Raw genomic sequence first — 140181 nt, 5'->3', positions numbered from 1 at the left:
AACAGAGCCCCTCCTCAGTGCACATTTCAACCAAATCAAGCACTAAGCATTGCGTTCTGCTGTCAAACTCCAGGTTTAAATCAACCAAATTGAGGGCTGATTCCTGCTTAATCCATGCCTCTCCAAAGGGCCAGCACAGCAGCACGGCTGCACGTAGCCGTCGCTTATCAGAGATTCGATAACTGACCCCGTGGTTATTTAATACTTCCCAGCTCAAAACCAAACCTCAAAACCAACATGCAGGGAAGACACAGGGCAGCACCAGCCGCACAGCTTGAGCTTTCTTTGTGCTTTTTCCCCACCATTTTTGTGCCAGAAATGAGGTGCAGCAGCATGTGCAGAGAGCCCTCCAGCCCCTTGGGGTGGCTCAGGACCAACTTTGTCTTCAGCTCACCCTGCTGATACACATGAAACACGTTTGTTTTCTTCCAAACATGCTCAGCCCCAGCTGAGCTGTGTGCATGGAAGAGGCTTCATGGAAAGGCAGCATGTGCCCTGCTCTGGAAGCACCAGCAGTGGAAGGTCCCTGCCTCCACGGCTGGCAAAGCTCAGCTGAGCCCACAGCATGCACTGCGGGCCCTACCTGGTTAAACGCCCCCCACATTTGCTAAATAAAGCAATAATAATAATGATAACTGGGAAACTTGGCTAAATAATCCTAAGAGGCTTACAACAGGCTGCGCCGATTACGGCTCCCCAGCCGTGCCGCGATGCCGGTGCCCCGGCCCCCGCTGCTCCTCGGTGCGAGCCCAGCCTGAGGCTATGTGCTCGCCCAGGCCCTGCTCACGGCCATCACTGCACCAGATTTAACCAGCAATAATTACAAGCTGCGAACGAAATCACAGTGGCAAAACACAGCCCATGCTCTATTACACAGAGCAGACACAAACAAACCATTTCAGAAAGAGACGCGAAGGGCAAATGGGGTTGAGAAGGAGCCCTTGCCCCCCAAAATAATGTTTAAGGTTCCCAGAGAGCTTATGAAACACCCAGCTAATGGCAAGGGTGGATGGCAGCCTTCTTGCCAGCACTGTGCTACCGCAGCTGAACCTTCAAGAATGCTTCCGAAAGGACGGGAGGCGGCAGGAAGGCATCTGCTCTCTGAGCATCCTCAGTGCCTTTCAGGATGGGCCCAGAATAGCTAAACTTTCGGCAGGGCCTGATGTTTAATGCGCAGCATATGTTGCCATTTCGATGTGAATCCCAAAATAGTTGGGTGTTTTGTTTTGTAATTTTAAAGCACTGGAGTTTTTGGAGTCCTGTGAGGCACACGCAGGAGGGCAGCAGCGCCTGGGTTGGGAGCATGGGGTGCACCCCAGGGTTTGGGGTCAGGCTCCAGAGCCTTGCCAGAGCTTTGCCATCAGGAGGCCAGGCAGAGCCACCTGCTTGCACCACGCCAGCTCTTCTCGCTACGTGCCTGCAAGCCGAACACAGACCCGATCCTTTGCTTTCATGGGAGGGGAGAGCTCTGTGCAGCATCAACTCCTATTAGGCTAATTTTATCTGCTCTCGGTGCCTTTCCGAGCTGGAGTCAGCGTCCTCTGAGATTATCCAGCCGACTTGTCTTAGTACTTTTACCCTTTTACCTCTTCCCCAGCTGCGGCAGGATGTCAGCATCACTTCCCAGGAGTGAAGCCCGGTGGCGATCCTGCAGCACCTTACCCACGGCTCGGGCACGGCGCCCAGCACGGCTGCCTGCCCGCACGCCCGGCAATTTGGGCCCCAGAGATGTCCAGGAGCAGAGTTAACATCAGCATTTGGGGCCTGGCCCTGTTGCCATGGAAATTGATAGACTTTCTGCTTGCATTTTGGTGGGAGGAGGCATTTTGGGAGTCACCACCAGCTTCCAGAGTTAACGCGTGCGAAGCCAAGAGGAGGCAGGGAGCGACGGGAGGGCTCCCCGATAACCCACAGCACCGACGCTGCACGCCGAGCTCCGGGGATTCGTGAAATAACATCTTGGTTTTGCAGAATTAAAGAGCAATTTGGCTGCATTAAGGAAGCATTATAGCTGCTCCTCTCCCACGTACGCATCAGGCTAACGACATCCTGCCAAGAGCAATCCAAGTGGAGCCCCCGGTCGGTGCTGGTGCTCAGCCAACGTACCCATCGCAGCCCCAAGAGCTCCGGGCTGGCTGCTGCCCCGCTGTCCCCGCACCGTGAGGCTCAGCCAGCCTCGGGGACCAGCAGGCAGCCAGCTGCTGGGGCTTCCTCCCAGCCCCACTGCCAAATCCCAGCATCACGCCGAAATTTCAATAAGCAGCAGACGTTAAAAAATGCAGCGCAAGATGTGCGGGCTGTCTAGCCGTGCAACCTCGCGTCGCCCAGCCCAAGGCAGCAGAAATTTCCATTCTGCCGTGGGGAAGCCCTGGCACTTCCCAGCCCCGTGGTGAGCCAGGGAGGAGAAAACAGTGAAGAGAAAAACAAATGGGAGATGGAGGGAGAGGAGGAGAGGTTTAAACCCCAGCGTTGTAATTACTCCCATCCGGGGGGGGCACCTCCCAGGTCATTAAGCAGCCAGAGGAGTCACTAGATGGCCCTGCTAGTCCTCTTCATCTGATCGCAGCGATGGATGTTGAGGATTGCTTGTTTAGCTGCTCTGCAGGCTTTTTGGGAAGCCTGCTCCGAACTCCCACTGGGAGGAATGGGGTCCCCAGGACCTTGCCTGGACCATGCGAGGACGTTCCCCAGGGACCTTCCTGGTGGCCCCAGGACCTGGGTGTCCCCCTCACTCCCTGACACCGGCTCTGCTCGCCGGTGACACCGCGAGTCTCTGCCTCAGCATAATCATGCTGACAGTGATGGGTGTAAGAGCCAGGGAACCATATTAATGAACATCGTGTCACCGGCTAATCATGACATTAGCGTTATTGGATTAGAACATTTGCATAATTTGGGCACGAGTAGCTACCTGCACCGAGACATATGTTTACATGAATTTACATCTATTTGCATCCCGATGAAGCTCTTCTGACCGCATCCTTGACAGCTTTTTGGGTGACCAGCCGTGGCCATTGGCAGCTCAGCCCCACGGCCCATCCCCTGCTGCCAGGAACAAGGCTGGGCCACCCCAATGCCAACACGGGAGCAGCATCCCTCCTCCTCACGCTGCTCCCACCCGGCTGGGGACAGGGGCAACAGTGGCAACAGTTTGGTGGCCCTGTCAGCTGCGTGCTGCCCTACAAAACAAGCAGTTTGCGCCCTGCCCTCCTCAGCAGGGCTCGCTGCACCGTCAGAGTGCACATCTGAGCGCAGAGCCCTGCAGCCCACCCACAAAATGACAGGTTGAGAGCTGGGCAGCTGCCTGCCGAAACGTCCCTGAGTGCCTTGCTAACGCAGCAGCACACGGGGAGCCACCGCCTCCTTTCACAGGACCAATAATTATGAGTCAGGACCGACCGGGAGCTGCGTGCTCGCTCCCCAGGCACCTCCAGCCCCCCAGATCACCACCACACTCCTTGCAACACAAAAAAAAATATTTAAAGAAAAGGCATTAAAATACCACTTGCCTGGGGAATGCTGCCGCTGTGCTCCCAGCGTGGCACTGCTGGAGGAGTCCCTGTCCATTCCATCAGTGAAGCAGGGAAAGGGGAGGAATTCGGCCTGTCCCAGCCTCGTGCAGCTCCCATGCGCCTTCAAAGCCTGGCACTTAGCATCTCTCTGCTGTAATAACCCAAGCTATTAAGTGTGGACATCTCAAAAGTTTAAAAAAACACATCAAGACCGCTGTCTGGAGGGCAGCTGAGAAGCTCCACGTGGCTTTGGTGAAGCGTTACCCCGTGCTTTAACTAGAACACGCTATTTCACACCCAAGTGGAACCTTCTGGACTCACAAAATGCATGAGAAACAGAAACAAACCCAGCTGAAAGGTCAGAGGGACCTGATCTCAACGGGAAAGAGCAAGAACCAGAATTTGTACCTGCTCAGAGGAAGAGCACATTTGCCCACGATTGTGCCATTGGGGGACAATGCCATGCCAAAGCCGAACGGCCCCGTGCCACGAGCAGCAGAGGCAGGAGCCCGGCGCTGCAGCAGGAGGAGGGACACACGCATGTGTTACTGCCGGGACCGGGGACGTGCTGACATTATTTGTGACCATGTAGATGGGATGCTGAATGCAGACCGCTGGGTGTTTGATCAGCCCCGGGGCTGTCAGCTTGGCTCACAGCTGGAGGCACCAGATAACGGGAGAAAATTAACCCCCTTCCCTCCCTCCCCTTCCCTCTCCAGTGGGCATCTCTCAGGGAAGAAAGAGGGAGGGAAGCAAGCCCAGTAAATCAGCTCTGCTGCTTTGCAGCCTCCAGCCCTGCTCCTCCTCCTGCACTGCCAGCACGGGCCTCAGGCAGAGCCCGGGGGATGCAGGGGTGAGGGCCGGGGGATTCAGTCCCTGCTCTTTTTTCTGCTTCCCCAAAAGCCCTGTGTGGAGCTGATGGGAGACAGCACGGTGAGAACTGAGCCAGTCCCCAAAACACCAATGTGGGACTTGGCCCAGGCTGCAAAAATCCAAGTCCTGTATCCTTCCCTCCCCACAGAGGCAGTGAAGTGAGCAACATCTGATTTCTTCCTCTCCTTTCCCATCTTTTCGCCCTCCTTTCCCGATATTTGAGGAACAGATGCACCCATTCATAACCATGCAAAGGAAAAGTGCGCGTTTGCCTTTCCGACTGCAGTGCAGCTGGTGAGGCACAGGAGGGAAAATTATGTTTGGTATGAATACACAAATTATCCGCGCTGATCTTATTACACTTGAATGGCAAACTGACAGAAAGAGAAAACACGAAGGAGAAAGGCATTGTTTGGGCTGTGCCGACGTGGCACCACGATTGTTTATCCTCTCCAACCACTCCATCGTCCTGCTCCCACCACACATGGCATGGGCGCAGAAGCTGCCAGAAAAACCCAGGCAGGACCCGGGGCCTGGGAGGTGGCAGCACCACCAGACACCTCGCCTGAAATCCCCCAGCCAAGCCTCCAGTAACTCACAGGCGTTATCAGCGTTAAAAAGATTGGTGTTACAGTGGTGCCAATTAGCGTCAGAGCAGGAGAATACCCAGGGGTGATATATCAACACGGGCGCAGGGACTCCCTGGCCCAAATCCTCATAGAAATGTTCTTATTCATCGCACAAACAACTCCCCAAAGCCCAGAGCAGAGCTGTGCAAGAGGAGACAGGAGGAGGAGAGCAGCTCCGTGTCCCAGGACCGTCCCCAGAGCAGGACCAGGCTCAGCACCTCACACCGGGGGCCCGGCTTTTGCTTTGTCAAAAGATCTTTGGGGTCCCTTAGGACCTAGAAGCCACAGCCCCCAGCTCTGCAGGGGACTGGGGCAGGATGGTGCTGGCAGCTCCTCCCCGGTGCAGCGGAACAGTCACAAGGTGGGAATCCAAACAGCTCGCAAGTCACCTGCTACCCAAACAGGGAAAATTTGGCAACTTTCCTACTTAGCACTTACTACACCAGGGCTGCTCAATGATGCTAATTAAACAGGTACCTCCCAGCCACAGGCAGAAAGATTTATAGCCCCCATTTGCATTTCTCGGTTTATTTTTTCCATCCTCCAAGGCACCATTAGGACGTCCACAGTGCAATTGCTTGGAGGAGCTTGATTTTGCATGAGGATCATTTGTCCATCGTTGGCTTGACCGTGGCTCGCCCAGGGCCCAGACCCAGCAGACCCTGCCCAGCTCCTTGGAAAAAGAGACGTGCTGAGAAGGGGCAGAGGCACTGCCCCTGGGCTGCATTTGATAACTGAAGGGTACCAGGGGAGATCCAGGAGGAAATTGGGGTCTGGGGGCAAGGGGAGGGCTCAGAGCACAACAGCTGCTGTCAGACCGATACAGGCCACAACAAAATTACTTTAAAACCGCGATCCATCTCTCCTGGCAAAATATAAACACATCGTGTACAGCCACTCACTGCAGAGAGGGAAAACAAGAGCAATAATCCCTCCAAGATTTTACAAACAGCTTCCAGTGCCAGGCAGAAATCAGCAGAAGGAAAAAGAAAGGCAATGGATGCCCTCAAGTAAATACACAGGACCTCTGCAAAGCACCAGGGACGTGAATTCATTTCCCAGAGGTGCAGAGCAGCACCCTCTGTGCCACGCAGTTGGGCTGGCTCCTTTTCTGCTTTGCTATGAAGACATTTAGAGGAAATTTCTGCAGAGCAAAGGCACAGGGCAGGGGTGCACGAGTACTTGGCTGCCTGCACACACAGCACACGTCGTGCTCCCGTCTCTGTGCTGCTGCGGAGGGACACGGCATTGCCATCATCTTGTGCCTCCCGAGCATCGCAGGCATTTCCAGGGCTACCTGAACACACTGCTAATCAGGCACGCTGGCCAGGAAGGAATGTGAATCAGCTCAAGGCAGAAGCCTCCCCCGAGATGCTTACCTGTCACCTGCCATCCTGCGCTGGCTCCAAGTCTCCTCATTTAATCACAGCACCGGCCCTTCCGAACAACTTCCCCATCTCTCCTCCCATCCCACCCACCTGCAGGGGTGCGAGGAGGAGGGAAGAGCAACTGCTGGTAGGTTTTGTTTTACAAACGAACATCAGAAATCTGCAGAGATTTTGTGCCAACATCCAGGCACTCTGATAGTCTGAGGCCATCCACGTCCGACTCATTAATGGCCAGAAAAACATTGTCTGAACACCAGCTGGTAGCTGATTTGCTTCAGGTGCGCTGAGCCACTACACAGGGTTCCCACAGAGAAAGGGCCCCCTTTCCCCTCAACCTACAGCTGTACAAAGTATGTAAAAACCTGTAAAAAACTCGGTAGGTCATGGCCAGTGTTGCTGACTCCGAGATCCCGCAGCCGACGTTCCCCTACAGCGGCTGTTGTCATGGCAAGCGGAGCGGGAAGGAACAGCACAAGAGGAGGTTAGTCCTTGACTTGCTCCATCCTTGGACTAATGGCAGCTCCCCAGCACAACAATCCCAACAGCAATTATTGAGGCGCTTTTAAAATGGGAAAAGCAGATTAAAAAGCCATTCGAAACCTTGAAGCTGAATGCAGAGCGGCCAGGGCTGCACACACTCAGCAAACAATGCGAGAGGCAAAGACCCCGACTGTCACACCGGGGCGAGACGAGCCCTGGGGGCTGCAGAGACATCGCTGTTTCATGCCTAGTGGTTACAACACTAAAAACCTTCCACAGAGGGGCCAAGGAGCAGACCTGTGCCCTTTGCGGAGGTGCCAAAGAGGGGCAATAGACAAATGACAACTTTTGAGCACATAATTCAATTACGCTCCAGCCGTGTGAATCACCATTCCACTGGCTGGGTTATTTTCTTTCCTCGCTGGAGCCAGCCCAAGGATTTGGAGAGTATCTGCAACCTGGGAATGGAATGAAAGTTTTTACTGTGTCAAGAACGGTAAGCGGTTGTTAGAGAGCCAAAGCTTTATTGTTTCCCATAGTAAAACACTACATAAAAGTTGTAAGGGACGGAGATGAGAACAACAAAATAATAAAAGCAACACAAACGATCAGAGTAGACTGAGCCCTTCTTGCCCACCTTGAGCCAAGTAAAAAGGCCGTCAGCTGGTGCAGGTTTAGGATTATATTCCAACCAAAGCTACAAAACACAACCAAGAGAGAGGCACCAAAGGGAAAGGAGAGCTTTAATAGAAACTACACACACAGAGCTGAGTACGTTTATCTATCACATTTGAATGTGGCTAGAGACTTCCCTCGACCCACAGGGAGTTTTTCCATAGGCAGCAGAATGGTTCTGTTCAAACTCAGGTGGAATTACTCCATGGAGGTAAAATATAGAGATAAGAAAGCATCACTTCTAGTCTTGCTGGTACAAAATAGCAGTCCCAAATTAATCTGTTTTGTAAAACTTGGTCTCTGTAAAAAATCAAAACCATGCCTTAAAGCAGCACAGTAAGCCGGCAGAGATGAACAGGTTCTTGTGTAGAGCTGGCAACCCACAGCTTGGTAAACAGACCTAAGAAGTGAGGACGAGGGTGAAAATATGACTAACCTGCCTGCACTGTCCAGGAATGAATCATAAGAAACACAAGGAGAGCTAGAAATGATGTGTTCAATTTTAAAAACTCTCTCCAACTCAGTGTAGCGTTTTTAATGAGAAAGTAACAGGTTTTAAGAAAATAGTCATTTTTTTTAAGTGTCTTTCTCCTTCTTCTTTTGAAGGATTAACTTAGGCTGGCAGACCAGGCTGTCTCAGGCACAGCGGCAACGACAGAGCAAGAGAGCCTCAGCAGGACTGTCAAAAGCTCTAAGGCAGCACCGGATTTTTCTGGTGGCAGCACACTTCTGAAATTGAAGACCCTGCAACTCTCAGAAGAAACAGCGTGACTTCAGCTCTGAAATCATACCAGCACTTCAGGAAAAGCTGCCTTTTGGGTTTAATTTTCCAGAAACTACTAACAATTTTGGCATCCCCCCTTTCAGCAATGGGGCTGATCAGAGCCTCGATGGCCAGGTTTAAACAACGCAGACCACAACACTAAAAGCACCCCTCTGTGGAGAACAAGCTCGTCCCTTGCTTTCTTCAACACTGGCGGTGTGAAAACCATGTTCAGAGGCTTCTCTTTAGGCCACCTCGAGGAGCCCACGTCATCCAAAGGCTTTGTTTTCACTTGTCAAAGGGCAGAAGCAGATCACGGAGCTGGAAGGATTTTCTCAGCAACCTGCCATGGTGTGTTAGCTGGAAAAGCAGTACAGGAGCAGTGCTCTGTTGGACCATGTTCATTTAGAAAGAAAGTCAAGGATTGATTTCCAATCTCCTGTTAGAGCATTCCAGCGCCCAATCTCATTTATCTTCTTACTGCAGCCATTTGTAAGAGCATATACTACATGCACACAAAGCACCCAGCAGCAAAGGAGAGCTGAACAAAAGAGTAATAACCAAGGGAACAGGCTGACATTAACAGGCATGAATTGCTTTTAAATCCACGACTCCAGAGGGAACTTTTTGGAAACCTTCATTTCTTCAGCAAAACACAGGTCAGATCCAAAGCATTTAATAAAAATCCACAGACTCCCACTTGCCTAGCGTGTGTTTTCGTTCAAGCCTCTAAAGATCTAATTGCTCTGGAGATGTCAGCTAATCTGATTTTTCTCATCTGCCAGGCCTTGGAGGGAAATTGCCCGTTCTGGAGAAGAAGCAGGACTTGGGCACAGAGCTTTCCACAGCCTGACTCATCATGACACCATCACGGTCGGCCAGATGCTCCAGACTTCCAGGAAAATGGCAAAATGCAGGCCCCTGCTCATGCAACAGATTATAAGGTGTGCATGTGGGAGGAGAATCTGCAGAGCTTAACGAGATAAAGTAATTGGAAAGCTTTTAGCTGACTTGGGTAATCGGAGGCAGCCAGCTGGCTGTGGGCTGGTGAGCGTTCTCCCACCCCGAGCTGCAGCACACACGCTGCCCACGACCCCAACACCAAAGCATCGCCCTCGTTGCAGGACACACAGGCCAGCACGCAGCCAGGAGAACTGAAAAAAGTCATTGCAAACTTCTCCAGGTGTTTCTGTACTCACTGAAGTGCCTCCCTGAGCAGACAGCCCTGTCTGGGAGGGATAGCTCAGGGGAAGGGAGCTCAGCTTCAGCAGCTCATTTGGGATGCCTCCACCAGACCCACACCACCTCATACCAGAACGAGGACAAGGCATACAAGGGGTGACAACCCAGGCACATGGAGTCTAGTGCAAATCAGAGCCCGCTCTCACCCTCAGGGCTCACAGAGGGAAAATCACCACTGGGTGAGAAGCACTACAGGGGCTGTGGTGTTCACACCCTATTTCAGGAGCACGGGGGTGAATTCCCCTTTCCCCTGAAGAAATCAAAGCCAGGGCTGTCAGGCCAGGAGCAGAACCGAGGTCTGAATTTGGCAGGCCAGCAGAGGCAGCACAATACCTTTCTTCAGCCCCAGTGAGCATTTTGCCCCTTCTAACAGACACACAGCTGGGCCCCAGGGCACGGCACCCTTCTCCCAGCATGTCAGAGGTAGGAAGGGAACCAAACCAAACCAAACCAGAAATCAGGTCAGTGAGGCGGGGAGGACGGGCCAGCACATCCCCAGGTGCTGCGAATGTCTGTGCAAGAGCCAGTGGTCACAGAAGTCCCCGCTGGTGGCAGTTGTTGTCTGGAGTGAGGTCTACAGGAGTGGGCAAGTGTTGGATCCAGGCAAGCAGCTCCATCTTCACCTCCGTCAGCACCGGGTTCTGGTGTGAATGTACCGTTTGCCTTCAAAACAGAGACAGACAAAAGTTTTGTGTGAAAAGAAGCAAAGGGGAGAGACTTGACAAAGTTATTTTAGATTGCTTTTACCTCCTCGGTGCCATTTTAAGAGCTTCCTAAAAATAATAATGAGGAGAATGTCTGTGCATCATTACTCCACGCTCTGTCAGCAGTCAGGGCCCATTAAACTTTATTAAAGAAAGAAAAGACAGGCAAATTGGGAAAGAGGAGAAAGAAAGAGCTGTGCTGATGGAGCTGGTCCCCTCAGACTGCCGAGTTAGACAGAAAGCCAAGTCTCAGCCCTCTGAGGTTTCCAAACCAGGTGACAGCGCCCACACACCACAGAGCAGGTCCTCCCCTCACCTTCCTGCCCTCTGTGTGCCCAAGCAGTGGCCAGGAGGCAACTTTTTGACCAGGAGGCAGCCCTTGGACTTTGGACCAGGAGGCCCTGGTACTCGCCTCTCTTCTGCTTCTCTGAACCAAAGGGGACACAAATTACTTCAACTCCTGACACTCTGCAGTCACCACATTCATACAAAACGTTCAAGGCGCTGCATATTCCTTCTACCGGCTCCTGGCAAATGTCCCAGTTCAAAGATAGCCTCCTGAGCCATAAAACCTCTCAATCTGTTTACAAAGACACCAAAATCCAGACTCCTAACTTCTGTATTAGACTCCTATGCTCCTTCTTTTATGTTTTGTTTTGAAAGATTACATCAACTATTGCCCTCGGTGCTTTGTGCAAAACGCTCAATAGAAAGCTGGGAGCGTGAGGAGTAAACGTATTGCAGCGGGCAGAGAATAAGTCTAAGGACATGGGGACAGGAGGCCAGGCAGACTGTTTGATCAAAGACCAAAGTACAGACCTCTGCAGAGTGAAAGAAGGCACAAAAATAGGATTTTCATCCTCAGCAGCAGACTTGTTTCCAGATATATTGAGTGAAAGAGGCAAGAGAATGAGTCTTTGTCATTCCTCTATTTTCAAGGAAGAAGTCTTCAATTTAAAACTCCATGAAGAATTACAGAAATAGTGAAAGTAATTTATTTTTTAGGTACTCAAGCCTTTATTCCCTTAACTTCAAGGCAGACTCAAAGAGATGAAAATGTTTTGGTTCTACCACTTGAAGATGAAAATATTTTAATTCCTTAAAACATGGGAGGGGGCAGACGCTCCTTCTAAGATTCGTATTTACAAATGCATTGTACCTAAAACGCAAACCTTGAATCATTCCTGACACCGTCACTACTGGAATACATGTTTTATTTATAAATACAGCAGGATCGTTTGGTGCTCTGCAGTACCCATACGAGAAGGCAGAGACAGCTCTGAGGCTCTCAGCCATGAAGGCACAATTCAGCTCCTTCACTGGTGGAGGAGGGACGACTCATCCTCATCAGAAAACTCAACCCTGCGGCAATGACAGCGAGCTCAGAGCACACGGGGGCAAACGAGATGGGCCAGCAGTGGTGGGAGGCAGAGGCTGTGGGTCTGCCCCCCACATCTGACTCCAAAGACCCCCCTCCTCCTGTCCTGTGCCCTCACTGCAAGCTGAGGCTGAAGGCAGAGGAGGAAGAGCAGGGGCTGTGAGTGTGGCTGCCGACCCGTTCTGCCCTGCTGCAAAGAGAGAAAGCACCATGGAAGGTGATGCCTTCATCATGGATGATGCTCTCTGGCTGGAGCTCATGTACACGAGGGAACGAGCCGTCTGAAAACATTTAAGCAACCTTCCTGCCAAACTTGCAAAACAAAAGTCACCTCCCCAAAGACTGCCACAAAGAAAGTCATTAAAGAAATTACTATCTCATTCAGAGCCTAATTGCTGTTAGGACAAATTTTTTTTTCCCGACATGGAATGGAGCAGTCAGACCCGCTGAAGCAAGATGTTACCTCTTCAGCGTCCCTGAGGGAGCAAAGCAGACATCTGAGAAACAGAAGGGAAGGAAAAAAAAGAAGTTAATGCTTCAACTTCAAAGATGCCCGGAGAATTTCCTGCCATGAAAATAATGCAGGATGGCTCTGCCTGTCTCCTGTATTAACAGCTTGCATATTTATGAGCAAAAGTTGATGCCTACCCCAACCAGGGAGGCACTGAGCCACGGAGAGAGTGACACCACCTCGCTTCTAAATCTAGCAAACTCCTGAAAGACACAGCATAAATCTCCCCAAATTAAGGGAGCTGGAAGCAGCGCTTCCTGCCCATCTCTCTCAGCTCCAGACCCTCTCCCTCAGCTCTGCTCGGCTGCTTCCAGCACAACAGCCACCAAGACAGCAGCCAGAGGGATGTACCTGAAGCAGCAGCTCTGCCACCTGGGAGAAGGGCCCAGGTTGGACCTTCGGGGTCCCTCAGACCACCCCAACACCTCTGGCTGCAGCCACAATATTTCTTACACCCCTGGGTGCTGCTGTCGCCGTCTCAGCTCCCAGGCTCGGAGACATCGCTGTTTAACGTGGCTCTGTTTAACTGCCAGCTGCTGCACCACTCTTTAAGTATTAATGATTTAGACAACACATTGGCACACAGGCAGAGATGGGGAGGCTGTGATTTGCGCTCAGATGTATGCTACTCATTAATTAGCTCGTCTTGTGGCTGTTTTGCCAATATCCTCTTTTAAGCCCAAACTACAACTTTCTGCAGCCCCCCAGCCCGCGCCAAGCCCCTCTCACCTTTCCCTGCTTGCAAACTCTTCAGGCAGCCTGACCACCCTGGCTGTTCCTCGGACAAGGTCCTCAGGAAACACTCGGCAACGAGGACCCACCAAATCAGAACTGTAGCCAAGCTGAGGGGAGATCCCCCGTGCTCTTAATCACCCCCCTGCAGGAGCCAAGCCCAAACTCAAAGATGTAATTTCCACAAAAAGCTCTCCATGGGCTAATGAAAACCACCATAACGCATTGCTGATTTGTTTAATTCTGTTTAATATTCCCTCTCTTTAATAAAAATGTTGTAATTAAGAACAGCGAGGATTTCGCTCGTCTCTGATTGAGGCACCTCTTCGCACAGCAGCTGTGCAGCCAGAGCAAAAGGTTCCCCTCCCTCGGTGGGGGAAAAGGAAGATTGGGCTTCTCCCGTGTGCAATTCTCATTCTCTTTAGGATAAATCATCCTCCATCCAAAACAGTGCATGGCCTTCCTATGTGCACTACATACACCTCATGGCACCCAGTGGAAAGAGGCAAGAGCCATGGGAAGAGATTTAGCAGCCTCCTTAGCAGCTGTGACCTCAGAGTGGACACACAATATTTAAGGTTGGAAGGGACCTCTGGAGGCCTTCATCTGCTTCACCTCCAGGAACCGGAGCTTCAGGATGAGAAGGGAGTTCAGACCCTCAGAAAATGATGCTTTTGAAACCGTTTGAAAGCAGGTGGTAAAAAAAAATAAAAAATAAAAAAAATGGCATCTTCTCAGCTCCCTGCTCTCTTCTCCAACTTTGGCTCACGGGCTGAGGTTGCCTAAATCCCAATGCAGCACTGACAATGAGTCATTTCGTGACAAACCCCAGGCTTCATTATCTGCCTCACCAAACCCCAGCCGGAGCTGGAGCTGTGTGCTGGAAACCTGCAAGCCTCTTCTTAATAGCTCCTTGTTTTCCCCTGGCCATGCGACCATGCCATCGTCTCGGCCTTCAGGCTTTAAGGAGCTCAGGACTGCGAGCAGCTGCCTTTGCAGTACCACTCCCCGTGGCCCTGGATTTAAGGATGCTAAATTGTTCTACACAGTTGCACTTGAGAGCTGAATTAGAGCAGAGGTGAGAAAAAGGCAGAAAAAGAAAGCCAGTGGTAGAACAACACCTGAGGTGCTAATATAAAGCAAAAAATTGCTCCCTGTATGGTGTTAGAAAGTTTCAGAGCCTTTTAGAAAAGCTGTAGCGAAATCTCCCTTCTGTGCCCTCATCCTGCCACTGAGGATCAGGCCTTTGAACAAGAGAGGATCTCTGCCCCTTGCTCTGACTTTCTCCAGACACAGCAGAGCACGGGCACTGTCCCACAGCCAGGGAGAGGCAGCAATGCAGTCTGCTGGCCTTGACACACAGGACCCATCACCTCCAGCACCCCTTAAAGACCTGAACGGCAGGAGCAGCCTCTGAGATTTGGCAGCAAGTGGCATCCAGCAGGACCCATGGTGGAAAAAAAACAAAAAACAAAAAAAACACAGTGAGAAGCTCGGACCTATGTAAGGAAGGGGAGAAGCACCCATGCTCCCAGCTCATCAGCACTGGAAGCATTTGCACGTCCCAGATCTCTGTAATCCCAGGGCACATGAACCCCTCCGCACAGCAGCACGCTTCCTAGGGCACTAGGGAGCTGGGTTTGCTCTTCTCTTTATTTTCTGCTCTTGCCAGGCTGCTGGCAAAGCACCGGGGCATTCCCTACTGTAGCCTCCTGGACATCTTGACCTGCACAAACCACCTGCTACAAGCCACCTCGCTGCGCCACGCCAATTACCGAATTCCTGCAAAATTCCTACACCGCTGCAGCCCCTCTCCAGCTGGGCACACTCCGTGCTGACACAGCAACCTCCATCACCTCCCCAGCCTGTCCCTGCCGACTGCAACCCCCAGCCCAGGCAGGAGGCAGCTTGCAGCCCCCCTGAACAGGGCCAGTCCCTGCTGCAGGGAGCCTGGGAAATAAGAGTAATGAAGATCTTCACAGGTATCCTCCAGTCGGCCAACCTGGCTTAACCTTTTTCTTAGCAGGATCCTCTCTGCATCTCGGGGGCTGTTGTAACTGGGCTCATGAGATTAGTGCAGTTCTTGTTTTTTAAATGTGTGTCCGCGCTGCCTGTCATTTTCAGCTCTCTCCTGCCTAGCAAAGGGAGATCCACTGGAAAGCGCTGACCCCTTGTGCCAAGCTTTGCATAAGAGGTTTTTGCTTGGAAAAAGGCATTTTCTGCCTCTCAGATGCTGTTTGCACTGTCATGGCCAGGTGGCAGCTGCTTCGAGTGGCTGGCAGGAAAGCTCCCGAGTGCTAAGCCCTGCACGAACACACCATGCAGGATGGCCATCGCCTGCTTCCAGCCACGTAGCATCAGCACCGGGGTCACACAGACCCCTTCCACCCCACAGAACAATCTGCTGCTCCACTCCAGCAGGCAGCAGAGCCAGCACACCACGGCAAACACCCACCTCTAAAGCCACATCGAGTAGAGGCTTAAAAATAACCCCCCCAGGCTGGGGCAGCATTATAATCCAGACAGAGGACAGGCAGAGCAGAAGTACCACTCATCTGATTTGCTTTGCAAAAAATAAAATTAAATTAAAGAGAACTGCAAATCCACAGAACTTGTGGAGGGAGGGAAGAACCCAGCAACAATTTTATGCTGGCTATTTCCAGCAGGAAGCATGGGGAGGGGGACTGTGACTCCCTGTTGCACTGAAGGATAAACCTGCTCTCCCTAATCCAATTTACGCCTCAACAAGCACAGCACAGAAACGACTCAGGAACAAAAGGAGTGGCAGTTCGCAGGGCAGCAGGAACGCTCTGGGGGGAGCGGTGCTAAACGATAACTTAAGGGGTTATTGAATAGATTAGCAGGAATCGAGGAGAGAACACATTTGCATCTCTTTCAGCTGCTCCAGATCAGGCGTGATAGCAGCCTCTGCTCTCACAGTCACTTAATTGTTCCAAGGTTGTTGAGGGGGAAAAGTATCTTTTTTTTTCTTTTTTGCACTGCAGAGTTCTGGGAAGAGCCATGCTTGGCTTTGAGAGCCACCTAACATTAGGAAGAAATTGTATTCAGTCTCATGAAGCTGCTGGGTTTCTGCTTTGCGCCATTAACAGCTCGGATCTGTGCTGCTGCCTCTGCAGGGCAGGTGAGCTCCAGGCTCTCCGAAGGGGACAGACCCAGGCTGCTGCGGCTCCCGCAGGCAGCTGTGGGAAGCTCCCACCCCAGACGATTACTCACATTGCAGAATAGGTTCTGCACAAGGGAAGGAGTGAGCTGTAATGCTGTGACAGCATCTGCCACCAGCGAAACAGCAGGGAAAGGTGATGCTGGGCCACGGCATTGCCAGGTGCACTCCTGAGAGCCTTCTGCTTCGAGGGAGGTCAGCCCCCAGCGTGGGGACGTGCCCAGGAGGGGGACATCAGCTTACCAGGGACTCTGCTGCTGACGTCGCTGTCGTGCCCCTCTGGTGGGTGGTCGCTCTGGCAGCTCTCGGAGGCGCTGAGGGCAGCCCCCTGCTCGCTGCCCAGGCTGCTGCGGCTCCCCAAGAGGGCAGGGGGGTGGGTGCTCGCCTGCACCCTGCCCATGGGCCGGCTGGGCTCCCCGCTGGGTGCTGCAGGAACACAACAGAGAGCAGTTGTCAGGGGAGGGAGAAATGGGTACAGATCCTGGACCAGGTCCCAAGAGAGCAGAAGTGTTCCTGCTCCCACCCAGGTACCCTTGGGAGCAGGAAAAAAGCCCAATTCCCGTGCTCCACTCCCAAAATGGCACCAGGGATGCTGGTCAGGCGTGAGGAGCCGGCTGCAGATGTGCTGCCAGACAGCCAGGAGCAGCTCTTGACCACAAGGACAGCCCCTGACAGGCTGCAGGGAACAGAGACCCACCACCAGTTCGACCCATTGCTGCTATTTGGTGTTAACAGACCAGACCCCAGCTGGAGCCAGTGGGCTGCACCTGCGCAGGGCAGCCAAGTTGGGGGCAAAACCCCCAAAACCAAGAGCCACGCGTTCGAGCACTGCTCGCTTCCCACCCTTCAGCCACAAGGAACAGCAGCTCCTTACCCGGTCCTGCTTGCTGCTTTCTGGCTTGTGAGCCTTTTGACCCCACAGGCGAGGAGGGCTTCTCATCCAGGCTGGAGGAACTGAGCTCCGAGTCGCTCTCGCTGTCGCTAGAAACCACTGCAGGAAAGATTGGGGGGGAGGAGAGGAGAGAGACAGTTATTCACAATGTTCATAACACTTGCAAAGAGGGTGCCAGATGGATCCAAATAAAACATGCACAAATGCTGACTCGATGATCATGTTCTCCCTCTCCAAAAAACAGCCCTACCTGCAGTTCCTCCACAGCTGTTCCCGCTTCCTCTCAAACACAACCTGCTTTTACTTTTTCCAGGTGATTTGCAGTTGAGCCACACACACCCGGCAATGCCAGCACCTGGAGCAGGTGCACGTACCACCAGCACATCAATCTCAGGCCCTGCTGGGACCACGGGGAGCACGCTGCTCCTGCTCCGTGCTTTGCTGCCCGAAGCTCCCTGCTGGGGAGCGCAGTGCCCTGCAGCACGGCCAGCTGGAAGCCAGGGCTCTGCTCCTGCCGACCTGTGTGTGCACACCAGCGAGCCCCTTCCTCCTGCAGTTTGCTGCCTCCTGCACAAAGCAATATGCTAAGGGCTGGGCATGGTGCAAGGCAGGGTCCTGGCTCCAGAGTAATAGGATCCTAAAAGGATCCACGTTTTAATAATTCGGGAAGAGGGACTGGCTGCAGGTCCAGCCCTGGTCTCCTCTTCCATGTGCAGCAGGACCCCTGTGGAGGCTCCAGGATCTCTGAGGAACACACCAGATAAATGCTACGCGCATCAAGCACAAAAGCCCTGCAGTGACTACACGGAGAGCCAACCTTATTAGCCCAACACCCATTCAGCAGATGCTCATCGCTATCAGCATGCTGCCTGGAGTTGTGTTACTCCTATGTCCCCAAAGCTTAACAGGCAAGGGTCTCTCCGTTTCCTCAAGGAGACTGTTCTCCACTTCCAAGGCCTCTTTATTTATCGTTTTTTAATTATTTTCCCCTGAATCCTGGCACTCATCCTGCTGCTTTCCACTCTCACAGTTTCCACACAAGCTGAAAGAGCTTCGTTTTGCCAGACACAATCCGAGGACACTCCGCACACCAGCAGGCTGTTTCCACTTTTCCATGCGATTATGCAAGCACCTCTCCTTGCTTATACCATTCAAAAAGGTACCTGGGCTGCCAACTGCAGCTTCCCGGCCTCACGGCGCTGCCAGGAGCAGGAGGGACGTGAGCGTGGTGGTATAAATAAGGTGACAGCACTGGGTAGCAAAGCCAGCTGTCAGTTCACCTCTCTTCACCAGCGCTAACATTCACTACACGCAGTCAGCAGCGCTACAAAGCCTTTAACCCTGCCCAGGGCACGAGGGCTGGTACTCTTCCCCCGGCACAGGCAAGCACAAGCTGTCCAACATTTCTGCCAAGGACCTCCGCAGACGCTCTTGTGTTCAGGCAGCAATCTGTACTACACAAAATATTTGATATAAAAAAAAAAATAAATTAATACTTAAAATAGCTCTTTTCTGGAGTTAACATCTCTGAGGATATTAAACCGGCTGGCAGCGTTATTGCAAAGTGTTCCTGAAGATGCCCTGGCAGGCAGCTCCCCGCGAGGTGCTGTCTTAAAGGCAGCTTCAGTACTTCTACCCCAGAGCTTCCCGGGGTTATCAGTAAGCTCCATTAATAACAACCCACATGTACCAGGCTCTTTGCTACAAAATCCAAATCTCGGCTGCCAGAACCTTTCTGGCTGTCCAGTTGCCCAATTCCCTTGGCAAACGCATTCCTGTCCCATTTGGTTATCATTTTTCTTTTTGTCCTCCCGGATTCACAAAATCCATCGCTTTGTAACGGCTCCTTCCTCCACAAATCCTTTCAAAATGCTGGAATTCAGGATTTATTTGGAGAAGGCCCTGATGAATCAATGGAGGTGACTTTAGCTGCCTTCCCTTATGCCACTCAGCAGTTCAGAGAGGTCCAACACAAGAGGAGAAAGATATTAATGACACGGAGGCACCTGCACCACAGGAGCAGCCCTGTCTGCTCTCATTTCCTCTGCTGCCAATAAGAGTGTGTTTTACCCACTGCACCAATGTTTCCCTTTAAGGTAATATTTCTCCCAAAGCTCCCAAACCTTCTGCTGGCACTTTCCAGAGCCCAGAAGTCGTAAATCTGGTGTTCCAGCAGTTGCTGATATATCAATAAGAGTCGTTGGACGGCTGTACTTTCAGGGAACGTAACAGATTTATCCCTTTCCATCTCCAGCTGACTGAAAAAGCTCATAAAAAAAAAAAAGCCGAGATAAAGCTTGCAGGAAAAGCAATATTCCCATGGGGCTGGGCCACTTGTCAGGGGCCTGAGTGCCTCCGAGCAGGAGGTGATGGGGCCCTGCAGCACAGGGAGGGCAGAGGGGAGCCAGGCTGTGCTCAGCCCCACAGCTCAGGGTGAGGGAAGGAATTGCCTCAAGAAAGGGAGCACTCAGCCGGGGCTGAGCTCTAATATTAAATGCATCCATCTGGCACGAGCGTGGCTGCGATGAGGACGGGTCCCTGGGCGCCTCCCCACAAACCCAACCTGCAGGAGGCTGGCAGCTCCGGGTCACAGCAGGCAGGAGGGTCACACATGAAGGGTTTTGTTCCAACCAAAGCATCCTGCAGAGTGCAGGGACGTGTCCAAGCAGGAGGAGGGCACCAGGCGCCTGCTCTCCCCTTCAGCAGCACCATCGTGTAGCTTCAGCGCTGCCCAGGCTTGTAGAGAAGCTGGATGACACCGTGGGGACCTGCAAGGCTCGTGACCTGCCCCGGCACGCTGTCTCTGCTCCAGTGCTCGGGGATTTGGCCTCCAGCACCAGACAAACCCACCGTGTCCCCTGGCAGCCGCCACTCCTGCACCTCCAACAGCACTGAGCCCAGCAGGCTGCATCTCCTGGCACAGTGATGGGAGAAACCGCCGGGGACTGCTCGGAGCAGCAGGCAGCCCTCGTGGCAAGCAGCACAAGTTTCGGGATCCTACTCTTTTCCTCCACCCAGTTTCTTCCCATTTTTCTGCAGAACTCGGAGCTTGGAGGAAGCAGAGCCCTGCTGCTTGCTGCTCCCCACCCCCTGGGGACCCCGTCCCGCCCGACCCGGTGCAGAAAGCCACCCACGTGCCACCACATGGAGCAGAGCTGTTCCCCGGCACAAGAAATATTACTGCTGCTCTCCCCACGACAATACATTTCTGCCTTAACTAATAACAGGGTTCCCATGGCAACTGCTTGTTTATTACAGAAAAACTAAAGGTAGCGGCAAATCCCGGCATTAGCGAGAGCCAGAGAAATTACGGGTGTGTAAAAATAAAACTTCTTCCCGGTGGGTTTGGCTTTCCTTCCACGAGGCACGCTCCTGCAGCCCCTCGGTCCCGCTGCAGCAGGCACAGCGGTGGCCCCACATAAATCTCATCCCAAAAAGGAACACTTTGGGGTTGTTCTGGCCCCGTTGAAAGGCAGGATGTGGAAGGGACGCCCGCTGCTTGTCTCTCCTGGGCTCTGCGGGGGACACCCCTACGCATGTGCTGGTCCCACCTGGCTCAAAGCCCTCAGCTGCTGTGAGCCGGCTGCCTGGCACCTCAGGAGCAGAGCGGTGGGGTGAGATGTGGCCAGCCAAGACCACGGAAACCCCACCGAGAGCAGACGACCAGAGCCCAGCACGTTAAATACCATCGCTCAGTCCTGAGAACACCCTGCCAAAGAAGCAGCGGGGAAGGGACACGCTCGGGCGAGGGCGTACGAGGTGTGAGCTGGCATGTGCTACGCACCACGCAGAGCTGAGCCGTGGCCCTGTCAGCCAAGGCCTTGCCAAGCTCTGCCCAGGCCCAGACACGATTGTACCAGCAAAATCCCTTCTACATGACATCCACGTTGGGAAGGGCTGCCACACACAGCACAAGGGGTTCGGATGACAAACAGCAGAAGGCCCGGCATTGGCAGGTGTAAAAGAGTTAAATAGAGGGGTGAGATGTCCAAGCACTCAGCTTCAGGGATGAATTACAGCCAGCAGTGCCCATTGAAAGCCGTCCAGAGGACAGGCAGCCTAGCAGAGAACGACGAGGGAAGAAAGCACCAGGAAATAAAACTATAAATTGATATTATCCCGCCCATAAAACAGCAGCCAGCAAAAATCAGAGTACAGGGAGAAATACAGCTCACCACCACGTCAAAGCCTACCAACAGCGGCTGCACTGTCCTCCAGCTGCTCCCACCAGGGCAGAAAGCACTCCCCCAAAGCAAGGCTCAATGAAAATGCAGCAAGAGTCCGGGCTCAACCTCTTTGACTCATGGTGCTTTCTGTATCGTGTGAATACTCCATCAATCAGTTCATTTGCTAAGACAGCACCTTCCAAGCGTCTCCTGGAGGGGAGCACAACCATCTATTCTTGATCCAATTTGTCTTTAATTACAAAAGTTACAGTCAGGCTGGGAGTGCTTTCCTGGGGCCTGAAGAGAAGACTTGTAAACCCGACCCTCCTGAGTCCTCTTTATTAAAAGGTTATTCCCCCCTGCAACACGGGTAAGATTTAGCTTGAAGTGGAAGAGTGAATGCTGCTGGTACACCGGAGAGGTCTCCTCCAACTGAGGGGATCTAATAGCAAAAGACAGAACGGGAGAGAGGCCAGATCTGCTAATCCACACCAGCAAGAAGTGGAGAGAAATCAAAGCAGACTGGCAGCCGTTTTAATTCTGCAGCATCCATCCACTGCTGCGCTAATGACCCCGAATGCTCAGCTCCTCAAGGCCGTGCTGTTTCCCCCCAGCTCGCTCCAGGCACGGCACTGGAGTGGGCGTATGAGCAGTGATGGGGAGGACAGATGGAAGAGAGGGGAGAAAAAAAGCCCTACAAGGCAGCCCCGTGAATGGGATCTGATACGGCAGCAAGCCAAGAAGCCACATGTGATACATCGGTCTACTTCAATCAAGGTCTGCCTCAAAGAACAAGGATGTGAGCGCTGAAGCTGGTAAATCTTCAGGCTCTTCAGGGCTAAGTTAATGAACAGCTTCTCTGAGATGCATTTAAAGCACAACTCACCTGGGGTTATCCATGCTGCAAACCCCAACACCCTCTCCAAGGCCTGGGGAGGGAGCTTCACCCTTTGCCAGCCCCACCCGGAGCATCAGGCACAAGAGGACACAGCCAGCACAGGCTTGCCCCTGCTTACCAACTGCAGAAGAGCACCTCGCTTATCTTCCAGCGAGCCTCCCCTGTGAGCTGCATGCTGCTAGCAGCAGCAGGAGCCGGGCCCTTCTCCCCGCTTGCCTCCTGGGCAAGGAGCCCCCGACCAACCTTTGCCCCTGGCCCAGGTGAAGGAACGGCTGGTCCCGACGCCCTCGGCCTCCGACACGGCTGGCTCGCTCTGCCGAGGCTGCGAGTGCACCTCGGTGGGTTTGCTGCTGCTCTTCAAAGGCGTGATGTACTTGGGCAGCCCCTTGTAGAACCAGGCGCCAGACCTCTTCCAAACCTGTGGGAGACACAACCGACACCTTAAGCACAGGCAAACAAGTACTGCACCGGTTGGAGGAGCACCAAATCCTGGCAGACCTCTCTCCCTTCCTGGGCTGGGTCCCTCAGCCTCTGTCCCTTTATCTCTCTGTCCCTTATTTTTGTGAGGGTCAAAGACCTGCAGCAGCAGGCGTACACAAATGGTCACGCCTGGACACCCAAAACGCTGCCTTGTGAGGTTCTGAGCAGCACAACCTTGGCATTCATTTCGTGGAGCCGAGCCAGATCTTCAAACGGGTATGCTTGAAACCCCCAGAACAAGAACAACACTTAAATAACCTGAACTTGGAGCAGGAAACGGACTGAGAACACTAAACTGTAATATGTCCTGTAAGAACGCCCTCTACTCTTCAATTTAGTTTTAATGCAGCTTATGATGAAGGAGCTCTATTAAGTATATTTAATATAAAGCCTGCTGTGAGCCAGAGGAAGGGGGAGAGGATGGCAGCTCAGACAAGGAGAAATGGTTTCTAAAAACCTCATTCTTTTGTGCCTTCCAGCAGTCTAATAATGAGCTAATGAGACCGTCAGGGCAAAAATAAGTTAATATAATAAAAGTATTACTTTGCATTTCATGTAAGGGGATAGAAACCTTGCACTTCTGTTCAGAGTGAAGGAGATCATAAGAGTCTGTACTCCAAGTTCCCAAAGCATTTTACATGTAGCACCACCATGATGGCAGCGGGTGCAAACGCAGACTTCCCTAATTACAGCAATAAGCTTGCGACTTGCGTTTTAACTACAGGGCTTAATCAAAGCAGAGGGCAGTGACAGCATCTGACACTCATGACAGGCTCTTCTTGTGCAGGCACAAAAAGCCTGACACCACCATTGCCATTTCACTGGTAGGAGGAGGTCACTCTGCAGGTTGCCTGGTTCCTAATCCACAGCCATGAACGCAGAGGGATAAAATCTCTGTGTTCAGGGTCTTGAAACCCAAGTGAAGGCAATCTGGGTCCAGGAGGGAGCCTGGCAGTATGCTTTTAAAAAGAAGAACACCCAGCAGAAGACAGCAGAGCAGCACCATGAGCCAGCACACGTGGCAGTAAGAGTGCGAGTCAGGAGCTCGCCTGCACCACAGCAGGGTCTGGACACCAAGAGGTGAGAGCACCCTGCAATTACTCCGTTTCCCTGCTCGGTAGCAGCCCAGCAGGACGGTGAGGCTGCAAAAAGCTGGGAAGCCATTTCCTCAAGGGGGAAAAGACTGCAGGTTTTTCTTCCACAGGGGGTGCTTGAGCAGGCAGAGCACTTGACCCAGCCTCTGACCACCATGACCGGGCTCCCTTGTCTCAGGGAGGCACACGCCGGGTACAGTGAGCAAAAGAGGGGCTCAGAGCAGGGGCTCCTGCAGCCAGGGGGGCTGCACCCCGCAGGGTGGTGCCCTGCCACTCCAGGGGTAGCTGGGGCACATGCAGCTCCCCCACACAAGCTGCTGGGGAGGAAGCAGCCTTTCTTTGCAGTCGTTCTCCGAACAGACCTTGCAACATCTGTAATTTAATTTGAAGCACTGAAGAGACCTATTATCTTCAGGCGAAGTACAATTTAGGCAGACCATAAAACCAATCAGACACAGCAAGGATTGCGGTAAGAACAGGCTGGGCACCCCCAGGTCTCTCCCATTAACCCCAAAGCGAGCCCAGTTAGAGAAAGAGTTAAACAATATAACACACCCAGCCCTGATGTAGTAATACCAATAGAAAATTGATGCTATGCATACATATTCACTTCACACGGGTGCCTCTAATAGCATTTGCTCTCATTGCAGCAGTACCGAAGTTGTTTTGAGATCAGTTCTAAAACAGCTGCAGCTGCAGGGGAGATGTTCTCCCCTGGAATCATTCCGGACATCTGCTCCCCCCAAGTTACCTGCACACTCCATCCAAAACGCCCCACGGTTCACGTTCTGTTCTGCACTTGGGCACGCAGGCTGGCTTCAGCATCCCTGCATCAAAACGGATCGATGCTGCTGACTGCTCGTCATGCTAGTTTCATTGATTGCAAGTGGCCCAACAGCAAAGTTCCTGCTTGATTTTAAATTAATAAATCTATAACAGTGCTTCACAGATAAAACTCCCGCTTATTAGCAGCAGTTGGCTCTTTCCAAGAGGAAGAGTTTTGCTCCAACCAGTCCCATTAGCCCATTAGGAGAAACTCTGCCCCAGCGCAGCCTGAGTTTGGGCAGCACTGGGATCTCATCAGAGAGCAACAGCCAGCCACTTCCAGCTCCTTGCAAAAAATAAAATAAAATAAAATAAATCCACCCACTTTTAAACAACATTCAGCATCCCCTGCTCTGAGGGTGCTTGACAGAATGAGGATCTGCACCAGTGCTACCCCAGACCAGGATGCAGAGGCTCGGAGCCTGGGAGGAACTTGCTGCAGTGGCTCAGGAGCAGTCCTGCTGCTGCTCCCCCCCAGCCCAACAAAACACTGCAGAAATCCATGCCAAATATTGACTTCCTTCAGGCTCCTGTCCTTCTGCCTCCCCTGACACCTCATCCACCTGAAAGCAAAGCGGAGGAGGACGTGGACGAGAAGAGATACTTGAGCAAGAGGCTCCTCTTTTTATTATTTGAACCAATTTAATGGTTGTGGCCATGACAAGTCCAGAGAGCACAATGCATTTTGTAACCCTGACAATATCCCTATTAAAATTGCATCAAGCCACCAGTACAAACACAGGATGAGGCTGTATTCAGACAGACTGCAGCAGATGCGTATTTCATCCAGCGCATTCAAGTGCTGCCTGTTAACGTGACCTAACGGGAAATCACGGGGCCCAGGTGAAACACATTACTGCTCAGGCTTCTCTCTCCCCTCTCTCTGAGCACAGAAGTGCCAAAACAAGCTCCTAATCAGAGACAACACTAGGACTCACTGATTGAGAGAGAGGAATCGTAACAAGCACTCGCAGCCCCTCCAGCCAGCTGCTGCTAGCCCCCCAGCAGTTAGCATCACCGAGCCATGAGTTCCCCAGACAGAGAGCCTTGGAAAGCCTCTTCCAGCAGAGCCAAACTCTGCTCTCCCCTCCACTGCTCGCCACGCAGCAGCTGTATCATTCTGCAGCCCAGGTTGGGCTGTGCAAGAGGAAAAGAGCCACCTTCAGCTTCCCATGCCGACAACAGCGCTATCAGCTCCATCCCTCAGCCTCAGGGAGCAAGTTCTCATGGACTCTACACTCGATGAAGAGAAAGGCACCTGCAAAGGCAGCTTCTTGGAGAGGACTTTGTTGCCATTGCCCTCACGCAGCACATACCCACACGCTCACTTTGTCCCAGCTCCACGCCGCGGCTCTGGCACGCTGCAAACCACTGGCTGGGAAAAAAAGAGCGAGCGCTCCTCGGCTTCGTTATTTGCATTCATCTGCTTTTCCATAACACAGAGATTTCCAATTACATTATTTACAGCAATCTGTTGTCAACTCCCACATTCAGCACTTGAGGATGAAGAAAATTAAAAGGCAGTGAAATTGCCGTTCGGAGCTTTGTTTCCGGAATAGCAAAATGTATTGCACCTCTGACCCCAACGTTTCTCAAGCTGCAGTGGCTGCCAGCCTTCAACGATTTATCATTCCCCTCTCAATCAGGCCTCTTTTTTTCCTGGGGCTCTATTCTAGAGGACACTATTTTGAGGCTAACTGCTTGCTACCACCCCCCAAAATAATATGCTAGGCTATTGATGAGTTCTCTGAATTGCAAACAGGTGCACATCACTTCGATTCAATCCAGAGTCACCCAAAATAAACACTCCCCTCCATCAGCACGGTATTTTGCCAAGAAATCATCATGCCAGGCAGGAATAACCCTGGGCTATGCTGGTTTATAATGTTCAAAATGGTACGAGTGTACATGCGAAAAGGGAAGCCCTGGGGGCAAAAAAGGGAGGAGACAATTCCATTCTTCCAGCACGGTAAGCTTCTTCCTCTGCATGGTTTATTTTGATAAACCAAGAAATGCAGCCAGCCATGAAAATGTCGTTTAGCGGAGAAGAAATTAAAGGGAAAGTGAAGCAGAGGGGGCAAATTAAAACTTTAGCAGGTCCCTGATAGCTGACATGCTCTTTCATATTTGATGGGGTTTAAAAAAAGCTATTTATCTCCCCCCACCCTACTTTAACTGTTTTCATTATCACTACAATTTTGGATGTGTCAATTCAAATGTAAATGTGCATGAACGCTTCCAAGAGGATTTTAATTACGATGATAGCATCGCTAATTATGGATATATAAAAAATATATATATATATAAAGTGGTAATTCAGGGAGGCGCTTTGCACAACCTGGTGGTATCAGTCAAAACAAGACTGTGCAGAGAGTTACATGGGCGGGCAGGGATCTGACACAACGCCACAGGGCAGAAGGTGATGACAGAGTTCAGCCACACGCCACTGATTCAACGTGGGCACTGCTGCCCAAGCTGTTCTCCTGCTCACATGCCCTGCCAGAGGCCTGGCAGCAGGGATTCGTTCCTGCTTTATACCTGTCGCTACAAACCCGTGGCCAGCGTTTGCTGCAGTCAGGGATCAGCCTCCCCAGTCGTGTCATGGGATTTCATGTGCATGCACTACCAGGCCTGCTCCAGGGAGGATCAGCCCACTGGCCCTCCACGTTCAGTCTCCAGGAAGGCCACACGAGATGCCAAGCCGAGGAAAGCAATGCAGTACGTCAGGGAGGGAAGAAGGAAGGTTCTTGCCCTTGAAAGTAAATGCGAGCATGACTGAATTTGCTCCTAGTCTCACTTGCATAAGCAATAAAACACAATCCACACCTGTTTTAACTCCACCTCACTCAGAAGATGTAAAGGAAAATGTCCACAGAAACCTGGAAGAACAAAAGTGTTTTTTTTTTTTACAGTAAGTGCCTCTGTAAAGAGATGGGACAAGTGCTATCTCCAAAATGCCAGTCCTGGCATAAGGCAGATCAGGTCTATCTTATTTCAGTAGGAAGAGATGCGCTTATCATGCAGGGGTGTCTGCTGGCCCTCGGGGATGTTCCCTTTGCCTGGAGAAGCACCCAGGCTCTGTCAGGTCCCAGAGATATTTTAGTACCATACTTTCCTCCTACCACATCTCTGGCAGCTCGGAGACCCCCACCCTGCAGACACACAGCACGCTGGGCAGCCCCAGCGTTGCCAAACACGCTGCTTTGCTTTTGGATGCTTGGGATGCAAGCAGCAGGCAGAATCCATTAATCACCTCCACTCTCCAGCAACGAGACAGTGTCAGAGCAACTTGCTGCTCATTGCTATGCAGCACAGCCTTCCCAGAGGAGGTTTTCAAGGAAACAGAAAGCAGCAAAGAACACTTCTGAGTGGCTGAGGCTGGGATTCCCGATGGGATCTGTGGGCATCAAGCATTCAACCTCCACTGAAAAACTGATGTAAACAATAGCTTGCTCCTTGGTCTTCATTTTGGCCTAGGCACACACAGACGATTTACTCATGACTGAAGCCAGCACAGATTTTGTCCACACAGCAAAGGAGCAAAGAAGATGACCACACCACTACATTTTCAGTAAAATTTCAAGCTTATGGGGATAAATAATACCAAGGGGGATGGAGGGATGAGAGCTTTAGCACGTGTGCACGATGCTGCACACTTTGGCTGTTAGCTGCTGTATGTGAATGTCCAACCCCACCACGCTGGCTTTACATCCTGGTGGACCACAAGACTCAGTTGCTCACTCAGTGCACAGCAGGGGTTAAAGGGGACAATGTCAGTCCCAGGCTCTTGTCCCAGCCAGACGATACTCATTAACTCTAGCCAACATCATTTAGTCCACCCAGGTTTCTGAATGACCTCCTGATCTCACTTCACTGCCTGGCAGTCTCTCGGTAACAGAGTTGAGAGCTTCATAAATATCATGCCCAAACAGCTAGGGCAGTGGTTCAGAAAATTACAGATTGCAAACACGGCCCTGACGCGGCAGGAATCACCTACCTTGGAAACATCACATCTCATCACACCTGCTGGGGGCTCACATCTCTTCCTGGCAGGGAACACCACACCAATTACTGCCACCTCCGCGCCAGACCAGCATCAGACACTCACCCACGAGAGCTGGACAAGGCCAGGGCCCTGAACACGGCCCTGCAAGCTGGGAGGCACTGCCTGAGCTCTGCAGCCTGGGACAAGCCTGCTTTAAGCATGCACTTCATTAGCATGGGCTAAAGGAGAGCTTTGCTTCATTACCGTGCTGTGCATTGAGAAAGGGCGAGAAGAAAGGTGAGAGTGGCTGCTGGTGATGTTATTGCATCAACACAAAGGGTTTGGGAGGTTTCCTGAAGCTTCCCATCTGGATCCCAGGAAACAAAACTGGACCAGTACCCACACATCACGTACATCTCTGGTCAGAGCACCAGCAAGCACCACCACAAACAGGAAAGGAGACAGACCTGAACGGACCTTTAAACGAATCGAAAAAAAAAATAAAGATGAAGTTTAGGGTTGTGAGGTAAGATGAGGCTATTTTTTAGGTAGTCTCCGAGGGAAAGTTCCATCCATTTTCATTAGAGAAGCACGTCGGCTGTATCTCAGGACTCACAGAGAGAGGGATCTCTGAAGGTTACCGTTCCCTCACACACTGACTGCACGTAACACTTACTGGACAGGTTAATGTTCTTCTCTGTCCAGTGACCATGGCTCCTCATTATTTTTATAAGAAAAAGAAAAAAAAAAAGGCAATTATACATTGTGGGATGAGAAAAAATACAAGAACAGAAAAAAAGAAATGAAGTCAATCTCAGCCCCATACCCATCTCCCCACAGGACATGGAAACTGCCTTGACCTGCCACACTCTCCACTTTGGGACTACTGTCTGGATTTCAAAACACCTGGATGATTCAGTGCATCAAATTATTAGCAATAGCCAGAGAGCTCGAATGCTCTCTGCCTGCCCTAGTCGCATTGCCACTCAAAAATTACAGACAGCATCCATCATCTTACCCAAACAGGAATTTTGCAAGTACTCGCACACAGATAATCCCCTCCTACTCAAAACCCAAGCAACGCTAAATCTCCACAACTAATACAAAAACATTCACCATCTCAAACACCTGCAGAAACGCTCTCACTGCACTTCCAGAATTGATGGATCTAGCAGAGCACCCAGGTTTCACAGTTGGTTGCAGTGGTCAGGAATAGCTGCACTGGATTGATGTTCAAGGACCACAAGCAAAAGCTCAAAATAAATTGATGGGAACAAGTGAAAGTCCCTCTGTAATCACTGAACAAATTCACCGGCTTCACAGCACAGCAGCAAGCCTGAAGTTGGTGGATGCTGGCTGGCAGACAAGAACTGAGGCAGGCCATTACTTTTTGCAGTGTAAAGTCAAGGATAAAGGATACAAAAATTTAGAGACCTGCATCAGAAGTCTCACACGCTGGCAAGTTATGGGATTTGACAGGCAGGGGGAGGTGGGGGAACAGAGTTAAAAGCTGCAATCCTGGTTATTTTTAGAGGGACAAATATTGAAGCTAGGCTATAGATCTCTCCAGCTGTATTAAAGAACCAGCGTTAGCCAAGTTTATTTGCCACAAAGCTCGGAGGAAAACAGCAGCAAAAGGTAAGTCTCCTTACAGCCATAGCTAGAAAACAAACAAACAAACAAAAAACAATACAGGCTAGAGGGGCTGTGTTTTTTTTTTCCCCTCCATAACATCACAAACTAAAGTTATCACCATTGTGAGCATCAGCTGAGCCTCCCAAACCCTATATCCAAACCTCCCCACCCCATACCCAGGCAGAGGGAGGAGCCCATGCACACTCAGCACAGACACAGGGCAGGTGGCTGAGTGCTGCTGAGCCCCTTCTCTCCACAGTTAAATTTTACCTCTCTCTGTTCGCTGCAGATCTTGCACAACCAAAGGGGGCGTTTCTGGGTTCCAAAGGTTTCTATGCCACATTTGGTGCAAACTTTCTGAAACAAAGAGAGAAAAGAAAAGGGTGGTGTGAGCAGCTCCCCACAGCCATATAGCCTCCAGCAAAGAGGTTGAGAAGCATCTGTCCCAACAGTTCTGGTTTGCTTTCCTTACCAATATTAAACATGGCACAATTCTGTTATTTATCCCAGAGATACGTGGATCCTAAGAAGCTGCTTCAGGTCTATAAGGATGTTAAAACAAAGGCAAATCTACTGCACGGTCCCTGACTCCAGGGTGACAAGAGAACTGGACAGCGCAGATCAAGCCACACAACAAACAGGTATTTCTGGAGTGTTTTTTTTTTTTTATTCTTCTAAATCCGAAAGCCCAGTCACCGTGGCACAGAAAGCAGATGTAACCAAGCACAAAACGAGTGCGAGTTTGTGCAGGACTGTAAATCCTCCCCTCCCTTCCCTCACACACGTTGCCTGAAACCCCACGGCTTCCCCTCCATTTCGGCCAGCACTTGGCAGCTATTGATTTGTGGCTGCTTAGGGAGCGGGCACGACCGTGCCTACGTGCACGTTTCCTGAGCAGAATGCTTGATAGCACCACACGGCATCCATCCCTGCACGAGGGAGCTTCCACGTCTCCGCTGGCATTACAAGCCATTTACAACCCAAATCACCTAATTTTATATAATGAAGCTGATGGGTATCAGGCTTGGCTTGCAGTTGAATTAGAAATGGGACGAATGCTTTGATCCTCACAGAGAAAAATCCACTCACAAGAGGGCCCTGGAGAGCAAAAGCTTGCTTAGGGAGACAATTTACTCCCCCCAGCTGGGTTTCACCCCTCTCCCCACCGAGGCTGCTCCCCCTATAAGCCAGGAGCTCTGCTTTGCAGGATGAAGGCTTGGTGCTCACTTTGCCCTCAGTGCCCACGCCTGGAGGAGGAGAGCAGCAGAAAGACAGTACCTGAGGAATGGCTTCACTGCATGAGCAAACACACCCAAATATTTCGGTCAGCGCAGCCCAGAGGCAGAGCTCTCGGTTCTGCTAACAGCTCAACAGATGGCTTTTGTCAAGGCTTTTGCTCTGTCTGCATCCCAACGGGCACTTTAATGGGTTTTTGGCTGGGATGCCTAAAAACTAAGGTTTTCAGGAAGGGCAGAGAAATAAGAAACAACCTGTTTGGTCTGGTGCATATCGATATTCAAGATGGTGCTACCCAAGCCAAGAGGGACTGCAGATGCAAGCAGCAGATAGTGCCGCAGTTAGGAGGCACCTTCTGAAATGCACCAAATTCTCCCTTTCTGAGACCAAAACCTGAGGGAGTAACTCAGTCGTAAATACCCTCAGAGATCCCAGTCCCCACATATAGCACATTCAAACACTCCCCCTAGTGGAAATTTCCCAACAACTTTCCTCCTAGCCATAAATTTTGAAAGCTCCAACACAAAACTGGGCTCTCTTCCTCCCCTTCCCTGCAGACTAGCTGGGAAATCGAGCATCACCCACAACCCCTCAGAAGACATAAAAATCAAAGATGCTAAACACAGCCCTGTTCTTCATTAAATACAAGATATCTTTCTTCTCCTATTTCTATTTCACCTTTTATACATGATCCTGATACCCTCTGCATGGTAAATTGCACATTATGCTTTGTCTGACTACTGCTATTGTTAACACGTCTGTATTTGCATACATCTTTGTCTTGCCATAATGCATTTATTTCTAAGATAATAAAAACCAATATTAAAATCATTCTTCATTTTGACCTATAAATGCTAAAACAGAAAGTGGCACTTAGGAAATCCATCAGGCTCCAAGAGCTATAGAGCCTCTATTCAGCAGAAGGGACTTGCAGAAGGTAAGTCCTCTGCTATATTTCAGATGTATCGTTACAGCAATCCCTGTTATTGAGCTAAAAGGGCCGCAACGACTTTCCAATGAGATGGTAACAGAGCAAAGCTAGCAAGAAAAATATGAACTTTAAAAATCCATAATTCCCTGACAAGTCATTGCTTATCGCGTTCAACGCTGCACAAGTGATGGATATCCCTGGGGACTGGGGACAAGCTTAAAGTAACAGCCCCCTCTGTGTGCTCTGCTGAGGGATCAACTGTTTTTGGGTTCACAACACTGCGTTACAAAGCAGGAAGGGGAAAAGCCCAGGGCACCCACTCACCATTGCCCTGAGCTCACACATGGCTGAGAAGCGCAGCCAAGCTGAAAGCAGCTGCAAAATGCACACTGGGAAAAACAGGATCTCACCTTAAGTCAACCTCGATGTGAATCCTCCTGAACTGTCCAACAGACTAAAAAGAGAACAATGAAAAAAAACCCTACCCCAAAACCAACTAAACAAACCCAAGAAGAACCAGTTCTTTGTGTCTTTCTGGTTATAGCCCCCCGGGAGCCTCAGGCACTCACAGCCTCGCTAGCTCTAGGGGTTATTCCTGCAACTGCAAAGGGGCAGAGCAGGGCAGGGTCTGCAGCAGCTTTGCCTCCACGTGCTAGCGTGCGGGGCTTGCAGGAAGGAGGTTAGGAAGTGCTGCAGCACCATGACCTAGCTGGCTTCAGACAAGGTGAGAGCAGAATCGCCAGGGGAAGGAGGCAGGAATACAGCACATCCTGTTATTCTGCATGCTTGAAATGCAGGAAACAGCTAGCCGCCTCCTGTCTGCCAGGCAGCCCTTTATTGTCCACAGACACGTCTGCACAGAGCCCGTGCTCCCCTCTGAGAGAGTTGCCCTGCAGCTCCCCTTTAAGCCAGATCCTTCAGATACTTCCCAGCATCTTCCCGCTGCCTCCGTTCCCAGCCCTTCCTAAAAGAATCACAGAATCACAGAATTTCTAGGTTGGAAGAGCTCCTTTCCTCTGGCTGAGGACCCAGGGGTTCAGAAATGTGCATTCACCCTCCCAGTCACTGCCTTACCAGCGATCTCTGGTATAACCCCTGCCTTGGTCGAGCTGCTTCTGAAACAGGAGCTGATGGAGAAGCTCACTGCACAGCCAAGGCAGCTCCCTGAGCATGGTGGAGGGGTGCTGGGCCCTTGGTACTGCCCACGAGACCTGCAGCTCACCAACTCCACCAGCGCCAGCACAGAAGGTTCTCCATCACAGCCTGCACAGCTGCTTAAGCACAGAGCTGCCAGCACACACCCCTCCGTGGTAAGACGTGGGATTTACTCAGTGCTGCCCTGCAGACTCCATGGGACAACTCTGCAGTGATGGGGTGGGTGGCACCAGCAAGTGTCCCCTTGGCTCTGGTGCCCAGCAGGGACACCAGGCTGCTCCCTCCCACCCTGACACCAGTCAGAAGCACTCCTGCACCCACTGGTACCCTCACATCTCCCCAGGCACCGCTCTGAGCACTCGCACAGACATCTCCCCAGGGAAGGATGGGCTTCAAGTGCAGGAGAAGCAGCCTCCCAGCAGAGGGAGGATAAGGTGGTTGCCTTGGAGATCCTCATCTCCGCAGCAATGCAGTTTAACCCCTGCTTGTCGGGGAGCCCAGACGAGCAATAATCATCCCACAGGGATGTAGGATGTTATGTAGGACCTACACATTATGTAGGTCTCACTACATGCCTGTGCTCCCTTCCAAACAACACCTGTGCAGTCCTGCCAATGACACACACAGTCACTGATGCACAGGGTAATTTATGTATCATCGAGGTTGGAAACCTTACACTGGTTTGGAACTTAAAGATGGGTTTGAGTCTCCTGTAGAAACACATTACTGGAAGGTCTAAGGACAGACCCTGCGGGAAGGAGCAGTAAAGCACACAGACACTTCTATAGGTGCCTCTGACGGATGCACATTTCTGCCCTTTCTCTGGAACCCCAGTATCTACCCGGCTGATGCACACCATCTCAGCAGTAAGTGCAGTTTGGGCACTTTAGGATCACAAGGAATAAGGTAAAAAAAAAAAAAAAAAAAAAAAAAAAACTGGGGCTTGACAGCACCAACCCAGTCAAGCAGGGCTAAGATAAGTTAACTCTACAGAGCGATCTCCCTTCCGAGAGCCCCGGTGGCCTTGCCTGGACAGATCTGCTACCAGGAGCAGGCAGGAACCCCTGTGAGCAAACCCACCTTTTTGCAGTCCTGACAGAAGACCGAGGTGCTCCCCAGCAGCCCGAGCAGCTCCCCGCAGAGCAAGCACTGGGAGAGGCCGTTTCCCATCGCGTTCTTTCTCATGTTCTCCAGCCGCTCCACCAAGCGCCTGCAGGGAACAAGGCCAGGCAGAGGTCACAGCAGGTCCTTGGGCACTGCAGAACGGCTCTGTGGCAATCTCAGATCTACAGGAGGAAGCTGTGCCAAAAACCTGCAGGTGTGTGCTCCAGGCTCAGCCTTCCCGTGCAGTTCGGAGCCCCTTGCTGGGACCGTATGTACCCTCGTTTCAGCCTCTGCGCTCAGTGTTTCCTAGTAGCTGGCTCTTGGTCTTCAGGGAATAAAACCCCTCTAAGTCCATCTGCTGGTGCTCACTGAGACCAGGATAAGCAAAACTGGGAGCACCACTGGCAGGCACGGCTCAGCCAGTGGGCACAGGGCAGATGGCTCACAAGAAGGGCACCCAGCACCCTTCAGGAGCTCAGTGCCACCTCAGCAGCACGGTCTCAGCACAGTGATTTCCTGCCTGGGGAGCAGGAAAAGGGTTCAGTGCTCAGACCAGGGCAAGTCAGCACACGGAAAGGGCAGAGGAGTTAGACAGTGAGACCTGCCAAGCCCTGCTCTGTTTTCACATGCACTCCCTGAAAGCAGCACTGCAGGCATGCGACTTACATCTCATTAGAAGCAGGAAGGCCAGACCGAAGCCATCAGACCAAAATGAGCCTGGCTACGGTACAAGAATGCCAGCAACTACCCCCTGCTTCGTTTGACAGCCTGCTTGGAAGACAGGAAGCACATATTGTATGCACAACGTCCACAGCAGCAGGACCACGGAAGGGAAGGAAGGAGGGACAGGCGATTCGGATGCGAGATGTGGAGGGCATGCAGAGCGAGGCTGCTGTCGTGAGATCGCTGCGAGGCCATTGTCAGGCATCGTCTGTCGGGGGGGAGGATGACAAACAGCCAAACATTTCTCAGAGGCAGCAACCAGCCGCAGCCACGTGGCTCGGTCCTGTTATCCTTGCATCCCCCTTCTCATTAGTGCTAATGTCCCACCAGCCAAGCCCCGCGCTGCGAGGAGGGCAAGGTCTGTTTGGAAGAGGCACTGCCCGCGGTGCTGAGGTCAGACCGCACAGCCAGGCTGAGCCGTCCTTACCGGATTTATGATCCTTGACTTCAGCACAAGAGAACCCCCTGGAGTTAACACAGGCATTTCGGAGAACGCTTCAGCAGGGGAACAGCGGGGCTGTCGCTGTGCACAGCTACACCAGCACAGGAGCCATCAGCCCCTCGGGGTCACTGGCTGCTTCCAGGACTGCTGGGGTCCCCCCCACACAGCACACAAACATCACTGCTCGTCCTCACCAGCACCAACGTGCACTGTGCAGGGACAGAGCTGAGCACAGGGGCATGGAGCTGGGCCTGCTGGGCTTGGGCTGGGAGTCACCGAGGCTTCGTGCCTGGTGAGCATAAACCCTGCTGGGAAACGCTGCAGGACAGCCAAACTCTCCTGCTTTAAAGACTGTCAGTGCAGGTCAAGCACAGATACAGCCGAGGCCAGATCTCCAGCAGGACTGAAAGCAAATAGAAATCTGCAGCAGCAAAAAGGAGAAGGATGCCTGTAAATCAAATAATTCAGGCTAACAAACCCCATCCAGAGAACTCAGCCAAGTAGAACACAAACCCATTCACTGCTCCAGGCAAAATCCCAGGGGGCTGCTGTGGACAAGGGAAAACCTAAGGCGCTGCCAGGAATGGTCTCTGAGCTGTGCCGTCCACCAGCACTGGGTGCAGCTGCACAGCTTGGCGTCTCCCCAAGCCTCTTCCAGAGCCCCCAGGGCAGCTGCCTTAGCACAGGCTACATTTACCAGGGACTGTGTCAGTGGCTGCAACCACAGAAGTCCCAAGGCTCAAAGAAGGCATGAGAAAGGCCTGCGACGTGGGAAGAAAGAAAAAACTAAATTACATCCTTCCTAACATTCATCACCTCCAAACAAGCAACATGGGAGGGGGAAAAAAACGACCTAAGGGATGCTCTGACTGATGGGGGCTGAGCTCAGGCAGCCAGGAGAGCCACTTCTCCATCTGCTCTGACCTTTCCCTCTGAAGGAAGGGGACAAACGAACGTGACTGTACCCTATGCGCTGCTGCTCGACGACGTCCAATTTCTCTGCCTTGCGGATGACTTCCAGAATGACCTCGAGTTCCTGCGGGCTCAGAGCCTGCATCTTCCTCTGCTTCTCCGTCTGGAACGTGTGCACTGACCAGCCCGTCTGGAGCCTGCGGGAAGGGGTGGAGGGAGGAATTAAGTTGTGAAAGGAAAGCACAAAACCCCTGCCCCGTCCCACAGGCCAAACCTGCCCGGCACACGGGGTGTACGCCAGCCTTCCATCAGACAAGCCTGTTCCCTGGCTAACACCCACAGCGGGGGTCTCTTCTCACTGCCCAGCCCACCACAACACTCCTCCAGCAGCAATGAGCGCTGCTCCTCCTTCCCTGCCCTTTCATTTCCCTCTACAACCCAGTTTGTATTTTACCACTCCATGTCCTCCCTCCATTTGACTGTCCAAAATGAAATCTGCTCCCCCTAGGGCTAGGCTGCCTCGGCGGTGTCGTTGCAGAGATGGTGCTGATGCCAGACACCACAAATGCCCTGCAGCGAGTCCAGAGCACAAGGAGTGCCTACACCCTCCTCCCTCCAGATCCCGTGTTCCTAAGGGCCTCAGTTCAAGCACACAAATCACCAGGCATACCTGGGAATAAACAGAAATTTGGAAACTTCTTCCCTTGGTCTACCCCAGGCCTGCAGGAACACTGTGGCAAGCCACTTCCCTCCGTGCCTGTGTAGAACAGCTGACATTTCTCCTCAGCTCGCTTGGGGACGGGAGGGAGCTTTCACAGCTCAATTAATTACCATTCAGTAGGGGTTTAGAGGTCACTGGATAAAGTCATGCTTGCCAGCAGAAACCAGGGCACAATCAGGCACAGCTGTTTTAATGAGGCTTTCAGGTGAAGGCAGGGGAAGTGGCAGTGGCACGCACCGCTCCCACTCAGCCAGTGCCCCCCTCTGACACTGGGTGATCCCATATTTTCCAAGAGCCTGCAGCAGGCTGACCCCAGAGATTCAGCCAGGAGCAGAGGTGGCAGGGACAGAGCACTGGTTGCCGGAGAAGGAAAGCATCCAAGAAACAAATGCAATTCCAGTGCTTGACTCACCTCCATCCCCTTTTCTTTAGGTCATGCAGTAATTGAACTTCAGTGGAAAACGAGATCAAATGACAAGTTCCTAAAACAAAGGAGCTCTGGCAGCTGGGGGATGCTCTCCATTATATATAGGGTGGTGCAGAGATACAGCCTGTCTCCAAGCCCTTCCTTTCATCCCAGGAAGGGCTGGTGGGACAGACTGATGGACTCCCAAAGCACCAAGCCCCAGCTTAGCAGGCTCCTGCCCCATCCACGCAGCTCACCCTGATGGTGCAGAGGGGTTTGTGTGACAGGCAGCAATTCCTGCCTTACAGCCAGGCTGCGGATGAGGCTGCTGCCCCACAACACTAATTGGAGGCTGGAAGGAGAGGATGGAGACTCACTTGGCACGCAGAGCCAGCTGCCGGTCATTGGGGCACACCCACTGGCCCGTCCCGCTGCCAAAAATCGTGTCGGCCATGGCACTGGGCTGGGAGGAGGCAGGGGTCACACCTGTAAGAAGCAAACACCAGCATGAAGTGCAGCAGGGAAGCCCAGGGCAGCAGCTGGCACAGCCCCACCAGTCGTCCCCAAGGGATGCTGTTCCCAGCAAACATGACGGAGGTGATCTGCCGGCGTCACGCTCGCTGGAAGCAGACTGACTCGCACCCACAGACAGCAGTAAAAACATACCATCATCCTCATGAAATATAAGCCAATAAATACCTTCTGATACTACATTAAGACAAGGCTGGAAGTTTAGATTTTATGGCTCTGAAAAAAGGCCGCAGACTCTGTCAGCTCCATTGTAATTCCTCATTTCCAACCAGAGAAAAATGTTGTTTGCAAGAACAATCTCTGCCCCATCACCTCTGGAGCCCTAGTGCTGCAGTACTGACAGAGAAAGCCACTCTAAAGGACACAAAGAAGCTACAGTTGCTGGGTTTTTACCTCTTAATGGGGTAACAAACAAAAGCCCACGCGACAATCAGAATGAATAGTGGCAAGTCACTTCGTTCATTAAAACTGCCTCCATAATAGCCTGATATTTATAACTACAGCCTACAATAGCAGCTTGTTTGCATTCGCTGATGTTTAAGACAGCACCTCTTTCAGCAGATCTCCTACTGGGGCTCCTGTAACCAGCACAGTCACACCAGTGATCCCCCACGTTCGGTGACAGCTTCACCGTGAGCCGCCTGCCACACGCTCACGGGAGAAATGCATCCCCAGAAGGGACAGCCTCAGCCCTACCAGGAGCTCAAACCAACGGGAAGCACCAAGGGACAGAAGCAGCCAAAAGATTTCAGCAGAGGCAAACCCAGTCTTGATGCACCAAGCTTTCTTCCAGCTGGAATTGCTCTCCAGCAGAGCAAGTGTCTCATGAGCCTTAATGCATAAATTTCTAGGTATTAATACTTACCTTTCCCAGAGCAGACATTTGCCAGCTTTGAAACCTTACCTGCTGGGCAGAGATAACGTGCTTAATGCTGTTTGGCAAACACAAATCAGGTACAATAGCAGGCAACTTATATCACCTGCCAACAGTGCAGTAATTCCCAAGAAAACACATGTTGCAGTCTCAATTCACAGCACACTTACCCCGGTGCTGCGGTTCAGCGTGCTGCACCTCCGCCTGCTATCTGCTGCCGACACACAGAGCCTTCTGCTTCTCTGCCAGGCGCAGAGGCTTCGCAAGCTGCACGGCCTTGGCCTTTTTATACTCGGGCAGCTTGTGCAAATCAATCTCTCCCCGCACTGAGCTCACATGTGCCACATGTGCCGCACTTGCCCCCCAGCACAGAAACGCTGACCCGGGCTGCAGCACTGGCAGCTATCCCCTGCCAAACCCACGTCAGCCGCCAGCCAGGGTGGCTGCAAACCACAACCCGGCAGCCTCCTCTCCGACCATCCAGCTTCTGGAGAGACTAAAAACCCTGCTCTTCCAGCAGGAGGGAGGAGGAGGAATTCCAGGCGAGGCACAGACTTCTTTCAGTGCAGGGGACAGCCGTGTAAATCAGGTGAAGCTTCCAGCAGCTCCACACAACGCCCAGCAGCATGGCCTGACTACAGCAAAGCAAGGCAGGGAGGAGATGGCATGCTGCAGGAAGGTTCAGCAGAGAAAGAGGTCAAGGCAAGAAAGACAGAGAGTTGTCACACAGTTTTTTAAACATTTACTACATTAGCTAAGGGGACCGCTCTTGAAAGGCATCATCCCTTGATGAAATCCTTGAACTCTGGCATCTTCTATTTACCAGATACTTTCCTTGCTTTCACACACACCTGCATTTCCATTTCGTACTAGGACACCTCCTGCTCTTGTCAGCCCCTTCGTGATCTCAGGCGGGGACAGAATGCAGTCCCCACATGTCCCACAGCAGCTCACACACCTGGGAGCGATCGAGCATTAATGGCAAAGGAACACAGAGGCTCCTGCCCCCAGGCCAGTGTTAGAAGAAGAGAGAAGCTAAAATTTCACACAGCACAGCCGACCCGGGATTTTTCAGAGATTTTCCGAGCCTGTGATGTGTTGTTACAGGATTATATGCACATTTACCCCCCACACAAATGCATATATTAAATTACTCCTCAGCTGTACCACATTCTCCTCCCTCCCACTCACGCACACCTGAAGAAAAGCACAGCCCACGCAATTGATGGCCACTGGCAAGGCTGAATGCATACAGCCAGACCGACGTGACCAGCACTTGGCAACTGTGGGATGTTTATCCTAGAACCCAGAGCTGGAAATCTGCCCCATAGCATGGCCGGGGCAGAGGAGTTTGCTTTGCCAGCAGCTGTGCCTTCAGGGTGGACAACAGCGCTGAATCCATCCACCCCTCCTCTGCAGAGCTTTATCTGCTCTAACAGAGCTGAAGGCAAGTCAGAATAGAGCACATCAGCTAAGCATTTTTCTCAGGAGAGACCTAACCACATTCTCCAGCCTCATACCACAGTGCGCTTTTCTCAGCATGACTGAACAAAAACAAGCAATGTCATGCTCTTTTGCCTCTTGTTACTGAGCATACGCTTTCTGTTCTCCACCATTCCCTGAGCAGCATCTGCAAAGAGAGAGGGAAAACAAAACAGCCTGGAGATCCATCATATCCCCAAGCAGTCTTCAGAGAGATTATTCCCTAAAATATTTACAGGAGCATTTTCTTTCCGCGGCAGCGAGTATCTGCTGCTCCCTCTGATGTACCCTGGCATTGCAGACGGCGTTGCACCTTTGCCTCTGGAAAAAGATCGGGGTGGTTTGACACAGGTACCTCCAAGAAGGCAACGAGAACGCCATAAAACTGCAGGCCATGGTCTGCTGGGGTGGAAACGGGAGCACTAACAGGGCTGGAGGGAAAGGAACATCTTGCACGGCCCCAGGATTGATGGCAGAGAAATGGTACCAGGAAGACATGAAGCACCCTCCCTCTTATCTCTGTACAGGACAAGAAGTACGGGGGAATCAGCCTCATCAGAAACACCGAGATAGCAAAACCCCAGCAGGCTGAGGAGTCATTTCTGTGGGCTGTGGTGAAACAAACAGCCCCCTCGCAGCCAGCCCTCGCTGTGTTACCTTTCAGAGACACTGCAGTCAGCGCCCACCTCGCCGAACATCCCCTCCCTGTCCTCCTCTCCTCTCCCCAAGGCAGAGAGCAGGAAAGCAGCCGGTCTCCAGCAGCGAGAGCAGGAGAAACCCACAGCTCTTGGCACTGCCACGGGTACACCACATACAGAAAAGAGGGGCAGCGCAGGCACCGAGCGGTACAGACAGAAACCTTCCTGCTGCACGACTCTGCTTTTCACTCGAATTAAGAACTACGAGGGAGCCCTTGTCTTGCTGGTACGAAATGACCTGCTTGAACAACCCTCCACCTGTTCGCTCCTTTCCTGCGATGGAGGAAGCCATGTGAAACAAAACCTCATTAAACCCGAGTCCACCTGGCTGTGCTTGGCAGAGGAGCGGTGGGGAGCGTGGCAGGGAAGGAGCACTGCCCTGCAGTGAGCCAGGAGCAGCCCGGGGACACGTAGCTGAGCTCAGCTCTGCCTGCAGCTCTAACAGAGAGCTGCTTCTGCTGCCTCCGTGACGAGACCTGGACCAGCCAGAGAACAAGGTGTCTGTCAGCAGGACCTCAGTCTGCGAGGGGAAATCTTCTGGCAAGGTTGGAGAGGAGGGAAAAGCAGCAGGGTCATGCTGGTGGCTCGGTCCTGCAGCCCTGCGTGGTGACCACAAGGCAGTGAAGGAGGAAGCCTTTCCCCCAGACAGCCCCCACTGAAGAAGGCAGTACTGCAGACACAGCCCTGTCAAAGCACTTCAGGCCCTTCTGAAAAACCAGCCTTTCACAGCCCAACAGCAGCTTCAACATAACCCATCCTTACCTGAACAACAGCGAGGAGCCTTGGCAGGTCATGCCAAAGGTTCAGTGAGCACGGTGGCTGCTATCTGACCAGCCCCAAGAGCAGATGCTTAGAGAAGAATAGAAGAACAGAGCAGAGCACAGAGATACTTTCCCAGAACATCCTCCCAACAGAGATGCCTGCATCATGCGCTCCCTGAGCCAGGCTGTAGCTCCGTATTTAACACCCTTAACACTCTTCCATCCCAAATTTATCCACTTGCTTTTCCAGCTCATGTACACTTTCAGTGCCGTCTTGCTATGCTGAGCCCCTTCCCTGCTCCACCTCGAACACATTTTGACAGTACCTTGACTGCACCAAGGCTAAAAACCAAAGGGTCCCGTTGACATTGAGGCAGTCACTGCAGCAGGCACCAGCTCCTCACGGCAGCAAAGGCACAGCTTGCATGAGCCCTCCTGCGGCTGGGCTGATTACAGGTGCCCACGAAGCATGAATCCCTCGGAGCCCTGCAAAAAAAAAACAAAACAACAAAAACGTCCTACACAGCCCCATAAGGAGCTCCCCAGCCAGCTTTCATTTGCCTGGTTATTTCAGCTAAGCAGCTCACGCCTGTATTAATTTGTTTTTATAGAAAATTAATTAGGCTTTTTTTTTTTTTAAATACTTCATTTAAAAAAAATAAAAATTACACAGTTGGCCAGAGCCGAGCTCCCGATCCCCGAGCCGAGCGGTGCCGGTGTAATTAACTCGCCTGCTCCGAGGGCTGCTCTTCCCCCAGGACTCCCCGCTCGCATCAGGTGCCGTTCTGGCCTCGTTTTCCTTTTAGCTGCTGCTCCCTCAAAGACACAGCGTAATTACTCTCTGCTCCGCACACCAGACCCCATTAGCCCCGGGAAACCTTAGCAACTAAGCGAGTGCTTGCTCTCGTTGCTATGACAGGGGATCAGCGGGGACGGAGGGAGATAAGGGCAACCCAGCGCCTCCCGGGAGGCGAGGGAAAGGCTCTTGGTCTTCCCCTCGTGTGCTCAGGATCCTCGTGCCACTGCTGTATTTCAAAGCACGCAGCTCTTCCAGGGGGACAGAGCAACCCCTGGGGCTGCAGGAGCGTGGCAGAAGACACGTAGGTCACTCTCAAGGCACATGAAGTCTCAGAGTTGCCACTGTACAAGCGCCAGCCTGAGTCGGGGCTGTACTCAGGCCCACATCCAGCAGTCCCTCAGCCATCCCGATGGCCAGGAGCCTGCTGCAGGCACGGCCACTTCCCTGGGGCTCATCAGGAAGCCAAGAAGCCCTCGCCCTGCTGCTTTTGGAAAGGGAGAGAGACAGCTGGAGCACGGTAGCAAGGGGATTTGTGCAGTGTCTCGCTGTGACAAGTCCCTGCCATCAGTGCCAGCCCTTTGCAGCAGACGGAGAGCCACGCAACACAACCTGATCTGACTTGACTCGTGCCTCTGCGGCTTGGGCCAACAAAGAACACGCAGCATCCAAATAAGCACCACAAAGCCTTGGCAGGCTTAGGGACAGTGTTTAAGGAACACACGGAGACACTTGTTCCCAGTCTGTCCCATCGCAATGGCTCAATCCAAGTGCCAGCGGCACAGTGAAGACCTCATTCAGGGCCATCTCTTGGGTTCTGGCTGGCCCAGCTCAGATGAGCACAAACCAGTCTCAGCACACGGAAAGGGAGAGAAGTGTTGTTAGCACGTAAGGCTAAGTGGGAAAAGGAGCAAGCGGGGATGAAGTTTTTTTGGGAAAAAAAGAAGGTTCCCATGCACCAGAGCTGCTTCACAATCCTAGCAGCAGTGGCAAGAAGCCTAAGTGCTTTAAGACGGTGCTTGTTAAAGAGATTATAAAACACAATGCCCTGGAGGTCCATGCCAGTCCTCTGAGTGGGAAGATAAAATCAGCTCTACAGGAAAACCGACATACGGTACCAACAAGCCCGTATTAATGAGAGGCACTTATTAGCACAGCTACTTGATCTATGGTGAGCTATAAAGAACCAGTTTTTGCCCTAGCAAATCAGTCTTCTGGCTCCCCAGCACCCTGCAATGCTGGGGAGGGAAGCCAGCGCTGTTCCACCTGCCAAGGTGTATCTTTATTTACCAGACTTTGGCCTCGGTTCCTTCTGATCCCCAGCCAGGCAGGTGCTCTGCACCAAGTGAATAAATAATTCATGAAGGCAGCAGGCTCTGCTCCCTCTGACTCACCTTCTGGGGCAGGTTGATCTGGCGTAGGCCTCGAGAGAAGCAAATTAGCATCTAAATGGCTAATTAGAAAGACTCCTTTCGCTATTCTGATATGCTAAAAAGCTCAGGAGGCCTTATGTGGCGGGTGGCTGGCAGGGTGGAATCAGCACCTCCCAGCCTCCAGAGAAGCATCAAGTTTCTTAGAAAGAATTGGACAGAGAAGGGAAATGCTGAGCGCAGGCCAGCATTTGTCCAGGAATCCCTTGCAGGAGAACCCCGTGCCAGCCTGCTCCGCCGCTATAACCTCAAGTGAACCAGGAACAGCACTTCCATGGCCGGCAGAGAGACGGCTGCTGCGCGGAGCCTCGCCAAAAACCTGCTTTGGGCACAGCTCTGAGCCGCAGCGCAGCCATCCTACCTGGAGAGTGACAATCCCTTTCTCAGCACCCCGAAGCCTTAGGCATCCCGGGAGGCGTTTGAGCCACACGTGGGCACGGCAGCAGCGACTCCACGTCCAGCCCTGTTGCTGGTGCGAGCAGGAAGGAAGCCGTGGACTTTGACCGAGCTGCAGCAGCCCCAACACCCCGCACGCAGCAGGGCTCACTGGTGCTCGGCAGCACTTCCCAGAACCACAGGGAGCACCCACCCGAGGGCTGCAGGATGGATCCACGTGGCCGCTCCGTGCCAGGCACACGGCCCAGCTCACCAGGACTCACCAGGACTCCCCACCTCCACGAGGTTGAGCACGTCCAGCCCGGCACCGCTCGCTTCTTTCCCCTGCGCCTCTGCCACTTAACGCTGGCTTCACCTGGCTGGGGAGCTTCCAGCACCGCACCCTCCAAACGGAGAGCCCTGGGGTGTGCTAGGGGGTGCGAGGTGCTCCCAAAGAGGGTGCGGGGTGCTCCCAAAATGGATCTGCGGTGTTCCCAAAGAGCGTGCTGGGCTACCCAGTGGGAAGGGACCGGGAACCCTGAGCCCCAGCAGCCACCCGGGGCCACCTGCCCTGAGCTCCGGGGCAGGGCACGGCGGGGCTGAACGGGGCAGAGCCCCACCGCCCTCCTCTTCCTCCTCCTCCTCCTCTCCCTCTCCCCCCGGTACCCACCTGCGCCTCCGCTGCGCTCCCGCACCGAGCCCCGGAGCCGCCCCCGGGCGCGGCGGAAGCGGAGCCACCTGCACCGCCCGGCACCGGCCCCCCCCCCCCCGCCGGCCGGGCACCCCCTGGCGGCAGCAGCCCCCGGACAAACCCCGGACAGACCCCGCGGACACGGCCCCGAACGGGGAAGGGAGCGGGGTGAGCCCCTGCTGAGTTACCCTGGGGGGAGAGAAAGGGACTGGGGATGGAGCGAGGGGCGGGAGGAAGGGAAGAAGGTGGGAAAGGGGGAAAAAAAACACACGCACGAGGAGGAAAAACACAAGGCGAGAGCTGAATAGAAAGAAACAAGCACTGAAAGCGAACAAAAAAAAAAAAAAAAAGAATGGAAATGCAAAACTGCATGCAAACACGCAGCCACGCACAGAATGCCCAAAACAAAAAAACAAGACACAAAACCAAACAAAACACACACAGGCACACGAAAATCCCCAAGCAGAACCCACAGGAAAACAAAGCCACAGAAAACACAAACAAAACCACCCAAACAAACAAAAACCAAAAAAACACAAAACACACAAAACCAACAACAACAAAGCAAACCAAAACCCCCAAAAAACAGCAAACCCAACAAACAACTAATAATAATGATAATAATGATGATAATGATGATAATGATGATAATGATGATAATGATGATAATGATGATAATGATGATAATGATGATAATGATGATAAACACTCAGCAAATTTAAGAGCTGTGGGCCAAAATCTGCACACATGACCCTAACAACAGGCACTGGCTACAGAAGGTGGCCTGGGACCAGCAGCAAAATGTGGCTTTGGGAGGAAGGTGCAGGTGCAGGGTTAGTGCAGGGAAAAACCCCAATCACCACTGAATGCTGTGCTGCCTGCAGCGGGCTCACTCAAGCCGGGTGCTCCCGAATTTACAACTGGGGAAGCAAGCTAATCACCTCCAGTCTTCCCTGTGATGGGGAAATGCAGCCATGAGGACCGTGCAGTTGCTCCATCTGGAAGCCACAGCACTGTCAGGGCAGGAGGACAGGGGTTTGGGACCCACGTGCTGCTCTGGGCAGTGGCGCTGGCTGTGTGTGACGCTGCTCGAGTGGCTCTGTGCAACCCTGAAGTGCCCAGGGGGCTGTGGAGCAATAGGTGTCCCCAGAGAGGGCAGAGATGCTTGTAAGGAACTGCTGTGACGGCTGGGGGTCTGCTCCTCACTGTGCCTTGCAGCAGGAGCACACCACAGTAGACAAGACAGGCCCTTTCCTAGGCTCTGAGAATTAAAGTGATGTTGGTTCCATTTGCCCTTCCTGCCAGGACTGCTGCGAGAGGTCTCCCCGTGTCAGCAGAAGCTGGGTCCCCTCAAAGGATGGCACGAGCCGGGCTGCTCCTCTCACCTTAGCACACAGGGACCTGCATGGCTCTCCTGCTCTCCACAGCTGCTTCAAGCCCACTCCCTCATAGTTCATCACTGTAAAACTTGTCTCGCCTCACATTCTGAAGACTCTCACAAATGCTAATTACTGCCAGAGAAAGAAAAAAAGAAGAAAAAATAAATCTTCAGTCCGTGCTTTTACTACCTGCTCGTAAAAAGCCCAGCAGCCCTGCAAGCCCCCCCCCCCCCCATCCCTCTGTGTGTGCCTCATGGAATAAGCTTAGGCAACCTAAATTAACTTTTACGTAAATCAAGCTCAAGTCTGAGTATATGCTTTGCTTTCTTTTGGGGTTAGGCAAACGCTGAAAAATATATTAGAGGAAGCAGTGTTTGCATTAATACAGAGCCTGTATTTCCATGGAAGAAAGCGTTTGAAGATGACGTTTCACACCAGGGTACTCCTCCACACAGTCAATAACATAAATAAATTAAACACACGGTTCAGCCAACTTCAGGAAAAAGATAAATTACCTTATTTAGCAAGCCGTACTGGCAAGAACAATAGGCACAGGAAACGACACACATTGCAGAGCCTGTATCCATTCTGCTGTCAAATCAGCTTGTCGAGATCCCCGCAGAACCACGGATGCTTCAGAGTCCGACTGCAAAGCTGGGCCTTGAGAGCTGCAAGTCACAGGGAAAAAATATGACACTGCATAAAAAATTTAGAAAGGCTAAATATGAGTTTTATCTTGATAGCACGAAGTCAATTTTTAATACACTCATCTCTCAGAAAGCCAGCACTTCCAATTCCACCCAAGGAACCCTTCAAAATCTCTCTTTTATCGATGATGGGTTTCACTGAATTATTCACCAGCCCACAGCTGCCAAAGGTTTTAGCTGTACACACGACCAGGACTGTAGTGGGCAGCAAGCTGCTCCTGCAGGGCTGTCAGCGACGCTGTCAGAGCACTGCAGATGCCCCAGCTGATGCTGGCCAGCACTGGCACCTTCCCCTGCAACCCTTGGGCAGGCTCAAAAGACCCTGAGCAACCCAAAGCCAAACCAGCTGATTGCTCACCTCTGAAAGGCCCCCTCCTGGGGACAGGCAGCCAGGAGGTGTCACACTCAGGGGACATTTGGTGCTCCCTTTCTCATCACCCTGACTACTCCAGCCTTGTTTAGCTGCTTTGCAATTCACAGCAAGGAGCCCAGGATTTATTTTTTTTTTCCAAGCTACTGTTACTCTGATTGTAATTATTCAGTCCTCAGCAATTCAATTTGTACTTGTCCCTCTAATTATTATTCCTAAGCAAAAAGGTCAACGATTCAGTGACTAATCTGGCAAAGAAAAAAAGGTCTATAGAACACACCTGTTCAAGAATATTTAAGACAAAGGAAAAGTTTAAAAAATACTGATGCTTCATAGCAAATTAAGGTACTTCTTTACCCATTTTGAAGACAAATTCCCCACTCTGATCCAATGTTTTTTTTTTCACCTGCATGAACACATCTCAATTCTAATTCTCATTTCCCTGTTCAAGGTAAGTTCACAGCATCAGCTTTAATATTCCACAAGAAGACTTCCATGTTCACCCCAGCAGCCGCAGCAGGAGGTTTGTCTTGGTCATTACAGCGCATTACAAAATGATGCTTATTGGGGTTTTAAGCATTTATTTATGTCCTAATAAAATATACACTACATCTGTGAGGATCTACTTTCTGACACTGTCTTAGAGGGAGATTTGCATTGAAGGCTTGCCAAGTTTCTTGCTTGTGTCACCACATCTATAGACTTGCTTAAAGAATGACTAACTTTTCCAGTCAGGATATAGGGCATGCTCACACTTCTCCCCTCAGAGGCACTGGCCTGTTGCATTACCCAGGTTTGGCACCAAACTGGGGTCATCGTAACGGCCCTGTCTCACCTGAGGAAACAAGTAAAGCACTGCCTTCACTTCAGGTAACACTCACAATATGGGTAAGCTAAAACCAAAGAGGACAATGAGAATATTCAAGCAAACTGAAAGATAAATCTCACAACCCTTACACCTACAGATCAGCTCTACTGCTTTAACACAATTACTTACTGGCAAGGGTTGCAAATTGGACTTTATCTTATGAAATCATGCAGTATTTCCTTTTAAAATATATATGCCTCCAAGACACAGTGAAACTCTCAGAGGACAGTGGAAAGTTTGTTCTTCGTATTTTTCATGTGAATTGCATGCCCACCCACTAAGACCGGAGCCTGGCTTGAACAGAAAAGGGGAAGGAAGAGGAAAGGCACAGAGAGGAGTAAGGGGGTGTGGGATTTGCCTGGGGACAGTGCACCTTCAGAATACACTTACCTGCTGCTGGAGAGCACCTCGCCACCCCTCTGCCTCTCAGCCAGCCTCAGCAGGGGCAGATTAAGCAGGGAACGCTGCTGATGGTCCTGCCTGTCCGACATGCCTGGTATCAGAAGATGAGTTGTCTTCTGTGTGGACCATGCCAGCCATGACCACTGGGCTCTAATTTGGCTGGAAAGTCAGATTTTGGCATAATAAAATGAAGGACAGCCACCATTACCAACAAGTAATCCCCTTCTCTCAGCCTGCAAAAATATTACACTCACTTTTCAGCCTGGATGAATTATTTACATCCCATCACTGCCGTTCCTGTTTGCCTTGCCTTTCTGCCCCGTGTCACCATCCCTTTCATCCGCACGCACGCTCTGGAGACCTGCTGGCTGCTGTACAGCATTAGTAATAACCATCACTGCAAAATCCCTGCTGTTGACACTTTGAAATCAGACCATTAGCTGCAGTCGGAGAAGTGCTGCCTGCAGCCCGCGGAGCCGCCGTGGGAGCAGCCTCCTGGGAGGCCGATTTCATCACAACCTGTCTGAATGCAGCTGCGAGCATCTGCCAAATTTCACATCTAAATAGATCAGAAGGAGAGAAGGGAAGAGGCAGAGAGGAAAGGGGGGAAGGCAACAAAACCAGAACTAAACCTCCCATTATACCCAGGGGCAGGAGGACAAAGAAGGCGGTGCATTACTTCAGTGTCTGCTGCAAAAGAGCCTGCGAGTGCTCTCTCATCTGGGCTCACCTCCCAATTAAGTGCTCTCATCTCCCCAGCGAGGCTGTTAACAACTCAGCTCACCTCACAACAGGCTCGCAGAGTGGCAGGAGAGCCATGTGTTGTGCTGAGCCGAGTTCTGTTCCCCTCAGCAGCCATCCAAGGAGCCCTGCCATCGCCCTGCTTGGCGAGCTAGGCAGCAGGGTTGAAGGGGCAATTTCCCTTCAGGACTTCATGGCGAAGGCTGCAGTGCATCAGGGAAGCCTGGGCTTTCTGCCACAGCCAGGGACATAGGGATGCAGTGATCGCAGCCAGCGCTGGGCCCTGGCCAAGCGGGCAGGCCTGGGCTGGCCCCCGCGCCATGGCTGCCCTGGAGACCTCACTGAGGCAGCGGAGGGGAAGGGCCCAGTGAGATGGAGGGGAAGGTGCCCAGAGGAGGAGAGAAGGCGGCAGGTGAGGAGAAAGGGAAGGTGCTGAGGGCAAAGGGAGAGGGAGAGCGCTGAGGAGGGAGCCACTGAGGAAAGGGGAGATGGAGTGGCAATACCTGAGGGGGAAACGGAGGGGGAAGGCATGAGAGGAGGGAAGGGAGACAGGGGCAAAACCTCAGGGGGATGGTGGGGAAAGTGCTGAGGGGAGCTGGAGGTTGTCACGGAGAAGGGGGGATGCCATGGTCACTGACTCTCCCTCCTCCTCTTTCCCTCCTCAGCAGGCTCGGGGGCAGTGGCACGGGGCCACGCTGGGGCTCCTGCAGCAACCATCGGACAAGAGGGCAGCAAGGGCAGGCGGCGGAGGGCCAGGGGCTGCCTGCAGCCCCCAGGGGCGAAGCCATCACCCGCACCAAGCCAGAGCACTGCTGCCATGCGGGCAGGTGAGCTGGGAAGGGTACGTGGGGAGAAGAGCCACAGCGCTCCCTCAGAGCCACCTGTGGCACTCGACATCTCTCAGCGCTCCAGTGCCTGTGCAGGGCTTGTAGTTTAGCCATGCAGCTTCATGTATAGCTCTGTGCATGCATACCTACACACCTACAACTAAAAGACTGAGTACATGTAACTACACAGCATAAACAGTAGGAGGCATACGGCATCTGTCAAGAAGTTTCAAGAACTGCCGAAAATGCTGTAAATAACAGCGGTTTTCTGTTGGTAGCTGCAGAGCAACTCCAACGCCCACCATCCCATGGGCCTGCGTTCAGCAGCAGCATGGCCGTGCCCCTCCAGTGGCTCAAAGCTTCCAGGAATGGTACTAAAAAAATTACATTGCTTGTCCTATGAACGGATGACAGCTTTGGAAAAATCCCTGGCAAAAAAGATTCAATTTCCTGCATAAATCAGGTTCAGTAAGCACAGTGAACTCCATGCCAGTGCAGATGTGCTATTAATGCATTAACGGCCTCAATAAACACATCTGACAGGTGAGAGAATTGTTAGGTTAGCCAATCGTATATATAAATATATTTCCCACTTGAAAGTAAGATTTTAGGCTGTTAGTATTTTTAGTTCCTTATTACTGGGCACGCACAGGGCACAGCAAGCACTTACCTCCTCATCCTCATTACAAAAAAAAGCAGAAAAGCCTCAGTGACAACTTACAAATTTTTGCTTCTTACCACATTGACAGGTAAACACCACCACAAACCCCGAAAGCAGAAGGCTCGCCCTGCTGCACCGCCTGAAATCATAAGTGATGGGAGGAACCCTGACTCAGCCCAAAACTACACCAAAGGGATTCAGATGGAGGCAGAAGCAAACAAAGTTTTAGCATCAACTTCCACCATTCCGGACTCTGGTCAAACAGATCTAGGTCTTTCTGCTCAGCTTAACGAAAGCCTTCGATGGGACGGGATTCTTGAGGACCCTGTGGCAGAGGAAGAAAGGCTGCAAATCTACAAGGTGAACAGGAGGAAACGGTACGGGTTGTATATCCAGCAACATTTCCCTGCTGAGCCTTGCCCAGCTGTCAGGCATTCCCCATTACTTCATGTCAGGCCTTCGTGCACAAGCTGCGATCACCCAGAATGTGAAGATTGCTGCAGTTATTTTCCAGGGGAGCAAACACGAGCTTGTCCTGAATACCGAACAAGCCAACGGTCTCCCAGCTGCAATCAGGGCTGTCAAGAAAATCTCTCAACAAGCTCTGTAGTTCGGAGTTGATTGCTCGATGTTTTGTGTCTGCATGGAGAACAGAACATTTGCATTTTAAAAACAAACAAAGCAACCTGCTTGCTAAAATACACATGCAGCTCAGGCTACTCCAACAATTCAAAAATGCTTCTTTCTGCCTATTCATCTTGCAGGATCACTAGTCACTGCTATTTGTTAGTGTCAAAGCAATGCTGGTTGCATGACACCTGAGCTTTTCAGGTATTCAGACACATTACAAAATTAGCAAGCACAGTCCTTGTGGCAGGCAGGGAAATTGAGCATGAGCAGCTGAATGACCCGTTACCTTGTTTGAAGGCTGAAATCATCTGCAGGTACACAAACTTACTGAGTATTTGAAACTGAGCAAGCTGTGGAGTTTGGGAGTAGAATCCAGCCCTTGTCTCCTGGCTTGAGGGCTAATTGTTAAACACAGTCCTTTGTTACAGGAATCAGAAATTGACTGAAAAGGCCCCCAGATTTGACATTCTGAAGCATGGCATATACAAAGAAAATGGCACAGATCTCTGAAGACAGGTTTATCCTCATCACTGCACGTAACTTGAGAACCATCTGGCCAACGTGAATTAAACGCATCAGGAAGCAGTGTGTCTTGTACCCACCTACTTCAGCTTCTCAAAGTAAAGCAACAGCTATCATACCCAGTGCTACTATAATATTAAGATCAATAGCCAAGAGCACACTAAAGGAGGAAGTATTTGGAAGTTAGATGGCACATATGAAAGCTTTCCAGTTTTCTGAAGCCCTCCTAAAAGATACCACTCTGATTTTTAAACCTTTTCGTAATGTCTCTTCGGATGCGTGATGTTTGAATGCTAGTGATGTTAATATATTTTTTACGCTGTTCAGCACTTTAAACACTGCACAATGTGCAAATGCTTGCACAGACTTCTGCAGGAGCAGGGGAATGCTTCAGGATAGCTTCAAAGCTTCCTAGATCCCAATAATGTAATTACATGCAAATCTGGAGCTTTTGCAAGCAGATAACCAGATGAACAATAAAAAAATAAGAAAAAACAAACAAACAAACAAAAATTATCATGATTTATCTGATATTCTAATGCATCTATTTCTACTCTGCCAGTGATACCAACAAAATGAGCATGCCTGCTAATTTAGAAGGATTTAAACAACAGATTTAGTGTCCAAAAAACCACCACTGCATTTCTCTCAAAACAAGTTTGTTACCATCTATTTTGTTTTTATGAAGTTCAATGCATAACACATTCTAGTCTTATTTTTATGCTGTATTTACTAATATAGCATTTGAGCATCTACACTTTAATTCAAAATGAACAAGAAATTCCTATCTAGTTAAATACTTGTTATATTTAAAAAGGACAACTGCTTCCACTTGTAGGATATGCTGAAACCCATACCAGAAACTATCTGTGGAAATAAAACTGTATCAGATGAAAGACTCACATACTAGAGGGGATTTTCAGCTGTCCTCAAAGCACTTTTTCCAAGTCTTACTAAACTGAAAAAACTACATTTGTAATTTTTAAATACAGATGGTTTATATAGGAAATGCCTTCCTAGAATATGTAACAGAAGTAGCACATGATATAAGAGAAACAAGAGTGGAGGTTGGACCAGCAGGATATATTACACATTTATTTCTAAGTAAATACCATAATAAACACTGAAAAGCTTTAAATGAAAAAAAATGAAGAGACTTCCCTCTATTACAGTTTTCAGATCATTTATTACCAGTAAAGTAAAAGACAATTTGAAAATTAGAGTGGGAAGACAGTAAACTTCACAGACATCAGAACACTTGCACAGAGCTAATCAGAGCTTTGCAAATGTTGGAACATAAATAATTTAAAAGGTATCTCTACCAGTTAAAATATCTTAAAAAGCACGTAATTAAGTTTGCTTTATAAAAATCATGTGTTTTATCCTAAAGCCATACTGTAAGGGTAATTTCATTTCTAATTTAACTAGGAATAATTAATGATTACAACTTAAAATAATCTTCTCTCAGATCTCCTGCACACAAATTCATTGGAAGAACATTGTCAGAGCAATCCAGGGTCCGTGTTCTTCCTGGGTCCTGTGTCCAACCGTGGCCAGCACCACATTTCAGGAGCAAGGTATGTGAAACCACAAAGCGAGCAATGTTGCGATAGCTTTCCCAACAAGCAGTTCTGTCCGTTTGAAACCCACACGCTTACGGGTTGGGTTGTGCCTTCGCTTACACAAGTGCATCTTGGGGCAATGTTTAAGGGACAATCATGATGTGGACTAAAGACACATCCCCTAAATGCTGTAGTCTGAAACCAGAACATTTAATGACAAGACCATGCTGCTCTTAACAGTTTTGGAGCAAAGCCTACCTGAATTTGGCATCCTGTGTCACCCTGGAATTGTTTTTGGATCTGGTTTTCTGAGGCAAGTACCAAAGATTAAGGACATTCTGTTCTGAGCTAATAAATAAGTAAAAAACAAAACAACAACAACAAAAGAAAAAACAAACCATACAAACTCAAGCCTGCCTTCTTGCTGCATTTTTAGGCTCCCAAATTATTTCAGTTCACACTACAGTATGCTTCCACACCATTCACCCCACGTTCACATACACGCGCTAAGTACAGCTCAAGAACAGGCTCCTGAGTTTTTAACTCACCGCAGACAAAATTCACCCTTGGTCTATGCACTAAATCCTTGTTAAAAGCAGGTACAGAGCTGACATTGCACCAGAAGGTGACCTGCACCTCAGGGGAGTTCTGGAATCCTTGAAATAGCCACAGCCTGCTGAGTAAATCCTCTGAGCTGCTACACCTCCCTCACCACCAACACGAGGCACACAACCAGAAGCAGACGCTCTCCATACTACACTGTTCTCTGTGAACATAGAAGAAATATCTGGGTAAACTAATAAATCTCCCCCCCCCCTTTTTTTTCCCCATCAAACTCACCATAAACTAATGCACATAACATCTGGGTAGGCTTTCATAGTATCTGAAGTTACTCCCTTTGGCCCCAAACCACTTCTGCCTCTTGCTTCAATGCATGTGGGACTGGTGGGGTTATCCAGCAGCCTACGGATAGGCAAATGCTACCCAATCCTGGTGACATCCTGAGTACCAGAGGGGACGTGGACCTTTGCAATGAAAACCTCAACAGGGAAGCAGAGCAACAGCTGTGGACTTTGCTACCCAATTAAAATTTGACAGAGATTTGTTACCATTTACCTCTTTCTAAGAAATCCTTTACAACCACCACCATGACAGCATCTCATGTCTGATCCCAGCATCTCCCCCGCCACACTAGTTTCCTGTATACACTGCACATTTCCTGAAACTTTCCCAATTCCAACTCCTTTAGTGCAGACATGTTAGCATAGCATTGGTAAAAAAAACAAGCACTGGCGTTCTTCCAACACCACACTGTCAAGACCTGACTTTCCAACAAAACAGGGATAATTTCTGGCCTGATATTCTTCATTACAAGTCCTGTTACAGGCACACAAATGTCAGCATGTTACACAGACTGCAGTGCTGTACAAGTCATTACAACAAGAAGTCATTACAGAAGATGCATCGTGCCATTCATCTAAACGACTGGAATTACCTGATGCCTTCTCTGCTGCCTGGAGCTGCTCAAGCAGTTTATCTCCTGTTCTACACTTCTTCCCAAATCGCACCTTCAAACCAGACACGAATGCCATAGATAAGGTTTTTGTATCTGTTAAAAACAGAATTCCAGATTTTATGCTATTTTTTCCCCAGCAAATTCCAGAGATTGTTCATCTGGAGGAAAGAGCCCCATGATCTAAAACAAAATACACGACAGCTCTGTCTATATATAATGAAATAACACGGTAGATTTTCTCCAAGAGAGTGAACTGCCCTTATTTTTGCACATCCCCACAAAGCATCAAATGCACTTCCACCTGCTGGACACTATTCCACATTCTTTCTCACCTGTAGTTTTTTATTTGGGAAAATACTTCCCCTTATTTTCATCTGACTACTGCACTGCGGGGCGGGGTAGGGAAGGGAACCCACGACCTTAAAGGTGAAGAAACAAGTTCCTTACAAAGTTAATGTCCCCACAGAAAACTGCATTCAGGCCTTTCTGGTGCTTAAAGCAGAAATTATTAAGAGCTGAGCAAGAGGTGGCGACAGGTAAGGTTCCCTTCACCTGACTGCAAAGGTACGGGCAGGACGTTAGGTGGGGCTGGGACGGATGGCGGCGAGGGAGCGGCTGGCGGTCAGCAGCCGTCCAGGACACAGTCGTTCCCGAGGTACTCGGCGGTTTCCAGCTCCACGCTGGAGAGGAAGCGTCGCATGGACTTGCGGCAGTTGTAATCCAGGGTGGTGGTGTACACAGTCTTGGCGTGCTTCGGGTAGACGATGGTGGTGCTGGTGAAACGCTGGGGCTTGTTGCGGGGCTCGAAGTGGACCTCTGCTTTGTAACTGCGCCACGTGCAGTTAGGGACGCAGATGACCGTCTGACTGCAAGAGGAAACGCTCAGGCCCACTGGCATGTAGACATCGTCGATGAAGTGCTTCTCCGAGTCGTACTTGACCGAGGATGTGTACCTGAAATGCGAGAGAGGGACGTGAGCGAGCTCTGCTCCAGAGCAGCGGGCTGTGGTTTTTGGAAAATGGAGCTACCGAGCATCTGGGTTGGTCCTCAGCTCTGCTCCTGGACACTTCATGCAAAAACTGTCTGCTGGTGCCTCACTCATTTATGGGAAGAGAAAAAAGCCTTACGTTAGCAGCACACACGGCCCTCTTACTGCTGTGCCAGCACTGTGAAGCATTTTCTCAAGCCTACCGCCCATCATTTTAAGGCTGAGATGTACAAAGCCTAAGGACATCTTTCAAACGCCAGTGCCTAAATCCAGAGGCCTGGAGTTGTGTTTAGGCTTTGCACATAAGCATCCTGACTCCTTGGAGTGCTGAGTCCATCGAAGCAAACATTTTCTTAGTTTTCTTCTGTCAAGTCACACAGAAACTCTCTGCTCTCACTCCCGGCATGGGGCACTGTCTGAAGGCAAACTTTAAAATTCAACCACCAGGAAAAATTTACACATCAAACTCCACCAACAAGAAAAGCCTCCTCATCTGGTCTACAGAGCAAAGCTTTCATCCTTTACCCTGCAACAGCTCTGGGTCTGCTTTCACCCAGTGCTAAGCGCCTTCAGCTCCAGCCCCAGGTGGGCTCCTTCCCTTCCCAGCAGCAGGGCAGGCAGTGTTTTTTACCCTCTCCTGCCCTGGGCTTCCCTTTGATTGCAGCAGTAATCGACTGGGAGACTTCACTTCCCCTAACCATAAATCATGACCTTCAGAGGAGTAACTCACGAGCTGCAAAGTGATGCAGTGCATTAAAAAATGATGCGCTCTCTTAATATGAACTCTTTGAGTTCACACAAGCAGCCACCGTTGATAAAAGTACTTAGTATAAAACCACGAGGTTGGGAGAGCAAAATGCTTTTCCCCTCATAAAGCATTTCTAGGAAGATGGCTCTTTGAAGACCTTCTCTCGTGACTACCTTCTGGTTAATCAGTTGAGAGGCAACATTTTGGAGCAGTGCAATGAAGTAAAAGCAGGACAGTAAAACACAAGAAGTCTTCCTGGAAAAAAAAAAACAACATATGGGATTAAAAAAAGGCTGAACACTCCTTTAGCCTGTGCAAATGTCCAGGTCCAGGAATGTACAGCTGCATGAGCAATAGCTCTGCAAATAAATTAACTTGACTCACAGGCACTGATAAGGCCTAGCTACTCCTTTACATGCTAACTCACTCCAAACTAGACGCCTGTAATGTAATATTTACCTTATTTCCTTTGGTGGTAAAGGGTCAAACTCAACTCCTTCGCCAAAGGATAGAGGACACAGTCTTGGAGGGCAGCTGGCGAGAACAGGGCTGGGAGAGAACACGGAATTCTGCAAAAATGCAAAAATAATCCCTTTTACGTCCCAATTTGCTACATGCTGTCAAGGTTCGTGCTATATACACGGGAACCTGCCAGTCAGGGATGTGCCTACGGGCACCGCCTGCAGGGCCCAACTCCACACACCAAGGATGGGGGCAAGGTATGGATCTCGAAGACAAAGTTCCAACCTGGGAGCTGACTTCAGAGAAGCCAGCGTTGGAAATGGAAAGGAAATAAAATCCCCAGGTAGAGCGTAACTTTCTGTAGCATAAACCATGACAATAAAACATCAACGTTCACATTTATGAGCTCACCTTCAACGTGCAGTTAACGCTGTCTGAGTCTGCACGATAGCTTTTTACCGAATTCACCAGACCTCCCCCCAGGGAGGCCACAGCAGAGAACTACTACGGGCACCTCGCAGCGAGCAAACTTCAGCTCGCAGCTGTGCCACAGCCCCCACGCACACCAAACCAGCTCCCCCCCGGCCACCTGGGCAGGATCCGCTCACCCTCAGCAAGCAGCGTGCACCGGAGCACCCCAAAACCCATTGCCAAAGGGCAGGGCCGGGGGTGCCGAGCCCACCGCCCTGCGGCTGGATGGGGCCGGGGGGTCCCCAGGGACCCTGCAGCCGCTTCTGCGCCCGAGCTCCAGCCCATGGCCGAGGAGGCTGGGGGGCAGTTTCCCCGTTCCCTCGCAGAAAAGGGTCGCGCCCCAAAACTCTGCAGATCCCAAAGCGCCCCCCCGGCAGCCCCAACCCTTCCAACCCCCCGGCACAGCCCGTGCGCCCCTGCCCGAGCCCCAGCGGCTCCCCGGCCCCCCCGGGGGAAGCACCGGCGGCTCCTCCCCGAGCCCGGCTCCCCCCGGCGGGTTTCCATCCCCATTCCCCCCCCCCCTTAATACCGCTGCGGGGCCGCTACTCACCGCAGCGGGGGGCGCGGGGGGCTCGGGCTCGGCGGCGGCGGAGCGCTCGGGGCTACCGGCGGCGAGCGGCCAAGGCGGGTGGGAGGGCCCGGGGCTGGGGGGCAGCCCGGAATCGGGGCTGTCGAGGCCGGAGTCTCCCCGTTTCCTGGCGTCCGGGAGCTCGGGCACGTCCCGCAGGCTGAGCCTCCCCACCATGGCCCCGCCGCCGGCACCGGCACCGCCGCGGGGCTCCGCGCCCTGCGCCCGGGCGGCGGCGGCGGGAGGGGCGTGGCCACGAGGGAAAATGGGCGGGGTTACGCGAGGGGGGCGTGGCCTCGAGGGGGGTGCGGCCGCAATGAATGGGGCGGGGGCGCCATGAATGGGGCGCGGTTGTAGCGGAAAGGGGCGGGGCCAATGAAAGGGGCGGGGCTTGCGCCCGGCTCTTTCCCGCGCCCCCCTGGGTGGAGGGATGGAAACGGGGCTGGGGGCTGCTGGGGGCTGCTGGGGGCTGCTGGGGGCTGCTGGGGGCTGCTGGGGGCTGCTGGGGGCTGCTGGGGGCTGCTGGGGGCTGCTGGGGGCTGCTGGGGGCTGCTGGGGGCTGCTGGGGGCTGCTGGGGGCTGCACCCAGAACCCTCATCAACCCTGCTCCCGGTGGCAGGGAGACCCCCAGCCACCAGCACCCACCCTGCGGTGCCACCGTAAGCAGCAAATGCCCCCAGTGGGTGCTGCAGGCTCCAGGTGTGCCCATGAGAAGGTCTCACACGAGGTCGTGGATCTGCACCCGGCAAGGCCTGGGAGCAGCAGAGCGGTGCCGTGCCGTGAAGTAGCAGGTTTTAGGCACAGGCTTGGTTCACCCCACAACACCCCAAAGCAGCTCAGCACGTCCTGAAAACAGTCGCAGGATCCAGGGCTGCAATAACTCGCCCTGAGCGAGCTGCAAGAGCTGAGCATACACGTGCACACGACCCCTTCTAAATCATTTTCCTACACAGATCTGATAGAAAACACCGAGCTCTGCCCCAGAGGCAGGGAAATGAAGACAGACTGAACCTCTGCCTGAAGTTTAACAGCGCCCTTCAAAACCCTCAACCTCTCCCCCGAGCTGCTCTTTCTCAAACTCCCCTTGAAGATTTGGGCCCTCCTCAATCACGTTTGTTGTTTTTTTTTTTTTTTTTTTTTCCAGACAAAGCTGCAGAAGGTGAAACAGGAAAACAGAAGAGGTCTTTTCTAGTGCTATATGAGACTAAGGGAAGGGTTTTTGGAAAATCCTAATGAAATAATTGCGCCATGTCATCAGATTCGGTGGGGGAATACTCTCGTGGAGGGAAAGCAAATGTCTGCAGCCAGCCAAAGTAAACACTCCCTGGTGCAGTAACAAGCTGTCTGGCCTGATGGGCCCAGCACAAGTGAACCCAAACCCTTAAAAAGAATTCCTCCACTGCCCCAAAATTAAAAGCAGAGCAGAGCTTTCAGCCGTAGGCGTCTGTGGTTTGCAGCTATGCAGTGCTGGGAACTCCGGATACTTCCTCCAGGAATTTACATTCCTTTGAAGAAATACTATGAGGCCGTTTGTCTTTGCTGAAAAACGAAGATGGAAACAAAAAGAACATTAAGATTTTTTGATCGAAATCTTTGGGGTCTGAGCAAATGCACCAGACAGGTGTTTTGTTCCTTTTGATTTAAATGCAACCCCCCTCCCCCGAAAAGAGGGATTTTTGGTCTCCACAAGCAACGGGAAAGCCGATCGCTTCTCGTTCCAAAATCTCCCATAAAAACCCTTGATGAAATTAGACGCCTCAGAAGGCGCTGCAGCAGTTTCCAGATGAACGCGATTATTCTTTCAGAGCTGCCACGGAGCTCCTGGGCTAAAAACCACTCTGCCAGTAATTGAGTTAGTGCAATTTAGGGGAGGGGAACCTGTGGTGTCTCCCAGCAGCTGCTCCTGCAGGGATCAGGGCAGTGAGGTCTGAGGGTGAGGATCTTGGCGCCTGGGAGCTGCACAGAACCACGGCTGGCTGTGTCTGGGATGCTGCAGAGCCATGCAGGCTTCTGGAAATCTTGCTGCTCTTTACTTACTAACCAAAAGACTCCCATGCTGGCCCGACACATTTTTTTTCTGCCCTTCCTGCATCTCATTTCTGGGCTTGGCAGAGGAAACAGAGGTGTTTGAGCAGCCTGAGGTGGCTCTGCAGCCAGCTCTGCCTCCTGCGGTGCCAGTGTCCAGAGCTGAAGACTTGTTTGTTAGGGCAAAAGTGAAGGGTTTATGCAGAATTGTAGCTACCCGATAACTGAGCTACTCCCCGCTGAAAGCCTTCCTCTCTTTAAGCCTCTCATACCATGTGGATCTGTACAAACGCTGATGGCATTGGAAATCTTTTCCCCCCGTCTGTTTGTCCACGTTATTTACTTTCTAACTGCCTGCACGCAGCAGGGACAGAGCAGATATGATACCTTATCAAGATCCTTCTTCCATAAAGGACTTTCCACTGGGGCTGGGCTCGCTCGGTTTAATCAGCAATCAAACAATAGCCACATTGTCGGCGAGCAGGGCTCCATCACCGTGTGCGGGGTGAAACCACTCAGAAGGACCCCGTGTGACTCGATAACGCTGGAAAATTATTTCCAAATGATGGGAAATACCAGGCTGCTCCCATGGGTGCCGACCACAAACCCGCCAGGCACCGCGTCCTGCTCACAGCCAGGCTTGGAGGCAGCAGGATTAACACCAGCCCCGGGAGCGGTTCAGGTTCCTGCAGCTCGGCTGCAAGGACACCGAGGACACCGAGCGGTGCCACCACTCCGGGCTGGCAAAACGTTCGAGTCCACGTGCTCCCACCTTGGGCTTGGGCTCAGCACCAGCAGAGCTGCTCTGGCTGAGACGAACGGACGAGCACAGGCTTTATACCGAGCAATTCTGGGTGACCTTCGCAATCGCTGCTGTAACCGGCCCCACCTACAGCGAGCCCAGGGAGGAACACATTTTGCTGAGCAACTCGCAGGCACAGCCCAAGCACGAAGGCTCCAGCTCATCGTCCCAAGAGCAGCACGGCCACAGCACAGCATCCTGCCACCTGCCAAGCCGCAGCACCAGGGAAAGGCTCGGGGAGGCTCAGACGTCGTCACTCGGCTGCTCAAGATTCATCGCTGTAAAATTTGGTGAAAGAAATAAACACCCACGTCACCTCACGCAGGCTTTCTCCTGCCTGACGATGGAGGGGGCAGGACCAGCAGAGCGGTGGGAGCAAAGCAAATGAGTCACAGATTCTCCAAGCTAAAGGAACTCCTCCAGCATTATGTATCCTATGGAAAAAAGGCCCTACCTCCTAATTAATTTCAGAGGAAAAAGTTGAGATCCCTCAGAAATCTTTCCAGCAGTTACTCATCACAGATGATCCTGTTATTTACGGGCACGAGGTCAGCTCTCCCAGACTGCCTTCACGGTGCCGGGAGCTGCTGTAAATGCCAATGCTGCCCGTGCTGGAGCTACAGAAGTCTCTGAGGTGGGGAAGCCAGGAGAGAGAAGAGCTACGAGAGGGAAGTGCAGGCAGACAGCAGCGGCTCCCTGCCTGGGGTGTGTTCTGGGAGAGGTCCGGCACGGCCCCGTCCCAGCCGCTGCAGTTGTGGGGCAGTCGGACAGAAAACGGCCAGCAGCTAAACGTCAGCAACCATTTAATTCATTGCAGTGTCACAGTCCCACGTACAGCCAGAATTACACCTCGGCCAAAAAAACATTAGAAGTGGCATTTTATACAGGAAAAAAAAAAAAAAAAAACAACTCTCCTTTATCCCACAGAGATGTAAATCCCCAAAAGCTAACATACACACAGACAGACGTGCCAAATCTGATAAATACCCAGGAGTCAGGGGGATGACATCCTTAAAAGTGAAAGTAGAAAACTGCCAAGTTGCCCTCTAGAAGTAGAACTTGACTGTAAGTCTTCAAAGGTTGAAACTAAAAATTCATTTTTTCTTTTATTTCTTATCTCCAGAATGAAATGCAGATAATGAAACAGAAGAAGCCTTCAGGGGAAGATATGCGACGATAACTTGAACATCATATTCAGCTATTCATAATTTAGTTAGAGAATCATCCAGAGTCATAGCAAAGAAAAAAAAAATTAATCTAAAATAAATTATTTAGCCCCCCTGGGGAATAAGGAATCTCTGCAAAGCCATGTTCCCTCCGCCCCTGCTGTTGTATCTGATAACGCGTGAGCCATCCTGCACGCGCACCGCGAGATAGCGCGTCCTCTGGGAAAGGCTCTTCACAACCCCAACGCTCTTCCCAACACCCTTCCCTCTTTTGTCACCTGACGTGAAATCCAGAGAAAAAAAATTAATGAAGCAATGTTGGACTTGGGGAGATTTGTAAAACTGGAGTGATGAGAAACTGCCATCCCTCGTAACTGCTGCTGGGGCATCACTGCAGCCAGGGTCCAGGGCTGGGGAGACCCCTGAAAATGTGTCCTAAAGAGATGGTGTGGGTGTAGTTGTTAGCTCACACCTCCCTGCAGCAGCAGCTGGGTGTTAGCAATACCTGACTAGTGAGGGTTTCATCTCTGCTGATTTATTCTTTCTGCTGGAATCCCGTGCTCAAGTCCCGACTGTTCGGGCGCAGGCTGACTTGCTGGCTGTGCAGAAGGAGTACAGGGTTTTACCGAGCCAGGCATGAGATCTGCCCTCCCAAAACCACCCAGCCGAGGAGAGGGAAGGGGTGTAGCTCGCACCCCTGCCACCGCCCAGCCCCCTGCCCTGGGACAGAACCAAAACGCAACCAGGTAGGCACAGGAACCTCTCATTTCCCCCCCGGAGTTCTGGTGAATCTCCGGGTTTGGGTGCACACAGCTCATTTTCCTGCTGTGTGCCTCACCCCTTCCTCCGTCCCATATGTGCCACAGTGAATACTAAAACTCAGAGTGACCACAGCCCCCTAAAAACATAGTCCTAAGGCCCAACTTTATGTGGGGGGGAGCCCTCCCGAGAAGGCGTCTGACAGCGCGATCACTCCTCACCTCCCAAACTGTTACATGACTTTTTATTTCCTGCAAATCCAAGTGAACCTTGAGTTAAAATAAAGCAGGCACAACTGGTTTATCTGCCCCTAAATCCATGTGGGATTCAACTGTTTACCGATCAGGCATATGCCTCCCAAGAAAAGCACACAGAGGAGTTTAGGAAGAAATCCAGCGTCACTAACGAGGAGATGATACGTCCCTGCCTGAAACTCCTCTGGGAGGCTTACACAAGGGGCAGGGGAGGGATGCTGATGTCCACACACCCCCGGCCAGACCCTGCTCTGTGCTGGCTTTGTGGACGGGTGCCAGCGTGAGCTGGACCCCCATGAAGGGAGGCCCAGGTTATCTGAATTATTTCACCTCTGGTTCTCCTCTCCCCTCTCAGAGGAGGAGGAGGAGGAGGAGAAGGCCTTTGAAGTCTGAGGCTTGTGTAAGCATCCTGTCCGGGAAGAGGCCCTGGCAGCTGCAGGCTCCAACAGTTCCAGCATCTCTCTGTGCAGGGCAGCAAAGGGGCCACAGGGGCAGACCCAAGCTCTGGCCATGCCCCTTGGCATGAGAACCAGGGCTGGTACTGTACCACGCTTATCCCATGAACTTAGCACACTGATCCCTTATCCCACCGTGGAGGGAGGGCGAGATGCAGCACGGGAACTCCCATCAGGGACAGGGGTGAGCCCAGCACATGCGACGGAAATATCAAGGAGCTGGAGATGGGCTCCGTAGCGTTTAGTTTGGCCTCTAGGGTATCAGGCAAGGCTCAGAAGGCTTTCATTCATTCAGCCCTCTCCCCCTGTTCTGAAAAGGAGCTGCCTTGCTGTTTTTCCTGGTGGTTTGTGTGTGCCTGTTCTGGGAGCAGGGCTGAAACCCACACTGGGCATTTCCAATGGTTTCACTGCAGATGCCTGGAGCTCAGCTGTTAAAGGTTTTCCTCCTCCTTTTAGTTTTGTTTGTTTTGTTATCGCCCTCCCTCCCCCCAGAATAAATAATGAAACAGAGGAGCAGCTCTGAAAGCAGGGAGTGAGCAGTAACACCGAGTTCTTGGGCAAAAGCCTTAGTGCTGCAGCAGCAGAGCCTGGCTGGGCTGATGGCCGGGATGCCAAGCGTATCGCAGCCGGATATCCTCTGAATCCACCCAAGCCATTTCTGCAGCTGCTGACCTCCAGGTACCTGTTTTCTCCACCACATGGGGTTTCACTCATGCTAAGCTACCTAAAGGCGAACACCTTGGTCAGATTCTCCCTCAGTCTGAGCAGAGCTGCAGTGCCACGGCGTACGATGGTTAACGGATCACAGGGCACGACAATCACGGGACACCAATTTTTCAGCAGCAGCATTCTGTAAAACAGAAGTCCGAAGAGCTTTGCTCCCAGCGACTGGAGCTAGTCCTGAGCAACAGCCTTTTCTCCTGCGGGCTTAGAGTCTTTTTTTAATGAGCTTCTCCAGTTTCCGTATCCGAGAGGACTCCTGCTCCGGCGTGGGAGCGCTCAGCGAGAGGGAGCCGCTGCTCTCTGCTCCAGAGGGCGGTGCTGGGAGGCGCTGGCGGAAGAGGTCCAGCATGCTGCTTTGCTCGCTCCTCTTCAGGCCCTGCCAGAGCAAAGAGCAGTGAAGCCATGAGGTTAGACTTGCCTGATCGAGGAGCAGGCGTGCACGATGATAGCCACGGCAGAGCCTGTTTCAAACCTCGATCCTTTGTTTGCCCACCAAGTGCAGATCTCTGGGTGATCCAGAGGCAACTGAGCTCAGCCCCAGCACAGCTGTAAGCAAGGTAAATGAACTGAAGAAATACTCTTCATTAGCAACTCCAGACACTTTCAGAGTACAGAGGATACACTTGCCTTAAAGAGTGCTTTGCCCACTCCCAAACCCCTCTATATTTCTACTGAAAAACTCCCCAGCAATCTCCGTACAGGACTGATCCTAACCTTCATGTCCAGTATCTTCTGGAAAGTGTCAGTGCTGCAGTCAGCAAGGAGCTTGATGTAATTGTCAACAAACACAACCGGGGGCTCGTGCGGAGCCATGACCACCTGCCAAGATAAGAAAAAAAAAATCAGACAACTTTTAGGAGGTAAAGCCACTGCTCAGTTCAGGCACAGGAGCGACAGCAGGACTGGTTTATCATAAAATAAAATGCTTAAGGAACAGGAAAGATGTTTTATGTGCTGATAGTAACTGAGAGATAAATGTGAGGGAAGAATAGCAACGTGAAGAGCAGCCTAGGAGCAGAGAAGAGCACGGGGTCTCTTCCTGCCCAGCCAGCAGTTCTCAGACCGAGGTGCTGCAGGAGCTGTGCACCGCGTTGCAAAGAGCAGCAGGACTTTGTCTGTGTGCTCGTCAGCTGGCAGGCACTAGCGTGTTGTCAGAGCTCAAGGTTTTATCTCATTGCATGGGGAAGCCTTGCTGGGCAGTCAGTGGTTGCTTGGGGAAGAAAGGCAGCGCTGGTGGCAGGGGGCACTTCGGGAGCCCCAAGCCCACTGGGGGATCGGGCAGCAGGCGGCTGGAGGCTGCCCAGAGCCTCCCTTCAGCTGTGCCTCCCTCCTGTGCAGAAGCAGAACAGACACAGCATCTCACAGGACACCCTGACAGCACTCTTCCTGCAGATGCTTCCTCCCCTCCCCAGAACAGTGTGGGGCAGAGTGAGCTGCTTCAGGGCTGTACGGGTGCTCCCAGCTGCTACATGCTTCGGGTGCAGCCCCTCCTGCACACACCTCTGGGAGGCTGGGCTGCAGCGTGCACCGCTGCTGCCTTCTGCCCTGGAGCTCTGACCCTCCCCGGCCCAAAAACAGCCAAGTCAGGAATAAAATTAAAATGGGGACTTGGAGCTAAGAAGATGATTCCTTACTCATTGGTGTATTTTCCCTACACGAGTCGTGAGCTCCATGAAGAACATCTTTAGGTAATGCTCGGGAACAGAAGCACCTCTCTGGGAAGTACATACACACATGTAGGGCAGGAACAGCCCGGGACCAGACTCTTCCCTGTCTCTGAAAACGTTTCCATATGTTTCCACTGACCCATCTCACCCCACGCTGCATTCTGTCACCGAGACGTTTCTTTCTTTCGCTGCACTTCAGACCAATGAAACATCATAGCCGTGTGTACGCTTATAAAGCCTTAATTTACAGCCCTTGTAAAAACCGTATGCCAAGATGAAAAGCTGGAACTTCAGACACCGGAGCCAGAGGAGAAAGGAAACAGCTCTGTGGGATGTGTGCGCTGAGATTCCCTCCTCCCTGCTCGCATCTGCGCTTTCTACGGCTTCAATGAAATAATTTGTTTGTGCCATCTACGGGCTTAATGATGCTCCCACTGAATTAGCTGCGCTGGTACAAGGACGCAGCACTGTGTGGTGGCACTGCGTGCAGCACAGCATCGCTTCTGAACAGCCTCTGTACTGTGTAGGAGAGCCCTGCAAACCCCGAGGAGGAGGGCATTAGCCTGTACTTTTGATGGAGTGAGAGAGTTCTTACAAAAAAGACTCTTTAATGGACAATTTGGAAGCAGCAGAGAGTCAGGCCGAGCACCGACAGAAAGAGACGACCCACAAGGCAAACAGAATGGACAAAGACAAACAGCCAGCTCTGGGCTCCTGCAGGAAAACTGTCCTGCAGAAATACTGGTGGCTCAGCACGAACGGGCACTTCTGAGAGGCTCTTCTACCCCACAACCAAGAGGCTGGTGCTGACACTAGCCCCAGATGCTGGGCTGTGGGTTGCCCAGACTTCGGGCAATCATGTTCAGCCCCTACGATTAACAGATCTCCATCAGCATTCAGCCTGCTCGCCTGCCGATTATATGGGGCAGGTTTTATTTTGTAAAAATCTCTCCGTGGAGCATCCAACGCTGTGAGCGTGTCGCTGTTTAATTACTACCTGCTCTGACACTGAGCCCTCACTTGGGGCCGGCAGAAGTGCTTTTATGCAGCAGCACGGCAAGGATGGGATGTCTGAAAAGGCACCCGTGCTGCTGATGCCTGTGAACCTGCCACGCTTCCACCGCTCGCTGCCCGAGGCTGAGGGCTGAGCGGCAGCAATCCATTTCCTACGCTGCCTTCACGTCAGCCCCGATGAAGCCAGGGTGATATTAAGGGGACAGAAATTACTTCCACTGCTTTCCTGATTGTGTATGCGAGCTTCAAGGAAAGACCTGATTGTGTATGCAGCAGGCACCCATCTTCCTGCTCCTGTTAACAATAAAAAGCAATTTTTCTCCAGGTCATTTCTACAAAAATTTAGACTTGCTTTAACTCATCCACTAACACCTCAGTCATTTTATTTCAAAAGCAGAGAAATTCAGAACTAATTTATGAAGTCGGAGAGCAAACTGAATGGTGACACTGCCTAGGGAGCCACAGTGAGCAGCGGGAACCCAGCCCCTGCACCCACAGAATCACAGAACTGTAGGGGTTGGAAGGGACCTCAAGAGATCACCGGGCCCAACCCCATCGGGTCCAACCCCTCCTTGCCTCTGCTGTGGTTTGTGCAAGGCTCTTGCTGCTACTGGCCACCCCACCTGACACCGGTGCCACCGAGTCACATCCCTACAGTGCTGAGAGCGAGTGGGGGACAAGCCCCTGCCCGGCAGAGCACAACTGCAAAGCTCCCAGGGCTTCTCCTGGGATCAAGCCTGACTTCTTATTTCAGAGAGACAACAGCGAGGGGGAAGGGGAGGCAGGGAGATCGCTTTGCTTGTTACGCTTTATGAAGACAACACACTGCTTTTGGGTCATTTTCCAGGCACCAGGTCTGGAAAATGAAAAAGGACTCTGGTGAATACAGTAACCCAGACATGTTTGCACTGGCTGTTACACTAGACAGTAAACAGGTGACTCAAGCACGGCTTGGCTCCCCTGCGTGATGGAGTCTGCACAAAGGCCTGGAGTAACCTGAACTGGAGGCTTTGCCCCGAGGCAGACACTTAGGGATGTTAGCTCCGATTTTCACGAGCTCCCAAGGAAGTCTGGTGCCCCGACTCTTTTGGGAAGCAGAACTCGAGCGCTCAAGTTATCTTGAAAAACGAGGACCAAAACCCAAAGGCTACGTTAAAAGGGAGCGGCAGCAAAACCAAGGCAAATCAGCCAGGTCTCTAGAACAGCTGGCAGCACACCCCTACGAGCACGCATACATTCACGTGCGCTCTGCAACGCTGCGTTCAAAGGAAGGGCCCCCTGGAATTCGCTCGCTCCGGTTCCCAGCCCAGCAGTCTGGCTGGCAGCTTATCAAAAGTCTTGAGTTACCTTCAGGATCATTTCAGCCCGAGTCATGCCTTTCACCACTATCCGCGTGTAGCTGGCGGGAGCCTTCCTCACCACCTGGGACCCAATGGAAGGCAGATCCAGGAGAACCATCTTCAGGGAGTGGGTGTCCAGCAGCAGCTGCAACAGCAAATTGCACCCCGTTAGCCAGGCCCCGTAAACCAGGCTGCCTTAGCTGCTGTAATCCAACAGGCTTAAAAGTATAACGCTTCTCACGCTGAAAACATCCCGGTAACGGGGCTGCAGAAGGAACTGACCCTTGTCACGGCACTTCAAGGAGACAAGATCACCCTCGGCTGTTTATCCCCACGGCTATTTATCAGCACCAGTTGCTGACTCTGACAGAGTTGCTGATTCTGCTTGCAGTGACTTGTGGCTGCAAAGCACCTGGCACAGGTCCTCTTCCCTTTGACAGCATAAACTGGAACACCTTGATTACCTGTAGGTGTGCCATTATTTAAATATCAAGGTCAAATGAATTAACACCCTACCTTCTCTTGCAGCTAATCAGCAATTATATCAGGATTTCTGCATTTACTCAACCACTTGATTTTTTTCTTATTTTAAAGAGAACTACAACACAGAACTAAGCAATATCCTGTGCTCACTGACACACGAAGCTCACAGCCTGTTGTATGCTGTTTTTTACCAGACCAGCAGCTATACAAGCAGCAAGGAGCAGCTAAATTCAGCAGAGTGCTCAACTACTGCCAGATAATGAAGTGTTGGGGGTTAGAATATCGTAGAGCAAGTTACCCCAAATACTGCACCCTTCTGATTACACTGTGTGTGTTTAAAGAGGTGAGAAAAGACCGGTGAGGGCTAGAAATCTGAAAGTAGCAGCAAAGGGACTGAGCGATTACCTACTTTGAGAAAAATGGGATGTAAAAGCAACAGTCTGAGAAAGACATGGGAGCTTCTTGCAGTCGTTTGTCATAAGCAACTCGCTTTTCCTTTCCATGAGCACAGCGAAGACGATCTCACCGTGACACATTAGGCACGTGCTTCGGACGTTTGTTGTTACGGTGCTTTGACTGGCAGAGGGAGAGCTCAGCTGCCTGGGAAGGTGCCTAGGACCTCCCTCCCACCTTACAGGGTCAGCTGTGGCCACACCACTACACATCTGCTTTAACCCTGTCCTCCACCAGAACGTATCTTTGGTGCCTTACACTGACTGTGCAATTTCCAGACAACCAGAGAGCACTCAGCTGTACCAAATTCAGGCCATGTAACAGTTCTCAGCCCCTTTTCACCCTTTTACTTTCTGAGCACAGAAGTGAAATACTACTGCCAACGTGACTGCTTGCTTACCTGTTCTGCTCCCACCATGCTAATGGGTTTGCACTTGAAGAGGTGGTTAATGAACTTGGGAATGAAGGAGCTGCAGAGGAGACACAAAATGACACAAACGTCAGCATTTGGAGTCGTACAATATTCTGTGGCAACAAAGCACACAAGAACAGAACAGCACAGCTTTCCACAGAGACAAAGTGCATGGTTCTCCATCTGACTGGGCACACTAAGAACACTAAATGCGAAAGAATCGTAACTGATTTATTTATTTTTTTTTATATCTATGCTGATCTTAAAGTTGAGAAGTTGCATACATACTCTGTACATAAATTCCTACAGAGTACACGTGAAGTGCTACAGTACAAGCTCAAGAACAAGCAAACTATTGCACATGACAACTACAGCAACACACCAAGATTTGTGCAGCTACTCATGGAGTGGAAGTATCTTGATTGTATCCAGGACCTACATTTCACTGCATACTAGTAATTCCATAGCATGCACACTACAGACTGGACTTGAGGTCCAGCCAAGGCTGGAGGTCTGCTGGGCCCTGGCCATTCGCACAGCGCAGCACTCTTCCAAACAGCTCCTAGCCAACACAATCAGGGCGATGAGAAGCTTTGTGAAAAGGAAAACACCATTACCCTCTTTTACTAACATGGGCTTTAGACTCAAAGATTATTAAATGACACACACAACAGTGCAGAAATTGGCAAAGGCAGAAGCTAAGCCCAACATTCATCACCTTGGGCAACGTCTTCCAGAACATCAGCTTTGGTTTTAGCCTTTTGCTTCTTGATACGAGGCTTTGCGGTAGCTTCGCCCTTCAGTGGGAAAGCTGATGCTCCCTTTTAGCAGGGGGGCTGGCCAGACAAGCTCCTGCCCTACCAAGCTGCAGCCCCAGGAAAACCCACAAGTGAGCGTGAGGATTCAGAGGCAGCAGAGCAAACCCCTCTGGAAGGGGTGAGCCATCTGTCAGGACCACGACACCAATCCTGTCGTCTTCCTTTTACTGTTTTACTTCCTTTTACTTTGCTTTTATGACATACTCTGACTCTTCCACATGGCCTTTGCTGGTTGAACACCTGCAGGGCTCACGCTGTTTCCAGGGCCCCGTCCATGATCTGGTGGCAGGTCTTGGATTTTGGCATCTCTGTCCTGAGTTCTTGCAAGTTGGTCTGGTTTTTGTCCTCTTGAACGAGGTGCTGCTTACGGTGATCTAATTTCAGTGTGGTTCCCCCTTGCATCTGTTGAGCTGTTTCCTTTCCATGAACAAGGGAGCACGGACAGCATCTTGTTTGTCCTGCCACCTGTTTTCCAAGCCAAGGCTTTTATTTTTCACCCCTTTCTCATGAAAGAATGACAAAAGCGTAACTCAGGCACGGAGCGTGCCAAGCTGCTAAGCAAATCAAAAGAAATGGCTCAACAAAGAATCTTTCCAAGCAAAGGCTCCTTCCCTCAGACACAGCCACGACCTCTCTCACTGAATCATCTTTTCCTGGAGAGGTGTCAAGTCGAACAATTTCAAATCATTGCTGAGAACCAGCTACTGGGCTGCCCCAAACAGCTTTGAATTTGGCCACCAGAGAGACGACCTTGGCAACAAAAGCCAAGCAAGAGGAGGAAAACAAGCCCCGTCTCCTCTTGCACTAAAGCATTAAAGCAGAGACATAACCTATCTTACAAGTCCATTTTTCAGGTGTATAAATAATTCCCAGAGGGCAATTAGAGAGTGCCAAGCACAGCTGGAGCTTCGGCAGTCCTGCAAAATGAACAATTGCCAGCAGTTCTGGAGGCAGCAGCTTGCTACGAGTGGAAGAGCACAAGAGGTTAATTGTACCTTTGATCTTGCATGGGGGTCCAGCTCTCTCTCTGTGTAGGGTCAGGCACAGAGCTAACGCTCATGCTGTGCAGGAGAAACAGGGAGAGCCTTTCGTGCTGCATGGTGGCAGACTGGCAGGCAAAGGAACCCCCCTGCTCTCCTCTTTTTCTATTTTTTTTGTGCTATATAACCACACGGTCTCCCACAGACAGCCCTCCCTTGCCTGAAACAATTCCCAGGCCTTTTAGGATGGCCACCCACAAGCACTGCAGCAGGGTAGAGCGACCTTCCATCCCTGCACGCCTGTTATTTCACGCTGTCTTATTGGAAACAGCTTCTCGACTCCGGCAGGACAGACAAGACAAAACACCAGATCCAAGGACTGCTCTGGTTTTTTTGAGGCTTTTTTTTTTTTTTTTTTTTTGTCTAGCAAAGACCGTCGAGAGCAGTTGCGCTTAAGTGAAAAATTTGCTCGGGTTTCTTGCCTGGGCTGGGCTCGAAGTTTGGCTCTCGGAGCGTACCGCAGGCGATCCTGACGTGAGCGGTACGTGCGTCTCCAGCGGTAAAGGCTGCGCGCACGGTTTTGTACTCTGACTGCCTTTACTCCCTGCACATCCATGGAGCTCGACTGGATGCCAGAAATCGTTTGCAGTTTCAGCCATAAAACGGAATCCAGCAAAATCTTCTCCATAGAAGCAGACAAGTCCCCAGCGTAAAAATAAAGCAGCGCGAGGCGGAGCAGGAACCTAAAGCACAGAAACCCCAGCATCTGAGAGGCTTCCATCCGAGGGTGTGGCTCTGCCAAAGCCTGTGTTTTCTTTATCCCCTGCGCTGATGATGCATTAAACACAACGCTTCGCTAAGGCAGACAGAGATGCAACCACAAGCTGTCTCCCCGGCGGGAGATGAGCTACTCCAGGATATCATTCCAGGCATCCTGGTGTCACTGTTTGCTTCACGCCGCCCTCGAGGCGGTGGCCAGCCCTCGCAGACTCACCCGGGCTTAGAAAACCAGCAGGAGCCTCCTCACTGCAATCCTTCTCCCGACTCCTCACGCTCCGAGCTGGATCCGAAGGCCAGGGCGGTCGCAGGGAGGTGCAGTGCAGTCACCCAGCGCGTTGAGCTGTTTGTGATTAACGCCCCGCTGTTCTGGCAAGGGGAGAGCTGTTTGTTTTTCCTGCCTCTCGGCTCTTCGTCCCCGAGGTCAGGTCACCGAGTGCCCACACGCACCCCAGCAGAGCAGCCCCAGCCCCACACTGCTGTGGTTTTTTTGATTTCAGAGGATAAGGCCCGGGGTGCAGGGGAGCAGAGCCCTTCAGCAGCCTGCCAGCACCTCCGGGACGTCGGTGGCTTCAGCTGCTTCTCGCTGTTCGGAGGAGCGAGGGCTGCACGTTGGTCACAACAAAGCAAAAGCGACAGATCAGGTTAGAGGATTGATGCGATTTCGGATGGCAATTTTTCTTCTCCCAGACTTGGCTCAGATCCCTCAGCTTTAAATTTAGTGACTTTCGATGCCTTCTCCCCTGTGGTCCTGTAACTCAATACCAGCCCTACACACAAGCCATTAGAGCTGAGAAGTGGCTGCCAGTTCAGAGACACAGGCATTAATGTACAGAGGAGCACAACGCCTGTTAAAAGGATTTTCAGCGTGGTGGAGCACACAAAAAGCCAGGTATTTATATTAGACAGGCCAGCATATTCCATAAGAATTCAGAGCCTCAAGCACACAAATGCTTGTGCACATTAAAACATCAGAAGGGTTTTAAGTAGATAATGCACTCTTATCACTCTGATAGTTTTCCTGAAAAGCAAGTGGCACAGAACTCTAAACACTGTCTGGCAAAATCCCAGTATTTAGGGATTGCTCTCCTGCAACCAAATTTTTACTTCTGCACTTGATCTGCAATCCATTCAATTCTGGACTGTGTCTTAATTTTCATGTGCCACCCATCAGGGATGTAGTACTATTAAAAAGATTTTAAAGTAGTTTTTTTGCAGGTTTCTGTGATCTTCCATAGAGCAAGCCCTGAGGAAGGCCCTCAGTTTAGGTTTCAACGCTTCTTGAATGTGAGAGTTGGGTATTTTACCCGGAGTTTACTCGGTATGTGCTTAGCAATAAAGTTAAAAGGGAGACAACTAAGCTGAGGTATTAAGAGTGTGCTATGAACAGCTGAGTAAATGTTTTTTTATATTATTTATCACCATGTTAGCGATATAAAATTCAAGCGTAACCACACAGAAGGCTTAAGTGCAATAAATTTCGACTGGGACAGTATTTCAAACAGTGATTATGGGCAATGTCATAATATGATTTATCAGTAACTGCTCTTTAATGCAAACTAATGAGTACCCAGAGATAGAAAGGGGGAACGAAGCTCTCAGGCCAGCCTCCCCGCTGCGAAAGCTAACGGTTCTCACGAGAGCCTACTGCATCTTTTCCTGCTGAAGCAGGAACTGAACTTCTGGTCTCAAACCCACACAGTAACTGCCAGGCCATGCAGTTTATTTCAGGATGATTAGCTTATCAGAGATGAATGAAATGTTTAAGTGTTTTGAAGAGTGACATGCGATACGTGTGGTACTGCTCCCAAGCCTCTACCAGGACAGCCCCATGCCCATGCAACCGGTTGTACACAACCGGCCAGCTCTTCCCAGGGCTTTTTCATGGGGCACTGGCATGCAGAGCCCAACTGGTCTCAGGAAAGCAGGAAAGAGTTCGAAGTGTATTCCCAAAAAAAGAGACTTTTGGTTTTGGACACAGCTTCTAAGTTTGGACTTCACCCTCAACCCTGATTCCAAAGGCAAGGGGAATTCCTGTCTCACCTTCCAGTTCCTTTCACCCTGCCCAACATCAAGTGACTCGCCGGGAAGACACTCATAATTACCCTCAAAATCCAAATGTACTTTTCCACTTCTTTCTGAAACATTTTTGCACAGAAAAGCAGATTTTAATCTGTTAACTTAGAATTTATTCATTACTCTTGCCATCCTTACAGTCCTACAATTGATAGATAAGCTACTTTAAGGCAAATGATGCACCAAAATTTATGTGCTTGAAGTACTTCAGTCTTTTATCACTGAAGGAAAAGCAGGTTTCCATAACAAGAGCTGTCAACTCCTCAGTAATAGTCCTCTATATTCAGCTTTTTTAAAATGTCCAGCCCCAAACCTTCCGTACTTGGCAAAAAGTGACCACTGATCATCAAAATATTTTATGGAATGGTTTAGGCACACAAGAAGGAACCAATCAGTGCAAATGTCTGAGAAAATCTGCCTCAGCAAGAAACTTGAGACAAGAAATTCAAGTGTCTTTCAACCTTGCCAGCAGCTGCTGGTGCTTGCTGCCCTGCACCACCTCCCTCTGTGCTCTCCCTGGGTGGGAAGGGTCTTTGCCCAGGCACCGAGGAGGCAAATCGTCACGCACAGAGTAGTGAAAGCAGAGGCCCTGAGGGATTCTTTGCCGTGTGGGTAACTTACTTTGCAAACTTGATGCAGAACTGAGTGAAGTACTTCCTCGTGGATGCCAGGTTGTCGCGGATGATGGGGACGTTCTGCTTGATGTGGAGGATTACCGAGGTGACATAAGGACTCTGATCGCCAACGTGTTCCACGTTCTGCCACTGCATCTGCACAGAGAGGAAAAAACAAGCAAAAAGACTGTGTAACTCATTAGGGTTCAAGTGATACGCAAGGAAAACTGTACGAGCTTCCTGCCAAAGGATCTCTAAGGAATAATCAAGAGACTGCCTCTGCAATTTGCCACGACCAAGGTCATGTTCTTCGTCACTACACTGACTGATCAAAACCATTCCCAGAACAAAACACAAAGGAGGGAAACCCAAAATGGCCCTTTTTGCACCAGAGCAGAGAGAGATTCTGCCTGGTAATGGGAAACATTAGCAGTAAAAAGGCTTTTGGAGCACCCTACACTGCTTCAATATGTAACAGTTCCCAGTTTTCTGGGATGAAGTGCCCATATAAATCCTGATTACAGGCATTTGAGAAAATAACTGCAAGCTTGCAAAGTCTGGATTCCTGTATGGCAGCCAAAGCTTTAATACTGGTGAGACTGATGACAGATAGATGGAAGAGGTAGAAATAGTCTCAAAGGCCAAAACACTCTACACCAGCGTAGCTCACATTGAAAACACTTCTGGTGTACCAGCCAGGATGCCAGCTTCACCTCAGCCCAAATACACATTAAAAAATAAAATGAGAGGTTGAGTAATTCTTTTTGCGTTTTCATTTACCATCAGCAGAAATGCAACAGACTGTTCCCTGTTAGCCAGATATGTGGCTCCCTCGCCTTCCTCAGGGCTTTATTTGAAAAAGCACAGTGAGCACACAGTACAAGTCGTTTGAAAAAAAAAAAGAATTGGGTAGGACCTTGATGTCCCTGGCAAAACATGTGCATACAAAGTCTGCTGGGTGCTCATGTTCCCCGGTGAAAGTGCTCTTAGCACCACTACTGTTCAGAGACGATGCACTCTGCAACGCGCTCCATGTAGCAAGGTGGAGATGCAACCCTTCATGAGATCAAACAAGAATAAGATTTGTATGAAAATCAGGACAGGAAACTGGGCAGATGCAGAAGATGAGTTTTATCTTTTGATTAGGTTTGTCCTCAAACCTTTCTTCAAAAGTTCTGGATTTTTCATGGAACTTTTTAAAAAATTCCTATCTTTAATTTAGAAACAGCTACTTTGCGCCCTGCAACCCAGCTTGTTCAATTACACCCAAACATGCAGCGTAAGTGACTTGATGGGCAAAGAAGCCAAAGTCTTTGCAAAATCAGTGTCTGCCAGAGCCTACACACATCCTACCACAGCTATCTTTTTTTTAGCCAAGCAAACAAAACCCTGAAGTGCTCATCGCACAGTAACCAGGGAGCTAGCAGGGAGATTTCTTTCATCACTTGCTCTACAGGTTTTAATTCCGTCTTACTTTCAGCTGGAAGATTGCTCAGAAGACAACTGCTTTTCTGTGGCTTGTGGCAATTTTCACATCAGAAGAAAAGGCTCTGTGCCTGCCTCCCTGATGGACTCGCACACAGCCTCCCAGCGCTGGCCATTCCCAAACGAACAGACCGTCCCCATACACAGGATCAGCCAGAAAGTGGGAAGGGACTGCTGAGCTGAATTATTACAACAACAACAAAACAGTAGCCTTCTCATTTTGTTGCTTTTCATTCCAAAAGCAATACTTTACAACCGAGCCTTTAAAGCACGAGCAGTAAAAATAGCCCTTTGTGCGTGTGTGCGTGTGGGTGCGTTCCACCAGAAAAAAACCCAGTAGCTGCAATGAAAGGAATAGCACACATACTGAAAAGTCATCAGAAGAAATACGAGCCCAACTCTTCTGGTAAAGCTTTGTTCCTGTCGTTTTAAATTTATTCCTCTTTTTCCCCCATCCTATGTTTTTCTTGGGATATCCACACAGCCTACACACAGAACCAGCCCCAAGGGCAGAAGCAGGACAGGAGCAGAGGCATCGCGCTCGGAAGCCCCAGGGAGAAGCCCCAAGCACCCGCACGCCCCAAAGACCCGGGTGACGTGGCTGGCTGCACAGCAGGGACCCGTGATACCCTCAGAGTTGGTTTTCCATAGCACAAACACACAGCCCTCAGGATTTTAGGGTGCTTTCCTAAGGAAGGGGAGGAGAAAAGAGAAACCGTGAGCAAAACCAGAGCGGTTTGGTACAAAACAAGAGCTGTACAATGTTCTGGGCATAGTGGAAGCCCTAAAGTGCTCCCAGGTCCACCTGGCTGTGAATCCCATGTCCTAATGTGTCCCTATGTCCCCAAAGAGACAGGAGTAGGATGAAAGAGCCAAACTAGGAACCACCAGGTCCCTGTGACATATCCAGTGCAGCCATGGGTCTCCAGCTAATGGGGTCACTTTGTGGATTTAACCAGGGATGAATCAGTCTCCAAGTCTCCCCATGCACACGAGCATCCCTACTCATTAGGGTAGGGATGTAGAGAACATCGTTAGAGGCTCTGGTAGGGGGCACAGACAGCACTCACACCACCAGGCCACCGCCTTCTCCCCTGACCTTGTGTCACCCAGGCAGGAAGAGGTGGGAGGGTGGAGGAAGGCCAGAGGGTGATGCAGGCAGCAGATATCGCTGCCTTTGAAACCATTTTAGTTTGCACTCTGCTGTATGCTGCACCTTGTCTGCTGGCTGCAGTGCACTCACACTGACTTTTAATTAGCAGCTGGCAGCTCCGATCGCTCTGCTCTTGGGTTTTCCTTGGATGTAGTGGAGAGATCATTAAAGCTCCGTGCTTAAGCACTTGCTGTTGTCCACTCAATTGTAAGGAAGTGGGAAATTACAGCTGTGCCAGAAGGGTTTTATTTAGCAAAATATAAAAAACAGCAAGCAAGCTACATAAGGCACTAAAATATCCCCCAGTCCCACTTACATACACAGTTTTACATATAAATTGATGTTTAATTCAGCAAATAAATAAAACCTTATCCAGCGCAATCCATAAACTTAATTGGGGCAAAAATATCTCATGCAGCTTAGCAGTTCCTCTTCCCAACAATTAAAAAGCACACCAGGCAACTTAAATGCCACAACGCATTCACGGTACTTTGTCATCCACAAAAAGTTCTGTGCAGCACCAGGTGATTTGCTGTCAGCACCCGAACTTCCCCAGTGGCTGCTCCTCCTTACCTTAGCCCTCCAGGTGCACACACCAACGTCTACAACCCCCAGGACAGCAGGGGAATTGTGTGTGCTCTGTCCCAGGGTACCACACCGTTAGCAGGAGTCCCCCAGAATTTACAGGGGCACTTGTACCACACTGGTAGCCCTGTCACCAGGAGGAAATTGTCTACATATTTGTTCTTCCCACCATGGTGTTCATGCACTCGCTATTAAGAGCTACCGAGCCCTGCAGAGCAGCAGAGAACAGGGCCCCTTGGAGCTAGCACAGCTGCTTGGCTCTGCACTGGGGACAAGCTATAGCTATCTGTGCCATCAACAGCTCCAAAATACAGACATGCCTTTCTGGGAGCCCACGTTTATTTCAGAAGCAGCTCTGATATTGAAAATTGTAGTGAACAACTTTCACAACCACAGAGCAAATGACCACAAGCAACAAGAGCAAACCTGTTCACTTAGACATGGGGCGGTGCAGGTGGCAGGCTGAAGTGAGAGCAATGCACTTGCATAAAAGTATCCTATAAGATATTTTCAAATTATTATGGCACCAGGGGTTTAGGGCCAATCCCTCCCCTATCCCACATTCCCCTCCTATGGCCACGTTTAATCATTTTACACCTGTTGTAGAATTTGAGTAAAGGTTATCACCTACAGATTTTGTAAAATGGAGCTTTGTCATCATTTACTATTTTTTCCAGAATGGCTAAGTTCAAGAATCAGCAAAACTGAGCACCACTGTCAGCTGAAAGCAATATCCATGATGCTGTATTCCCTGTTAACTCTCTCAGTGTCATCTGAAGCCAAAGCAGATTTAGAGGTGTAAGCATTTCTTAATTTACTTCTATAGTTACCAAATATTTTTGCAAGAAAAAAAAAAAGGATCATCAATGTTCAATCTTGGAGAATATCAGAGTGAAGTAAATGAAAAGAAGCTAGTCAGTGGAAGGGCTCTAATGGAGCAGTGGTCTTGAGACAGACGTGCCTTCACATCACAGGAAAGTTGCAATAAATCAGCCAAGCAGCATCGACTCCTTCAATAGAGACAGAAATTTTACACTTCTAAATACTAACTGTGCGTTTGAATAATTATATGTATTTCTTACTTACCTGTCAGAATAATAAGCCAGACCTAAAGGAAAGGCTAGAGGAGGGTGAGGGAAACAACTCCTGCACCAAACCCAGGTCTAGTAAAGATCACATAAAGGGACTCTGTCTGATGCGAAGAGTGGAATGTGTGCACCAGTGACAAGTATTTATTTAGTTAATTTCACAGCACTTAACTTGTTTATATATCGTCAGTCTCATCACATATGCTGCATTTTACTGGTGTTCCAAAGACAAAAATAAATGGCCCACCAGCTGCTGCTTTCTCAAGGTTGTGGTTTACTTGGGTGTAAACAGTTAGAGCTGAGTGATTCAAACACTGCTACACTAGGTGGGTTCAGGAGGAGATCTGAGGAACTGTCACGGCAAACAAGTGACACCTGCAGTGCCAAGCCCTTCCTAATGGTGATATTTTACTGGGAAAAAGAAATCCTCTTTCCATGTGGGACATGTACAAGCTCTACTGCTAGCTGCATTCCACTTCAAATATTAGTTGGGGGTGGCGGGGCTGGTTACAGCTGGAGTACATCATAAAGCAGAAAGTTATTAAAATTCATGGCAGCAAGACAGTGTGTTGATCTGACAAAAACGCAGCTCTATGTTTAATATTTCTAATTAAAAAAAATAGTGCAATCCACTTTTGTTGTCTTCACCTCCGTCTAAAGCAGTCTGGGTTTTCACAATACTTTGGCAAGAAACCACAGCTCTGCATTTCAAACACATAAAACCCAGCAGCGTAACTGCAACAAAATCCTTAAGCACTAATCACATGGGCCTCTCTAGGAATGGCTCCATATGTCCTCAAGAGGATCACAGAAGCAATAGGGCTCAATCCCAATTCCACATTACCCTTCAACCACCTCCATCTAACCGCCACAAACTAGCAGGCTAGTAAAATTCCTCCTCAAAGAAAATGAAGATAGCAAATGAGGTGTAGCATTTGAAGTTTCATGCTAAAAAAAAAAAAAAGTTCTCCCAATCTTTAAGACTCTTGCTAGCATTAGGATTGGAAAGTCTGAAATAGATACTTGCAGAAAATATTATACTGTCTGTGTGCTTTAATGTGCTGCAAAAGAATGAAAGCTCTAACGTCAATTATAGTTTTTGGAGTGAAGGATATATTTCTAGCTACAGCAATTGCTGCTCTAAGAAGAGAGAAGCAATCAATATATTGATAAGGCTTAGGGCAGTGTAAAGAATATGTCAAGAGTGAAATCAAGCCATCAGCAGACTCTAAGTGTTCCCTCTCCCCAAAACAAATCCACCCTTACCTTGCTCATTGCAGTCAGGGCAGGGTCACAGGCTGCATCCAGGTCCTGCACTAACAGCTGTATGCTGTTGGAGATCACGCTGGAAAAAAATAAAATAAATCAAGCACAAGTTTTAGAGCAGTATTCATACAGTATCAGAACTGTCTTATTTGACCATGGAAGGAAGAAAATCCACTAGATCCATTATGCTGTGAATACACAAGGCTAAAATTGTACTGAAAAGAACCCTGGAAAATCTGCACACTGTTCATTAGGGAGCCACACAAAGTGCTTCAGCATAGAGGAGATGTTTTTACAGTTAATCTTTTTGTTTTGACACATAAAAGGGGTTGGAGATCAAAGATGTCAGACTGGGCAACCCCTCTGCATCAGGAAGAGGAGAAACCCCCCGAGTACTGATGGGGGCCAGGTGGGAATTCTGCTTAAAATTTAATCTAGCCTGAAAAAAGAATTAATCAGCTATGCAGTCACAGTCAATATTCTACTACTCACAGAAACTTGCAAAGATGACTTTAGGAAGTACATCTATGTGAGTTCAGAGTGTGTCACCCATTTGGGAAGATCAAGGCAGAAGCCTTATTTACGCTACGTCTAGGACTGCAGCCATCCATTGTTTGAGTTGCTCAAAGACATATACCAGACTAAAGGACAAAGACTTTTTTTTTCTTTTATACTTAAACAGCATAACGTTGCTTAGAGGGATATTTGATCCCTCTATGTAAGGCTCAGAACCCAATGATGTGCCTAAAGGTGTAACTGATCCTAAGGTAACGGTGAAGAAACGCCGTCTGCAGCAGCTCAGACCACCCTCAGGGGCACGTAACCCAGTGCCTGCACTGGAGACAGCTCCTGTTAAAAGCAAGAAGTGAGTGCATTTCACTAAGTACAGTTTTTAAGAACAACTTAACTTTAAATCTGCTGCAGATGCCTGTTTACAGCTTCAGGATTATGTGCATAAAATATGCACATAAAAATGTGCCCCATACAATTCTGGGCAGATACACAGAAATTTGAAGACGAGGAAGCAGAGGCCACAAGCAAGCTGTTGGGGCTCTAACAGAGAGCCCAGTGAGCTCAGGATTTCAGGGGTCTCTGAACACTATCCATAACCTCAAAACAGATCAAAGGGGGCGAGGTGGGGAAGAAGCATGGATTTCTGGGTTTAAACAACCATAATTTTCCTTCTGTTGAGCTTCAAGAAGAGCACAAAGAAAACACTTAACCTCCACAGCAGTAAAACCCTCCCAGTCAATTATTTTAAAGGTGTTCATGGTAGCTCTGCACTCTGTGTGAGGAAAGAAATGCTTCCCAGGGTATGTAATCAGCAACGTTTTATCATTTGCTTTATGATCCTGCCTAACAAGACATCAAATCCCAGAAGAAACAACTTGTTTGATGTTGAATGAGTAAATGCCAAGGAGAGTTTTATAGCTATGACTTAAACTGACAGGAGACTGAAAAAGTGCTCTATGCTGGAACAGACTGAAAGTCAATTAAAAAGTCTTTTGTTACAAAATACATCAGGCCTGATGGTTTGCCAGGTTTGGACATCTTTAAAGTTAAACGCAAGCTATACAATAAAAGTTTCCAAAACACATGATATTAGCTGTCCACGACCGACCATCTTGAGGCAGCCACTGTGGAAACTGAGCAGTGACACAAGATAGCACAGCAACCCAAGCTTTCAGTCAGGGATTCACCCTTAAAAAGGTCTGAAAAATATCTAAAAGAAGGGGAATCTCTGCAGCCTGGGATGGAGCCCAAGCCCATGTGAAAAATATGGATGGATGGAGATTCAGTGGGATCCTGCCCACTGGAGCAAGACAGGAGGTATCACAGGAAGGAAGTCTGAAAAAAAAATAATCTTGCTCTTATATGTGTTATATGGGCTGAATCTTAGCTTTAGGGAGAACAGGAGTTGGTAATACAGATTATTTTCCCATCTTTGCCAAGGCTTTTTGTCTGGCATGAGGCAAAACAATTATTTTTTGCCCCAATTTCTTTCTCTCAAAAATATTCTACACGTTTGCTAGTGGTGGAGAGGAGATGATGTTAGAGGGGAATATTTTTAGCATCACTACATAAAAAGTTATTTTAATGAATGATAATCTTCTCTCAATTATAATTCCCAAATATAAGATTGGATCAGTCTTTTATGACATCTGAAATGGGGTTTGATCATACTGACAAGGCCGCTGATTAACAGTGGGAAGTTAGAGCAGGAAGGAATGTACTGAAATAGCTTCCTTTCTTGAAATGTAACAGCCACCTCGCAGAGCTGCCAAGATGCAAATGATGTTTCAAATGGAAACTCACTATTTCCTTTCCTCTTTCCAGTGCTCTTGTTCCTTTGGCTAGAACGGTGGGGAACAACTACATCTGAAGTCTGTACTACTGCTGCTCCTGGACCAGCCAAGGAAGAACCATTCCTGCACCAGGGAAACGCCTTTACCTAGGCTGCATATCTGTGTGGGTCCTACTGCTGGCTGGGATTTTGTGGCTGTATTACTCCAGCACCATCTGGCTGACAAACTAGGATGTTTGATATATTGTGGGAGGATGCATCTGCTGAACATACATGCTGAAAGTGTCTGTCTCTCCCGTCAGGTTGATCCTCTCCACTAGACTCGCATCCACTTTTTCTTTGAGTTTCTCTTCCAACTGTTAGGAAACAAAAAAGCCAACAGAAAGGTCAGATTTCTTACTTGACACAACCATTTTTGAAAACTTACGTCCTGGAAAACTCAGCTTCTTAAAAACTAAGCTGTGCTCAGACTGCATCCACAACTCAGCCAGTGAACAACGGAAATCTCTCCTTGCTGGACCCCCTAGACACTGATCTGCCAGGATGGCCTACGGTGGCAGTCAAAGAAGTAAACCTCCAACATCATAAACAGAACTGTAGCGTGACATGCTAATGTACCAGCTTAACACCGTGGCACCTGTCCCGCTAATAAAGCTGTAGTCCAACACCCTGTCCGTGCCCAACCTGCAGAGAAGCAGGATTGCCAGTTCTCGTGGTGAGAGGCCTCGATACAGCCAAACATCACAGCTCATCTACTATCTGTGGCATTTTGAAAGCAACTGAATGTGAGGAGCACTGTGGCTGCAAAGCATATCAGCATAAATACTTTCTCTCCTCATTCCACCTTGCCCCAATATTTCAGGCGAGCATTTTCCCAAACCTACTCTGAATTACTGTTTTTCTTGTTCATATAAAACAGAAATTATGAACCATGAGCAAATCCTTTTTTCCTCTCAATCCCATCAAAACAAACTATGTAGCAAGCATCGAAGGAGAGCATCCAAAACTGTGGCTACAGAGTAAGATTAAAAACATACGACTTCTCTCAGGTAGAAACAGCAAAATCAATATTTTTCTCTATGAAATACTGATTACTGAGCTCTACATTTTTGGATCTATGGGAGCAGACACTGCTATGCATATTTTAGTACTTTGATTCCTGCAGTCTCCATAGCACCCTAGCCTAGCCTAGAGAGAACAGCACAGCATCTCATGACAGCAGAGGGACTGCTGTTGGGTGTCATCTGAGAGGTGCTGTAGAGGAAAGCTCACCTGCTGGGTGGTCGCCAGGCAGTACTCTGCTGTACTAAGGATGCTGCAAATGAGGCAGAGTTCTTCTAAAGTAAACTTCGCCACTTCAGAGCCTTCCTTTTCTTTCAGCAAACTAGTGATGGTGAGCCCGCTACTGCTGCTAGTTGTCCTGGAAGAAAGAAAACCTGTAAGGCTTTCAGGAGTACACAGACACACAAACTGCCAAAATACTCCTAGATTTCAAAGCCACAAGAGGTTCTTAAGACCACCAAGTCCAATGCCTTGTGCAACGAAGGGCAGTGATGCATAACCAAATTTGCATTAAACATGTAATTACTTTTTTGGTTAGGAAATATCATTTAGGAAGACAAATGGAACTTGATATTAAGTCTTCATGCAAAAGGACGATTCACTCGTTCACAACATGTCAGGTTCAGATGCCAGCTGAGTACACCTTTCTCCAGCTAACTTCACCTTCACTGTCAGTTACTCAAAATCTAATTAAAGATTACATGAAAATCTCAGTAACTATCGAGCAACTTGTCATATTTATCTCCTCAATACCAAACAGATGTCAAGATGCATTTGAAACTTTGGTAACCCATTTTAAAAACTGATATCAACAGAGAAAATCATAGAGGATGCAGCTTCTTTCCACTGTGCTCCAGTGATTAACTGCTGTGTATCAACAGAGAAAGAATTAGAACAGTTTAGAGTCAGGAAATTCCCTACCTCTCAACTCTTCATAATCCAAATCCATTAAAAAAATAGGACAGTGATATTTATCTTGGACAGCAAAAATGGAGCACACAAAAAAAACGTGTACAAAGAATGCAACTGAGGTCTGATGGAGAATGCACATAAAATTTTATCTTTCCACTTCTCTGGATGCAACCCTCTCCCCTTCCATCTGTGAAAGATTTTACTGGCTTCAGAAACTCATTCTGCTGCTCCTAGGTTTACAAGGAAAACAAACTGAAGATGGCAAATAGCATAACAAAATTGTCTGTAGTTAAGTTGGCTATATCTCAAAAACTTTAGCTTGTGCACTCACATCGATGTAAACCTCTAATGACTTATATTTTCACTGCGTTTCCACCTACAAGTTTTATTCATGCATATATAAAATTTTACAGAGCAGAAAGTTACAGGTAGGCACTCCAGCATCACACAAATAAACCACATTCATTATAAGTTATATCTAAGCATAACGTTGAGCTTATATCGCTAGGGAGCTAAGAATCAAAGTGTGAGCTTTTTCCCAAGCAGCAGGGTATGGGCAATATTGAAAGACAGATCTTTCTGACAAGACTTGGGCTGGCATTTCAAAAGGAACTTCAAGAAACAGTAACTCTGACTGTTAATCAAAGCCAAATATGAATTTAGCTTCCAGGGACCCTTAAAAAAATAAAAATAAAAAAAGCCATGACAGACCATTTGGTCTCTTGCTGTTTCTCATAACAACAAACTGAACATTTGAGAAAATTGTGAAGTAAATGTAGTCACACTGCTGCTCTGTGCTTTCTTTCACAGAGAAAAATAAGTGTTAACAAGTATGTATTTATTAATTATCTTCACGAAGCATCTGCTCCTCGCTGGAATGTCTCACCAGACTGTGCTGAAGCATTTGGGAAGCTAAACTCACTTGGGCAGGTTTCCAGACAGAATTTTCCAGGCGTATTCCCGAAGGTACTTCTGGAATATGGTGGTCAGGGCTATCATGGGTTCGCCTGTGCTGAGCTGGGAGCACTGCACCATGCACTTCTTGTAGTAAACAAAGAGGTCGGCACAGCTGGGCAGGACGGCTCCTCCTTCATCCACGTTGGGCTTGGGAGGACCTTGAGCCTTGAAGTCAGCCACAAACCTGTCGATCAGCTCGCTGAGATTTCTACAGCAGGGAAACAACAGGAAGATATTTTAGTATGTTGGGGGAGGAAATGGATGGAAGAGAGAGTTATGCCTAAAACCAGATGCCGTCTTGTGACACCAATAAACACGTTTTAGCGGTTTGATGTTCCAGCCCCTTCTCATCCCCACCCTCCCAGCACAAACCTCGTGCAGTAATGAAGACTGGGTGGATGAGTAACGATCCTTTGTACTCAGAGCTTTAGTGGCAGCTTCAATCTGTTCTCCAGTCACATAGAAAAGCTCGCAAGTGTGCCAGGGCTGGGTTCAGCACATTTGATGCACACTCGAGTTTCATTCCTGGCACCGGCAGAAGGAACAGTCGGACTGCCCATATCAGCAGCCTTGGGGATTGTGGCTTTCAAGGGGATGTGCTCAGAATGGTGTGCCACTGCCACTGCTGGGTCCCATTTGGAAACCACCTGGTTTGGCACAACGTGACACATCCTTTATAGCAGTTTTATTTAGCACGAGCACAAAGTGCACTTCCTACTTAAACTCTTTTTTAAAGCCCAAAAAGCCCCACTATTGTCTCCAGTGATTCATTATAACCTGGTCCTTACTCAAATATTTTGGTCTTTATACAACAATAAACTTCGCTCCGCTGTTTCATCTTGACAAAAAGGCTTTTTTAGCATGGCAGAGGGCCAGAGCATACACAGAACCAAAAGAAACCCTCTGATCTTGGGGAGTTCCGCTGGTCCTATTCCTCCAGGGGCTGCATATCTCTGTCTCTGGAATACATAGACATTTCAGATGACAAAATACCACTCCACTGACCAACATGAGCTGTGAAGCTCACATATTTTATACTCCTGTTTCCACTACAGTCTTGGTTCTGCTTCTTCCAGCTCTCCCTTTCCCATGGCACAACCAGAACACTTACTGCTGAGTCACCAAAGCTTCTGGCTATGCTGTGCATGATCCAAATTAAAAAAAAAAATAGCCTGTCAAAGAGATTTAACTTAAAATATTCTCCCAATATTAGGCAAATTCACAAAGTACCTAGCAGAGCACAAGAGTCCATGCAAAGCGACTGCATTAAGGCCTCCTGGGATGGGTACAGCCTTACAGCACATTCTTGCTTATTTCTGCCATGGAAAGGGGAAAGAAACACCACCAAAAAAAAACTTTTCCCCACTTTCTATCATTTCTTTCTATTCGTATTGTGAAAGTGAAAAAAAAAATCCCATCCCATACCAGCAAACCCCACAACAGTGCACAAGAGGAAGAGGTGATGTAGCTCCTCTCCAATAAACCTACAGACTGCTGCACCACGGATAATCTGCCTGGGCCCAACTGATCTACAGAGCTGTGCTTGTACTGCCTGGGCTTCAAACTGCAAAGCAAAGCTCTTAGGCTTAAACTCAGCTCCTCAAGTAGCCTCTTTCTTGATGCCTGTCACTTTCTGCTTCGAGTACTTTACGCAGCTCTGATTCTACAAACGCAGTTCCTCGGCTTGGTTACAAGAACTGTAAAAACATCAGGCTTCTCAACCGATGTGATAAATCTCTACGCTGGCATGAGCGATCGAACGCTGAGCTGCAGCATTGATTGGATTCGATGGCAGCGGAGCAAAGCCCACCTCACCCCTGGGCTGTACGGCAGCCAAACGGACGGCTGCTGCCCGAGGGCTCCCACGTGCTACGAGCTGCAGCATTCCTCAGGTTCTCCAGCAAAGCAGACGTGGCTTGCTGCTGTCACAAGTCCCGCTGAATTAAACAGCTGCATTTCTACCTCTGCATCTGTGCTTTGCTCCATCTGTGCAAAGTGGAGCTTTCTTAGCAGTCACCAGCCGCTTTTTTTTTTCCATATTCTCAAGGCACAGTTAGGAATGTCGACGGGTTTTGTTTCTTTATGCTTCCTCCACATGTTCTCCTCTGCTCCAAGGTGAAGTGAAACCTGTCTGTGTTGCCCTGGTTCCCCAAGGTCTTGTCAACTGGGGTGCGTGAGGAAACGCAGCTGTCCATAATAGCTGGGAGAGGGGGGCTGCAACTTCGTGCTCGTTCTGATCCTAACCTGGCCGAACTGCCTCTCAGAGACAGGCCAAGAGGACTGCACTTGTTTTAGCATGAGATGGACACAAGCAAAGCATCAGGATATTGTTTACTAAGGACACTAATATACTATTAACACACACCTCAGTTGACGTCAACAAAACTCTCATTAGTTTCAGTTGGCCCAAACACAAGATGAAGGCTAACGACCTTTTATGAATGTGTTGGTTATACAACAGGAGCACAAAGAATTCAGCAGAAAAATTTGCAAAAGAGAACAACCATGAAGAAGGCAGGAGAGCTACAGAAAACGAACATTTTCTGCACATAGGCTCTGCAAAAAAGCTCAAAGCAAATTCTCAGAAGCATCACATCTGTGCTACCAAACAGTAGCATATTTACTGGGAGCAAGACCTGTCCTAATCTAACCAAAAGGAAACGTGAAATTAAAATCGCAATTCTATTCTGGTTCTCAAATCCTTTTATTCCTATTATTCCTCTTTTCTTTCACTCAGCCTATTCAGTGATTTTTCTGCATCTCTGGCAATCACAAGAGGAATTAGGCAGCTCCTCAGAAACCAGCACGAGAGAAAAACAGTGCTTGGTAAGTCAGTCTGTTCAGTGGTGTGAATGGCACTGAGCTATCTGGCCTGTTTGCAGGATAGTTTCCACTGACTGAATATTTTGGAAGTCCCTCTGCTCACGCGGCTGCAAACACCCACTGCAAAGCGTCAGTTTGCTGAACAATCTGAAGGACGCAGGCCTTTTAGCACACTTAACCACAGCTCTGCATACTCTCAGCACTGCAGACCCGATTATTGCTCCTGCAGAACTGCTAGGCTCACACACGTACACTTCTGTGGCTCTAACAGACCACAAAGAAGAGCTGAAGACACATATCCCAAAGGGAAAGAGAAATTAAATATGCTTCGCTGTTAAGAAACCTGATATTTACGCTGCAGTTAACAGTGGAGAACAGCATCTTTAAAGTCTTTCTTTCAGGTATCTCCTCTTAAATTGCTGCAGATTTTGGCACTGTGCTTCTTTAAACGGGTATGGAAACAATTTTTCAGGAGAAAAGGACCAGGCTGGTTTCTGCCCCAAACTTAACACAACGGTGAACGGAGCTGCCCCGCTTCTCTCTCTGTTCAAAGCCCAAGCACACAATTATCTAAGCAACTCCTCGTTTTCAGACATCAGTAACAGATTCCTCAAAAGTTCAATCGAAGGGGGAAGAAGAGTGAAAATCAAAGAAAAGCAATTTTTGGCAGACAGGGCAGCGTGGGGAATACTGTGGCAGTTCTTCTTTGAACTCCTTGCAGCCTGTGGCTATAAAGCTAATATAAAACATCTCGGAACTGTAAAAGAAAAGGAAAAAAATGCAACTGAAAGGAGTAGGAGCACAGTGGGGTAGAATTACCAAAACGGGGATTAAAATGGCCCCCAGTGAGATGGGAAGAAGTATTCAAACAAGTTAGTGCTCAGATCACTGAGGTGGGGGGATGCTAGGGAATCTGCTTCCCTCTCTTTTACTGCAGAGCGAAACCTACCCTTGGCATGACAAACCATTGCGCGAGGTTTTATTTATTTACTTACTTTCAGGCATAAAAGATTTCAGGGAAACCTTTTTCAGGATGGATATCTGGGAGTTTGGACAAAATCAGGACACTCTAACTTTGACTTATAATCAAAGCCGATGTGCAAGTCCATGGAAGACAGAAGGGCAGCATAAGATGGCTGAGGGACACAAGGCAGATGCTTGTTTTTCCTTTCTGGCCACTAACCTGGACTAAAAGACTGCAGCCAACATTTTTTCAACCATCTCCTCTCCCAGCTGACAACTGCTGTTGTCAGAGTTGTTTTTTAAAAACCTGGTGTGAATGAAGGTGCACAAACAACATGGGTGAGAGCTGTAAAAACTTCCCAGAGTTCTAAGCTGAAAGCTCGCCTCAACCAAGTTATTTTGCTGTAACTCAAAGAGGAAGATGAAGAAGGGTTCTAGGGATTAAAACCCCCGAACAAAGCCTGACAAAGTCCCAATCTGTGACCGATGATAATGTTATCTTACTGCCAGCTCATCTACAGCAGCTTTCATCTGAGGATCTCAAATAACTTGCTTCTATAAAGCAAATCTTGAAACTCCTCTGCCATGAAGCCACTTGTGTATTTTACAGAAAAAGCAAACCTACTATTTGTGGAAGACATGAGATGAGAGAAGGGCTTATGTCTGCAGTGAGAATTGCAGAGGCAACAGAAGCAATTTCAGAAACACTAAGCCTCTTCCGCAGAAAGGCAGCAGGCATCATTCCTACAGGCTTCTGCAATTACAGATGAAACCAACATCCACAACCCTCTGAATGCTCGTTTTTGCCTAAGCAAAGGCCTTACTCATTCTAACTTTCTTCAACCACGACTGCTGCTCGTAATGAAATCAGAAATCAAATTTTCAATAAATTTCATTTTCTGCAGACAGAACCTCCTACAATGCAACAGGAACGCACGGCCAAAAGCAAACCTAAAAGAGCACGGTGGTTACTCACTTGTCCTGGGACTCGATATACACATAAAGGTGAGGCTCAAAGCACTTGGAAACAATGCCATGGAAAGGATTGTCAGGGGCCTTTGGCTTCTTTGGCTGTAAGAAAGCATTGAGTGTTAGTTTCCAACTCGCTCTGTTAGACCTGAAGAAATTGTAATGCAACAGCACGGAGGATCTAAGCTCTCAGAAATGCTACAACACTAAAATTTGTTGTCAAATAATCAAAAGCATATAACCAACAGTATGTACAAGGTCAGCGTGTCCCCATCTTCCCTTGCTTTTACAGAGCTGTCAGTATTCCAGAGAATTATCTTTTCACTTTTAAAATACTATTATCCTTCAAGGGAAGGCTGCTCCATACTAACAGATTTCACCAGAAAAAAATGTTAATGCAGCAGTAACAGGACTTCCCTGGTCACCTCTGAATCGAAATGCAGCAGTTACTTGGAAGTAACACTGAAAACCCCTACATTTTAGGACATTAAGGATAACAGCTTGAAGCTATGGACTTCATCTGGATGACTTTTATTTAGATAAACAGAGTGTAATTACTGGAGCTGGAATTATACAGGCAACATTACAAGCCTGCTTTCACTGTAAAACATGTTTCTGGGGATGCAAAGACTTCTATTTTAAAAATCACAGTTAGTGTTAAGCACAGACGCCGTTTGGGAGTCATCCAGTTTACTCTCACTTCAGTTCAGTACTGTACTCTGCAAAGTGGCCAAGCACATCTCACTGAAGCCACTGGGACTATTCATATGCTTAAATATGTGCATGTTTAACTATCAAGCTGGACAGGCTCTTTAAACTTGTCTTTGCCCTACAGCTAGATTTCATTTTATTTTTGAAATAATTTTCCTTGTTGCTGGCTGGCAAGCTGACAACTTTTCACTGCCTGCAGAGAGCTCTGGAATGGAATTCTTGCCTCTCTCCACAAAAAGCCAGGATCAGCTCCTAGCCAATGAAGATACAAATTTTTCCAGTTCATTTTTTTTTTTTTTAAAGCATAAAAAAGCAAAACAAGAGAGCCTAAAGGACGTTCTCTCCTACATAACAGAGATGATGGCACTAAGTCATCTGCAGAAATTGCTAGGCAAGTATTTCTCGGAAATAATTAAGGCTCAGAGATGCGATGAATACGAACATATGGCTGCAAACTTAAAGTGAGTGAACAGTTTTATGGAGACCAGACCACCTCTATGAGACTGGCTTCATTAACCTTTTCACTAACAGCAGGGCTGGAGAATGTAAGTTTTTTACAGCCTTGGGAGAGCGCCACTGCCCAGCATCCTCTACCCCAGCCGCTTTGCCAATGCCTGCCTGTTCCTGCCGGATGCACACACTCATCAGAGCTGGGAGGAAAACGATAGGTGGTAATTACAGAAGCCTTCCAGTCGCCAAGGCTCCACAATGGCAGCGCCAGCACAAGGTTGCAGATTCATCATGTTTACGATTTACCAAGCTGGAAGAGCTGAATCCTAAGGCATAACTGTTTTTTTGCGTGCGTGCGCCTCTGCATCATGCTGCTCCCAGCATGTCTGGTGGAGAGAATACTAAATCTTTTAACAGTAGCAGCGAAGCTGTATTTCTGAGTGTGCAATCCTGTCCAAAAGCTGCAGATGTTTAAGCTATTTCCTCCTTGAGTTTGATGGAAATAATAAAAGGTTACTGTTGTCACAGTGAGGAGGTCTGCAGCTGGCCCAGTTTCCTTTCATTACTATCCAAAGTAAACAGATTAAACCTAACTGCTAGGATCACTAAAAGAGGTTCTTTTTAATATGGGTTCCTCCCCCCTCACTCTTAGGCTCCCTCTTAGATTCACAAGTGTCTTGAATTCTCAGAACTAGTGTCTTGAAGGAGCTCTACTGCTCAGCCCTTCATCTTCAACCCTTCCTTTCTCTTCTCCATCTGGTGACAGCAGAAAATGAGACCTTCAGCATGAACTCACTGGCACTAACCAATTCTTGGCATTTTGAAACAGAACTGCTGGGGCCTGTGGTGTCATGCAGGTGCTTCTGGCCAGGGCAAAGCGTTCCACCGTTCACTAAAACCAGCCCTAAACCACCTAAAAAGGCTTTGTGATTTATCTCTTCGCTTGCATTCTGGCACTACTGCTTTCTCCCAGGATGTCCCCTCATCTCAATGCTGCACATCAGAGCCAACCTTCCTTCAGCCACTGCAGAGAGCAGAAAGAAAGCTCTTCACAAAAAAAAAAAATAATACATCACACATGTCTCCCTGAGCTCCCAACCTCATTCTTCTAGATCACTGATAAAGTCTGGCCAGTACCAGCTCTCCACACTGCATTTTAATGGAAAAAAAAAAAAAAAAAAAAAAAAAAAAAAAAACCACACAAAACAAAACTTTGCTTTATCATTCTGCTTCAGGACTTGTGTGTAGTGAGGGCAGAGGGCTGCCATCTGGAGGGGATGCACTGCACCCAGCTGTGCTGATGGAAAGCTACCAGCCCACAAATTATTTTGGGGCATGGATCTGAGTAGGTCCTAGGGCCCCAGCCACGTATCAGGCTACCACCTGAACTCACTAAGCATGGGGAGGGTACCTAACCCAAGCAACATATAACTGAACGCTTAGAAAATATCTGTCTGGTGAGTAAAAAATAGAGGGCTTGCAGACTTTGATACCGGTGCCAATTAAAACAAAAGCTCTTACTATTCACTCCTTTATTGTTTGCAGAGGGCTTCTGAAACCCAGTGCTTTTACAAGCGGTTAGGTGTTGCCAGCAACACAGAGGTAATGGATGAAAAACACTACAGATATAAAAATCCCAGCAGTAATATATTTGGAGTGAAAACCTAAAACTGACACTTGAAAGTTCAATGAGCTGTCTGATGACTCCAGACTTAGTCTGCTTGGCTGAAAAGGCAAAATATGAATCGCAGCTCCTTGTAGTGGGAGCTCCTCCTGGGATCTGAAAACCCAACCGTGCTAGTTCATCTTGCTTTGACAGAAGTCCTCTAGTTACATTTGAGCTGTTGTTGCATGGGCTAGAACTGAATCCTGCTTGCTCTCATGTGACTGGATTGTCTCTGCACCATTAACTGAAATAAAGATTGCTTTGGTTTCAGTGAAGCGAACCACAGCAAACCAGAGTCACACTGGGAGCTTGTATGCTGCACAGAGAAACAAAACTGTGCTAAATTAATTGCTGCGAAAACAAACCCTTCAAACCAATGTCACAGGAAAAGATTAGGTGCCACCAGAGGTTTTGACACAGAGACTGACTCACTAAGAACAGGAGAGCTTCAGAAACTTACTTTTTCTGCATCGCTTTTTTCAATTACAATCTCATCTGTCTCTGTCCCAGCTTCATCCTCGAGAAATGGGTTGGTAGAGGGAGGAGGCACTTCTGGCTTTTTCTGTGTAAAGGTTAAAAAAAGGAAAACTCCTTAGAGAACAGTCTGGTTTGACCCACAGTCCACACAGCTGCATTCATGTTTTGCTTTACTAAGCCCTTCAAAGCGCTGTACAGCAGTTGGTCTTCTCCAAGCACAGCAGTGACTGCAGACTTCAGTGTTTCACCTGTAAAGCCTACTCCTCTTGCACCTACGCTCACTGAACTCTGCCTCAGTCATCCCTGGAAAGGGCATTTGAAATGTGGAATTTCCATTCTCTCAAACCCCATGCTGCAAAACACGTGGAACACTCCACCAGGAAGACCCATCAGGGCTCCCTGCTGCTTCAGCAGCTCTCAGGTGCAGAGCCCAGAAGGGTACAGAAGGCTCAAGCAGAGCTCAGAGCGGTTCCTCCAGTGGCATATTTCTTTGTATTTTCTTAGAGAGCCGTGTATCATCAGGAAGCTTAGATGAGATGGCTCCTGCGCTCTGACCATCTCCCTCTCTCTCCCAGAAAGGGATTTCTGCTTAGGTTTTATTTAACTTGCAGGTAAAAGCATCTGAATTTACAATTCTAGCTGATGCCTTTCTCCTATGCAAAGAGAGGCACACACGTGTCAGGATGCTGAGCTCTTGCTCAGGAGGCACTGCTGTGACTGGCTCCTAAATCCTTTGAAAACACAACACGTAACTGCAGGACTGGTGACACAACCTCTGACAGGAGGCTCCAAAACTCCACTGCTGCTGCACTAAATCCTAGGTTATTGCTCCCATGACACTGCTCGTCCCCACTGTGTACTCACTAGATAGCCGTTTAAAATTATGGGCTTCATTTTGTGTTTAAAACAGGTCAGATGACAACATCTCGAGTGTCATAGCCTCTAGGTACATCACATAGACAGAAGGGGAAACTTTTCTTTTTTTCAAGCTGCACTCTCCCCTCCTGTCTATTTCATTTGTAACAGATTCTGTACCTACCTTTTTCCACAGGGATAAGAACCCAGTGAAGTCAATTTAATTAAAGCTGCAAACTTCGTATGAAATTTGTCAGAAAGACAAAGCCAATATTCTTCAGAGATCTAAATTCAGCCAGGAAGAAATCCTTACAGGACTTCCCTTTTTAATTAGCAGCACCTGCTGATCCACCGCAAATTACAAACAGGCCCAGCAGGCTTGCCTCATAAACTGAATTATCACATCCAAGTAGGCTTTGAGACACCAGCTGGCCAGAGCAGCGAACCTCAAACCAGTGGCTCCTAAGCCACATGTGGGCTCTGCTCCCAGGGCACTTGGCTGGTAGAGCACTTAGATGAGATTTCAGGCATGAAAAGCAGAGAGATGACCCCAGAGATATTCTCTGAGGTGTTTCTCTTGGCTCTGCCTTTACAGCCTACCAGACAAGACACAGAAAAGTGGAAACTATTGACGCCCCTGCAAGAAAAATTAACCCAATGTGAGATTGGAAGTTGTTACCATGGGGTAAACGTGTGGTACCTAGAAATGAACTGAGGAGACGACTTTCAGTTATAATGTGTCATCAATATGCAGAGAACAAATATCATAATGCAGCCACTGTGCCGTAATTACTCTGTGGTTCTCCATACCAACGTGGCTTCAGCTGCAAACAGCAGCGTCCAGGAGAACCAAAGAAGTACACAATCAGCGTAGTTTCCTTCTTGGGAGCCCTATACCATCCCCTCTACCATAACTCCAAGATCAGGAATCACTTTCTCAACTACAACCCGCTGAATACAGTCACAATAACATTCCACCTGCCAGTGGATGCTGAAGGTGAGACCTTTTGCAGCTTCCCATTACCATAACTATGTGTGAGATGGGCTTTTCCCCCCCCAGGAAGCTGTAGAAAGGGTTGCTCCTGCTTACCACTGTCCCATCACCTAGAGTGCAACCTGAGAAACGTTTAGCCAGAAGTCCTTCAAAGTTGGTTGTCCTCTGAATTGCAAACAAAAGCAATTTGACCTCAATCTCCTTTGCTCTTGTGCGCATTATCTTTGAGAGCTCAGTCCTGAAAGAGAGTGAGAAAATGGGGAAAATAAATGTGGTTTTCTATAAAGAAAAAGATCCAAAACCTAAGAATGAAATTCGTTCTGTTACCTAAGGATGCTTTCACCACAAAACAAGCTATTTCCTAAGATGCTCTCTTTAACAACAAAACTGCTTTACAGGATACACTTCAAACATAAGCACATTTGTTAAGAGCTTTGGGTAACAGGACCCTGCCTCCAAACACCCAGAACACACTGCAGGCAGGAAACTCAGCAGCGTCAAATCTTGGGAGGTGCAGTGACTCAAGTAAGGACCCAGAACTCCTGCTGGAACTTTCCTCTGGTCCCCTGTCTCCGGCTTTCAACAAACATAATTCAGAGCAGTCGCATCATAGTCTGCTCCCACCTTTTTTTCCCCACTTTTTTCTAATATTACTGATTTTTACTTATGTACACTGAAAATCCACTTCCATACTGTCTTGCTCTCTCAACAGTACATACAATTTTAGGGTTACTTCTTGGGTTGTTCACTCTCTACTTGCTTTTAATCACATGCAATTTGTATACATACACGTGGAGATTGCCTTTAAAGCCCTATGACTATGTGATCCACCTGGCAAAAGACATGCCAAATCTTTTCTTCCAAGGTAGGTGATGCTTCTGGGAAGCACCACAAGCTCCCCCTGCCCCACGCTCACCTTGTGACGTGACAAAACTCCACAGCGATGCGCTCTGTCATGCACCACTCCTGGGGAAACATGCGCCCGTATTTCTCCTCATAGTCCACCAGCTGACGTTTTATCCAAGCATAGCGCCTGTCAATCTTATCCAGCCAGGCGACCTGAGATGGAGAACAGGATCTTTAACAGCAGCAGCAGCTGTTAATACTCAGCCTGACTGCTTAACTGTACCGTTGTAGTTTCACAGAGGAGCTTGAGCTACTGATCACATTTAACTTGCTCACTTTTAATAATCCTGAAGAACGACTGCTAGCATTTGAAAAGTGCCTAAACACATGCTAGAGTGAAAATCCTATCTTGTGAGGATAGAGCAAATTCTGTTGAACTTCTTTTTATTAAGGGTTTGGGGTCTGCAACTATCAGAATATGTTTTTCAACGCTTTACAGGGCAGAAAATATTTATTTGTTACAAGGCTGATCTATGAACTTAAGCTCTAGGAGAGGAGGAAATCATCCTGGCATAAGACAAGATTGCCTCCCAACTCATCAACCAGTCCATATCACACCAACAAGTCACTGCTTCCAAGCCCTCGGGTCAAAGTCACTTTACCACAGGAAGCTGTGGAAACGTGAACTTTGCATTTTGCTCTGCAGGACCATTTACAAAATTCAAATGTAGTTCACAATGCTTCCCTTACATCTTGGTTCTCTTGGAAAAGGACCAGATACTCCGAGAGGTGTTGTTTAATAAATTTCTTGATGATTTCCTGTTTGATTCTGGGATCCAGGACATTTGCGACTAGACACGCATCACGCAGAACGTTGCTGGGTCCACCAGGCCTCTAACAAAATAAACAGGAACAAATGATTTAAGGTTAAATAGCTGAATGGGTGATTGCAAATTGTACTGTATCCAAGTTATCTCAATTTTATCCTTTCCCATTATTCTCCTCTTTTTGACGCTACTCTATTATTACTGAGGCACCTTTCTACTGTTGGATGAAATTGAGCTCCCTCCATTTCACTGGCCAGAAAGTTCTTTCATGGTTCAACAGCCAGGAATCCACCTACTACAGAAGTGCAGCAACCTCCTTTACAGAAAAGAGCCATGGTTCTAGCACTGGAGAAGATTCTTTCATTGCCCTAGATATTCTGAAGAACAGCTGAAGAGAAGCGGCTGATGTGGAACAAGAAAACTCTGCAAAACTGAGGGCCAAATGAATGGGAAAAAAGCAGTCTAGTGATGATCAGCAAGCAACACTTAAGGGAGCATCTGTTGACTTGTATTGATCCATATGATGATGGTAGTGGAAAATACAAAAAATTTAGTAGCATTAAAACTGCTCTTTTGAAGCTGATTTATGTGCACATAGATCTGCCCTTCATCAAGCATCTGCTCCAAATAGTTTCCTCATTTCTGTACTTTGCTAGTTTCATGAAGAAACCAATAGAGCTGGTGCTTCTTCAGTGCTTCTTCTTCTTTGGAAGACAAAACCAGTGTTTTCTTTAGAATAAATTCAAATTCACACCTACCCCCATGTTGTTTGCAAACATTTGGATGCATAATTTGGGGGAAGCACATTTGGTGCCATAGCCCTAGCCCAGATTTGTATCTGTGCTGAGTAAACAAGAGACAAACTTGGTGGCAGCAGCGTGTCAACATGCTTGTCAGACAGCTTGTGCTTGGCTTTCCCTGGATACAACACAGACTTTTTGTGCCCAACAAATAACCGCAAACACAGGTGAGGAACACCTGGATTACGTGCCAAGGGTACAGGGCCCCACTTTGGTCTATAGGGCCACACAGTGCTTGGTGTAATCCTTGACTGGCTCGCAGACCTCACTGCAATAGCTGTGTTTTAACAACATGCTGACTTGGAAAGTCACCGTGATGGAGATCTCACCGATCAGTGCTTTTTCTGTCTGTGCAAATGATCAGTGTAACAGCACTTCTCAGCTAGACTCAAGATGCAGCGTTGACAGAGGAAGGGTGTTATTTCTCTCACACATTCGCTGGAGAGAAACAGTGAGAAATGTGTTCAGCACCCTGCAGCCTGGGAGACTCATTTGCTTTCTAAATTAGCTCCTGAAACAGAGAGATCAAGCCTAGATGTAAAATGAGATAAAAGCCGATGACAATGATGTTGGCTAGTTTTCAGCAACACTTTTCAATGGGAAGAAGAGAGGAAGTAAGAGCTTTACCTTTGTACCTTGAGAAGGAAAGGCTTCCTCAAAGTCAGCCAGGATCTGCTGTCCTAATTCATTTTGCGCTGCCTTCACCCTGATGAGGAGAGAAGAAACAACTTTTGTTCCACTTTCTGCAAATTTTCCTACAAAGTGGACTGAAAGGCTAACACCTACACAGGGTTCTCTTAAGGGACAAAATAAAAAGTATGCTAAAGAAAAAACATCCACATTAAGGCCTGTATGTCAGAACTGGGAAAGTATTTCCTCCACGAATGACACTTGGAAGACAGCTCCATCTGCACAGCATCAGCCCCTGAGCTCTCCTGGAATGAGTCCTCGATGCTCTCGCGCTGCTGCAATTTAGTATTCCAATAATGGCCACTTAATCAGCTGAGAAATCAGCACAGCTCCTTTAATGCCAAGGTGATCAATTTATAGCAGGTCTTTATACTTGTTTCTGTTGATCAGTTTTCAAAAAGTACGCTTTTAAGACAAGAGCTTCACAATGTCTCAATCTTCAGAGTGAACCTTTCACAGCTCCAGGTGCACTGACCTATTTTTAAATGCATCCATGTGCATGCCGTTGGCTGTGGTTTTACCCTATAAATCTTCTGTCTTAAGCAGCATAAGAGCAAAGGTATGAGACGGGTGAAAAAGTCCGAACAGATCACGATCTTGCTCTTTATTTAGCTGAGAGAATAAGGCTTCCAATTTCCAGAAATAAAAGTCACTATGGCTTAATTGATACTTCTAGGGAAATGGAAATGCCTACACGTACTAGAAAGAGCCAAAACAAATAGTTAGGCACTTACATCCCTCTGCAGCCCTCACATTCTTCCATCACTTTTTATTATACTGGAAACACTTAAAGGACTGAATTGATAACTCAAAGCAGTGGATTTTTCCACTGAGATTGATATGTTAGAAAGAAGGGCTACGTTTACTTTTGAGAAAGCATTTCAGACTGTGGGAAGAATTTGGGTAGTTTTTTGTTTACGACTCCTCAACTTCATCAAGGAATAATCTGTTTCTTTAATCTTCCCGGTTTAGGTCCATTAGCAGCGGAAATGCTCCGCTCCAAGCTGACCTGACAATGCTGGAGAATGGTCTGGATTCTTTAACGGTGCCAAACAACAAAAATTATGGTCCTTTAAAAGTCATGGCTGAAATATAACTTTGTATCTGTGATTTAACTACAAGTATGACCTGCCTTATCCAGGATTTATCTGGGGGGATTTTGTTTTAAAAGCTTCCTGCCTGCAATGTCAAACTTGATTCTCACTCGAGCTTTCAGCTTCGCAGGATGTTTAGAAATCTTTCACCCTTCCAGGTATAGATCCACAGTTAACACCTTCGTAACTGTAAAACAAAAGGGATTCACTCATGTGCTGAAATAGACGGAGCAGAGTATTTAAGCGAGGAGGAAGTCAGCCCAGCAACCACAGCTCCAGACGTACAGTAAGCATACTAACCATGGGTTGAAAATTTTCATCTTTTCAGTGATCTACAAACAAAAAGCCTTTAGTTTTAGGAGTCACATGAATGAACGAGCTTGCATAAGCAACTGGACCCATGAGCTGCGGCACTTCTTGCCTTGCATACAGCAGGGACCTTCCCATTAGACAGCAGCTGCAGCACAAGTACAGTGGGAGCACTGGAAAGAACAGCAGCCAGATTCCTCAAGCCTCAACAAATTTAAGAGAGGCACTGTCAAGCAGTTAAAAGCCCTGTCCACAGGCTTTGTTGTTTTAGGCTTTGATTCAGGAAAGTACTTAAGGGTATCCTTAATGGGGATTCTCATATCCTTAAACTAAGAAACTTGCATGAATGCCTTGCTGAGCTGGGCTGCTAAAGTAGTATTTTTTTAAACCTCAGCTGCTTAAAAATCTCTTGAAAGCTAAAAAAAAAAATATAAAACTCATTTTTCTTGTTTATGTTTTGAGAGATAAGGATGGGGCAGAGAAATCAAACCGGCCAAAGGTTTAGGCATGTGTGAGCAACAACAGGGTGCCTCAGCATCCTCCCAGTAATTATCACTCTTTATGTAAGCACACAATCCCACACAATAACTTTTTTTCCCACCAGCACACGCAGAGAAACAAAAACATTTACGCCGTGTTTTTCCAGGAAGATTGCTTTAGGTGGAGAACACAGGACAGCACTTGCTTCAGCCGCTGGAGCTTCCTGCTCCCCAAGGCTCCAAGCCTTTCTGTAGCTGGGGACAACCTTCCTGCAGTGGGAATGGAAACTGCTGGGGTGAAAGCCTCAACCCCAGGGCGAGCTTCACTCGTGTTCATCGCTGAAGGACCGTCTGTGCGTGTGTTTAACAGAGCATGTGTTCAAATGCTTACAAAAAGTGAATTACCCACTGAGGCTCAGCAAGCTCAGGCACTCGCAGCTGGTAACAGATTTAGGATGTCTTCCCAGGCTGGTTTTGTACAGATCTCTTTCCCCAACTGGATCCCTCCCGGCAGCCTGCTGGGGTGCCCAGCAGCCATCCTGGCTCGCCACAGTGGGGAATTGCTTTTTTCCTGGGGTTGCTCACGTGTGCCAAAACGTTTGGTTATACGAGCAGAGATTTTTGTTTTTCTGACTTTTGTTTTATTACTAGTGGCTTCTTGTACTGTTTCCCCACCATAAAAACAAAACAAAAAAATCCTCACACTTATGCTTCAAACGACAAAAATTACTAGAAACCGCAATCCCTTTAGCCAAAGCTACCAGAAATCTTAAACTACGCCTGGCAGCTCGCTGAGATACAAAGAGGCTGAGCTAGCCTGTTCTGCTGGGGCAAACTTATAATCTGTTTTTTCCCCCCAAATACTTTCCAAGCTTTTTTCCACTATCTGCAAGGCTTTTTTCATGGGTGGGTTTGTGACCACTAATTGTAAGCTCCCCCTACAGATAGAGAACAAAAGAATATTGAGAGAAAATATTGCTATTTACTACAACAAATAACCTCCAGTGCACCGCAGCAGAAGTAGTTTCAGGAACACGAATAGGAGGATGTTCACATCTAGATGCAAATCATGTCATTTTTACGTCGTTTATGTCATTTTACTCAACAGGATCTCTCCAAAAACCCAACTGAGAGTTAAGTCAGGTTTCCAATAAATACTTACTGTGGGATTTTGTTTGCTTATTTTCAAGGGGATGGAACAGGTAGAAAGCAGCCTGTAAAACCTAAGCAGGAACTTAGATTGAACCCCACATGACAAAGATCACACCTAACAACATGAAGCATCTAACATGGTCTCCCATTCATATTTGGCTTCACTCCATTCATGCCAAAGAAGAGAGGCTCTTTATTAAATAAAGCAAGGGAATCCACTCGTCTTGCAGTGTATATAATAGATTTACTGTATGTAATACTTGGGTTACTGTCACAGTCTGCGCCAAAATCCACTGAAGAATTTCTTGCTTTCACAAACATCCAAGAGGCTTCAGTTGTGCTATTAAACCAAATCCATGAGATACCAAACCCCAGTAATTTCAGCCTAAAAATAGCACTGAGGAAAGCCAGGCAAACTTCCTTTGATGTTTCACGAGTCGTGGAAGAATTTCCAAGCAAGGAGAGAGAAGTCAACTCCAAACTGGGCCCCAGTAGGTACATGGGCAGTCCAACTGCAGAGCAGATATTACCATGCTGGAGACCTCCCTGTAGTAATTTGCTGCCTGGATGTCAAAGCAGTAAAGAGACCCCAGCAACACCCTGGGTGCAGCTCTCCTCTCACCCCACAAGCAGCCACTTCTACTGCTACCAGATGGTGCGACTCTTGCGGCGTAAACACTGGGAGGAAAGCCCTGCAGAGACACTGCTAAAAATAGGAGGCACAGCCTTTCTTGAGCTTTTCAGATCCTTATCTTGAAAGGAGAAGAAAACAAAGGAAATTCTCCTCCATGTCCCTGCCACTCTCTCTGGTGTGACTTGATACCACTGTGCCTTTTAGCATCATGATGAATTGTTCTCTTTAATTACCAACAACTACAAAAGTAATAAATAATCATCCCCTAAAAAGCAAAAGCCAGCCAGAGTTCTGCACCAAGGCTTAAGTTCTACATGGCTTTAAAATGGCCAGTGACAGCAGGTTTCTGTCATTACCAATCTGGAAGAAAATGAAGCAAGTTATCTTTCTGAGCATGAGGCTGGAATAGACAACAACCTAAATTCAGAAGAGCATTGACATATGTTTCTCTCTCTTTGATGTTCGTGTTCATTTCAGCAAATGCTTACGGTCAAATGCTTTGTTAAAACAAGGCTCCATCTTTTCTCTCTCAAGATTTAGGGTGGATCTTTGTTTTGTTCAGCTTCATTGATTCCATCTGGGTTTTCTGGAAGATGTATCCATACCATAAAGAAGGTCCAACAGATTTACAGGGAATTATTACAAACATATCACTCAAACACTTTTTCCATCACTAAACAGCACAGGCAGCCAGCTGCCATCTTAGCAAAGGGAGTCACCACAAAATTAATTAGTCACCAAAACCCTAATTAATTAGAAGACTCCATGAACTAACTCCATAATGAGCAAAGTAATCTCAGGCATCAAGAGGATGGTGGTGACAGATGTGTAATTTTCAAACTGAAAAGAAATGCTATCAGATACAGTTGTATCATTAAGAAGGTTCATCCCAAATGTTAATAGGCTGTTTGCACCTCTGAGCTGTGCTCAGCACTACTACAAGCTGCTAAGTAAACATCATCTGTGTGGTGCAAGGGAAAATAAGCCTGCTGTAAAGCAGGTTTGGGCCAGGAACAGCAAAGTAGCCTAGAACAGGGAGGACCTTGTTCTCTTGACACCCAGCTGTGAAGTCACAAGTGAAGACAGTAGGAAAGCTGGTGGCTTAGTCACCACTGAGCCTTCGCATGCCACTGCGGAGAATGGTGGGCACTTGCTGCTGGAATTGCACTAAAACTCACCAAATTTAAATGCATAATTCCGCGTTAGAAAACCAGGAGTGTACAAACTCAGCACAAATGATTACAGCACTCAGGCGCGGTGTGTGTGATTTTGGGAGGACTCACTACATGCCCCAGATCTCAGTAGACCTGGGCAACAGTGGCAGGTTTTGGCAGCAGAAACTCAAGGTTTGAGAAAGCACCACTTCAGAATTTACAACAAACACCTGTATGTGAAGAACACATTGAACAATTTGCTCTTCCATTCATTACTCCAGGTAACTAAGTTAAAAGCCAGTCAATCAGAAGCCCAAACCATTCACGAATTGCATCCATATTAATTAGTGTTATTTAACAGAACAGGCAGCTCCAGATTTGAGCCAACTGTGTCCAATTTTAACCTGTTTGTTTTGGCTGGAAAGAATTTCAAAGGGCCATGTCCAGCCTTCACATTCCTGAGGAACCGATTCTCTCATGCATTTTCTAACTTTCCTTGATGACTTTACCTTTCAGACAGCTGCCGAATCTGAGGAATCCCCATGTATTTGTTGAAGTGCTCTAACACATTCACAACGCCTTGGAGGAGGTTGGCAACTTCCCCATACTGTCTCCTCCTGGTCATAGCCCTGTAAAGGAAATTAAAGCTTTTAACAAAGCAAGTCTGAGGAAAATCTTGGGTGGCAATTCCAGAGGTTACCTCATCCACACCGGGTCATGCCAATCTCCACTGACATTTATTTTTCTAAAATACACAACTCTTCATTAACATTCCAATGCTGCATTAAAATTTCACTTAACTGATGCTAAAATAAACCAATGCAGCACACATCTAACAAAGCTCCAGAAAACGTAAATGTCAAAAGCAACACTTGGCAAAGAACATGTAAACTACTGAATGCATCCGCTTTCCAGTATGGGTCCGGAGGCAGTCAATGTTATTTTACTATAATGACCAGAGTTAAGCCATTCGTCATCACACACAAAGCGTGAGTTAAAGCTTCACAGGGAGGAGAATCATTATGCCGAAAAGCCCTTAGCCTTGGCTTTTTTGTTAATAACTTTCACAGGGAACTTGCAGAAAAAAAAAAAAAAAAACAACTTTATTTTTATTTCATCCTCTAGGATCATTCCAATGGAGACAGCAGCCTAAGTAAAATTTAATTCTGAACACTTCGCAATCCAGCGTTCGTGCAGAATTTGCTGCAGTCCAAGAACAGGCTGTGCTTGGGTCTCACAGCTTCACAGATGCAACATGTAAAAACTGAACTCCCTTAGCCCGTGTGTTTCTCAAGCACATTAAAAAAAGAAAACCACAAAGAATTATTAGAACCATCTAACCCCACTTCATACACAGTACAAGCTGTAAGGCTGCTTTGAACTCGTTCTCAGAATTAGAGGACCTTCCAGAGAGAGAGATCCCATTCCAGCTTAGGAAGAGACTGCTAAGAATCCCCCCAAACCCCTCAAGAGCACATCCTGATGACTATACCTAACTGGACAGACTGCCTTACACTTTCATGAAGCCAGACTCTCATTCCCAACCTATTAAGTAAACTTCCCTCCAGAAAAATAAGCAGCTGTTACAGACCTACTCGGAGCACTGCACCGAAATTAAGAACTCAGCAGTGGTGTCAAAGTGCCACTAAAATTCATGTGCTTACTCCAGTGAGTCCACTCCTCCTGCCAGCATGTGCAGGTGATTGAGGGTGGTGATGGAGGTGGTCAGATGACGCTTGGCATGATCTAGCTGCTTGATATCCCGCGTGATATCTTTAACCTAGTGAACAAAAAAACAGGAGTCTGGTTAAATATCAAGCCGCAGCAACAAAGTTTTAAGGAGATGAGAAGGGCTCTCCCCATTTTAGCTCCGCAGCCACATTAATGCAAGGCCAAGGATACAGGTGCAACACGTGCTTAACAGCAAATTACCAGCCAACAGCAGCAAAGACAAAAAAATAAAAATAAAAATCAGTGCCTCCCTCCCCTTCAAAGGCTAAGACGAAGCTGCCACTCACCATTTGTTCTGATTTTTCAGCCTTGTCTTTAATATCCTTAATTTTACCAAAGAGTTGCTGGATGGCTTTCTGAGCTTCTTCCAGTGCCTGAAAAAGAATCAAGGTCAGAGCGGAAAGAAAACCTGCAAGCAGTTTTCACCTCTAAGAAACATTCAGTTGCTTGGTCTCAGTCAGTGGAGGGGAGCAGTTTTGTTGGAAAGAAAATAGCAGCAGCACAACAAAAGCCAGTGTACAACGATGCACATAGTGGGATTTTAGCCCAGGTGGACCAGTGCTTCAGCATTCATGTTACAACAATGTGCTGGCAAAATCTGATCAGGACATTCTATGAAAGCACCTCTGTGACATGACCTGGAGCACCATTAGGTTTAAGGTTCCTGCAATAAATTTCTGTTCACTAAGCATAGAAAAATATGTAGCTACTCCTGATTAATATGCATTTAGAGTACGGAAACGAAACCTCTACACAAAACCCTGATGTTCCATCAATCCTAAATCAAAAATACGCATCACATACAGAACACTGAGTGCTCGCCTAAAAACCTCGCTGAATTAGCAGGATATTATCCTGTTGGAAAACGCCCTGCTCGTTTGGCAGATTGCTGTGGGGCGGGCAGTTCAGCCTGCCTCCCACAGGCACGAGGAGCGGAGGCACCCGTCCTACGCACAGAGGTTCAGCAGGACCTACAGGGGTCCAGCGGGGGAAATAGACTTGGCCCGCATTTTTGTGCTGTTTTTACTGCAGGATGCTTTGGGGATCTGGTCGTCTTTAAACAGCCATGGCGCATCTGACCTCACACGAGCAGCGTGAGCCACACGTGGATGCAGTGAGCGAAGCCACATGTCCAAAATCACATGCCCAAACTCTGACTTCTGAAGTATCTCAACACGTTTCGCCTTCCCGGCCTGATAACATTTCCAGCTCCAGCCCCGCTTTGTTTCCCCGCTGTTAAGTAGGCTTCTAGCCCTCTTTTTATATCCAGCCCCATGACCAGGGTTACGGGGCTAGCTACAAGCTCCTTCAGCAAATAAATTTAACACATCTTCATTCTGAAATGTAGGAGCAAGCTATCTGCCAGGAGGTTTTGCTGGAACGTAGCTGCGTTATAATAAAAAGTATAAAAGTTGGAAACGTTCTATAATTCGTTTTCCAGAGGGGAAAAGTCTCTTCTGAAATATCTTTGGAATCACGTGAAAGTTAACACTTCACCCATTAGTGTCACACGGCATGTTTGGGAAGTGAACACACGAACGTGCTACAGGGACACCTCTATTAGAGGTGACCACCACCACCTACCTTCTCATTTGGCTCCAGCCTAGACACCTTTCAGAATCAAGTTTTCTGTCCTGTTTAAAGGCACATGGATTAAACCCAAACCAAAGACCTGAAGAACGCCCCTTGCCTCTAACTCCAGGCTCTACACAAGTCCCAGGGCACGGCTGCAGCACATCGCCCACATGGGTCATGGAGCATGCAGCAACCACCTCGTGTATCCTGAGATGTGGATAGGTTTGGAAAATAAATAAGTCAGTCTGCGATTCTTCACAGGTGCCAATTGCTCAGTTTCCCTTTGATTCCACACCGACAATAAATGCTGATTTCTCTTATCCCAGGGAATTCAGCAGAGCTGCTGAATTTTCCAGCAGGAGAGGTGAGGATTTAACCAGCCCAAAAAAAGATTCCCTGAGAAGAGACATTATCCAATTATCCTCCTTCATAGCCAAAGCCAAGGCAACCTCACAAAAACCATTCGATCTTTAGATCACCTCGAGCCAAGGTGTAGCAATAGGTCCAAGTCAGGGTCTCAAGCAATCCAAACAGGGGGAGCCAAGGCAAGGAGCCCGGGGAGGCCCTGCATGCAATGCAGCATGACAGAGCGATGCTGGCACCCTGCAGGACCACTCCAGGTTCCCAGCTACCCATATACTTCTTAACCACATCTCGGATGCCATTCCCCTCCCACAGGGTTCTTTTTTTCCAGATACGGGCTCAGACAACACCACAGCTCTCCTTGCTGATGCATGGCTGCCAGCTGAACTCCAAGACCTTCAGCCATCCTCTGCAATCCGTCCACAGCTTGCTCTCCAAGAAAAGCAGTGCTCGAGCTGCTACCTTAAGCATCAGTACTTGGTTTGAAGTCATTTGCTCTCGATAGCCTTCAGCAACTTCAGAGTCAACAAGACCATGAGTGAGGATTTCCATCTCAGGTCTTCAGAAGGGTTTTACAATAAAACCCCTAACCACAAAGGAAAAACTATCTTATCTGTTTTCTTCATGAGACAGAACATCATCTAGCTGGATAAAAGGGACCTTTTCCAAAGTTACTGGCCATAATTTATCCTCAGAGAATGTCCCGATCCAACGAAGATTTAAAGCTGTTCACATAGCAACAGCGAACAAAAGAGAAACCACACAATCTATTTTTCTAACGTACTATTAATAATGCTGTGACAAAAAACCAGCAGAGGCTTTTTGCAGAAGACTGGTTTCTGCCTGAGGCCCACGTTCCTGCTGCAGGCCCGGCCTGCGCTCTGGGGGCAGCGGCCTGCTGCCTTCCTCAAGGCTGCCCCTGGAGCAGAGAGCAAATTCGAGTGGGATTTTGTTCTTGTACACCAAAAACTGCCCAAACGAGGTGAAATGGTGTCATCACCTGGTCCTGATACTTGCTGCTTTTACCTCCTTACGGTCTCTGGAAAAACAGGAGAGGCAACACGTGCTGTGCCCCAGCCTGGGGAGTTAAAGAAGCGAGGCCTCCTGCTGCTGTGCCAAACGGCCTGGCTGTAACATGGGGAGAGACACGAACGGTGGCTGTCCAAGTCCCGTGTTGCATCTCTCAGAGAAGGGCAAACATTCCTACAGCTGTTAAAAAAACAACACAGAACTCAACAGCAAAATTAACAGACCTGAGTAAATCAGACTTGCTCATGGACACTGCCTTCATTCCTTAAAACCTACTTCCAAACAGTTGCTTCACCACTAAACCAAATCTTCCACCAGTTCAAGGGCTCCTCTCCTCAAGAGAGATGCATATTCCTTATTTGAGCTAGAAGAAGCTAATTCATTCATGTATTTGCTTTTTTAAAATATAATTTACATAAGAGATGAAGGTATTTTTCCTCAAACATAAGTGAGATTTGCTCAAAGTAGCACCGTGTCAAAACCTATTTCTTTTTAGTCAGAGGGGCGCTACCAAAGGGATCTGAGGGAAAGCTCAGAACAAATCCAAAGAGTTATTTGTTGCACAAAGTCTACAATTAAACTTCTTAATGGCTCTTTTTATGGAAACCAATGAAAACTTTTTGGCTGTAGCACTCCAACTGCAGCATCCAAAAGTAAAATATTGCACATAAAGGAAGGAAATAAGTAAAAGCAATAATGGGGAAAAAATAATTTCGCCATCCTGGTCACTGTGAAGACAGGGGAAAGAAAAGCGCAAAATCGCCTCACGTTTGATGAATGGTGTTCATTATTAAGAAATATGAAACTGACATCTGAGGCAGGAAAGCAGGCCTAATTGTTCAAGGAATAATAAATAGATTTATTGCTGTGCATAATGATTACTCTTTCGGCTGTAAAACGGGAGATGGGAAACTACAGACACGTAAAAAGAGCACACTTCAGATTTGGGAAAACGCATTTCCCTTCACTAAATTCTCACACTGCTCCCATTAAGACAGCAAATCGTGAATTGTAAAAGCCTTTTCTTACTGCTTTTGCTGTTGTTTTATTAATAGAGGATTTATTGTGGACAGACATTCTAAAACCAGAAGCGTGTCAAGAGGAAAGGAATTGCTCTTCCTCTGACACAGCTGGCGTACACGATGAACACCACCCACCAACCCCACTGTTGTGGCCTGACACGGGGGTCACCTTGCAGTATCATTTACTGGTTTCCTCACCATACACGCAAATTTACGGCGCTTCCAACTGCCCTGCAAAAACTACGTTACTGTATTTCCTTCCCTAAAAGTGCAGTTCATTTCAAGGGCTTTGTACCACTAATAAATAAGTGACTGGATACGTGATCTGTTATCCTTAGATGAAACAAGGACGTTGAAATTAAGCTCGCAATGCCCTGGACAAACACCATATGACTCTAATCAGCAAGCCAGCCTGCAAGCTACAATGAACCCATCAGCATTATTTGTTAAAACTTCATGCAACCTCTGTGGTCCCTGGATGCCAGGCACCAGCTGAGAGTCCAGCCCTGGCAGGACTCTGCCCGATCGCCTTTTGCTGAGCTGTTTGTCCCCAGGGCTGCTCTGACACGGGTGAATTTAGGAAGAGGGGTGAATTTAGGAAGAGGGCAGGACCAGCAATGGAGCAAGACAGAGTGTGTGATGCAAGGCGACAGGCCTGGCTGCGCATCACTTGCCCCTTCCTTCTCTGGCACAGGAGAACGCAGAACGCTGAGAAGATGCACACAGGACTTGGAAAACCCAACTCTGTAGCACACGTTACCCCCAGGTAAGCTGGACATACCTCGAGCTACACAGGTCTCCATCATCTGCTCCAAAGCAGGAGGGAAAAGCACAGCACATGAATCAGCTGCAGCTCTTTAACCCTCTTCACCTTGAGATGCAAGAGGAAAGGAGTCCATTGAACACCAGTAGGAAATGACAGGGAGCAGTTAAAGCATGAATCACAAAGAAAAAGCCAGCCTAAAAAATATCTTTCCTTGGCATCATCCCAAGCAACTTCTAAGGTCAGTCTGCACATCATCACTTGTGGCACCTTTTTATCTTGATCTTCCAACCAGCAAAAGGAGGAAATAAAACAAGCCAAGTGAGAAGCGGGATGAGACCAAGCCTAACGGAGCAATCCTGGCACGAATTTAGAATTCAGCATTTTGAAGCAAAGCGTCCTTTGAAAGTTACTGTTCCCATGGCTTACAGTACGAGGTTCACCCCACCAAAAACAGCATTAGCAACAGTGTTCGAGCCTAAAACCAAAAGTCAGTGAATTACAGCCTCTGCAAATCCCCAGAGCTGCTGCAAATGGGCACAGCATCCTCCTTCCCTCCCCACCCCAGGCACAGCTCCTGCCCTCTGCTACAGAGCTGCGCATCCCTCCAGCCGAGCAGTGGTGTCTCCTTGGTGGGTGTGCTGATTTCTGGATGTTCTTCCCATCAGGAATCTCGTGCAAGTACACAAATACTGAAATGCCAGGAAATACGCAAACAGAGGAATTAAGAGTGCAGTACTACAAAGCATTCTTTAATTGGGGAAAGAGCAAATTTTCAGAGGCAGTTTGCTTGCTTAGGAAGCTCTGAGATTTGGGATGATCTGAACCAACATCGCTCTGTCCCCAGCAAGGGTTAAAATACCTTGATAGTTTCCATATGCTCCCTGGTGTTGTTCTAGAAATGTGCTAGTTTTATTTCCTTCTAGCCAATATATATTTCAATTGGATGTCGTTACTCCCATCAGAAAGCTGCCCTCTGCTAAGTATTTTATGGACGCTTGACACATCTGCCAAATTCACAGCATCCAAATGTATTTTTAATGCTACAAATTGGGCTGTGGTCAGGATGCTGAGAATTTAATGCTCCTGGATCGGTCCCCGCTCTTGAATACAGTGTGTTAATGCTTCTTTCATTTGCTGCCACACTTACAGCCCAGATCAATGAAAATCTGGACCATGACTAAAAATAAGTTCCCATCCCCGGTTCTCAAAGGAGCCTCAGCTGCAGATTTCAAAGAAACCCTTGCATACTGTGACCAGCCTAACAACAATTTCTGCCACTAAAATCTCACACAAATGAGTCCCTCCAGACTGAGAAAGGGTAGAAGTACACTTTTATTCTCAGTCTGATTTCATTTTAGAGAAAGCTCTTAAGTTTTACAGCAATGGATAAACTGCTGCAGCTAAAGCCAAGAGGGCTCGCCCATTAGAGCACTGTGACAACACACCACAGATACCCAGATAATTCCCCTGAGCACACAAACTTGTGAGACTCATCACCCTTCGTTTTGATTTTAGCAAATTTCCACCCTAGGAGTTCATCAAACGCGATGTAACCACCACAATTGCCTCTAAAAAATGTAGTTTTCTGTCATCAGCTCTAGTCCTAACCTCTATGGCTGCACAGGAGGCTTTAAATCAACAAAGCAGATTACGTCCAATACTGCACCGAGCTTAAAATTGCTCCTCTTGTCCCTTCACTTAACCCTCCAAATCATACTCAGGAATCAAAACCCGTGCTCTGAGTAGCTGCACAAACACAGGCAGCAGATGTGAAGCAGGAGGTGATGTTCAGGTAGTGCTGGTTGAAACCTTGCAGCCCAGCTCCTGAAGCTCACTGCTGCGTTAAGCCAGCGCCCTTCTCAGCTGTCAGTTTTATGGCACTGCCCAGCCCTGCACGATAAAAAAAAAAAAAAAGGTGGTGGTGTGCTGTAACTGACAGCAGTTTTATTGGTCTTGCTCAGGTGAGTGATTTTACCTGTCACAGCAGCACAAGTTTTACATCCTGCAGCCAAGTTCGGCAGCCCGTCGAGTCGGTGCTTCTCAGACTTTGCAAGGTGAATTCAGGTTTAGGCTTTAGGAGGCCAGATCTAGGTGGGGGAATGGACAACCACATCACAAACCCTACAAACGGGGATTTCGGAATGGAAATGCTGACAGCTCACCTGCCACAGGCATGGAAGCAACATAACTAGAATAAATAATACCACTCACCAAAAATGGGAGATGACAAAAGAGGGAGGAAGAAAATCCCACAGTAACACAAAATCTCCTGTGTGTTATCAGGATTTCTATTTCCAGGCTGGGCTTCTCGCTTTGCTGGCACCCAAAACCAGGCGGCGCTGGCTGTGGATCATCCCAGGCTCCCTTTGCAACCTGCTTTTAACACCATCAGATGAAAAAAACCATCTCTCACCAGCACAAAACGTGCCCTGCTCCCCAGCCTCGGGCAGCAGGACGACACGGTGCGTTCCTTACCTCTTGACCCAAGAGGCACAAAGCAAGGTCACAGCCGGACCCGCCTCGAACCGAGCTCTGCAGCAGATGGCAGAAGTTATGCCTGACCTCTTCGGGCAGTTGCAGATGCCAGTTTTAATGGCCAGTAGCCAAAGGAATAATAAACAGCGCTATTTCTTCCTGGCGTGCCATTCACCTGAAACCCTTTTCAATAAATACGTTCTGGGCTAGAAAGAGCTCGCCGTGTCTCCTAGATGGGAAGGACATTGTCCAGCTGTCATAATTCACTAGGGAAGTGACTCTAAATGAATCTCACATTTGATTTATTTTGGCAGCTCAATTTCTGTTTATTATTCTCTGGTTACAAAAGAATATTGGGACTTCAGTCACCAGGCTGGAGCCTTACAGAATCCGTGGCAGGACTTTTTTTTTTTTAATCTATAAAATTACACAGCCTCAGACACGGTATTTAACCCTCATCCATTCATCACCTTAAAACAGTGAAATCTAACATTTGCTTGTTTGTATTTCAGAATACTGAACCGTTCAATAGAAAACAAACACAGTACAGCTCAGCCCTGAGGGGAGAGAAGGAATAGGCCAGAGTTGGTGCCTACAACATCAGGGGTGGTGACACAGAAAAGCCCCCAAGTATTTTTCAGACGTAGGCTTAATTAGTTATTGAGCTCTCAAGGTGATTTTGTCTGCTCTCAATGCTCACACAAACCATCCCAGCAGAGCCCAGGCCCCTCATCGAGGCACAGCAGCACCGGCCACGAGCCAAACCTGCAGCCAAGGAAGCAGCGTGCACTTGGACGCCTGGAAGAGAGCACTTTATTTAAATAAACGCAGAAATGAAACCAAAGTACCTACGGCAGCAGATCAGAAAGCACTGGCTACCTCAGCTTCGAGCCAAACACCACCTGTAGCCCAAAGAGCCACCTCCACACAAACAGGTGGAGGTCGGAAGGGAAGCTGCAGCGAGGGCGCTGTTTGATCAGTGTGTTTATGCAGACACTGCACAAAATCAGCTCTGCCTGCCAGGCTGCTGCTGCCTGTAAGGCAGCACTCGGAGCAGGGGAGGACAAGCTCTGACTCCAGAGACACCACCCGCCGGCTGCCCTGCAGCTGAGGACGTGCCAGCTAAACGGGCACCCGGCAGCCAGGCTGACACCACCAGCAGGGGAGGGCCACGCTCCCTGCTGCTCTTCTCTGCCACTTGCAGCATCTGCACATCACTTTTTTCTGCTCGCCGTCCATCTTCGTTTCTTTTCCTCCCATCTTCATCTCTTCTCCTCCCTGTATCGGCTCTGCAACACGTTTCCCGATCACTATGAAAAACAACGACCCCATTTCACTTAATTCCAGCCACGACCTTGTAAAACCCAATAACCTGTGGGCATTTTTCCATGCCAGACGCATCCTTCCCCTCCTTCCACAGCCTTAACGACCGCCAGACGCTGCAGCACGCGGGCAGGGAAGGCTGCCTGGGACTCACCGCAGCTGCAGAGCTGAGCCGTGTTTATTTTTACATGCGATGAGAAAGGACAGCAATGGTTACCCAGCCCGGGCTGGCTAATTAAGCTGTCTACTGCTGCGCCGGGTTCAGGCTGGGCAACAAGAATATATTTGTGTTCTTTAACCACAGCAGCTGCCACCCCTTTTTTGCACGGCTGTAGTGAGGAAAAAAACACCACGTTACTGTTCTCATGGAGCAAAGCAAAGAAGCAGAAGCCAAAGAAAGCAATCCCAGTTATCAGCTCCTATCTTCAGCCATGAGAAACACGCACGGCTCTTCCCAGCCCAGAGCACATCCCTTTCCTCTTCCAGTTAGTGCTTAACTCTGGTCTAGCACTGACTGAGGCAGGACCCTACCACACCAGGACACACTGAGTGCCGGGAGGCATTTGGATGTGGCCCTCATTAATATATTTTAAACTTTTGTTTAGCCCTGCAGAGGTCAGGCGGTTGGACTACATCTTCAAAGGCTCCATCCAACTGAATTATTCTGTTCTGGAAGCAAAGCTTTTGTTTAGAGCAGCCCGTACCCATTGAAATTCAGTTATTTACTTTGTGCGTGCACAGGGCAGGAAGGGAAAGATGGGCCACAGACAAAGAGGTTTTGTTTGTTTTAAGGAGTCAAACTATGAAGCCACAAAACCACCGGGGATCTTGGAAAGCCCCTTGAGGTCTCAGTTCCTCTCAAAGCAGGCTTCACACAAAGCTGCCTCACCTTTATTGACACAGGCCCATGCGCCCTGCTTGCACAGGCACTGTTAAGGGTTAAACCGGGCTGAAAATGCAGAAGCTGCCTCATACAAGGACAAGAGCAGGATAGGTGAAGCAGCTTCAGCCAAACAAGCAGTAAAGGCATGTCAGCTGCTGTCAAAAAAATTACAGCCAGCCCATGTAGAAGGTTCAGCAATAAACACAACTAAAGAGAGTGACAAATAGAAACGCACTGAGCGCGTTACACATCCAGTGGAAAAATCTATGGGAACTTTTTATACGACACCCTGGGGCAAAGAGGAAATTATACCACAACTGGACTGGAGCTCCTAGCAAGGTCAGCCCAGCCTCCAGTCCAGCAGCAGATCTGAGAAAAACCTTGCAAGAAAAAAAAAAGAAAAAGGATCGGACAGTGCTGGCTCCCCAGAAAGTGCAGGCACAGCTCGAGCCACGTATCGTTACGCCAGAACTACGGCGGCTCCTGCATTCCCAGCCTCTCCCAAGGCAGCAGAAATAGCCCAAGTCTGGGACTCCCAAGGAAAATTTTGTTACGCCCTGCAGAGGAATGTTCCACCCACGGCTGTTGTTTCCTCCCATAAAAGGCTCATTAGGGAGATAATTTCTGAAGTTCACGGCATTGTCTGCAGGCTCTACTGAAATATCGCACCAGGAAGGGGAAGCCAAATGAGCCAGACTATTTTAAGGCTCTTGCATTTGGAGGAAATTCTAGGGCAAAATTTCAAAAAGGCAGATGCTTTGAACTGGGAAACATTACGCTCAGTGGAGAGGAGAGAGCATTCTTGCCTTTAGAGCCACTTCAGTAACTCTTTGGGGGCCACATCTCTTTGATTACTTTATTTCTAGATTTAGAACCTGCTTTTTCAGAGACCTAAGTACGACTCGCTAGGAACGTGTGCATGAGATCAAGACTACTTAGGCAACTGCTTAAAAGTTAATGACTGATGACAAAAAACTACTCCTGCATCCTTCACACACCTACGGTTCCCCTCGAAGGCCTGCTCACTCATCTCAGCACGCAGCTGGAGCACAGACGTTGTCCCCAGCGTTGCAACCACCGCGCTACCAGCCAGAAGTCTCAATCACAGGCAGTATCAGTGGCTGGATCTGCAATTAACACGCTGAACTCGCTAACCCTGAGGTCTCCTTTTCTTCAAGGAGCACGCAGAGCACATTTCCATAGCCGCATACAAATTATTCACCACGGTGCCTGACGGGGATTTCAACTGCTCCAGCTGGGAGAACAGCTCGCAGCGCTATTCAGGCACCTCAGCAGCACTGCCTGCACTTACCAGCAGAACCCTGCCCTGTCTCAAAAACGAGGCTGGGCTCCCCCCTCCTGGACAGCCACGAAGGTGCAGCTCTCAGCAGGGCTGAGTAAAGGACTGCTCCTCAGCACGAGGGGAAGGCTCCTTGCCAGCAGCTTTGAAAAATGACCCTGTACCCAAAGAGAAACCAAGTTGTTACAGGCTACGCAGCCTCGGTTTATCTTCTAGGAACCTGCTGGGTATCAACGGTTTCCAAACATGCTATAAAAATAAAGATAAGTCAGTAACAGCTCCCTGGCCCCTGTGATTTGGGCGGCACTTGAAGCAACAGCCTACACGAGCTTCCCAATCCCCCGTTTGGCAGCTAAAGCTGCCAGGAGATGGAAAAGCCAAGGCTGAGCTCCCTGAATCAGCTTCTCCACCCACGGCGCATGCTCTGCGAGGACAGCAGGGACAGCAACTGCTGGTGTGCACAGCTCCGGCTGCACCCACAACGGGGGGACACAGCTACTGTGGAAAACAGAGAGAAGGGACTCAGCAGGGAACCCTCTCCTGGCTTGCTTTGGCTCGCACAGGAACTTTTCTGTTGTTCTACCACTGGAGCTGAGGTTTGTTTCCTTGGGAAGGAAGTCAGGGATTGAGAGGATGTTTATAAAAAGCGTGCTACTTACTCTCCAGACAAAAGCAGCTCCTTTAGCTCTGATATCATGAGGTCAGGCAACCCTGGCAGATCCTGGTTAGTCTGCACCACGTGGGGTTAGGAGAGAACACGGCCGAAGAGGTATTTGCAAAGCACCTTCCAGATCCAAGCTTACAGGAAATGTACAGTAAATGTACCCTAAAATGCCACTGAAATCCAAGCAGCTGTAACAGAGCCCACAGGTGCTTTTATTCACAGCACACGCTTTCAAGGAAAGGAAGGACTGCACCGTCCTTGGGTTTCGGTGTGCCCATGGATAGAAATATGTCAAAAGCCAGGGATAGGTTTTTCAAAAGCTAGGTTGTTGCAAGTAGCGCATCCTATGGGCCAAGGGCATCTCACGGCAACAAGCCACTATACATGGGAAGATTTATTCAGCTTCTTGCTGGGGTTGCCTCTAAGCTTTATTTCCAGCCTATTGCAAAAGCTGGTTGCCACCCGCTTCTTTATTAATTGAGGGTGTGGTAAATATCATAAAATGCAATAATGATCTGCACCCTGGGCCTCCTGAGGAGACACTCACAGGATGGTGACACCGTCCATCTACATGTACGCTGCAACCCAATTTCACAGGAAATATCAGAATTATGAAGATTACCATTTCCTACAAATTGAGTGAGATCTGTGGAAGAGAGCACCTAATGTTACTGTAAGACCTTTCAAACTACAAACTACCACCAGAAAAGATAAAAAGGAGGAAAAAAAAAAAGCTTCAGACAGCTCTGACCTCCTTCCTAGCAGAGCACTGACTTGTCTTAAGGGCACCTTGCTTTCAGCTGCATTGAGACTTCTTCTTACCGTGTACTGTAAAACAAAACCCTTGCTCTGAGTGGGAGAAGACAGGCCTCTCGCTCTATAAAAATTTAACATCCTGCTCAACAGACACACCACAAACACATTCACGTTTGAAGTTTTCTTTAAAAAAAAAAAAAAAAAAAGAACTTGGACAGAAATTTAATTGGTTCTTTTACAACCAAGCTAAATGAAGGGCTGCACGGATGATTTGCCTCTCGAGACTTCAGAGCAGGACACTGTCCAAGTCTGCCTCAACACGCTTTGGGGACTTCAAAGGGATTAAAGAGTAAAAAGCAGAGATATAATGCAAAGCTCTAAACAACACTCACTGCACCTCCATAGCACAGGGAGGCTTTGTTACCCTGCAAGCACCGCTCACTGTGGCACTGCCTCTTTTGTCTCTCCCCCGCACCCCATGCATCCTTGGGACCTGTGAGTCCTGAGGCACTCTGGGCAAGTTGTACCCACAGCTCTCCTTGATTTTATTTTTTTAAAGCCTTCTCTGAACGTGTAGCCTTTTGAGCCCATTTGAGGTGACAACTGTAGCAGTTTCCCTGCTGCCACCAACCATCCCCACACTCCTGCACATACTGCACTCGTTTCCACTCCCCTCCTCAATCTCTGCAGTTGCTGCCCACTTGATTTCTTGCCTCATCCCCGCGGTGACTGCGGGCAGCACCACTCCAAGGTGGGCTACATCCCAGGAGTGTCCCCAGTTTAACAGCACTACTTGGGAAGCCACACAAACACCGAACTGGTTCTGCTAGGAGAGGTAAGCAGCTCACATCTGCCTGAGAACAATACAAAGGTGCAGGTAAGGTAAATAATTCACTCGATGCCAGACTCTGTGGCAGAGGTAGGATTAGAAATGAAAAGTTTTTCACCTCAAGCCCCGATCTCTGGGTGTTCTCTGATGAAGTAACCTCTCTAAAGCCCTTGGAGCACAAGGCTGCACACACAGCCTGTTGGAAGCCAGCCAGTGATGTATGTTTTCATCTCAGTCTTTTTCTGTTCTCCACACAGAGTTCTTTTCACCACTTCCTGCAGGGGCTTCGTGTCCAGTTTGCCCAGAACTTATTCTTTCAACACAACAAACTTAATAAAGGGGGAAAAAGTGAGAGTGGGGGCAGTGCTCCCACAAGAAAAGAGCAGATATGCGCCAACTGCTACTGCAGCAAGAAGTGGAATTGCTGGAAAAGCCTTGCTGGGGAGGGAACGATTATCCCAACCCAGCAACCCCTTCCTCAATCTGATATTAAAGAGATGAATCAATAGACACAGGAGGTACAGCTGCACCAAGTGATACCTCACTGCCAGATAACACGGGGACCAAGCTCAGTGTTCACAAACACCGCAGCCATGGCCGTGCTGTTCAATACTGGACTCTGAGCAAACACATCTGTCAAGAAAGAGACAAACGGAAAACCTGGTGGCCAAATAATACATACAGGATGAACTGGCAGGCAGTCATCAAGCTTAGTCACTAGCTACTCGGGGTACTTCAGCAAACAGCCTAGTTAGGAGGCTAAATAGCCTCTTATTGATTCTTACTCAATGGCAAATGTGTTTGTACCTGTTTAATCCTGTTAGTTTATAATTAGCTTTAGAGAGGCATGACTGCAAGCCTCCTGGTTTTGCTTTTGATTTTTATAATTGATTTCTCATTCACTTCCCTTTGCAGGGTGATCAGAAGGCAGGACAGAACAGCTGTTCAGAAAGCAGCTCAGGAAGTCATTAGTGTAAAAGAGAGCAGAAACACCTCCCTAACAATGGGAGCAGGTTTCTAGAGCCAAGCCTCAATTTAGAATCACAAGATGAGAACCTCTGGCTTTGCTTGAGATGAGATACACATACCTGCCTGCCATCCTGTCCCACGTTCGTCTGTCCCCTCACTACAGTTCGAATGTTGTCATCCAACCTCCTGCAGAAATGAATTTATAATGTCAAATCCATTCTCTATATGCCTGAGCAACATAATTTCTGGGAACCTTGAGAGCTACAAAATTGATTTAAAATCGAAGAGCTGGTGCTGAACCAATGCTGAACTCATACTTCTTTCTCCCTCTCTCTGTGGGGCAATATCTTACACAATATAAAGCTCCTGTTGCAAAAACAAAAAATTTACATAATCTAATTGGGGCTCCTTGTATTTCTCTTCCCTTAAGCAATATCACACGTTTTCCCTTGTTGGTTTTCATTTCCACTTTTCATATATTAAAGTGCTGTCTCAATCTTTTCAGGCTGCCAGTGCCAGACTGTGCAGAAACATAAGTTTCCTCCTGCAGAGTTTTTATTTTACATTTACAGTACAAATAACGACAAAAACATAAAATGCGAGTTTTTACAATTGCTACTTTGACCTCATAAAAATTCTCAGCAAGCAAATATTCTGGGTAGTTTGTTCTCTCAGCCTTCAAACTGTACTAAAGTTTGGTACTCATTGATTTCTAGTTCATTGCAACCCATCATAAAATAACCTGAAAGGCAGATATTACACAATAGGGGCAGGATTTAAAAAAAACCTCTAATTAGCGATACATTTTTGACTCTTTCCAACTCTGTTAGGCTTCAGGTTGATCCTGTCCTGTCTTTTAAGCAAATCAAAAGCTCTAATTAGCCACAGCACAGGCTGTACTTCTGAAGCCTTGGTAACAACCAGACTACCGCCCATCTGAGATGCGATGAAATGGAGAAACACTTACCTTATTTTCAGTCTGATTTTGTTCACAACTTCATCGATGTTTGCCAAAGACTACAACATGAAAAACACAAAGGAAAGTCAGTAGGTTTTCCCTTTTTACTTTGCTATGCACCAGCCGTGGCAATTAGCACTTTCTTGTGCATCTTACTTTACAAGAAGCAGAGCGTGACTTTGTTTTACAGGTGGAGAAACAGACACAGGGCAACTCAGCGACTTTTCAGGTCACATAACAGCAGCAAAAGAGAGGGCACAGCCCTGCACGTCCCCCTCAGCCCCAGGCAAGCAGGGTGTCCCCTGCAATTCTCAGCACTGCCAGGAGCCTGCAGTCAGCAGGAACGGCCCTGAAATGCCGTGGTGACAGTGACCTCCAGCGGGCAGTGCAGAGCTCTCACCTTCCCTGGCCAGGACCCTCCTGCAGAGCTCAGGCACCCAGCGCACGGCTGGAGGAGGCCTGGCTGCTGCTGGAGCTGTAGCAGGGGCTTTGCGGGGGAAAAATAGGTTTCCACCAGCAAAAAGGAGAAAGGACAAACCAGCACCCACCAGCAAACTGAAGAGAGAAACCTGAAGGCCAAAAAGCCAACCCTGCAGAGGGGCTTAAACACGGTAGAACCTGCAATGGAGCTGCCTCCCAACCCAGTCTTGAGCTGCAGAAACACCTTTTCACAATAGCGTACTCCAAAACTGCCCCGGGGCTGATTTGGGGAAGACCAAGTATGGATAATGATCCCACAGCAACCTCCTTCTCTACATCTCAAAAGAAACAATGGGTTATAAACAGGGATGACTCCTCAGTGATATTTCACACTCAACACCTGTCTTATGCGGTTACAACCCTTGAGGATTCACTAATGATTAACACACAGCAGTTATGAGGTGTGCTGCTACACAAACCTCTGTGTATAAAGCTAATTTACGTCCACAGATCAAAGAACTCTGACTCCAGCCAGCACTTTGGGTACAAAGAAGCTGTGTAACGAGCGGACCTCATTAGATGAGGATTTAAGAAGTGATTGTTCTCACAGCATTACTACCAATGCTATTGTGTGGAAGAAAAGGCTTCACAGGCTTAAACACGCCTTCAGTCGTTTACTACCAGGTTACTCCTTGCACAGAGGATTTACTGTGAGCACTACTTACTTGCTCAGTGGGAAAGAGAGTGTTGATGTACTCCACAGCGTTGAAATCTGCTCTGTCCAGGGGATCTTGGCTGGGGAACACCTGAGGAGAGGGAGGGAAAAATACAATGAACAACACATCAACTTTAATTTCTGTAACTTTACACAATATCTGCTACTTTTTAATCACTTCAGCACCCACTTCAGGTTGTGTTCAACAGCAACGTTCTAACAAGCCTGCACAAAGTCCTCAGGAATGAGATCTCCAGAGATCTCCGACCTACCAAAATTCCTGGGGCTATCAGCCTGGATAAACACAGATACCACACATGCATGCTTCCACATATAGCACGAGCACAACCAGCCCTGTGCAAGGGATTCCCAAGATGCACAGGCCATTAATTACACATCCCAAACCATTCTGAGCTTTGCAGTTGTGTGGAAGTGATGACCCCTGCTGAGGCCTTGCCCTTATCTTCACTTGGGCTTTGCGAGGCCCCATGGTGAGAGGCAGAGGATTTGTTTTTCATAGCCATGTAATATGAAACACGATGAATTAAGAAATGGTTGTACAAGTTTTCTGGAGATTGGGGTTTGCCACTCACACATGAAAGAAAGGGAAAGAAACAGAATCAGCTAGGTGATTCTTCCTACCCCCAGGAAAAGGAAGAGAGCGGCAGTGGTGCAGACAGATCTGCCTTCAGAAATAGCTTAAATGATGCAAGTACAGCTGGCAGCCTTTGTTTTTGTCCCCACAGACCAAAACACACTGCATTCCCTTCTCTGGTACCACACTTATTCCATATTCACACAGCCACCAGCTCTGCTCTCTGTGGTCAAAACCACGCCAAGCAAGCACAGCAGCTGCCCCCATCACTGCAGCACCACCTCCACACATCACCCTGCACACAAAGCCCTCACAAAGCCCTGTTTTAACCGGGCACACGCACTATCCACCTTTCACAGAGTAACAGCAGTGGTTGTGTCAGACTTTAAACGAGAGAAACTCTGCCTAGGAACAGGCCTCGTCAGCAGCTTTCACCTAGAGGCCTTCATAGGCACCTGCCCAGCTCCACCACCACCTGCTGGAGCCAGAAGAGCTACGTGCATGGCATGAGGTGAGTAAGTGCCCTGCCAGGAGCCGTCTCACACACACTGCTGCCAAGAGGAGGGCAGAGCCGCCGTGCCACCTGCCCCACAGCAGCATCACAGCCGCTCCTTGCCCCTCCACAAGCCCGCACAGCCCCGGGCAGCCCCTGCTGGGGGCACGGCGCAGCCCAGGGAACCGCCGGGGGGCCTGAGGGGGCCTGGGGGAGGCCTGAGGGGGCCTGAGGGCCTAGGGGACTCCCAGAAACCTGGGAGGGGCGCCAGGAGCCGCCTCTAAAACGCGCCGGGCGCTGCTCCAGGGCCCCCCCCGGTCCCCTCAGCCCGGTGCCGTCCCCACCTGCTCGATCGCGGCCTGCACGGCGGGCGCCAGCTCCAGCGCCGCCTCCAGCCCGGCCGCCAGCTCGGGCTCGTCCTCCTCCATAGCGACCAGCCGCTTCCGGGCCGCGCGGCATGCCGGGAACCAGGAGGACCGAGTCGAGAGGGGGCGGGGCTTAACCTAGAGGGCGGGGTTTAACCTAGAGGGCGGGGCTTAACTGAGCGGCCAAGGCTTAACGGAGGGGGCGTGGTCTAGAGGGGCGTGGCTTGTGTGGGCGGGGCTCCGCGGCGCGCCCCGGCGGTGGCGGGAGGTGGTGGCGGGAGGTGGCGGCGGCGGCGGCGCGGGCCCCATGTGGCGCACGCTCGGCCTCGCCTCCGCCTTCTTCCCGGGGCTCTTCGCCCTCTGCACCCGGGCGCTGCGCTGGGCGGCCCCGGCATGGAGCAGCCGAGACCGCGTCCTGCTCAGCGGCAGGTAGAGAGGGGGCCGGGAGGGGGGTGGTGGTGGTGGTGATGGTGGCGGGGGGGTGCCCCGGGTCGGTGTCTGAGCCGCCCCCCCCCCCCCCTCGCCGCCGTTTTTGCAGGGTGGTGTCCACGGTCCAAGCTACGATGGCGACGGTGTCGGGGCTCACGGTGGTGCTTAGCTGCGGGGATGTGGTGCGAGACAGGTAACGGGAGAGGGGGTGCCGGGGGTGGGGGGGTGCCGGGGGTGGGGGGGTCCCCGTTATTGCGGGTCCGCACCCAGCCGGGGGTGGCCGGAGAGGGGCAGCCCCGCAGGTCCCGGAGAAGAAATCCCGGGAGTGTGGCTGGTGGTGCTCGGGGAGCAGCCCTGGATCGTCCGGGGCTCACGGCAGCCGCCCCGTGAGGAGCCCTGAGCAGAGCCACTCGGGGTAAGAGGCTGGAAGGCAGAGCTGAGAGCGGCACGGAAAGAGGAGGCGCGGAGAACGCAGCCGTGGCGGGGCGGTGGGTGAGCATCGTGCCAGATTTGGGCTCTTCGGGGTGTGAATCAGCGCTAAGGGTGGTGGTGAGAGCACCCGCACAGAGCCCGGCTGCCCACTGCGTGAGCATCCTCGTGCCCGCAGAGCATCCAGGGCCGTTCAGGGCGGCGAGCGGCCTCGGGTCACGGCAGTGCCTCGGGCACACGGGTACAAAAATCTCCTCTCGCTGCAGCAGGATCCCAGGGAGTTGGACCTCAACCCTCCAAAACCCGCCCTGTGGTCAGGGGAACAATCCCAGCCCCGTGGCTCTGCGGCCAGAGACCCAGATTTCCCTTGTATCTGGGGTAACTGCAGCACAGCGCTCAGCGGGGAAGGGCTGGGAGAACGACAGCAAGACAGAGAGCCAGGAAGCAGCACAAGGGCTGCAATAAAAGCTGCCAATTTATTTACACAGGCAGACGAGCATTGTACTGCTGGCACCCTAATTGCCCTCCGAAGCCCTGGGCGAGTTGTACCAACAAGGGCCCGTCCGCCCCCCTCCCCGGGATAGCCACGCGTTTTGGATTTCTTCCTGGCCGCAGTAGGAACGCACCCAAGGGAATTTTTCTTGAGGCAGCAGGAGAGCAAGAGCCGGTTTATTCGGGCCCCGAGCTATGTTTCTGGGAGCAGCGGTGCTTTCCCTGCCCCTGCAGCTCCGCTCGGTGCTTTTCGAGGAGCCCGGTCCCCGCGCCGAGCAGGGGTTACTGCAGCCGGGTTGTGCAACCGGGATTCCGACATACTTTGGGAACAGGCATCTGCGTGCAATTATTTCCCAACAGACAAACGTCTCTCAGGGATTTATTGCCTATATTAAACATCTCGCGCTTCACTCTCCCAACTCCGGGCCAGGCACCTCCAGTTAACTCTGAGGTCTCCGGCTGTGTTCAGACACTGACCCGGGCTGGGCAGCCGACAGGAGGGGCACGCAGAAGGGATCCAGGCTCGGTGTTTTATTCCCACCAGGCGTTGGCTCCGGCTGTCCCGGGGGGCACTGCGTGCTGCGGGGCTGGCAGACGAGCCCTGGATGCGGGGAGGTGCCGTGCAGCTGCCCTGCGCAGCTCTCCAGCCCCGGCACACACCTGCCTGCCGTGCTATCGCCCCGTGTTTGTGCTCAGCCCTGCGGCGCCTGGCACGGCGAGCCACCAACGGGGCAGTGCTGAGGAAGCGTCCTTGGGGAAGGGGGTGCTGGGCCCCCAAATACTGCGGGGAACAGTCACGGTTCTGCAGAGCAGACCCTAGGGGTACTGGGAGCCCCTGGGTTCCTCAGGAGCTGGGGGTCTCTGTCACTCGTGGCTGTGGCTTTCCTGCCTGCTGCAGGGCTGATTGCACGGCCCTAGCAGAAACCTCAAGGCACCACCTGGATAAACACCTTGCTTTTAGAGCACCGCTTGCCTGCTGCCTTCAGGAATCACCCGTCACTCCCCCTTCACTCCAAGTAGCACGGGTGCAGGAACACAACCGCCTTACACACTGGCAGATGGGCCCCGGGGTGCTGTCAGGCCGTGCTCTGCCTTGACACCCCCTCGCTGCAGTGGCAGGCGTGGGTCTCCCCCCCACACCACACCTCCGTGTGCTGCTCCCTCCCCAGGCACTGGCTGGCTGTGGAGTACATCTGGGTCCTCGTCCCCTACATGACCTACGACATCTACGTCATGTACCTCTGCCACTGGCACAAGAGCCAGGAGAAGGGGGTGGCGGAGAAGAAGCACTCGCTGGCCAGCGTGCGCAGCTTCCTGCTGCAGGAGCGGCTCATGGTGACCCACCACCTCTTCATCCTCATCGTGCTCACCCCCGTCGCCCAGGTAAGGGCCAGGCACGGCTGCCGTGCACGCAGCCCCATGGGGGTGTCCCTGGGTGTCACCGCGGATGGTTGCATCACCGCGGGTCCTTCCCTTGCCCAACGAGCCTCGTTCCCTGCGTCACCATCTGCAACTCCTTCCCTCCTGTCCCCAGATGTCCCTGCCCTGGAGCACGGCTGGGTGTCACCGCGTCCTGCCCCTTGCTCCCAGACAGGGCAGCGTCCTCCTCACGCCCTGCAAGCTCCCCACGGAGGAGGGTCCCCACCTGCCCCAGAAGGGACCTGCTCACTTGCTCGGTGCTTTTCTCCCAGCTCAGACCGACCTGCGGAGGGTCTCCGCTCACAGTTACTTGGCTGGCATCACACGCAGCACAGCCAAGGCTGTGTCTGGCAAAGTGTCGCTGCCTGGCTGGAGCCCTGAGCCCGGGGAGATGCTCGGTGTTAAATCCAACCCACCTCTCCTGAAACCAGCGGGGCCGTCAGCCGGGCCCTGAGCGCAGCCCCTCACCGCTGTCTTTGTTCGCAGCACTTCAGGGGAGAGCTGGGGGATTTCTTCGTGGGCTGCATCTTCACGGCAGAGCTGAGCACTCCTTTTGTGTCGCTAGGCAAAATCCTCATGCAGGTACGCGAAGGGGGGGGACGGGGCTGATCGCTGCCGTTCTGCTCAGCCTCAGGGTCAGGCTCAGCGGGTGGATGGGCCCCTGCTCCCCTCCACAGCACCGGGGTGCAGGGGGCTGCGTTTGGAGCTCTCCCCGCTCCCCTACACCCAGCTCCTGGCCTGTAGGGCCGTGGGGCAGAACCAGCTCCGGCCGCTGCTGCATCTCCATGCTCCGAGCACGGCCGTCACCTTCTCTCGCCTTCTTCCTTCCCCAGCTCAAGATGCAGCACACGCTCCTGCACAAGGTGAACGGGATCCTCATCCTGGTGACTTTCTTCCTCTGCCGCATTCTCCTCTTCCCCTTCATGTACGCGGCCTACGCCAGGCAGGCGGGGATCCCCCTCTACCTGGTGCCTTTCCGCATCCCCCTGCACTGCAACATCGCCAACGCCTCCCTCCTCGCCCCGCAGCTCTACTGGTTCGGCCTCATCTGCCGCAAGGCCGCCCGCCTCTACGGCCGCTCGCCCGCCGACAAGAGCAGCTGACGGCCGGCAGAGGCAGCCGAGCGCGGGGGCTGCAGAAGGGTTGTGCCCCCCCCGGCTCTTCTGCCTCCACGGCCAGCGCTGCAGGGCCTGGAGCGGGGGCAGAGCAGCAGAAGCATCCGTACCGCGAGGCTGCTCGGGCGTGAGGCAGCTTTGCCGTCTCCGCCGCCGTGCCAGGCAGCGCCGGCCGCAGCTGGGGGGACTTTCTGGGGGAAATCTCCTCCCACGTTGTTCCTGCGCCTGGCGTCCTCCAGCCCAAAGTTACAAATCCTCCCGATTTTGGGACTGATTCCAGCACAGAGCGAGGCGCGGCGCGAAGGGCCCTGCGGAGCAGCAGCGTAGGCGATGCTGGAGCGCGCCCAGCCCCACGCAGCGGTGCAGGGGCCGTGGGGAGCCGTGTGCTGTCCCTGCCACTGCTCAGAGCCACTCCTCCAGCTCTGGTTTACAGCCTCCAGCAGGGAGCAGAGCCGTGGTTCTGCACAGCCCGTTCCCAATCATCACCAACGTTGCCCTTAAGCTACGGCTGCACCCAGCCTCCCACACACACCTCCCTGATGCGGGGCTCAGAGTCACTTCGGGCTCTCCGCTTGCCCCCCAGGGGCTTCTCACTACAGCTGCTGCTGGCAGGGCTGGAGGGAGAAGTTGACACCAGGATCCTACAACGGTTGCTCCTCGCCCCTGCTCACCTCCAGCTGACACCAGCAGCAGCAGCCTGAGCTCAGGGTGTAGGGTCTGTCCCTCCTGCCCCATCCTGGGGTTCCCTCTGCTGCAGGGCAGCTGAGAGACCGGTGGCCGCTCTGTGCCTTTCATTCTGTCTGAAAGCTAAAAAGGAGGGCTGGAAAGGGCCGAACTGGGAGACCATTTCTTGGGGTATCAGGTCTCGTCCCAGCCGTGGCTGCACAGGCTGGGAGGAAGACGAGGGGGCCTTTTCCAGCACGCAGTCGGTTATTGCAGAAACACTACTGTTACGTTACCTATCGAGGCGCTATAATCCGCTTGCTACCCACTACAAATACTTGTATCTCGCTGGTTTTATTACAAATACCGTGCCTTACGTAAAGACAAAAAGGCCAATAAGGCATCTCAGTTTGCACTAACACTGCCCTGTTTACTACTGCACCACCACTGCCCTGTTCACTATTGCACCTGTCGGAAGAGACCAATAAATAAAGACTTCTTTCCTCAGTTGTGCCACCGGCTGCCTCTCCCCACGTGCCATTCGTTGCTGGGCGGGGAGGCACCAAGGCAGCAGGGTACCCACACCCACCCCGGGGCAGCCCACACCCAGTGCCAGAGGTACCTGCGGGTCCCGCAGAGCGCTCGCCTGACTCGCTTTCCCCCCTCCGGCAGCGTACAGCAAACACAACCACCTGCCTGCCACGAGGAGAAGGGCTGGCGGCAGGGGAGCCGCAGGGAAATGATTTCCCTGATGCTGCAAGGTCGGAGGCAGGACTGGCAGCAGTTGTGTTCGCAGCTATTCACACTGGGGAAAAAAAAAAAAAAGCTGCTCCCAGCCATCTTTGCATGGCCCCTTCGCTGCTTGGGTTAGGAGAGAACACAGCAGGGGGGAAATAGGTTCAAAAGAGAAAAATAGACGAGGTTTATTACAGATCTTACAGCTTTCCACATAGCAGGTCCCCTGCGGCAGGGCCGACGCTCAACCCTGTTGCCCTCAGCTCCTTGTGCCACCCCTGAGTGAAGGGGCTGCCTAGGCTCCCAGCTTGCTGAGCTTCTGCAGGAGGGTGCTGCGCAGCTCCTGGTCGCCGACGTTGTCCGTGATGGACTCCAAGAAGTGCCTCTCGTTGGCTCTCCGCAGCACGCTGCTGGGGGACTTGTCGGCGGAGCTGAACGCCTCGTACTGCGAGAGGATCTCCAAGGCCACCACCACCAGCGGCTCGCCGCACCCGCTGTCCGGCGGCAGCATGGCAGCGACGTGCAGGAGGTGGCAGAACATCTGGATGCAGACAAAGGCCACCTCCTCCGCCGGGCTCCTGGCCTCAGGGGGCTGCGAGGGCGACCCCGCGGGGCTCTTGATGGAGCTCAGCAGGTCCGTGAGGCTGCCGCAGTACAGCTGCACCACGTGGAGCCAGGCCTCTGCCGGCAGCCAGGAGGAACAGCTGGAGCTGCAGAGGAGCTGGAAGCCCCGCAGGAAGAGCACAGAGAGCTGGAGGGAGCGGGCAAACGGCCGGAGGTTGAGCAGGGGCATGTACTGCACGTACTCCAGCGTGTAGGGCACGTGCAACACTTGCCTCTCCAGCAGGTTTGTGACCACGTGCACGAGCCTCTTCCATTCGCTGTGGCTGCACCAAGGGAGGACCTGTACGAGGGCCACCAGGAAGCCTTTGCTGAAGAGATTCACTTCTTCAGGGTTGTCCACGTTGACCACGAGGAGCGTCAGCATCGTCTCCCTGAGCGCTGTGGACACGCAACAACACTCCATCCACGCCAGGAGCCCACTGCCCGGCCCATAGGCCGGCAAAGACTGGGATGTCCACTCGTCTTCGGGGAGCTTGCAGATCTCAAACAGCGTGGCTGGGACCTCATTCTTAAAGTGGTCTCCGAAAAACTTCTTCAGACGGAGGCCGACGGTCCAGTCCAGTGACGCCACCTTCCTGTGAAGCCACGCCAGTGACTGGACCCACACCTCCGGGGAGGGAGCAGCTTCTGGTCTTAAAACCTCACAGAGCTGGCCTAGGGTGCTCAGCACCAGGTCTTTGGTCTCCAGTGAAGGGAAGGGCTGGTCCCTGGGCTGATGCCAGTACTTTGTGTAGCCATCTAGGAGCTTGCAGAGGCTGAGGAGAAGCGGGAACGGGTGGCAGGACTTGATCCAGTCCTCTTCTGGATAGGACGGTATCCCCAAAACTTTACTGAGGATCTGCAGGCTCAGCTCGGTTTGAGCGCAGTCTGATTTCAAATAGGGAAGGACAAAGGCTTTGGTCACCTCTGCAGGTGACACAAGTGGAACAGCTGAGCTTGGCTGCACGAGAAAGGCCAGAAACTCGAGGAACTGCTCCTTCTCCCTTGCAGCAGAAAGCTTCTCCCATACTGCCTCCTTCAGGCACCGCACCACCAGGCTGCGTGGCCTGCCTGGATCGTCGTGTGTCTCCAGGAAGCTCAGCGCTGGGAGGGAGCAGAGGATTTGCGCAAGGAACTGGTGTGATCCTAGGTTGACAACGGCAAGACTACAAACCTGCTTCAGGGTGGCCTCAGGGTACAGCAGCGTGAGCCTGGCCACAGAAGCCACAGCCCTGGTAAGGCCTTCGTCAGACACACTCTTTGTGATCTGGTTGAACGTCACGTTGAGATCCTCCTGGAACCCCTCCACAACCACCTGCAAGTTCAGGGACAGACCTGCCCCCCCCCAAGATGCCAGGACGCCCGAGATCACTTGGTTTTTGTCAGGCAGTGAAAGCTCGCTGTAACATTCCACGATGGCTTTGGTTACTTGCATCTGCATCTCCCTGGCCTCCCTGTCTCGGCAGGACTTGGCAAAGTTGACCAGAGTCTGCAGCAATTTCAGAACTAGCTCTGGCTTCTGGAAGAGCTCCTTGTTTTTCACAAGGCAGTCAACCCAGCCCTTTGAAAAGACCCAGGCCTCTTCAGAAGCAAAAACGGAGCACATCTCCACGTGCCGGTGCAGCTTTTGCTCGATGATTGTCATGGCAACTGAAGACACAAGGCAGGTGTCTGAATCCTTGCTCTTCTGGCTGGTGCTGATCTCCCTGAGAAAGTCCTCGATGGTCTGTGGCAGCTCAATCGCTTTGTGCATCTCATCCTTACTCAGGCCTCCGTTCTCAGAGAAGCAAACCAGGTTCTTCCTGAAGGCAGTAAGAGCATCGAGGAGCCGGTAGCTCTCGTAGCAGGGATCCTCCGAGCTGCTCAGGATGCCCTGCAGCTCCTCTCCCCAGGCATGCAGCAAGCTGCAGAGAAAGTCCAAACCCACAAAGAGTTCCTCACGCGAGAGCTTGGCCAGGGACGAGAAGCTCATGCTTCTCTCAGCCTCTTTTACCTGTTCATCCAGCGCCCTGTGGTGGTACTGGCTTTCAGCATCGCTGCTCCAGAGGCTGACCACCGAGCTGACCTTCTCCAGGTACTCCGTGACAGGGAGGGGGCTGCCCTCTGCTGCCAGCTCGGTGAACGCCGACAGCAGCTCCACCAGGTTGGCCAAGGCGCAGCACTTCACGCGGGGCTGGGCAATGCTCCTGTAGGTTTCCTTTAGCCCCTCTACCAGGACCATGAGCAGGCTGGCGGCAGCGGGAGAGCCACTCAGAGAGCCAGGGTCACCCTTGAACCTCTTCGGGGGCTGAAGTCCATCGTCCGGAGAGGACTCACCCCCATGCTGATGCACGAGGGCGCTGAACGTAGAGACTGTTCTGTCTTCCTGCCCCTCCTCGTGTCTCATCATCTCCCACCAGACGTCCAGCAAGAACCTGATGTCCGACGGGGACGTCTCGCTCGCGACGTACTGCACCAAGCGCTGCAGCTCGTCGCGGAGCACGGCGTGGGGCAGCGCCAGCAGCAGCTGCACAAAATGCTGGGGCTCGCCGAGGGCCTTGACCAGCTCGAACAGGACGGTGTGGTTCACGTCGGGGATCATCCTGCCCACCGAGAAAAACGCATCTTCCCTCCACTCCTGGTCCAGCGAGGCGGCGGGGGGGGCAGGCAGCAGCACCTTGGCCCAGACGATGGCCACGGCTTCCTTCTTCCACAGGCTGCCCTGCGGTGGGGAGGGGCAGCGGGCGCCGATCTCCTTCAGGGCGTCGGTGATGGGGGGTCCCACCAGCGCCCACTCGCCTTTGCGCAGCTCGCTCAGCGCCCGCGGCTGGACCAGCCTGGAGGCCAGCAGGAAGGCGCCGTGCAGGATGGCCATCTCCTCGCACACGCCCCAGGGTCCTGCGGAGACACGCGGCGCAAGGTTAACCGAGCCCCCCCCCGGGACCCCGAGCTCCCCCCCGGGATCCCCCCGTGTCCCCCTCTCCCACCTGGCTCCATGGCGGCGCGCTCCGAGGCCGGTTCAGGCGCCCCCCCCCCGACGGCTGCCGGCCCGCAGCGGCTCCTGGCGGCGGGGAGGAGGCGCTGCTCGCCCCCCCCCCCCCCCCTCCAAAGGGATTTTGGGTTGCTTTAAGGCGTCGAGGCCGAATTTAGGGGAAAGCTGCCCTAAAAGGGCGCGGCGGGGGGCTGGAAGGACAGGAGGCGCAGCCTCGTCACGAATCACTTTTTATTCATGTAAAGGCCGATTGCACAGTTCAGGCTCAGCCTGATCAGGCTGTGGTTCAGCCAACTGCATCAAAAACATACCAAAAATCACATCGAGGGCTTTTCTCCCCCCTTTAAACTCATTTGCTACAGGCACTGTGTCTCAGTGATTGCTAATGCTGTTGATTTTGCCTGCTTTTTCCATGACACTAAAGGCTTTCTCCAAGAAAAGTTAAAAGCTAGGCAGCACGCCCGACATGTACCATGTGGGTAATCCCCCCCTGCACCCCCAATTCTTGTTCCACTGGGAAAAGCCGATTTCATTCTGATGAAATAACCCTTGGACTGTTATTTCCGAGGGTAATTCCACATCAAAGCTAATTACAAAACCATTATATACTTATTTTGAGCTGCCTGCTGGCACCCCGGCAGAACACACTTGATGGTTACATGCCTGGAACCTGAGATGCTCCACATGCTGACATACGCAGGAGCCCAGAGCAACCTCGTGCAGCACAATCCCAGCGAGATCCACCACAGGCTTCTCGAGTGAATGCCTCACCTTGAAAGCTGGGGAACAGCTTGGCATGGAGCTGCCGTTTGTTTCAGACCAGCAGAGCCGCATGCTTCCACAAGATAATGGCTGTGATCTCAGGGAGGCATTCGCTCTGATGGCCAAAGTGCTTGAATGGTCCACGAGCAGCCCCTCCCCTCACCTGGCACCTCACCACCAAAGCAGGGTCTTTGCAATGGCTGCCTGAAAGTCCCTGCCCTAAACCGCAAATCGGGACAGCTAAAGCTCATTAATTACAGAAGTGGATATTCTAATTAACCTAGCAAGCTCTTTTTCAAGTATAATCACACTAGAAATACGTAAGGTTCTTCTGATGGCTCCTCTTTGGAAGACACATGCCCAACCTATTCCTTAATTTTCACCCATGTATGAAGGAGCACATGACATTTGCTTGAAAGGAGAGAGCAACAACAAGAGATACAAGCCTAAAACAAACAAAAAAAATGATGGGACATCACTGTGCCCTCCCACTGGAAGGGGCAATGCAACACGTCACAGATGATCGGCGTTTTGCTCAGACAAAAACCAAGGCACAAATGACCAGCCAGTCCTGCCTCTTTCTCCAGCTAAGCAGACGCCTTCTTCTTCTTTTGCGCAGCAAACCACGAGTCACTCTTGTCTGCTTCCATGGCCTGCACAAAGAAAAGCACAAACATGTTCAGAACTGCAGCTGAGTCAGCCAAACACCTGGCTGCCCACACTCAGCCCTACAAAACCGGATTGATTGTGAGAAACTCTTAATCCAGGGGAAAGCCATTCTGATGGGGAAGCTATTTTGTGCATATACTAGCAATGAAAACGGGCACCGAAAACCAACGGCCTCTGCTGCTGCAAAAACAGATGATTTGGTAATACAGCAATAAAACAGGAAGAGTTTCGACACCTTCACACAGAGCTCATGCTCTACACCAGAGCCCTTCAGCAGAGTGTTCATCTGCACTGATGTTAGTGCCACAATTCACATTTTCCGTAATAACGTGCAGATGAGTGCTGCTGGCGAGTCCAACAGGACACACCACCACCAGCTGCCTTGACAGCAAGGCTGGAGAACTCTAGCTGCATTGCTGAAGTGAACTTTAAAAATTGTTTTGTTTTCCTTAGCAGGACAGCAGCCCGAGCTAAAGCACTATATCGCTTGCTTCTCATAAAACTCCAGGTGGAACTAAAAGGAGCCTCCATGGAAAGAAGGTTAGATTCTACAGGTGTCTATAATCAGGATGAAAATAAATGTCTGTCTATTACTTACATCATTTAACAGTTTGTCACCATTAGGATCCACCTTGGACAGATCTCTAAATGCCTCGTCTCCCACAAAACAGATTTCATGGCCATCCTAAACCAAATTTGACAGCAGATAAGTTAGAAGATTGGGACAGCGAAATTTGAATTGAGTTTATTATTATTTCCAGTACTACTCACAGGATCAGCCAAAATAATCACTTGCACTGTAGCTTTGCCGGGTGTGTCCAAGCTAACCAGAGGTGTTAAAATTTTCTGATTCTCCTTTTTCATCAGTGCTTCAATGTTTGGCAACTTAAACAGAAAGCAAACAACATCAACCCCACTCAGATGAAGCTCACATGCAGTCAGGTTGTTTTCATCTACAGTTTCCTGTTATATGCAACTTAATTGCATTCCCACCACCAGAAACATAAACCTAGTATCTGTTTTGTGCACACCTGAGATACTTTGCTAATACTAGAACTTCATCTCCCACTAGCTGGCTGGGTGACACTAAGCGTAAGGGAAGCACAATTACTACCTCTTCCTTTGCACAGGAAAAGGCAATCCGCCCAAACGCTGTCCCGTGATCCACTGCTCCTCCAACGGTCTTCAGCTCCAGCTTACACTGAAAGAAAACAAGAAAGCCTAACTTGCACGGATCTCCAGCTTTTCACTGTGGCAGACAATTTCATCATTGCCCATACAAGTATTTTCTCAATTTCTCATTTTCCAGTGAGTCAGAATTACTCAGAGCAAACCCTAGCTTTCAGCTACAAAATGCAGTTATGAGCCCCAATGCTTTAATTTCAGTGCAGAGTTAAGTTCACAGTTGCTTTTATCTAGAGTTTTTTTCCTTTAAGACTTTTTTTGCACAGAAGAAGAGATTCCTATGACACACGACTCAAATACTTGGAAAATTTTCCAGGACTAACCTGGTTATCTGCATAACCTAGCAAGGCCCTTTGTTTTTCTTCATCCTTCTCATATATTTTCATCCCAAGCAAATCAGACCAGTAGCTAATGGACTTATGCAGATCGGAGACACCCAAGGTTACCTTCAGCACAGGATCTGTGAGATTGCAATAACTGAGGCTTAGTTACAAACACATCGCAGCTGTAAACTTGCGGTTTTACATTCTTGAGAAGAAAAGTGACAGAGAAATAATACAAATACATCCTTGTTTCATAAAATGCCAGAGACAAATGCACAGCCAATTCTAATACCCCACTCACAGATCTCTTTAGAACACAAAGAAGAGCGAGTGTGTGCGTCTCACCTTGCTTTAGCTGTTCCTTGTCTTCCAAGTAGAACTTGTAACCACCAGGCGCTTCAGTTTCAAAAACACCAGCTGTGACTTCCTTGAGGGGCCACCCCATCTCCTTCGCATTGCTCACAGCCTGGCTGGACACAAGTGTTATGCCCTGCCAAGCACAGAACAGACATGCACAATTCCCTGGAGCAACAATGGCCAAGAAGCCACCACTTGCCCAGCCGCACTAACACTGTGCTTCCCCGTCACATGCATCTGTGGGGAGAACTCTCTCTGTATCGCTTTCATTCTCCAGGCACCGTTGGCCACAATGGTTGCTCCAACCTGTGCTTGTGGTCAAGGAGATCTGACCATCGCAGGCAGGGTGCATGGTGCAGAAGTCCTGCCTTTCAGTAGCCTGCCTCTACAAATGACCAGGAACAAAATGGATTACTTTCTACTGCACAATCTCCTGAGAAGCAGATATCTCACTCCTAGAAAATAAACTTATTCTAAGCTTGCACCTCCCATAGATGTGGAATGCATTATTCTGCCCCTCTTTCACGACAAAGGGAAACGTAAAGGAAAAGGAATTTAAAAGTCTGAGTCAATGCATTGTACAGAAAAAAAAAGCAAGTTCCTAACTGTTCTATCAGATTGGGCAGATATTTGTTGTTCACTGCCTGTTTCTTAACAGCTTTCAAACTGGGGAAAGAATATTAGCTCAGGGGAAGCAGTAAGCAAACACACTACAAATTTTTGTAGAAGAAATGAGATCTTTGCTGGCTATCAGCTAGTAAAAAAAAGAAATAATAATAATAAACACAAATAACAAATAGAAGTGTGTTCTTCTACAGCAAGATCCTCCTTAGTGAATAATTTCAGGTTGGATCTGCCAGCAAACATCAGCTGTCCTAAGCACAGCAACTACAAATTGGGAAGTGCTCAAGGAAGCCTTTCCTGGACCCTAAGGGAACACAAAGCTGCTCTACTTTTTGCTCTTCCAGCTTGGAGACAGCTACAAAAGCAAGAATAAAAAGTGTCAAACTGTATTAATAAAAAAAAAAAAAAAAAAGACATCTTTACAAGCTATATACAGAAGAGACTCCTAAACAAAAAGCTTATCAAAAGGACAGAGATTTTGCTAACTTTAGCACTTACCAAGAAGTCATTGCCAAGGCGATATTCTCCAATACCATAGTTGTAAGTCAATTCTGCAACAAAGTGATTGTCTTCTGGCCCGTAGCCCACCATTGTTTTGCTCCATTTTCCATCATAAGGGCTAGAACATCCACATTTATTTTTAGTGAATACGAGAAATAAATACCAAGAGTTGCAAGCATTGATGTTTCGACAAAGAACTGCATCTCTAAAACAAAGGGCACAGCCAACCTGGTGCCCCCCTCATTAAGCGAGCAGGAGGTGATGTTTTGCTGAGTTCATGGGGCAGCTCGTGGCGACCCCGCAGCACGCAGCGGGCACCTTCCCACCCTTGGGAGTTGTGCTCTTAGGCTGCCGCTCCTGATCGGGCGACAGAGCCAGGTCTGCCCACTAACACCTCACACACTGCTCGTGCCTCAGCTGGCGTGACGGGAGCACAGAGCAGGAAAAGAAAGCAGTGACAGGCTGCCAGAACGCTGTCAGCCACGGGAAGGGGGCTGACGGAAGCCCTGGGGGCTGCCAGGGAGGATTTTTCACTCAAGCCTTCTGTCTATAAGGCAGTAAATAATAGGGTAGAATTCTGAGGAGATGTTGAAGGATCATTTTACGCTGGAGGGATGTAATGTGGCAATATTTGTGTTCCAGTGTGAACTCCACACCTACCCACAAAGCAGCACTGCCCATCCCAAGGGAATAACTTTATAAAACCCCCCAAACTCACACAAAAAAAGCACTGATACATGCCCAGCCACGACAGACAGCGGGTTTACGAGAAACAAGCGCTCAGCGCGGGGGGCGCGCGGCACTCACCCGTTGCAGCTCGCCTTGCAGCCCTCCTCGAACTCCTCGTGCCTCAGAACCTGGCGGGGAGGAAACCAAAACAAGTGAAGGCGGGAAGGAGAAAACAGGGCTGCGAGGAGACAAACCGAGGAGAAAACGAGGAGAAAAAGAGGAGAAAACGAGGAGAAACCGGGGCTGAGCCCGGGGTGCCGCGGTCCCGTCCTCCCCTCAGGGGCCGCTCCCCTCAGGGCCCTTCCCGCCTGCATTGCCCCGCGCTCACGCTCATGCCCAGCAGCTGGCGGTAGAAGCGCGCTGTGCGCGGGCGGTCGCCCACTTTGAAGACGAAGTGCAGAGCCCGCCGCATCCCCATGGCCCCGCTGCCACCGCCTCCTGACTCCCCCCGATGCCGTCAGCAGGCGCAGAGCTGACGAGAGGGAGGCGGCGCCGCGAGATGGCGGCGCTGGGGATGGGGCTCGGCGGGCGGCGCTGGGTGCGGGCGCTGAGGAGGAGCCCGGTGCGGGTCCTGCCGCCGCCTCAGGAGCCGGCTGAGGAGCCGCGGAGCCCCGTGGGGCCGCCCGCTGTGGAGCGGAGCTCGGCCGGGCCGGGGCTGTGGTACGAGAAGGCGGCGCCCGGTGACGGGAGGCTGCGGTGAGGCGAAGCCCGCGGGTAGCCGGGTCCCCGCCGCCGGGCTCCTGTGGTGATTTTTTTTCTCTCTCTTCCTCAGAAAAGTGGTGACCGTCGCCAAGTCGCGGAGCTTTCGGGACCGGCACGGGAAGGTGCTGCTGGAGGGGCTGAGGCTCGTCAGGGACGCGCTGGAGGCCGGGGCCGTGCCCTGCAGTTTGTTCTTCAGCGCCGCCGGGCTCCTGAGGGAGCTGCCCCAGGAGCGGCTGAAGGGAGCCAGCCTGGTGAAGGTGAAGTTTGAGGAGATTAAGAGCTGGTCCGACCTCGTAACGCCACAGGGGGTTATAGGTAAGATTCCCTAAGAACCATCACCACAGCGTGCAAAGGGAAACGTATCCAGCGCTTCATAAGGGGATGGTGGCAATCCCTGCACCAGCAGCTCCTAGGCAGGCTGGCACGGTGTCACGAGTGGTGTGATGTGAGAGCTCTCTTCTTTTTGGCCTGCTGTGATAACTGTGAAAGTGGCTGATAGACTCAGTGGAGGTTGCTAACGCTCATTTTTAACAGCACTGTGCTCACGCTCCACTGGGAAATGGTGCTTACTGTGAAGTGACAATCTCCTCACAAACTTCCTTTAAGCAGCGTTTTTCCTAAGGCTTTCTCTAGCACATCTTCAGGGAAACCTGGGTCAGATAAGACGCAGCCCTCTCCTCGGAGTGCATTACCCAGGAGCTCATCAGCATTTTGTCTCCTCAGGGATCTTTTCCAAGCCTGACCCCACCAAGATGTCCTACCCTGCTGCCCAGCTCGCCAGCTCGGTGCCCATGGTCCTCATCTGCGACAACATCCGGGATCCAGGAAACCTGGGCACGGTCCTGAGGTCTGCAGCTGGAGCAGGGTGTGAAAAAGTGCTGCTCACCAAAGGTAAGAGCCTTTCTCTGGGGGGAAAAAAAGCTTAGTTTAACAAATCAGGGATAGGGCAGGTGCTTGAAGTGCTCAGCAGTTACTGAGTGTTTGTCAGAGCTGCTGCAGCGTCACTTTTCCTCCCCTCTGTCTCAGGGTGTGTGGATCCATGGGAGCCAAAGGTGCTTCGTGCAGGCATGGGAGCTCACTTTCGCATTCCCATCGTTGCCAACCTGGACTGGGAATCTGTCCCCAGCAACCTCCCTGCCACCGTCCAGGTCTGCGTGGCCGACCACAAAGACCCGGGCGCTCAGGCTGAGGCAGAGCCCGTGTCACAGGGAGCTGGCAGGCTCGGCTTTGCTTCTGGCAACCCGAAGGCTCCTGTAAAATCCAAACCCACGGCTGCTCCTCCTGAACACGAGGACGGGGAAGGAATGGCAGGCGGCTGCACCCCCGAGCTCACCACACGGTATTACTACGAGAGCTGGATCCGGGCTCCAGCGGCGGTAGTGGTTGGCGGAGAGACCCACGGCCTGAGCCCGGGCGCACTTCACCTGGCAGCCAGCACTGGTGGGAAGAGACTGGTGATCCCCATGGTGCCTGGCGTGGACAGCCTCAACTCCGCTGTAGCTGCTGCCATCGTGCTGTTTGAAGGGAGGAGGCAGTTGCTGCAGAGGAACAAGCAGGAGGACAAAAGGCAGAAGGTCCCTGTAGGGGGCTGAACCGCTGAGACTTGGGTGCTGGAGCAGCATCTTTTCCTTTTGGCACTCCCCAGAGGAGTTAATAAAATAGCAGCTTGGTCTGTTTGCTTTGTAATAAATGAGTAAATTACGTCAATAAATAGCTCTGGCAGAGGGGGAGCTAGCCCCACTTGCTCCATGCGAGTTCAAGTGAAACGTGAGCAGATTTGGGGCCCCGTCTTACCTCTCTGTGTGCTGAGGGCGGGATGAGAGCTTGCCCTGTGCCTCCCCAGGGTGGCAGAGGGGTTAGAGCTGCGCTCCCACCAGCCCCACACAGCTCCATCAGTGCCGGGATGCTGCTCCTCTCACCGCCTCTGCACCGTGCCCACCGGTGCTCCACTGCTTGTCGGGGGGCAGCAGGGCCGGCTGCAGCTG

The 140181-nt window shown here is 49.9% G+C and overlaps 7 protein-coding genes across 7 annotated transcripts; 2 read left to right on the top strand and 5 right to left on the bottom strand.

Moving 5' to 3' along the window:
- Positions 1-11582: 11582 nt before the first annotated feature.
- On the bottom strand, positions 11583-45306 carry RPH3AL (rabphilin 3A like (without C2 domains); the record flags this gene model as incomplete). The annotated part of the gene is made up of 10 exons (XM_082776701.1): positions 45291-45306; positions 38051-38159; positions 36600-36743; positions 34446-34575; positions 30314-30400; positions 22268-22442; positions 16943-17059; positions 16312-16494; positions 12108-12120; positions 11583-11628 (listed from the first exon to the last, which is right to left on the bottom strand). The coding sequence occupies exons 2-10, from the start codon at positions 38125-38127 to the stop codon at positions 11583-11585; spliced, it is 972 nt and encodes a 323-aa protein (XP_082632827.1). The 5' UTR covers positions 38128-38159; positions 45291-45306.
- Positions 45307-53584: 8278 nt separating this feature from the next.
- Positions 53585-58962, bottom strand: RFLNB (refilin B). The gene is made up of 3 exons (XM_082776677.1): positions 58716-58962; positions 57692-57801; positions 53585-56449 (listed from the first exon to the last, which is right to left on the bottom strand). Exons 1-3 carry the CDS (start codon positions 58908-58910, stop codon positions 56119-56121), a joined length of 636 nt encoding a protein of 211 aa, XP_082632803.1. The 5' UTR covers positions 58911-58962; the 3' UTR covers positions 53585-56118.
- Positions 58963-62246: 3284 nt separating this feature from the next.
- VPS53 (VPS53 subunit of GARP complex) lies at positions 62247-123585 on the bottom strand. Its single transcript, XM_082776065.1, has 22 exons — positions 123468-123585; positions 122046-122126; positions 120910-120959; positions 120062-120128; positions 106276-106362; positions 105922-106037; positions 104767-104886; positions 99373-99451; positions 97869-98012; positions 97189-97331; positions 96369-96510; positions 94407-94508; positions 91127-91221; positions 86330-86572; positions 84706-84853; positions 83707-83789; positions 81129-81207; positions 75559-75707; positions 70275-70344; positions 68946-69083; positions 65632-65736; positions 62247-65293 (listed from the first exon to the last, which is right to left on the bottom strand). The coding sequence occupies exons 1-22, from the start codon at positions 123549-123551 to the stop codon at positions 65123-65125; spliced, it is 2496 nt and encodes an 831-aa protein (XP_082632191.1). The 5' UTR covers positions 123552-123585; the 3' UTR covers positions 62247-65122.
- A 163-nt stretch (positions 123586-123748) lies between these two features.
- On the top strand, positions 123749-128542 carry TLCD3A (TLC domain containing 3A). Its single transcript, XM_082776064.1, has 5 exons — positions 123749-123917; positions 124027-124110; positions 126008-126221; positions 126744-126839; positions 127091-128542. Exons 1-5 carry the CDS (start codon positions 123796-123798, stop codon positions 127358-127360), a joined length of 786 nt encoding a protein of 261 aa, XP_082632190.1. The 5' UTR covers positions 123749-123795; the 3' UTR covers positions 127361-128542.
- A 130-nt stretch (positions 128543-128672) lies between these two features.
- On the bottom strand, positions 128673-132370 carry GEMIN4 (gem nuclear organelle associated protein 4). Its single transcript, XM_082776063.1, has 2 exons — positions 132340-132370; positions 128673-132250 (listed from the first exon to the last, which is right to left on the bottom strand). Exons 1-2 carry the CDS (start codon positions 132347-132349, stop codon positions 129066-129068), a joined length of 3195 nt encoding a protein of 1064 aa, XP_082632189.1. The 5' UTR covers positions 132350-132370; the 3' UTR covers positions 128673-129065.
- A 189-nt stretch (positions 132371-132559) lies between these two features.
- GLOD4 (glyoxalase domain containing 4) lies at positions 132560-137974 on the bottom strand. The gene is made up of 9 exons (XM_082776204.1): positions 137823-137974; positions 137573-137622; positions 136763-136883; positions 135629-135773; positions 135284-135420; positions 134890-134976; positions 134547-134660; positions 134374-134460; positions 132560-133759 (listed from the first exon to the last, which is right to left on the bottom strand). The coding sequence occupies exons 1-9, from the start codon at positions 137910-137912 to the stop codon at positions 133694-133696; spliced, it is 897 nt and encodes a 298-aa protein (XP_082632330.1). The 5' UTR covers positions 137913-137974; the 3' UTR covers positions 132560-133693.
- Positions 137967-139890, top strand: MRM3 (mitochondrial rRNA methyltransferase 3). Its single transcript, XM_082776203.1, has 4 exons — positions 137967-138190; positions 138267-138511; positions 138920-139087; positions 139223-139890. Exons 1-4 carry the CDS (start codon positions 137994-137996, stop codon positions 139786-139788), a joined length of 1176 nt encoding a protein of 391 aa, XP_082632329.1. The 5' UTR covers positions 137967-137993; the 3' UTR covers positions 139789-139890.
- The last annotated feature ends 291 nt before the right edge of the window (positions 139891-140181 follow it).

This window comes from Aythya marila (assembly GCF_965140915.1).
Source record: "Aythya marila genome assembly, chromosome: 20".
Classification (NCBI taxonomy): domain Eukaryota; kingdom Metazoa; phylum Chordata; class Aves; order Anseriformes; family Anatidae; genus Aythya; species Aythya marila.
The sequence above is the reverse complement of the archived record's forward strand: the minus strand, read 5'-3'. Positions and strand labels throughout refer to the sequence as shown.

Bases quoted from the DNA above. Each gene is read 5' to 3' on its own strand.
- RFLNB (XM_082776677.1), bottom strand. From the start codon at position 58,910: ATGGTGGGGAGGCTCAGCCTGCGGGACGTGCCCGAGCTCCCGGACGCC. The intron at 57,802-58,715 runs GTGAGTAGCGGC...GCATTTTTGCAG, and splicing joins CCCCCGCGCCCCCCGCTGCG to AATTCCGTGTTCTCTCCCAG. The intron at 56,450-57,691 runs GTAAATATTACA...CTCGCATTTCAG, and splicing joins TTACCACCAAAGGAAATAAG to GTACACATCCTCGGTCAAGT.
- VPS53 (XM_082776065.1), bottom strand. From the start codon at position 123,551: ATGGAGGAGGACGAGCCCGAGCTGGCGGCCGGGCTGGAGGCGGCGCTG. The intron at 120,960-122,045 runs GTAAGTAGTGCT...TTCATGTTGTAG, and splicing joins CTCTCTTTCCCACTGAGCAA to TCTTTGGCAAACATCGATGA. The intron at 83,790-84,705 runs GTGAGCTTTCCT...GTTTCCTAACAG, and splicing joins GCCTGGCGACCACCCAGCAG to TTGGAAGAGAAACTCAAAGA.
- TLCD3A (XM_082776064.1), top strand. From the start codon at position 123,796: ATGTGGCGCACGCTCGGCCTCGCCTCCGCCTTCTTCCCGGGGCTCTTC. The intron at 123,918-124,026 runs GTAGAGAGGGGG...CCGTTTTTGCAG, and splicing joins CGCGTCCTGCTCAGCGGCAG to GGTGGTGTCCACGGTCCAAG. The intron at 126,840-127,090 runs GTACGCGAAGGG...TTCCTTCCCCAG, and splicing joins TAGGCAAAATCCTCATGCAG to CTCAAGATGCAGCACACGCT.
- GLOD4 (XM_082776204.1), bottom strand. From the start codon at position 137,912: ATGGGGATGCGGCGGGCTCTGCACTTCGTCTTCAAAGTGGGCGACCGC. The intron at 135,774-136,762 runs GTAAGTGCTAAA...TGTGCTTGGCAG, and splicing joins GCCTTGGCAATGACTTCTTG to GGCATAACACTTGTGTCCAG. The intron at 134,461-134,546 runs GTGAGTAGTACT...AATTTGGTTTAG, and splicing joins TGATTATTTTGGCTGATCCT to GATGGCCATGAAATCTGTTT.
- MRM3 (XM_082776203.1), top strand. From the start codon at position 137,994: ATGGCGGCGCTGGGGATGGGGCTCGGCGGGCGGCGCTGGGTGCGGGCG. The intron at 138,512-138,919 runs GTAAGATTCCCT...TTGTCTCCTCAG, and splicing joins AACGCCACAGGGGGTTATAG to GGATCTTTTCCAAGCCTGAC. The intron at 139,088-139,222 runs GTAAGAGCCTTT...CCTCTGTCTCAG, and splicing joins AAAAGTGCTGCTCACCAAAG to GGTGTGTGGATCCATGGGAG.